Source organism: Sus scrofa, chromosome 7 (genome assembly GCF_054392235.1).
Source record: "Sus scrofa isolate SSC_HxYL_T2T_F1_AM1 chromosome 7, Sscrofa_HxYL_maternal_Yorkshire_Landrace_v2.0, whole genome shotgun sequence".
Taxonomy (NCBI): domain Eukaryota; kingdom Metazoa; phylum Chordata; class Mammalia; order Artiodactyla; family Suidae; genus Sus; species Sus scrofa.
In genome coordinates this window covers 29042017-29167871 of record NC_139389.1, presented here as the reverse complement: position 1 = coordinate 29167871, position 125855 = coordinate 29042017, and the positions used below count along the sequence as shown (strand labels likewise).

At 38.4% G+C, this 125855-nt stretch overlaps 1 protein-coding gene and 2 pseudogenes across 1 annotated transcript; all 3 read right to left on the bottom strand.

Moving 5' to 3' along the window:
• Positions 1 to 4825: 4825 nt before the first annotated feature.
• On the bottom strand, positions 4826 to 15153 carry LOC146401484 (butyrophilin subfamily 1 member A1 pseudogene; annotated as a pseudogene).
• A 6630-nt stretch (positions 15154 to 21783) lies between these two features.
• On the bottom strand, positions 21784 to 32015 carry LOC110258588 (butyrophilin subfamily 1 member A1 pseudogene; annotated as a pseudogene).
• A 6542-nt stretch (positions 32016 to 38557) lies between these two features.
• On the bottom strand, positions 38558 to 123731 carry LOC110258457 (butyrophilin subfamily 1 member A1-like). Its single transcript, XM_084970541.1, has 5 exons — positions 123575 to 123731; positions 122786 to 122852; positions 122616 to 122697; positions 39399 to 39420; positions 38558 to 39225 (listed from the first exon to the last, which is right to left on the bottom strand). Exons 1-5 carry the CDS (start codon positions 123729 to 123731, stop codon positions 38657 to 38659), a joined length of 897 nt encoding a protein of 298 aa, XP_084826667.1. The 3' UTR covers positions 38558 to 38656.
• Between the last annotated feature and the right edge of the window lie 2124 nt (positions 123732 to 125855).

Below are 125855 nucleotides of genomic sequence, written 5' to 3'. Positions count from 1 at the left end.
ACCAAAGGGAAGCTGATTCAAACGGTAGTGTTTAGGGTCAACGCATGAATCATAAGCATGTGAGATCCTTCCTTGGACCATCATCCAGTGCGTTGGGAGGTTTAAACTTAACAAATAACTTCAGAATGTGTCCATTGGTTTGGGAATACCTGTTTGGAATTAACTTCCTAGGGCAGAGTAAATAATACCTTCAGTTTATCTAAGCCTGACAGCTGGGCAGAGAGGTACCAAGAATCTCATAAGGTATTATGGATGCCTTCCTTAGCTAACTTGATTATACTGATTAGAAGGATAGAGGTTGAGCCTATGCTCATCGTTTTATTTGTCAGCCTGGCTAGGCTATCGTACTCAGTTATTTAATCAACCAATGATCGAGATGCTACTGTGAAGATATGTTGCAGGTATGGTTAGCATCTAAAATCAACTGACTTTAAGCATATTAACCTCTGTAATAGAGACGGCCTCATCTAGTCAGTTGAAGGTCTTAAGGTCTTTCATTAAAAATTAATGAAAGAGAGTGTCAAAAATTCATGCAGTTACTCTTCCTCCAAACCCTCCTCAGAGGGACCTGTGGTGACCAGGGTGACTATGTACTGGGTAAAAGGAAATAATCAGACCTTTCACGGATTTCTGGACACTGACTCTGAGCTGACACTAATTCCAGGAGACCTCAAACTTTACTGAAGTCCACAAGTCAAGAGTACAAGCTTATGAAGGGTAGGTGATCCAAGGAGTTTTAGCTTGGGTTCATTTTACACTGGGTAGAATAGGCCCCCAAACCCATCCTGTGGTCATTTACCCAGTTTCAGAATGCATAATTGGAATAGACTCACTCAGAATACGGCAGAATATCCACATTTGTTCCCGACAAGTGGGATGAAAGCTATTAGGGTTAAAAAAAAAAAAAAAAAAAGGCCAAGTGGAAGACTTCTATGAAAATAATACACAAATACCATTTTCCTGGAGTGACTGCAGAGATTAGTGCCATTGTCAGTGACTTGAAGGACACAGAGGTAGTGATTTCCCACATCTTCCTTCAATGCACCGACTTGGCTTATACAGAAAACAGGTGGGAGGATGATCATGGATTATCACAAACTTAACCAGGTGGTGACCTCAATTGTATCTGCTGTATTAGATGTGGTTTTACTGCTTGAGCAAATTAACATACCCTCTGATAAGTAGCTATTGATTTTGCAAGTGCTTTTCCTTGATACTCGTTGTTAGAGACCACCAGAAGCAGTAATGCTTTCAATGAGCAAGGCCACCAATATAACTTCTCTGTCCTACTTCAGGGGCATATCTACTCTCTAGCCCTATGTTGCAATTTAGTCTCCAGGGACCTTGGTCACCTTTCCCTTCCATGGACATTACACTGTTCAGTCACATTGATGACATTGTGCTGACTAGACCTAGTGAACACAATGTAGCAACTACTCTGAATTTATTGGTAAGAAAGATATTGACATTCAGAAGATGGGAAATAAGTCCAACAAAGATTCAGGGAACTTCTACACTAGTGAAATTTCTAGAGGTTTAGTGCTGTACGGCATATAGAGATATTCTTTCTAAGGTTAAAGATAATTTTGTGGCATCTGGCCTCTCTCTCCACCAAAAAAGAGTCATAACGCCTAGTGGGCCTCTTCGGATTTGGGGTGGCATCATATTCTTCATCTAGGTGTGCCACCCCTTCCCATTTATGTGACTGGAAACTCTTTGTTTTGAGTGGGATACAGAACAAAAGAAGGCTCTACATCGAGTATGGGCAGCCATGCAAGCTGTTCTGCCACTTGGGCTACAGGCTGCAACAAATTCAGTGGTGCCTAAAGTGGTAGTTTTAGAGATGCTGTTTGAGACTTTCATAGACCCATATAGGTGAGTCACAAAGCAGTCCCTTAGATTGTTGGGGGGACATTTCTGTCATCCTCTGCGCACAACTTCTCTCTTTTGCAGAAACAGTTTTTGGCTTGCCCCTGGATCTTAGCAGAGACTGAACACATGCCCATGAGTCACAAATTAGCATGCGACCTGAGCTTCCAATTAGAAACTGGGTGTTATCTGATACACTACCATTCCAACACTGATTTTGATACTGGTTTTTTCCTCACACCACAAAACAATTCTCCAACATGAGGTACGTGTCCTACGATTCATCTCCATTCTGACACTATCCACCTGGAGATAGCATCACATCACACAGGGTAAGGTCTCAGTCCTACAGCACTGCCCCCTACTTCAGAGACCAATCACAAGTCCAGGTTGTTACTTGTTCTCCTTTAGACTGGAAGTTTCCAGGACCCAGCCTCTAATCTGACAAATTTGCTAGAGCAGCTCACAGAACTCAGAGCAAAATTTTACTTACTAGGTCACCAGTTCATTATAAAAGGATATAACTCAGGAACAGCCAGATGGAAGCAATGCACAGGGCAAGGTATGCGGGAAGGGGCACACCACTCTCCCCAAATCTCCGTGTGTTCACCAACCCTGACTCTCAGAGCCTAGTCCTTTTCAGGTTTAATTCAAACTCCAGCTCCTCTCCCCCGCCCCACCAGATGGCTCAAAATTTTAACCCTCTAATCACTTGCCAAATAAGAACACTTTCTTAGGTTACCTGGCTTTCTAAAAAACCTCCTTATTATCATAACAAAAGACGCCTTTATTGTTCTCATCTCTTAGGAAATTCCCAGGGTTTTAGGCACTCTAAGCCAAGAATAGAGACAAAGACCAAACATATATTTATTCTAAATCAAAACATCACACCCACCAAGCCATAAAGTTGAGCCTGTGCAGCACCACATCCAGTGGAAGGGGTATATGAGATCAGGCTTGGGCAGGCCCTGAGGATACAAATAATTTCCATAAAAAATTGGTTCTAATGCCCATGGTCCCCAGTCTTGCTATACTCTCTTATCTTTCCCAGTCTGTGCCTATGGACCCATGGTGAGTTCCCTACAACTAGCCCTCAGAGAAGGAGAAAAGTTGAGCCAGGTTTATAGATGGTTCTGTGTGACAGACAGGCACCATCCAAAAATAGATAAAAATAGATAAAATAGAGTGTATTAATTTGCAAGGGCTGATAAACCGAGTAGATTAAACAACAGAAGATTATCATCTCACAATTGCAGATGCTAGAAATCTGAAACCAAGGTATCAGCAGGGTCATACTCCCTTGAAAGCACTAAAAAATGGTCCCTTCCATGCCTCTCTCCTAACATCTGATGCTTTGCCAGCAATCTGTGTCCACATTTCACCTTTTTATGAGGACACCAGTCATGTTAGATTAGGAAACCACCCTAATCTAACATGACCCCATCCTAGCTAATTACACCTTGAATGACCCTAATTCCAAATAAGGTCACATGCTGAATACTAGAGATTAGTAATTCGGTATGTTAAATTTGAGGAGTTGGGAAGGGAGGACACAAAACACATATGATACAATATGCTGAGGATGAAAAGGAAACAGGCAATATGAATAGATTATATGATAACTATTCTGAGGATGTTGATTATGACAAGATATGGGGGTTGATAGAATATTGTATTGCTTTCGTTTTAAATGAGAAAGATTTTCAAAATTTTAAGGTACATAGGAAGAAGCTAGTACAAAGGCTGAGGAGGAATAACTGGGGGATCCCAGTACCAGAGAGGGCAGTACAGGATGGACGGAGAGAAGAAGGATCAGTATCTCAAGTAAAGGAAGAGAGATTCTTCCCTAATATAACAGTGAGGAAGGAATAACAGAGAAATACAGAATTGAATAAGTTTGTTCTATTTGTTGCTAAAAAGTTCAGATAGTTCCCTCATGATGGATTTTTCTTCGGTTTCTTCTTATTATTAAATTCAAAGAAGGAATACAGTCATAAACTGAGAATAAGGAGTCAGTAGTTGCAAGTTTAAAGAAAGAGAAATGTTTAAGAAAACTGCCTACCAAAAGTAAGGGAATGCAAATGGCTGGAGAGGATTACGGGATAGTAGTGGTGTGCACGAGTTGAAAGATTGTTAAACATATATGAAAGAAACATCTACTCATTTGGGTAGACTGTTATAGCATTTTAGGCTGCCAGTATACAAATGTATAATTAGATTAATTTGTATTTGTATTTTGCCAAGTTATTGTGGCAGAAAAACAATGACACCAGGATTTCCATTTCGTAGGAAGAGAATACTTGAAATTATTAGCCATGACACCAAGTAGGGAAAAGGGTAGGAAGTGAAGTCAGGAGTGACGAATGAATTAGGAGACATAAAGGGGCCTGATGAGACTGACACAGTGCAGGAGTAGGAGTAGCTATGTAACCAAGTACAGGACTTATACCTCCAGTTTCACTTGCATATTCAATGTGGATGTCATCTGCTGCCCAACTTAAAGGCAGAGGGCACTGGTAAGGGTAAGAATCAATCACAAGGGACAAATATCCAACACATAAATTGATTAAAGATATAAATGTTTATGTTTCACAGAAAAGAATTCTAGAATTGGGCAATAGAGGGGCTCCATGGAGTTGTCAGACTCCCAAGTTCATTTCAATTTCTCTACCATCTGCGTCATATTACATGGTCATATATGTCTTTTGAGTTCCATTAATCATGACACTTTATAGCCAGAAGAAAAGTAAAGAAGAAAAGAAAGACACAATTTTCCTTTAAGGACACATCCTTGTAATTCACCTTTTAATACAACACCATCCTTTAGTCACATGCACTAAGGGGGTGTAAGAAATCTAATACTTGTAGGAGGTTGTCATAGGAAAAGGTAATAATGAGAAGGAATATATGACAAAAACAGGAAGAACTGATATGAGGGACAATCATCAAGTCTGTGTCACAGAGCTTTATATTGACAATGAACCAGTAGGGACTAGGAAAAAATGTATTTATATCTTGCTAGGGGAGAAATGCGATCTTCTTTGGGGCAAAGTGATCATTTCACCTGGAGGGTAGACTTATGAATTACATCAGTACATTCTCCTTCAGCTGAACAGATGTTTAGGGAGCCCGAGTCAGAGGACCAAAGTCTGAAAAGTGGTCTCAGGACACCATAGAATGTGTTCTGGGGAAAGGTGAAAATGTGGGATCCATCTGTCATGTTGTAGAAAGATACATCTCCAGCCTCATAATCCAGGAATATCCCCACCTTAAGGGGTCTTTCTCTTAGAGGAAGAGAAGTTTCCGGGGAGGTGAGGGCCCAGTAGTCCCCGTCATAGAGCCTAATGGCCCAGAAACCATTCTGTGGGGACATAGTGAATACCCCCTCCCTGGTCACATTATCTCTACAAATTCCCAAGTCCCAAGATTGCATGTCCCCAACCTCCACCTCCCAGTAGGCCCTCCCTGAGTTGATGCGCAGCTGACCCAGCACACAGGGAATGGAGTTGAATCTCTGTGTGGATCTGGGAAGATCTTGACAAGTTTCTTGCCAGGTAACTCGCCTCCCTCTTTCAGACACGAGGAGGGCAGGATGGGCAGTGGCTTCATCCAGGGTCACATTTGCTGCAAAGACAAGTGGACTATCAAGTTTCTGGCAATGGTCGTAGGCATGGGCCAGAAGGCTCCCGTTCTGTCAGGACTCCTCTGGCCCTGGGTAGATCCAGCTCACTTTTACCCAGCAATCCTCCAGCCACTCCACAAAAAGCAAGTTCCCTGCTGGATCTTGATAGACTCACCAGCTTCGATTTCCTCGTTCCTCTAATATATAAAGAAAAAATAATCATGAGATCTCACCATCTGAAAAATAAATCTGCCTGTCTGTCCAGAATACCATGAATATAATAAATTTCCTAAGATTATGTCAAGCATAAGAGCAACCAAGGAATATACTCTTTCATAACTTGAACTTCTTTTCACAATCTATTAAATTGTGTCTGACTTGAGACCTGACCCATCTTCTGTGTCTTCTAAGTCAACGTTCCTATAGGATAAATATCTATAAACTATTTAGGGTGTCTCCAAGAAAATAGGGAACATGGTGTATCTGACCAAAGAAAGTATTTTTCATGTTAGTGTCCTCAGATTTCAGCCCATGAATACCAGTGTACATATGCTCAAAACACAATGTTGCAGTTTAAAATGGCTACAATTTAATGTTTCAAACACATTATTATCTGTTAAAATATTGGGTAATCTAGGGGGTGCTTTGAGTTTCTTTGATTTTCAGTATTTGTTGTACACACATAGATATTTATTTAAAATATCTTTGTGGAGACAGAATTAAGATGGCAGAATAGAAGGACTGGAGCTCAACTTCTCTCCTAAAAACAACAAAATTCACAACTAAAGTCTGAGCACACTTCACCAAAATGGACCGGAAACCTTAAAAAATATACCCTACTCCAGAAGAAAAAGAGGAGGACAAATCAAGAGGTAGGAGGGTCTATTTCATGATATAAACAACTCCATACCTCCTGGATGGGAAGCTCCATAGACTGGAAACTAACTGGTTCACAGAGACTCACCTACAAGAGTGAGAGTTCTGAGCCACACATCAAACTCTCACGTGTGGGGATCTAGCACAGGGAGAAAGAGCCCCAGGGCATCTGGCATTGAAGGCCAGTGGGGCTTGTGTGCAAGAGCTCCACAGGACTGGGGGAAACGGAGACCCCATTCTTAAAAGGGGCACACAGACTTTCACGTGCACTGAGTCCCAGGGCAAAGCAAAGTCTCCAAGGGAATCTGGGTCAAACCTGACTGCAGTTCTTGGAGGACATCCTGAGAAAACAGGGGTGAATGTAGCTTGTTGTGAGGGAAGGACATTGGAAGCAAAGCTCTCTGGAATATTCAGCAGCAGCACCTTTCTCTGGAGGTGGCCATTATGGGAAAATCTGGCCCCACCTGTCAGCCAGCTGCTGAGAAGCCCCAGGGCAAACAACAATCCATGTGGGATCACAGCCCCACCCCTGAGTAAACAGGCTACCTAAAGACCCCTCAGGCACACAGCTGCTTCTAATCCCATCCAGAGACTAAGCCCCACCCACCAGAGGGATAGGAATCAGCTCCTCCTACCAGGGGGCAGGCATCAGCCCCTCCCATCAGGAAGCCTACACCAAGCCCCCATACTGACTTCAGCTACAGGGGGGCAGACATCAGAAGTAAGAGAGGCTACAACTCTATTATCTATAAAAAGGTCACCATACCAAAAACCTATAAGAATGAAAGACAGAGAACTATAACTCAGATGAGGGAGAAAGAAAAAACCCCAGAAAAACAGCTAAGCCATGAGGAGATTCTCAGCCTCCAGGAAAAAGACTTTAGGCTGTTGATGCTGAAGATGATGCAAGATATTGGAAATAAACTGGAGGCAAAAATGGATAACTTACAGGAAACACTGACCAAAGAGATACAAGATAAAAAACTTAAGCAAGAAGAGATGCAAAATACAATAACTGAAATAAAGGATTCATTAGAAGCCACCAACAGCAGAATACAGGAGGCAGAAGAATGAATAAGCGAGGTGGAGGACAGATTAGTGGAAATTACACAGCAGAACAGAAAAGAGAAAAAAGATTGAAAACAAATGAAGAGAGTCTCAGAGAACTCTGGAACAATGTGAAATGCACCAACATCCGTATTATAGGGGTGCCAGAAGGAGAAGAGAGAGAGAAGGAAACAGAAAAAATATTCCAAGAGATAATAGCCAAAAAATTCCCTAACATGGGGAAGGAATCACTCGCTCAAATCCAGGAAGCACAACGAGTACCATACAAAATAAACCCAAGGAGGAACACCCTGAGACATATACTAATCAAACTGACCAAAATTAAAGACAAATAGAAAATCTTGAAAGCAGCTAGGGAAAAGAAACAAATAACATACAAGGGAACCCCGATAAGGCTATCAGCAGATTTTTCAACAGAAGCTCTGCAGGCCAGAAGGGAGAGGCATGATATACTCAATGCGATGAAAGGAAAAAACCTCCAACCAAGATTACTCTACCCAGCAAGGTTCTCCTTCAGATTTGAAGAAGAAGTCAAAACCTTCTCAGATCAGCAAAAGCTGAGAGAATTCAGCAACACTAAACCAGCCTTACAACAAATACTAAAGGAACTTCTGTAGGCAGAAAAGAAGAAGAGAAGAAGGAAAGAAAAAAAGAGCAACAAAAACAAATCCAAAGCAATCAAGAAAATGGCAATAAAAACATACATATCAATAATTACCTTAAATGTGAATGGACTAAATCCCCAACCAAAAGACATAGACTGGCAGAATGGATACAAAAACAAGACCCATATATATGCTGTCTTCAAGAGACCCACTTCACTTGTAGGGACACATACAAATTGAAAGTGAGAGGATGGAAGAAAATATTTCATGCAAATGGGGATCAAAAGAAAGCTGCAGTAGCTAATACTCATATCAAACAAAATAGATTTTAAAATGAAGAATATTTTCAGGACAATGAAGGACATTACATAATGATCAAAGGATCACTCCAAGAAGGTGTTATAACAATTTTAAATATCTATGCACCCAACATACGTTCACCACAATATATAAGGCAACTGCTAACAACCTTAAAAGGAGAAATTGATAATAACACAATCATAGTGGGGGACTTTAACATACAACAATACATTCAAAGGATTGTACATCATGATCCAGTGGGATCTGTCCCAGGGATGCAAGAGTTCTTCAATATCCACAAATCCATCAATGTGATACACCACATTAACAAACTGAAGAATAAAAACCATATGATCCTCTCTATAGATGCAGAAAAAGCCTTTGACAAAATCCAACACCCATTTCTGATAAAAACCACTCAGAAAGTGGGCACAGTGGGAACCTACCTCAACATGATAAAGGCCATATATGACAAACCCACAGCGAACATCATTCTCAATGGTGAAAAGCTGAAAGAATTCCCGCTGAGATCAGGAACAAGACAAGGATGTCCGCTCTCGCCAGTACTCTTCCACATAGTTTTGGAAGTCCTAGCCACAGCAATCAGAGAAGTAAAAGAAATAAAAGGAATCCAAATTGGAAAGGAAGAAGTAAAACTATCACTATTTGCAAATGACATGATACCATACCTAGAGAATCCTAAAGAAGCTACCAGAAAACTGTTAGAGCTCATTCATGACTTTGGCAAAGTTGCAGGATACAAAATCAATACACAGAAATCGATGGCATTTCTATACACTAACAATGAAAGAAAGAGAAATTAGGGAAGCAATCCCATTTACCATCGCATCCAAAAGAATAAAATACCTAGGAGTAAACCTACCTAAAGAGACAAAAGACCTGTACTCCGAAAACTAGAAGACACTGATGAAAGAAACCAAAGATGACGCAAATAGATAGAAAGACATGCCATGCTCTTGGATTCGAAGTGTTAATATTATCAAAATGACTATACTACCCAAAGCAATCTACAGATTCAATGCAACCCCTAACCAATGACCAAGGATATTTTTCACAGAACTCGAACAAAATATTTTAAAGTTTGTTTGGAAGCACGAAAGACCCAGAATAGCCAAAGACATCCCGAAAAAGAAAAATGGAGCTGGAGGAATCAGGCTCCCTGACTTCAGACTATACTACAAAGCAACAATCCTCAAAACAGTAAGGTACCAGCCCAAAGACAGACATATACATCAGTGGAACAGGATAGAAAGCCCAGAATTCAACCCACGCACATACAGCCATCTAAGCTATGACACAGGAGGCAAGACTATACAATGCAGAAAAGACAGCCTGTTCAATAAGTGGTGCTGGGAAAACTGGACAGCCACACAGAAAAGAATGAAATTAGAACAGTCCCTAACACCATACACAAAAATAAACTCAAAATGGATTAAAGACTTAGATAGAAGACCAGACACTATAAAATTCTTAGAGGAAAACATAGGCCAAATATGCTCCAACGTAAATGACAGCAACATCTTTTCAAATCCACTTCTTAGAGTAATGACAGTAAAAACAAAAGTAAGCAAATACAACCTAATCAAACTTAAGAGTTTCTGCACAGCAAAGGAAACCCTAAACAAAACAAAAAGACAACCCACAGAATGGGAGAAAATCTTTGCAAATGAAGCGACTGACAAGGGATTCATCTCCAAAATCTGTAAACGCCTCCTACCGCTCAATACCAAAAAACAAAAAAACTAACCCCCCCATCAAATAATGGGCAGAAGAGCTAAACAGACAATTCTCCAAAGACATACAGATGGCCAAAAAACACATGAAAAGGTATTCAACATCACTCATTATTAGAGAAATGCAAATCAAAACCACAATCAGGTTATCACCTTACACCAGCTAGAATGGCCATCATCAAAAAGTCTACAAACAGGAGTTCCCGTCGTGGCACAGTGGTTAACGAATCCGACTAGGAACCATGAGGTTGCAGGTTCGGTCCCTGCCCTTGCTCAGTGGGTTAACGATCCGGCGTTGCCGTGAGCTGTGGTGTAGGTCGCAGATGCGACTCGGATCCCGTGTTGCTGTGGCTCTGGCGTAGGGCGGTGGCTACAGCTCCGATTCAACCCCTAGCCTGGGAACCTCCATATGCCGCGAGAGCGGCCCAATAAATAGCAAAAAGACAAAAAAAAAAAAAAAAAAAAAAAAAAAGTCTACAAACAATAAATGCTGGAGAGGGTGTGGAGAAAAATGTTGGTGGGATTTTAAATTGGTGCAACCACTGTGGAAGACAGTGTAGAGATTCCTCAGAAAAGAAAAAATAGAACTACACTTTCATCCAGCAATCCTACTCCTGGGCATCTATCCAGAGAAAACCTAGACTCTCCAAGACACATGTACTCCGATGTTCATTGCAGCACTATTTTCAATAGCCAAGACATGGAAACAACCTAAATGCCCATCGACAGAGGAATGGCTAAAGAAGATGTGGTACATATACACGATGGAATATTACTCAGACATTAAATGGAATGAAATAACAGCCTATTTTGTTGGAAATTGATCCCATATGTCCTCTTTTAAAATGTCTGACATGGGAGTTCCCGATGTGGCTCAGTGGTTAACGAATCCGACTAGGAACCATGAGGTTGCAGGTTCAATCATTGGCCTCACTCAGTGGGTTAAGGATCCGGCAGTGCCATGAGCTGTGGTGTAGGTCGCAGACACAGCTCGGATCCCCCGTTGCTGTGGCTGTGGTGTAGCCCGGCAGCTACAGCTCTGATTAGACCCCTAGCATGGGAACCTCCATATGCCACCAATGTGGCCATAAAAAAGGCAAAAAAAAAAAAAAAGACCAAAAAATAAAAATTAAATTCTGACAATGTTTGTATTGTGAATAGTGTCCAATCATTATTCTGTGCACATACTACTAAACAGTCATTTGGGAATATATACCCTATGTGGTTTACTTTGGAAGTTTCTATTTTCCTTTTGAATTAATGAACTAAAAGTGAGGGAAGGAGAGTCTGAATTAGCACAGGGAAATAAGAAACCATAATGCTGTTAAACTTAAAGTTTACATCATTTCTTCCCTCTTCTATATGACAACTAAAGAAAAGTGTATTCTCAAAAACGTAAATTAAGGTATACCTCTTGAATTATTGTTACTTCTATATTTACACCATTTCATTACTCATGCATTCTCTGAGGGGAGCCAACATCCTCTTATGCCTAGCAGAGTCCCCTGTGCAGAAGAGATGGTCAACAAGTGTATAAAAGGATTCTCTTTCTCTTTGGGGGATTTTTTTCCCCTTCAATCAGCATCTCTAAGCATCAAGCATAATGAATGAGCAGAGAGAGAGAAAAGAAATGTTTCATTTACCAGTATCACAGGAAAACCATCTCTGGTTATCGAATGGATAACCGTTTCAAATTTTCTCTTCCTTCTGAATTCCCAGAGAACACTGTGACATTACAAGTTCTCCACAAGGAGGAGCATAAGGATGAGAAAGGACACGAAATCCTCCAGGGCATCCTTCAATCTCCCAGGCAAGCGCTGGTAGGGGATAGAACCACACTCAGTACCTACCTCATCTTAGACATGATCCTGCTAGCTACCACTCCTTCTCCTGTGGTTCCTGTTTCCCTTCACAGTCTCTCTCATGAACAAGCAATTAAAAGAAAGCAATGAAAATGATAGAGTCCAAGTTCTAGAAGAAACTTCCCTCTTCTCTGAAAGTTGTCATTGATGTTCTGATGAGTGTCATTGGACTCATTTGACTGCTCAATACAGAAAAATATAGTAGTCTCATTCTAGTATTCACTGATTACATCAGGACCTACCATGTTCTTAGAGGCATAGTTTGATAAGGAATTGACAAATTTGATCATGAAAAGAATATGACAACTCTAACTGAGAATAATTTGGACACCCCCCAAAGAAGAATAAATGGTTAAAATGATTGAAGATGTTGAGCCTGTGGAGTGGTTGAATGGTGGCTTCCCGAAAGATCGATCCATGTCTTAATCCCCAGAACCTATGAACTCAACCTTATCTGGAAAAAGAGCAATTGTAAATGTAATTAAATTAAGGATATTGAGAGAAAACCTTCCTCAATGTTCCAAGTAGGCTCTAAATTCAAAAATAAATGTCCTTATAAGAGATACATGCAGAGAAGGTGGCCTTGGGAAAATGGAAGCACAGATAGAAGTTATATAACCACAAACCAAGGAATGTCTGTGTCACCACCAGAAGCTGGAAGAAACAGAAAATACTTTCACCTAGAGGTTTCAGAGAGGGTGCACTGCTACTAAGACCTTGATTTCAGACATCTGGCTTTCGGAACTGGGAGAGAATAAATTTCTGATCTTTTAAACCACCAAGTTTTTGGTAATTTGTTAGAGTAGCCTTAAGAAAATAATACAATCTGAAAAGGAAAAACCTTTGGGCGATTAAGGTAATAATATTCAAACACCTAAAGGACTAAGCATGTGGAACAGTGGTCATCCTGAGAAGTCATCAAGCAGAATTAGGACTATTTTGTGGAGATTTCTTAAAGTCAAATTTGCAACCTGTATAAGAGAGAAATGATAACAGCTGCTGAAGATAAAAATGTCACCTGCTTCAGAGAGGTAATCCATCAAGAGCAAACGGTCACACAATGGAGATTGTTATGGGATCACAATAGCTTTGGAGATGGTATTGAGGAGATTCTGGCACTCTGAGAGGTATAAATAAGCTCCTTTTTAAGGGTTCATGTTTGCTAAGAATCGGTATCCCTTCCCTCAGATTTGAACTACTTGTCACCAAAAATCCCAGCCATAGGATTAGTTATTTATCTCAGTGAACTCTTTCTGGAGGTAGAGGGATTTCCTGATTTACAAGTAGATCCACAGATGATATTAACAGAAGATTCGTGCTAAATTTTCCAAATTTACTAGAATGTGCACTTAGGAAATGTCAGTAGCAACAACAGGAAACAACCTTGATCCAGAACCAAAAGTAAAGACAGGATCACCTCAAAAGAAGACAAATCTTTAAAGTCTACCCTATCTCCTTTGTTTGATCAATGAAAGTAAGGAAAGATTTAAAAAAGAAGCTCCACAAACCTAGCAACCAGATACTGCTTTTTGTTTGTTTGCTTTTTTAGCCTCCCAGCAGCTTTTTTAGCCTCCCAGGCCAGGGATCACATCTGAGCCAAAGTCACCACTGAAGCCACAGCAGCGGCAACACTAGATCCTTAGCCCACTGTGCCAGGCTGGGGATGGAACCTGCATCCCAATGCTCGCAAAACACTGCCCAGCCTGTTGAGCCAGAGCAGGAACTCCCAGATGTACTTTTTACTACCATTCTCCAATAAAAAGAACCATGCGGGGCTCCACGGAGAAATGGTTGATTCTAGGACTGGCTCTGAAGCATTTTGTAGTATCAGAAAGTAAAAAGGGCTAAAAAAGTTGATGAGGGCATATCAAAGAGGTGCAGAAGCCAAATGAAAGGGCTCCCAATGGCCAAAGCTGGAACAATTTAAATAACAAGATTAAATAATATTGCCTTAACCTAAAGTATAAAATAAATATGCATAAGTCCATCCATCTTGATAAAAAAACAAATGATTAAATTAATTAATCAGGAGAAAAAGAGACAAACATTTCATGTAAATGAATTCCAAGTAATATACATAGGTTGTATTACTTTGTCCTCAAGGAGGGGAAGCATAACTTTTCACTCCTTAGATGTGGGGGTTCACACATAGTGATGCTTTCCACAGTGTATGGTATGGAAATGGGAGGTGGAAAGGAATAATTGTGCAGTGGAGAAAGCTCATAAACCTTACTTCAGTGAGGTCAATGAGTCCAACATAAATCGTGTTGATAGCATATACACTTGATATGATGTGATGAAAATGGCAGTTTACCTCTGCAATCTTCCTCTTGTCTTTCCATGAGAAAAACACCAGACAACTCTCAGTTTGATGACATATAAAATTCCTGACAAGGACTCCTGAAAATTGTCAAGGTCACTTTCAAACCAAGGAAAATCCGAGAAATTGCCATAGCCAAGAGGAGAAACATCTAAACCAGCTATAATGCAAAAAATAAAAATTGTTATAAATGAAAAAAATAAAAAATGTAATATGGGGTTTGTAGCAGAAAATGATACTAAATAAAAAGTAAGGACATCTAAACAAACATGAAACTTCAGTTAACAATAATGTATCAATATCTTCTGGGGATAACCAATTATCTATTACTCAATAAGACAAAAAGACCGAAAGAGTTCAAGCTCAAGCAAGTTGTCAGAGAGAGGTAAACGGTGTAGGAATGAAGTCCATGACAGCCAGGAATTGATCTGTTTTGTTCAGCAGAGTCGGTAAAAAAAAAAAAAAATTGTGTTATGAATATATAGAGTATATTCTCCTTGGCATGTTTAAGTCACGAATTTTCCAAATTAATAAACACTTGTTGTGTGTCACATCAAGAACGTTCTAAAATGTTTATGTTGCTTTGATGGCACAGTTGAGGCGTGGGATTCTGTGCTCCACAGAGTACTCTCTCCATTCACAAAACTGACTTATGGAGCAAGGGGATTCTGCTCTCTCACATAACATAAAATTCTTTAAGAATACCTATGGGCCCACTCTTAGGAGATTGGTTAAAACCACCATGCCCAGAGGCCAAAGGCGGAGCTACAAAGAGCATCAACATGTAATAATAACTGCGTTTATCCTTTTTGAGAAACTTTCCTTTAGCACAAGAGTGTGTGATGAGGTCCGAGTGGCAGCTGAACATAGACGACATTAATTAGGGCTCACCCCTAGCAGCAGAGAGCCCCACCCAAGGGAGTAAAAACTGAGGTCTAGGACCTGGAGGATTACAGAGCACTGGCTACTGGGAAGTCAAAAGAAAGGGACTGGGAAAGTCTGTGGGAGCAGAAATAGCAAGCTTGGGAAGGCATCCCTTCCAGGGGTAAGGGAGGGGCTTAGCTTCCTGCTCTTGGCATTTCACTCTTCTTCCTTTACAAGTTATCTCTTACATCCTCAGGGCCTTCTCTCTTCCTCCACATCTCTTATCTCTTTTCCCTGAATTCTTGAGTAAAAAGTTTAATGTTCTTTTTCAGCACTTTCTCTCCAAGTGATTTATTTCTTCTACATTCTCTTGCAGTCAGTTTTCAATGAAAGATTCTAGTTTATTTACTCCAAAGCCCTAGGAAGTGGCTGCTGCCATATCAAGTACCAGAGATGAAGACTCTCAGACCACCATTCACTATGGTCCTTTCTCCATGTTAGAGATCAGGGAACTCAACTCTCTCTGTCACCTTGTCTGGGCCTAAGGAAGGGCATATGAGGGACCTCTGGCAGGACTAATTCCCACAACTGTAGTCATCATGTGAATGGACAGGCCCCCTCAAACCAGCTGCTCCAAACTACCAGCTCACCCACACAGAAAAGTTCCTCAGTGGGTACCTCCTTATGGTAATTTTTCCTGAAAATTAAAATCTCCTTTAAAGTAGTTCAGTAAAAAGAATATTGAATTCATGTATTTATGACCTAGGCAGTGGGCTGCCTCAAATTCTGACATCAGAAATTCCCTGTATTCTATTATTTATGATTTTTATTTTTTCCCATTATAGCTGGTTTACAGTGTTCTGTCAATTTTCTACTGCACAGCATGGTGACCCAGTTACACATACATGTATACATTCTTTTTTCTCACATTATCATGCTCCATCATAAGTGACCAGACATAGTTTCCAGTGCTACACAGCAGGATCTCATTGCTAATCCATTCCAAAGGCAATAGTCTGCATCTATTAACCCCAAGCACACCATCTATCTCACACCCTCCCCCTCCCCTTTGGCGACCACAAGTCAATTCTACATCTCCATGATTCTCTTTTCTGTGGAAAGGTTCATTTGTGCCCTATATTAGATTCCAGATATAAGTGATATCATGTGGTTTTTGTCTTTCACATTCTGACTTACTTCACTCAGTATGAGAGTCTCTAGTTTCATCCATGTTGCTGCAAAGGCATTATTTTGTTCTTTGTAATGGCTGAGTAGTATTCCATTATATATATATATATATATATATATATATATAATACCACATCTACCTAATCCAGCAATATTCTATTTTTAAGATGCTCTCGGCATATAATTTTTAGAAACATGATCCCTGATTTTTCTGACATGCTTCAGGCTGATAAACCAAAATAACTTATCCATTCTTATGGGAGGAAAAGAGTTTCCAAATACATGTATTCAAATCAAAACCGGTGACCATTTTTTAACATTAAATTGACAAGCTGTCACTAACATTAAAAAATTAGTAAACCCTTGCAGTGGATTTTTGTAGACATCTTGATCAGCTCCAACAATTCTATAGTCAAATACCTATTGCAAACCCTTCATTCCATATTGTTCATAGTTGTCTTATGTGCATAGCCAAAGCATAATTAATACAAATCATTATTTCAATGTCACAGTGTCAATTGGTATAGAAACCAAAGGGAAGCTGATTCAAACGGTAGTGTTTAGGGTCAACGCATGAATCATAAGCATGTGAGATCCTTCCTTGGACCATCATCCAGTGCGTTGGGAGGTTTAAACTTAACAAATAACTTCAGAATGTGTCCATTGGTTTGGGAATACCTGTTTGGAATTAACTTCCTAGGGCAGAGTAAATAATACCTTCAGTTTATCTAAGCCTGACAGCTGGGCAGAGAGGTACCAAGAATCTCATAAGGTATTATGGATGCCTTCCTTAGCTAACTTGATTATACTGATTAGAAGGATAGAGGTTGAGCCTATGCTCATCGTTTTATTTGTCAGCCTGGCTAGGCTATCGTACTCAGTTATTTAATCAACCGATGATCGAGATGCTACTGTGAAGATATGTTGCAGGTATGGTTAGCATCTAAAATCAACTGACTTTAAGCATATTAACCTCTGTAATAGAGACGGCCTCATCTAGTCAGTTGAAGGTCTTAAGGTCTTTCATTAAAAATTAATGAAAGAGAGTGTCAAAAATTCATGCAGTTACTCTTCCTCCAAACCCTCCTCAGAGGGACCTGTGGTGACCAGGGTGACTATGTACTGGGTAAAAGGAAATAATCAGACCTTTCACGGATTTCTGGACACTGACTCTGAGCTGACACTAATTCCAGGAGACCTCAAACTTTACTGAAGTCCACAAGTCAAGAGTACAAGCTTATGAAGGGTAGGTGATCCAAGGAGTTTTAGCTTGGGTTCATTTTACACTGGGTAGAATAGGCCCCCAAACCCATCCTGTGGTCATTTACCCAGTTTCAGAATGCATAATTGGAATAGACTCACTCAGAATACGGCAGAATATCCACATTTGTTCCCGACAAGTGGGATGAAAGCTATTAGGGTTAAAAAAAAAAAAAAAAAAAAAGGCCAAGTGGAAGACTTCTATGAAAATAATACACAAATACCATTTTCCTGGAGTGACTGCAGAGATTAGTGCCATTGTCAGTGACTTGAAGGACACAGAGGTAGTGATTTCCCACATCTTCCTTCAATGCACCGACTTGGCTTATACAGAAAACAGGTGGGAGGATGATCATGGATTATCACAAACTTAACCAGGTGGTGACCTCAATTGTATCTGCTGTATTAGATGTGGTTTTATTGCTTGAGCAAATTAACATACCCTCTGATAAGTAGCTATTGATTTTGCAAGTGCTTTTCCTTGATACTCGTTGTTAGAGACCACCAGAAGCAGTAATGCTTTCAATGAGCAAGGCCACCAATATAACTTCTCTGTCCTACTTCAGGGGCATATCTACTCTCTAGCCCTATGTTGCAATTTAGTCTCCAGGGACCTTGGTCACCTTTCCCTTCCATGGACATTACACTGTTCAGTCACATTGATGACATTGTGCTGACTAGACCTAGTGAACACAATGTAGCAACTACTCTGAATTTATTGGTAAGAAAGATATTGACATTCAGAAGATGGGAAATAAGTCCAACAAAGATTCAGGGAACTTCTACACTAGTGAAATTTCTAGAGGTTTAGTGCTGTACGGCATATAGAGATATTCTTTCTAAGGTTAAAGATAATTTTGTGGCATCTGGCCTCTCTCTCCACCAAAAAAGAGTCATAACGCCTAGTGGGCCTCTTCGGATTTGGGGTGGCATCATATTCTTCATCTAGGTGTGCCACCCCTTCCCATTTATGTGACTGGAAACTCTTTGTTTTGAGTGGGATACAGAACAAAAGAAGGCTCTACATCGAGTATGGGCAGCCATGCAAGCTGTTCTGCCACTTGGGCTACAGGCTGCAACAAATTCAGTGGTGCCTAAAGTGGTAGTTTTAGAGATGCTGTTTGAGACTTTCATAGACCCATATAGGTGAGTCACAAAGCAGTCCCTTAGATTGTTGGGGGGACATTTCTGTCATCCTCTGCGCACAACTTCTCTCTTTTGCAGAAACAGTTTTTGGCTTGCCCCTGGATCTTAGCAGAGACTGAACACATGCCCATGAGTCACAAATTAGCATGCGACCTGAGCTTCCAATTAGAAACTGGGTGTTATCTGATACACTACCATTCCAACACTGATTTTGATACTGGTTTTTTCCTCACACCACAAAACAATTCTCCAACATGAGGTACGTGTCCTACGATTCATCTCCATTCTGACACTATCCACCTGGAGATAGCATCACATCACACAGGGTAAGGTCTCAGTCCTACAGCACTGCCCCCTACTTCAGAGACCAATCACAAGTCCAGGTTGTTACTTGTTCTCCTTTAGACTGGAAGTTTCCAGGACCCAGCCTCTAATCTGACAAATTTGCTAGAGCAGCTCACAGAACTCAGAGCAAAATTTTACTTACTAGGTCACCAGTTCATTATAAAAGGATATAACTCAGGAACAGCCAGATGGAAGCAATGCACAGGGCAAGGTATGCGGGAAGGGGCACACCACTCTCCCCAAATCTCCGTGTGTTCACCAACCCTGACTCTCAGAGCCTAGTCCTTTTCAGGTTTAATTCAAACTCCAGCTCCTCTCCCCCGCCCCACCAGATGGCTCAAAATTTTAACCCTCTAATCACTTGCCAAATAAGAACACTTTCTTAGGTTACCTGGCTTTCTAAAAAACCTCCTTATTATCATAACAAAAGACGCCTTTATTGTTCTCATCTCTTAGGAAATTCCCAGGGTTTTAGGCACTCTAAGCCAAGAATAGAGACAAAGACCAAACATATATTTATTCTAAATCAAAACATCACACCCACCAAGCCATAAAGTTGAGCCTGTGCAGCACCACATCCAGTGGAAGGGGTATATGAGATCAGGCTTGGGCAGGCCCTGAGGATACAAATAATTTCCATAAAAAATTGGTTCTAATGCCCATGGTCCCCAGTCTTGCTATACTCTCTTATCTTTCCCAGTCTGTGCCTATGGACCCATGGTGAGTTCCCTACAACTAGCCCTCAGAGAAGGAGAAAAGTTGAGCCAGGTTTATAGATGGTTCTGTGTGACAGACAGGCACCATCCAAAAATAGATAAAAATAGATAAAATAGAGTGTATTAATTTGCAAGGGCTGATAAACCGAGTAGATTAAACAACAGAAGATTATCATCTCACAATTGCAGATGCTAGAAATCTGAAACCAAGGTATCAGCAGGGTCATACTCCCTTGAAAGCACTAAAAAATGGTCCCTTCCATGCCTCTCTCCTAACATCTGATGCTTTGCCAGCAATCTGTGTCCACATTTCACCTTTTTATGAGGACACCAGTCATGTTAGATTAGGAAACCACCCTAATCTAACATGACCCCATCCTAGCTAATTACACCTTGAATGACCCTAATTCCAAATAAGGTCACATGCTGAATACTAGAGATTAGTAATTCGGTATGTTAAATTTGAGGAGTTGGGAAGGGAGGACACAAAACACATATGATACAATATGCTGAGGATGAAAAGGAAACAGGCAATATGAATAGATTATATGATAACTATTCTGAGGATGTTGATTATGACAAGATATGGGGGTTGATAGAATATTGTATTGCTTTCGTTTTAAATGAGAAAGATTTTCAAAATTTTAAGGTACATAGGAAGAAGCTAGTACAAAGGCTGAGGAGGAATAACTGGGGGATCCCAGTACCAGAGAGGGCAGTACAGGATGGACGGAGAGAAGAAGGATCAGTATCTCAAGTAAAGGAAGAGAGATTCTTCCCTAATATAACAGTGAGGAAGGAATAACAGAGAAATACAGAATTGAATAAGTTTGTTCTATTTGTTGCTAAAAAGTTCAGATAGTTCCCTCATGATGGATTTTTCTTCGGTTTCTTCTTATTATTAAATTCAAAGAAGGAATACAGTCATAAACTGAGAATAAGGAGTCAGTAGTTGCAAGTTTAAAGAAAGAGAAATGTTTAAGAAAACTGCCTACCAAAAGTAAGGGAATGCAAATGGCTGGAGAGGATTACGGGATAGTAGTGGTGTGCACGAGTTGAAAGATTGTTAAACATATATGAAAGAAACATCTACTCATTTGGGTAGACTGTTATAGCATTTTAGGCTGCCAGTATACAAATGTATAATTAGATTAATTTGTATTTGTATTTTGCCAAGTTATTGTGGCAGAAAAACAATGACACCAGGATTTCCATTTCGTAGGAAGAGAATACTTGAAATTATTAGCCATGACACCAAGTAGGGAAAAGGGTAGGAAGTGAAGTCAGGAGTGACGAATGAATTAGGAGACATAAAGGGGCCTGATGAGACTGACACAGTGCAGGAGTAGGAGTAGCTATGTAACCAAGTACAGGACTTATACCTCCAGTTTCACTTGCATATTCAATGTGGATGTCATCTGCTGCCCAACTTAAAGGCAGAGGGCACTGGTAAGGGTAAGAATCAATCACAAGGGACAAATATCCAACACATAAATTGATTAAAGATATAAATGTTTATGTTTCACAGAAAAGAATTCTAGAATTGGGCAATAGAGGGGCTCCATGGAGTTGTCAGACTCCCAAGTTCATTTCAATTTCTCTACCATCTGCGTCATATTACATGGTCGTATATGTCTTTTGAGTTCCATTAATCATGACACTTTATAGCCAGAAGAAAAGTAAAGAAGAAAAGAAAGACACAATTTTCCTTTAAGGACACATCCTTGTAATTCACCTTTTAATACAACACCATCCTTTAGTCACATGCACTAAGGGGGTGTAAGAAATCTAATACTTGTAGGAGGTTGTCATAGGAAAAGGTAATAATGAGAAGGAATATATGACAAAAACAGGAAGAACTGATATGAGGGACAATCATCAAGTCTGTGTCACAGAGCTTTATATTGACAATGAACCAGTAGGGACTAGGAAAAAATGTATTTATATCTTGCTAGGGGAGAAATGCGATCTTCTTTGGGGCAAAGTGATCATTTCACCTGGAGGGTAGACTTATGAATTACATCAGTACATTCTCCTTCAGCTGAACAGATATTTAGGGAGCCCGAGTCAGAGGACCAAAGTCTGAAAAGTGGTCTCAGGACACCATAGAATGTGTTCTGGGGAAAGGTGAAAATGTGGGATCCATCTGTCATGTTGTAGAAAGATACATCTCCAGCCTCATAATCCAGGAATATCCCCACCTTAAGGGGTCTTTCTCTTAGAGGAAGAGAAGTTTCCGGGGAGGTGAGGGCCCAGTAGTCCCCGTCATAGAGCCTAATGGCCCAGAAACCATTCTGTGGGGACATAGTGAATACCCCCTCCCTGGTCACATTATCTCTACAAATTCCCAAGTCCCAAGATTGCATGTCCCCAACCTCCACCTCCCAGTAGGCCCTCCCTGAGTTGATGCGCAGCTGACCCAGCACACAGGGAATGGAGTTGAATCTCTGTGTGGATCTGGGAAGATCTTGACAAGTTTCTTGCCAGGTAACTCGCCTCCCTCTTTCAGACACGAGGAGGGCAGGATGGGCAGTGGCTTCATCCAGGGTCACATTTGCTGCAAAGACAAGTGGACTATCAAGTTTCTGGCAATGGTCGTAGGCATGGGCCAGAAGGCTCCCGTTCTGTCAGGACTCCTCTGGCCCTGGGTAGATCCAGCTCACTTTTACCCAGCAATCCTCCAGCCACTCCACAAAAAGCAAGTTCCCTGCTGGATCTTGATAGACTCACCAGCTTCGATTTCCTCGTTCCTCTAATATATAAAGAAAAAATAATCATGAGATCTCACCATCTGAAAAATAAATCTGCCTGTCTGTCCAGAATACCATGAATATAATAAATTTCCTAAGATTATGTCAAGCATAAGAGCAACCAAGGAATATACTCTTTCATAACTTGAACTTCTTTTCACAATCTATTAAATTGTGTCTGACTTGAGACCTGACCCATCTTCTGTGTCTTCTAAGTCAACGTTCCTATAGGATAAATATCTATAAACTATTTAGGGTGTCTCCAAGAAAATAGGGAACATGGTGTATCTGACCAAAGAAAGTATTTTTCATGTTAGTGTCCTCAGATTTCAGCCCATGAATACCAGTGTACATATGCTCAAAACACAATGTTGCAGTTTAAAATGGCTACAATTTAATGTTTCAAACACATTATTATCTGTTAAAATATTGGGTAATCTAGGGGGTGCTTTGAGTTTCTTTGATTTTCAGTATTTGTTGTACACACATAGATATTTATTTAAAATATCTTTGTGGAGACAGAATTAAGATGGCAGAATAGAAGGACTGGAGCTCAACTTCTCTCCTAAAAACAACAAAATTCACAACTAAAGTCTGAGCACACTTCACCAAAATGGACCGGAAACCTTAAAAAATATACCCTACTCCAGAAGAAAAAGAGGAGGACAAATCAAGAGGTAGGAGGGTCTATTTCATGATATAAACAACTCCATACCTCCTGGATGGGAAGCTCCATAGACTGGAAACTAACTGGTTCACAGAGACTCACCTACAAGAGTGAGAGTTCTGAGCCACACATCAAACTCTCACGTGTGGGGATCTAGCACAGGGAGAAAGAGCCCCAGGGCATCTGGCATTGAAGGCCAGTGGGGCTTGTGTGCAAGAGCTCCACAGGACTGGGGGAAACGGAGACCCCATTCTTAAAAGGGGCACACAGACTTTCACGTGCACTGAGTCCCAGGGCAAAGCAAAGTCTCCAAGGGAATCTGGGTCAAACCTGACTGCAGTTCTTGGAGGACATCCTGAGAAAACAGGGGTGAATGTAGCTTGTTGTGAGGGAAGGACATTGGAAGCAAAGCTCTCTGGAATATTCAGCAGCAGCACCTTTCTCTGGAGGTGGCCATTATGGGAAAATCTGGCCCCACCTGTCAGCCAGCTGCTGAGAAGCCCCAGGGCAAACAACAATCCATGTGGGATCACAGCCCCACCCCTGAGTAAACAGGCTACCTAAAGACCCCTCAGGCACACAGCTGCTTCTAATCCCATCCAGAGACTAAGCCCCACCCACCAGAGGGATAGGAATCAGCTCCTCCTACCAGGGGGCAGGCATCAGCCCCTCCCATCAGGAAGCCTACACCAAGCCCCCATACTGACTTCAGCTACAGGGGGGCAGACATCAGAAGTAAGAGAGGCTACAACTCTATTATCTATAAAAAGGTCACCATACCAAAAACCTATAAGAATGAAAGACAGAGAACTATAACTCAGATGAGGGAGAAAGAAAAAACCCCAGAAAAACAGCTAAGCCATGAGGAGATTCTCAGCCTCCAGGAAAAAGACTTTAGGCTGTTGATGCTGAAGATGATGCAAGATATTGGAAATAAACTGGAGGCAAAAATGGATAACTTACAGGAAACACTGACCAAAGAGATACAAGATAAAAAACTTAAGCAAGAAGAGATGCAAAATACAATAACTGAAATAAAGGATTCATTAGAAGCCACCAACAGCAGAATACAGGAGGCAGAAGAATGAATAAGCGAGGTGGAGGACAGATTAGTGGAAATTACACAGCAGAACAGAAAAGAGAAAAAAGATTGAAAACAAATGAAGAGAGTCTCAGAGAACTCTGGAACAATGTGAAATGCACCAACATCCGTATTATAGGGGTGCCAGAAGGAGAAGAGAGAGAGAAGGAAACAGAAAAAATATTCCAAGAGATAATAGCCAAAAAATTCCCTAACATGGGGAAGGAATCACTCGCTCAAATCCAGGAAGCACAACGAGTACCATACAAAATAAACCCAAGGAGGAACACCCTGAGACATATACTAATCAAACTGACCAAAATTAAAGACAAATAGAAAATCTTGAAAGCAGCTAGGGAAAAGAAACAAATAACATACAAGGGAACCCCGATAAGGCTATCAGCAGATTTTTCAACAGAAGCTCTGCAGGCCAGAAGGGAGAGGCATGATATACTCAATGCGATGAAAGGAAAAAACCTCCAACCAAGATTACTCTACCCAGCAAGGTTCTCCTTCAGATTTGAAGAAGAAGTCAAAACCTTCTCAGATCAGCAAAAGCTGAGAGAATTCAGCAACACTAAACCAGCCTTACAACAAATACTAAAGGAACTTCTGTAGGCAGAAAAGAAGAAGAGAAGAAGGAAAGAAAAAAAGAGCAACAAAAACAAATCCAAAGCAATCAAGAAAATGGCAATAAAAACATACATATCAATAATTACCTTAAATGTGAATGGACTAAATCCCCAACCAAAAGACATAGACTGGCAGAATGGATACAAAAACAAGACCCATATATATGCTGTCTTCAAGAGACCCACTTCACTTGTAGGGACACATACAAATTGAAAGTGAGAGGATGGAAGAAAATATTTCATGCAAATGGGGATCAAAAGAAAGCTGCAGTAGCTAATACTCATATCAAACAAAATAGATTTTAAAATGAAGAATATTTTCAGGACAATGAAGGACATTACATAATGATCAAAGGATCACTCCAAGAAGGTGTTATAACAATTTTAAATATCTATGCACCCAACATACGTTCACCACAATATATAAGGCAACTGCTAACAACCTTAAAAGGAGAAATTGATAATAACACAATCATAGTGGGGGACTTTAACATACAACAATACATTCAAAGGATTGTACATCATGATCCAGTGGGATCTGTCCCAGGGATGCAAGAGTTCTTCAATATCCACAAATCCATCAATGTGATACACCACATTAACAAACTGAAGAATAAAAACCATATGATCCTCTCTATAGATGCAGAAAAAGCCTTTGACAAAATCCAACACCCATTTCTGATAAAAACCACTCAGAAAGTGGGCACAGTGGGAACCTACCTCAACATGATAAAGGCCATATATGACAAACCCACAGCGAACATCATTCTCAATGGTGAAAAGCTGAAAGAATTCCCGCTGAGATCAGGAACAAGACAAGGATGTCCGCTCTCGCCAGTACTCTTCCACATAGTTTTGGAAGTCCTAGCCACAGCAATCAGAGAAGTAAAAGAAATAAAAGGAATCCAAATTGGAAAGGAAGAAGTAAAACTATCACTATTTGCAAATGACATGATACCATACCTAGAGAATCCTAAAGAAGCTACCAGAAAACTGTTAGAGCTCATTCATGACTTTGGCAAAGTTGCAGGATACAAAATCAATACACAGAAATCGATGGCATTTCTATACACTAACAATGAAAGAAAGAGAAATTAGGGAAGCAATCCCATTTACCATCGCATCCAAAAGAATAAAATACCTAGGAGTAAACCTACCTAAAGAGACAAAAGACCTGTACTCCGAAAACTAGAAGACACTGATGAAAGAAACCAAAGATGACGCAAATAGATAGAAAGACATGCCATGCTCTTGGATTCGAAGTGTTAATATTATCAAAATGACTATACTACCCAAAGCAATCTACAGATTCAATGCAACCCCTAACCAATGACCAAGGATATTTTTCACAGAACTCGAACAAAATATTTTAAAGTTTGTTTGGAAGCACGAAAGACCCAGAATAGCCAAAGACATCCCGAAAAAGAAAAATGGAGCTGGAGGAATCAGGCTCCCTGACTTCAGACTATACTACAAAGCAACAATCCTCAAAACAGTAAGGTACCAGCCCAAAGACAGACATATACATCAGTGGAACAGGATAGAAAGCCCAGAATTCAACCCACGCACATACAGCCATCTAAGCTATGACACAGGAGGCAAGACTATACAATGCAGAAAAGACAGCCTGTTCAATAAGTGGTGCTGGGAAAACTGGACAGCCACACAGAAAAGAATGAAATTAGAACAGTCCCTAACACCATACACAAAAATAAACTCAAAATGGATTAAAGACTTAGATAGAAGACCAGACACTATAAAATTCTTAGAGGAAAACATAGGCCAAATATGCTCCAACGTAAATGACAGCAACATCTTTTCAAATCCACTTCTTAGAGTAATGACAGTAAAAACAAAAGTAAGCAAATACAACCTAATCAAACTTAAGAGTTTCTGCACAGCAAAGGAAACCCTAAACAAAACAAAAAGACAACCCACAGAATGGGAGAAAATCTTTGCAAATGAAGCGACTGACAAGGGATTCATCTCCAAAATCTGTAAACGCCTCCTACCGCTCAATACCAAAAAACAAAAAAACTAACCCCCCCATCAAATAATGGGCAGAAGAGCTAAACAGACAATTCTCCAAAGACATACAGATGGCCAAAAAACACATGAAAAGGTATTCAACATCACTCATTATTAGAGAAATGCAAATCAAAACCACAATCAGGTTATCACCTTACACCAGCTAGAATGGCCATCATCAAAAAGTCTACAAACAGGAGTTCCCGTCGTGGCACAGTGGTTAACGAATCCGACTAGGAACCATGAGGTTGCAGGTTCGGTCCCTGCCCTTGCTCAGTGGGTTAACGATCCGGCGTTGCCGTGAGCTGTGGTGTAGGTCGCAGATGCGACTCGGATCCCGTGTTGCTGTGGCTCTGGCGTAGGGCGGTGGCTACAGCTCCGATTCAACCCCTAGCCTGGGAACCTCCATATGCCGCGAGAGCGGCCCAATAAATAGCAAAAAGACAAAAAAAAAAAAAAAAAAAAAAAAAAAAAAAAGTCTACAAACAATAAATGCTGGAGAGGGTGTGGAGAAAAATGTTGGTGGGATTTTAAATTGGTGCAACCACTGTGGAAGACAGTGTAGAGATTCCTCAGAAAAGAAAAAATAGAACTACACTTTCATCCAGCAATCCTACTCCTGGGCATCTATCCAGAGAAAACCTAGACTCTCCAAGACACATGTACTCCGATGTTCATTGCAGCACTATTTTCAATAGCCAAGACATGGAAACAACCTAAATGCCCATCGACAGAGGAATGGCTAAAGAAGATGTGGTACATATACACGATGGAATATTACTCAGACATTAATGGAATGAAATAACAGCCTATTTTGTTGGAAATTGATCCCATATGTCCTCTTTTAAAATGTCTGACATGGGAGTTCCCGATGTGGCTCAGTGGTTAACGAATCCGACTAGGAACCATGAGGTTGCAGGTTCAATCATTGGCCTCACTCAGTGGGTTAAGGATCCGGCAGTGCCATGAGCTGTGGTGTAGGTCGCAGACACAGCTCGGATCCCCCGTTGCTGTGGCTGTGGTGTAGCCCGGCAGCTACAGCTCTGATTAGACCCCTAGCATGGGAACCTCCATATGCCACCAATGTGGCCATAAAAAAGGCAAAAAAAAAAAAAAAGACCAAAAAATAAAAATTAAATTCTGACAATGTTTGTATTGTGAATAGTGTCCAATCATTATTCTGTGCACATACTACTAAACAGTCATTTGGGAATATATACCCTATGTGGTTTACTTTGGAAGTTTCTATTTTCCTTTTGAATTAATGAACTAAAAGTGAGGGAAGGAGAGTCTGAATTAGCACAGGGAAATAAGAAACCATAATGCTGTTAAACTTAAAGTTTACATCATTTCTTCCCTCTTCTATATGACAACTAAAGAAAAGTGTATTCTCAAAAACGTAAATTAAGGTATACCTCTTGAATTATTGTTACTTCTATATTTACACCATTTCATTACTCATGCATTCTCTGAGGGGAGCCAACATCCTCTTATGCCTAGCAGAGTCCCCTGTGCAGAAGAGATGGTCAACAAGTGTATAAAAGGATTCTCTTTCTCTTTGGGGGATTTTTTTCCCCTTCAATCAGCATCTCTAAGCATCAAGCATAATGAATGAGCAGAGAGAGAGAAAAGAAATGTTTCATTTACCAGTATCACAGGAAAACCATCTCTGGTTATCGAATGGATAACCGTTTCAAATTTTCTCTTCCTTCTGAATTCCCAGAGAACACTGTGACATTACAAGTTCTCCACAAGGAGGAGCATAAGGATGAGAAAGGACACGAAATCCTCCAGGGCATCCTTCAATCTCCCAGGCAAGCGCTGGTAGGGGATAGAACCACACTCAGTACCTACCTCATCTTAGACATGATCCTGCTAGCTACCACTCCTTCTCCTGTGGTTCCTGTTTCCCTTCACAGTCTCTCTCATGAACAAGCAATTAAAAGAAAGCAATGAAAATGATAGAGTCCAAGTTCTAGAAGAAACTTCCCTCTTCTCTGAAAGTTGTCATTGATGTTCTGATGAGTGTCATTGGACTCATTTGACTGCTCAATACAGAAAAATATAGTAGTCTCATTCTAGTATTCACTGATTACATCAGGACCTACCATGTTCTTAGAGGCATAGTTTGATAAGGAATTGACAAATTTGATCATGAAAAGAATATGACAACTCTAACTGAGAATAATTTGGACACCCCCCAAAGAAGAATAAATGGTTAAAATGATTGAAGATGTTGAGCCTGTGGAGTGGTTGAATGGTGGCTTCCCGAAAGATCGATCCATGTCTTAATCCCCAGAACCTATGAACTCAACCTTATCTGGAAAAAGAGCAATTGTAAATGTAATTAAATTAAGGATATTGAGAGAAAACCTTCCTCAATGTTCCAAGTAGGCTCTAAATTCAAAAATAAATGTCCTTATAAGAGATACATGCAGAGAAGGTGGCCTTGGGAAAATGGAAGCACAGATAGAAGTTATATAACCACAAACCAAGGAATGTCTGTGTCACCACCAGAAGCTGGAAGAAACAGAAAATACTTTCACCTAGAGGTTTCAGAGAGGGTGCACTGCTACTAAGACCTTGATTTCAGACATCTGGCTTTCGGAACTGGGAGAGAATAAATTTCTGATCTTTTAAACCACCAAGTTTTTGGTAATTTGTTAGAGTAGCCTTAAGAAAATAATACAATCTGAAAAGGAAAAACCTTTGGGCGATTAAGGTAATAATATTCAAACACCTAAAGGACTAAGCATGTGGAACAGTGGTCATCCTGAGAAGTCATCAAGCAGAATTAGGACTATTTTGTGGAGATTTCTTAAAGTCAAATTTGCAACCTGTATAAGAGAGAAATGATAACAGCTGCTGAAGATAAAAATGTCACCTGCTTCAGAGAGGTAATCCATCAAGAGCAAACGGTCACACAATGGAGATTGTTATGGGATCACAATAGCTTTGGAGATGGTATTGAGGAGATTCTGGCACTCTGAGAGGTATAAATAAGCTCCTTTTTAAGGGTTCATGTTTGCTAAGAATCGGTATCCCTTCCCTCAGATTTGAACTACTTGTCACCAAAAATCCCAGCCATAGGATTAGTTATTTATCTCAGTGAACTCTTTCTGGAGGTAGAGGGATTTCCTGATTTACAAGTAGATCCACAGATGATATTAACAGAAGATTCGTGCTAAATTTTCCAAATTTACTAGAATGTGCACTTAGGAAATGTCAGTAGCAACAACAGGAAACAACCTTGATCCAGAACCAAAAGTAAAGACAGGATCACCTCAAAAGAAGACAAATCTTTAAAGTCTACCCTATCTCCTTTGTTTGATCAATGAAAGTAAGGAAAGATTTAAAAAAGAAGCTCCACAAACCTAGCAACCAGATACTGCTTTTTGTTTGTTTGCTTTTTTAGCCTCCCAGCAGCTTTTTTAGCCTCCCAGGCCAGGGATCACATCTGAGCCAAAGTCACCACTGAAGCCACAGCAGCGGCAACACTAGATCCTTAGCCCACTGTGCCAGGCTGGGGATGGAACCTGCATCCCAATGCTCGCAAAACACTGCCCAGCCTGTTGAGCCAGAGCAGGAACTCCCAGATGTACTTTTTACTACCATTCTCCAATAAAAAGAACCATGCGGGGCTCCACGGAGAAATGGTTGATTCTAGGACTGGCTCTGAAGCATTTTGTAGTATCAGAAAGTAAAAAGGGCTAAAAAAGTTGATGAGGGCATATCAAAGAGGTGCAGAAGCCAAATGAAAGGGCTCCCAATGGCCAAAGCTGGAACAATTTAAATAACAAGATTAAATAATATTGCCTTAACCTAAAGTATAAAATAAATATGCATAAGTCCATCCATCTTGATAAAAAAACAAATGATTAAATTAATTAATCAGGAGAAAAAGAGACAAACATTTCATGTAAATGAATTCCAAGTAATATACATAGGTTGTATTACTTTGTCCTCAAGGAGGGGAAGCATAACTTTTCACTCCTTAGATGTGGGGGTTCACACATAGTGATGCTTTCCACAGTGTATGGTATGGAAATGGGAGGTGGAAAGGAATAATTGTGCAGTGGAGAAAGCTCATAAACTTTACTTCAGTGAGGTCAATGAGTCCAACATAAATCGTGTTGATAGCATATACACTTGATATGATGTGATGAAAATGGCAGTTTACCTCTGCAATCTTCCTCTTGTCTTTCCATGAGAAAAACACCAGACAACTCTCAGTTTGATGACATATAAAATTCCTGACAAGGACTCCTGAAAATTGTCAAGGTCACTTTCAAACCAAGGAAAATCCGAGAAATTGCCATAGCCAAGAGGAGAAACATCTAAACCAGCTATAATGCAAAAAATAAAAATTGTTATAAATGAAAAAAATAAAAAATGTAATATGGGGTTTGTAGCAGAAAATGATAGTAAATAAAAAGTAAGGACATCTAAACAAACATGAAACTTCAGTTAACAATAATGTATCAATATCTTCTGGGGATAACCAATTATCTATTACTCAATAAGACAAAAAGACCGAAAGAGTTCAAGCTCAAGCAAGTTGTCAGAGAGAGGTAAACGGTGTAGGAATGAAGTCCATGACAGCCAGGAATTGATCTGTTTTGTTCAGCAGAGTCGGTAAAAAAAAAAAAAATTGTGTTATGAATATATAGAGTATATTCTCCTTGGCATGTTTAAGTCACGAATTTTCCAAATTAATAAACACTTGTTGTGTGTCACATCAAGAACGTTCTAAAATGTTTATGTTGCTTTGATGGCACAGTTGAGGCGTGGGATTCTGTGCTCCACAGAGTACTCTCTCCATTCACAAAACTGACTTATGGAGCAAGGGGATTCTGCTCTCTCACATAACATAAAATTCTTTAAGAATACCTATGGGCCCACTCTTAGGAGATTGGTTAAAACCACCATGCCCAGAGGCCAAAGGCGGAGCTACAAAGAGCATCAACATGTAATAATAACTGCGTTTATCCTTTTTGAGAAACTTTCCTTTAGCACAAGAGTGTGTGATGAGGTCCGAGTGGCAGCTGAACATAGACGACATTAATTAGGGCTCACCCCTAGCAGCAGAGAGCCCCACCCAAGGGAGTAAAAACTGAGGTCTAGGACCTGGAGGATTACAGAGCACTGGCTACTGGGAAGTCAAAAGAAAGGGACTGGGAAAGTCTGTGGGAGCAGAAATAGCAAGCTTGGGAAGGCATCCCTTCCAGGGGTAAGGGAGGGGCTTAGCTTCCTGCTCTTGGCATTTCACTCTTCTTCCTTTACAAGTTATCTCTTACATCCTCAGGGCCTTCTCTCTTCCTCCACATCTCTTATCTCTTTTCCCTGAATTCTTGAGTAAAAAGTTTAATGTTCTTTTTCAGCACTTTCTCTCCAAGTGATTTATTTCTTCTACATTCTCTTGCAGTCAGTTTTCAATGAAAGATTCTAGTTTATTTACTCCAAAGCCCTAGGAAGTGGCTGCTGCCATATCAAGTACCAGAGATGAAGACTCTCAGACCACCATTCACTATGGTCCTTTCTCCATGTTAGAGATCAGGGAACTCAACTCTCTCTGTCACCTTGTCTGGGCCTAAGGAAGGGCATATGAGGGACCTCTGGCAGGACTAATTCCCACAACTGTAGTCATCATGTGAATGGACAGGCCCCCTCAAACCAGCTGCTCCAAACTACCAGCTCACCCACACAGAAAAGTTCCTCAGTGGGTACCTCCTTATGGTAATTTTTCCTGAAAATTAAAATCTCCTTTAAAGTAGTTCAGTAAAAAGAATATTGAATTCATGTATTTATGACCTAGGCAGTGGGCTGCCTCAAATTCTGACATCAGAAATTCCCTGTATTCTATTATTTATGATTTTTATTTTTTCCCATTATAGCTGGTTTACAGTGTTCTGTCAATTTTCTACTGCACAGCATGGTGACCCAGTTACACATACATGTATACATTCTTTTTTCTCACATTATCATGCTCCATCATAAGTGACCAGACATAGTTTCCAGTGCTACACAGCAGGATCTCATTGCTAATCCATTCCAAAGGCAATAGTCTGCATCTATTAACCCCAAGCACACCATCTATCTCACACCCTCCCCCTCCCCTTTGGCGACCACAAGTCAATTCTACATCTCCATGATTCTCTTTTCTGTGGAAAGGTTCATTTGTGCCCTATATTAGATTCCAGATATAAGTGATATCATGTGGTTTTTGTCTTTCACATTCTGACTTACTTCACTCAGTATGAGAGTCTCTAGTTTCATCCATGTTGCTGCAAAGGCATTATTTTGTTCTTTGTAATGGCTGAGTAGTATTCCATTATATATATATATATATATATATATATATATATATATATATATAATACCACATCTACCTAATCCAGCAATATTCTATTTTTAAGATGCTCTCGGCATATAATTTTTAGAAACATGATCCCTGATTTTTCTGACATGCTTCAGGCTGATAAACCAAAATAACTTATCCATTCTTATGGGAGGAAAAGAGTTTCCAAATACATGTATTCAAATCAAAACCGGTGACCATTTTTTAACATTAAATTGACAAGCTGTCACTAACATTAAAAAATTAGTAAACCCTTGCAGTGGATTTTTGTAGACATCTTGATCAGCTCCAACAATTCTATAGTCAAATACCTATTGCAAACCCTTCATTCCATATTGTTCATAGTTGTCTTATGTGCATAGCCAAAGCATAATTAATACAAATCATTATTTCAATGTCACAGTGTCAATTGGTATAGAAACCAAAGGGAAGCTGATTCAAACGGTAGTGTTTAGGGTCAACGCATGAATCATAAGCATGTGAGATCCTTCCTTGGACCATCATCCAGTGCGTTGGGAGGTTTAAACTTAACAAATAACTTCAGAATGTGTCCATTGGTTTGGGAATACCTGTTTGGAATTAACTTCCTAGGGCAGAGTAAATAATACCTTCAGTTTATCTAAGCCTGACAGCTGGGCAGAGAGGTACCAAGAATCTCATAAGGTATTATGGATGCCTTCCTTAGCTAACTTGATTATACTGATTAGAAGGATAGAGGTTGAGCCTATGCTCATCGTTTTATTTGTCAGCCTGGCTAGGCTATCGTACTCAGTTATTTAATCAACCGATGATCGAGATGCTACTGTGAAGATATGTTGCAGGTATGGTTAGCATCTAAAATCAACTGACTTTAAGCATATTAACCTCTGTAATAGAGACGGCCTCATCTAGTCAGTTGAAGGTCTTAAGGTCTTTCATTAAAAATTAATGAAAGAGAGTGTCAAAAATTCATGCAGTTACTCTTCCTCCAAACCCTCCTCAGAGGGACCTGTGGTGACCAGGGTGACTATGTACTGGGTAAAAGGAAATAATCAGACCTTTCACGGATTTCTGGACACTGACTCTGAGCTGACACTAATTCCAGGAGACCTCAAACTTTACTGAAGTCCACAAGTCAAGAGTACAAGCTTATGAAGGGTAGGTGATCCAAGGAGTTTTAGCTTGGGTTCATTTTACACTGGGTAGAATAGGCCCCCAAACCCATCCTGTGGTCATTTACCCAGTTTCAGAATGCATGATTGGAATAGACTCACTCAGAATACGGCAGAATATCCACATTTGTTCCCGACAAGTGGGATGAAAGCTATTAGGGTTAAAAAAAAAAAAAAAAAAAAGGCCAAGTGGAAGACTTCTATGAAAATAATACACAAATACCATTTTCCTGGAGTGACTGCAGAGATTAGTGCCATTGTCAGTGACTTGAAGGACACAGAGGTAGTGATTTCCCACATCTTCCTTCAATGCACCGACTTGGCTTATACAGAAAACAGGTGGGAGGATGATCATGGATTATCACAAACTTAACCAGGTGGTGACCTCAATTGTATCTGCTGTATTAGATGTGGTTTTATTGCTTGAGCAAATTAACATACCCTCTGATAAGTAGCTATTGATTTTGCAAGTGCTTTTCCTTGATACTCGTTGTTAGAGACCACCAGAAGCAGTAATGCTTTCAATGAGCAAGGCCACCAATATAACTTCTCTGTCCTACTTCAGGGGCATATCTACTCTCTAGCCCTATGTTGCAATTTAGTCTCCAGGGACCTTGGTCACCTTTCCCTTCCATGGACATTACACTGTTCAGTCACATTGATGACATTGTGCTGACTAGACCTAGTGAACACAATGTAGCAACTACTCTGAATTTATTGGTAAGAAAGATATTGACATTCAGAAGATGGGAAATAAGTCCAACAAAGATTCAGGGAACTTCTACACTAGTGAAATTTCTAGAGGTTTAGTGCTGTACGGCATATAGAGATATTCTTTCTAAGGTTAAAGATAATTTTGTGGCATCTGGCCTCTCTCTCCACCAAAAAAGAGTCATAACGCCTAGTGGGCCTCTTCGGATTTGGGGTGGCATCATATTCTTCATCTAGGTGTGCCACCCCTTCCCATTTATGTGACTGGAAACTCTTTGTTTTGAGTGGGATACAGAACAAAAGAAGGCTCTACATCGAGTATGGGCAGCCATGCAAGCTGTTCTGCCACTTGGGCTACAGGCTGCAACAAATTCAGTGGTGCCTAAAGTGGTAGTTTTAGAGATGCTGTTTGAGACTTTCATAGACCCATATAGGTGAGTCACAAAGCAGTCCCTTAGATTGTTGGGGGGACATTTCTGTCATCCTCTGCGCACAACTTCTCTCTTTTGCAGAAACAGTTTTTGGCTTGCCCCTGGATCTTAGCAGAGACTGAACACATGCCCATGAGTCACAAATTAGCATGCGACCTGAGCTTCCAATTAGAAACTGGGTGTTATCTGATACACTACCATTCCAACACTGATTTTGATACTGGTTTTTTCCTCACACCACAAAACAATTCTCCAACATGAGGTACGTGTCCTACGATTCATCTCCATTCTGACACTATCCACCTGGAGATAGCATCACATCACACAGGGTAAGGTCTCAGTCCTACAGCACTGCCCCCTACTTCAGAGACCAATCACAAGTCCAGGTTGTTACTTGTTCTCCTTTAGACTGGAAGTTTCCAGGACCCAGCCTCTAATCTGACAAATTTGCTAGAGCAGCTCACAGAACTCAGAGCAAAATTTTACTTACTAGGTCACCAGTTCATTATAAAAGGATATAACTCAGGAACAGCCAGATGGAAGCAATGCACAGGGCAAGGTATGCGGGAAGGGGCACACCACTCTCCCCAAATCTCCGTGTGTTCACCAACCCTGACTCTCAGAGCCTAGTCCTTTTCAGGTTTAATTCAAACTCCAGCTCCTCTCCCCCGCCCCACCAGATGGCTCAAAATTTTAACCCTCTAATCACTTGCCAAATAAGAACACTTTCTTAGGTTACCTGGCTTTCTAAAAAACCTCCTTATTATCATAACAAAAGACGCCTTTATTGTTCTCATCTCTTAGGAAATTCCCAGGGTTTTAGGCACTCTAAGCCAAGAATAGAGACAAAGACCAAACATATATTTATTCTAAATCAAAACATCACACCCACCAAGCCATAAAGTTGAGCCTGTGCAGCACCACATCCAGTGGAAGGGGTATATGAGATCAGGCTTGGGCAGGCCCTGAGGATACAAATAATTTCCATAAAAAATTGGTTCTAATGCCCATGGTCCCCAGTCTTGCTATACTCTCTTATCTTTCCCAGTCTGTGCCTATGGACCCATGGTGAGTTCCCTACAACTAGCCCTCAGAGAAGGAGAAAAGTTGAGCCAGGTTTATAGATGGTTCTGTGTGACAGACAGGCACCATCCAAAAATAGATAAAAATAGATAAAATAGAGTGTATTAATTTGCAAGGGCTGATAAACCGAGTAGATTAAACAACAGAAGATTATCATCTCACAATTGCAGATGCTAGAAATCTGAAACCAAGGTATCAGCAGGGTCATACTCCCTTGAAAGCACTAAAAAATGGTCCCTTCCATGCCTCTCTCCTAACATCTGATGCTTTGCCAGCAATCTGTGTCCACATTTCACCTTTTTATGAGGACACCAGTCATGTTAGATTAGGAAACCACCCTAATCTAACATGACCCCATCCTAGCTAATTACACCTTGAATGACCCTAATTCCAAATAAGGTCACATGCTGAATACTAGAGATTAGTAATTCGGTATGTTAAATTTGAGGAGTTGGGAAGGGAGGACACAAAACACATATGATACAATATGCTGAGGATGAAAAGGAAACAGGCAATATGAATAGATTATATGATAACTATTCTGAGGATGTTGATTATGACAAGATATGGGGGTTGATAGAATATTGTATTGCTTTCGTTTTAAATGAGAAAGATTTTCAAAATTTTAAGGTACATAGGAAGAAGCTAGTACAAAGGCTGAGGAGGAATAACTGGGGGATCCCAGTACCAGAGAGGGCAGTACAGGATGGACGGAGAGAAGAAGGATCAGTATCTCAAGTAAAGGAAGAGAGATTCTTCCCTAATATAACAGTGAGGAAGGAATAACAGAGAAATACAGAATTGAATAAGTTTGTTCTATTTGTTGCTAAAAAGTTCAGATAGTTCCCTCATGATGGATTTTTCTTCGGTTTCTTCTTCTTATTAAATTCAAAGAAGGAATACAGTCATAAACTGAGAATAAGGAGTCAGTAGTTGCAAGTTTAAAGAAAGAGAAATGTTTAAGAAAACTGCCTACCAAAAGTAAGGGAATGCAAATGGCTGGAGAGGATTACGGGATAGTAGTGGTGTGCACGAGTTGAAAGATTGTTAAACATATATGAAAGAAACATCTACTCATTTGGGTAGACTGTTATAGCATTTTAGGCTGCCAGTATACAAATGTATAATTAGATTAATTTGTATTTGTATTTTGCCAAGTTATTGTGGCAGAAAAACAATGACACCAGGATTTCCATTTCGTAGGAAGAGAATACTTGAAATTATTAGCCATGACACCAAGTAGGGAAAAGGGTAGGAAGTGAAGTCAGGAGTGACGAATGAATTAGGAGACATAAAGGGGCCTGATGAGACTGACACAGTGCAGGAGTAGGAGTAGCTATGTAACCAAGTACAGGACTTATACCTCCAGTTTCACTTGCATATTCAATGTGGATGTCATCTGCTGCCCAACTTAAAGGCAGAGGGCACTGGTAAGGGTAAGAATCAATCACAAGGGACAAATATCCAACACATAAATTGATTAAAGATATAAATGTTTATGTTTCACAGAAAAGAATTCTAGAATTGGGCAATAGAGGGGCTCCATGGAGTTGTCAGACTCCCAAGTTCATTTCAATTTCTCTACCATCTGCGTCATATTACATGGTCATATATGTCTTTTGAGTTCCATTAATCATGACACTTTATAGCCAGAAGAAAAGTAAAGAAGAAAAGAAAGACACAATTTTCCTTTAAGGACACATCCTTGTAATTCACCTTTTAATACAACACCATCCTTTAGTCACATGCACTAAGGGGGTGTAAGAAATCTAATACTTGTAGGAGGTTGTCATAGGAAAAGGTAATAATGAGAAGGAATATATGACAAAAACAGGAAGAACTGATATGAGGGACAATCATCAAGTCTGTGTCACAGAGCTTTATATTGACAATGAACCAGTAGGGACTAGGAAAAAATGTATTTATATCTTGCTAGGGGAGAAATGCGATCTTCTTTGGGGCAAAGTGATCATTTCACCTGGAGGGTAGACTTATGAATTACATCAGTACATTCTCCTTCAGCTGAACAGATGTTTAGGGAGCCCGAGTCAGAGGACCAAAGTCTGAAAAGTGGTCTCAGGACACCATAGAATGTGTTCTGGGGAAAGGTGAAAATGTGGGATCCATCTGTCATGTTGTAGAAAGATACATCTCCAGCCTCATAATCCAGGAATATCCCCACCTTAAGGGGTCTTTCTCTTAGAGGAAGAGAAGTTTCCGGGGAGGTGAGGGCCCAGTAGTCCCCGTCATAGAGCCTAATGGCCCAGAAACCATTCTGTGGGGACATAGTGAATACCCCCTCCCTGGTCACATTATCTCTACAAATTCCCAAGTCCCAAGATTGCATGTCCCCAACCTCCACCTCCCAGTAGGCCCTCCCTGAGTTGATGCGCAGCTGACCCAGCACACAGGGAATGGAGTTGAATCTCTGTGTGGATCTGGGAAGATCTTGACAAGTTTCTTGCCAGGTAACTCGCCTCCCTCTTTCAGACACGAGGAGGGCAGGATGGGCAGTGGCTTCATCCAGGGTCACATTTGCTGCAAAGACAAGTGGACTATCAAGTTTCTGGCAATGGTTGTAGGCATGGGCCAGAAGGCTCCCGTTCTGTCAGGACTCCTCTGGCCCTGGGTAGATCCAGCTCACTTTTACCCAGCAATCCTCCAGCCACTCCACAAAAAGCAAGTTCCCTGCTGGATCTTGATAGACTCACCAGCTTCGATTTCCTCGTTCCTCTAATATATAAAGAAAAAATAATCATGAGATCTCACCATCTGAAAAATAAATCTGCCTGTCTGTCCAGAATACCATGAATATAATAAATTTCCTAAGATTATGTCAAGCATAAGAGCAACCAAGGAATATACTCTTTCATAACTTGAACTTCTTTTCACAATCTATTAAATTGTGTCTGACTTGAGACCTGACCCATCTTCTGTGTCTTCTAAGTCAACGTTCCTATAGGATAAATATCTATAAACTATTTAGGGTGTCTCCAAGAAAATAGGGAACATGGTGTATCTGACCAAAGAAAGTATTTTTCATGTTAGTGTCCTCAGATTTCAGCCCATGAATACCAGTGTACATATGCTCAAAACACAATGTTGCAGTTTAAAATGGCTACAATTTAATGTTTCAAACACATTATTATCTGTTAAAATATTGGGTAATCTAGGGGGTGCTTTGAGTTTCTTTGATTTTCAGTATTTGTTGTACACACATAGATATTTATTTAAAATATCTTTGTGGAGACAGAATTAAGATGGCAGAATAGAAGGACTGGAGCTCAACTTCTCTCCTAAAAACAACAAAATTCACAACTAAAGTCTGAGCACACTTCACCAAAATGGACCGGAAACCTTAAAAAATATACCCTACTCCAGAAGAAAAAGAGGAGGACAAATCAAGAGGTAGGAGGGTCTATTTCATGATATAAACAACTCCATACCTCCTGGATGGGAAGCTCCATAGACTGGAAACTAACTGGTTCACAGAGACTCACCTACAAGAGTGAGAGTTCTGAGCCACACATCAAACTCTCACGTGTGGGGATCTAGCACAGGGAGAAAGAGCCCCAGGGCATCTGGCATTGAAGGCCAGTGGGGCTTGTGTGCAAGAGCTCCACAGGACTGGGGGAAACGGAGACCCCATTCTTAAAAGGGGCACACAGACTTTCACGTGCACTGAGTCCCAGGGCAAAGCAAAGTCTCCAAGGGAATCTGGGTCAAACCTGACTGCAGTTCTTGGAGGACATCCTGAGAAAACAGGGGTGAATGTAGCTTGTTGTGAGGGAAGGACATTGGAAGCAAAGCTCTCTGGAATATTCAGCAGCAGCACCTTTCTCTGGAGGTGGCCATTATGGGAAAATCTGGCCCCACCTGTCAGCCAGCTGCTGAGAAGCCCCAGGGCAAACAACAATCCATGTGGGATCACAGCCCCACCCCTGAGTAAACAGGCTACCTAAAGACCCCTCAGGCACACAGCTGCTTCTAATCCCATCCAGAGACTAAGCCCCACCCACCAGAGGGATAGGAATCAGCTCCTCCTACCAGGGGGCAGGCATCAGCCCCTCCCATCAGGAAGCCTACACCAAGCCCCCATACTGACTTCAGCTACAGGGGGGCAGACATCAGAAGTAAGAGAGGCTACAACTCTATTATCTATAAAAAGGTCACCATACCAAAAACCTATAAGAATGAAAGACAGAGAACTATAACTCAGATGAGGGAGAAAGAAAAAACCCCAGAAAAACAGCTAAGCCATGAGGAGATTCTCAGCCTCCAGGAAAAAGACTTTAGGCTGTTGATGCTGAAGATGATGCAAGATATTGGAAATAAACTGGAGGCAAAAATGGATAACTTACAGGAAACACTGACCAAAGAGATACAAGATAAAAAACTTAAGCAAGAAGAGATGCAAAATACAATAACTGAAATAAAGGATTCATTAGAAGCCACCAACAGCAGAATACAGGAGGCAGAAGAATGAATAAGCGAGGTGGAGGACAGATTAGTGGAAATTACACAGCAGAACAGAAAAGAGAAAAAAGATTGAAAACAAATGAAGAGAGTCTCAGAGAACTCTGGAACAATGTGAAATGCACCAACATCCGTATTATAGGGGTGCCAGAAGGAGAAGAGAGAGAGAAGGAAACAGAAAAAATATTCCAAGAGATAATAGCCAAAAAATTCCCTAACATGGGGAAGGAATCACTCGCTCAAATCCAGGAAGCACAACGAGTACCATACAAAATAAACCCAAGGAGGAACACCCTGAGACATATACTAATCAAACTGACCAAAATTAAAGACAAATAGAAAATCTTGAAAGCAGCTAGGGAAAAGAAACAAATAACATACAAGGGAACCCCGATAAGGCTATCAGCAGATTTTTCAACAGAAGCTCTGCAGGCCAGAAGGGAGAGGCATGATATACTCAATGCGATGAAAGGAAAAAACCTCCAACCAAGATTACTCTACCCAGCAAGGTTCTCCTTCAGATTTGAAGAAGAAGTCAAAACCTTCTCAGATCAGCAAAAGCTGAGAGAATTCAGCAACACTAAACCAGCCTTACAACAAATACTAAAGGAACTTCTGTAGGCAGAAAAGAAGAAGAGAAGAAGGAAAGAAAAAAAGAGCAACAAAAACAAATCCAAAGCAATCAAGAAAATGGCAATAAAAACATACATATCAATAATTACCTTAAATGTGAATGGACTAAATCCCCAACCAAAAGACATAGACTGGCAGAATGGATACAAAAACAAGATCCATATATATGCTGTCTTCAAGAGACCCACTTCACTTGTAGGGACACATACAAATTGAAAGTGAGAGGATGGAAGAAAATATTTCATGCAAATGGGGATCAAAAGAAAGCTGCAGTAGCTAATACTCATATCAAACAAAATAGATTTTAAAATGAAGAATATTTTCAGGACAATGAAGGACATTACATAATGATCAAAGGATCACTCCAAGAAGGTGTTATAACAATTTTAAATATCTATGCACCCAACATACGTTCACCACAATATATAAGGCAACTGCTAACAACCTTAAAAGGAGAAATTGATAATAACACAATCATAGTGGGGGACTTTAACATACAACAATACATTCAAAGGATTGTACATCATGATCCAGTGGGATCTGTCCCAGGGATGCAAGAGTTCTTCAATATCCACAAATCCATCAATGTGATACACCACATTAACAAACTGAAGAATAAAAACCATATGATCCTCTCTATAGATGCAGAAAAAGCCTTTGACAAAATCCAACACCCATTTCTGATAAAAACCACTCAGAAAGTGGGCACAGTGGGAACCTACCTCAACATGATAAAGGCCATATATGACAAACCCACAGCGAACATCATTCTCAATGGTGAAAAGCTGAAAGAATTCCCGCTGAGATCAGGAACAAGACAAGGATGTCCGCTCTCGCCAGTACTCTTCCACATAGTTTTGGAAGTCCTAGCCACAGCAATCAGAGAAGTAAAAGAAATAAAAGGAATCCAAATTGGAAAGGAAGAAGTAAAACTATCACTATTTGCAAATGACATGATACTATACCTAGAGAATCCTAAAGAAGCTACCAGAAAACTGTTAGAGCTCATTCATGACTTTGGCAAAGTTGCAGGATACAAAATCAATACACAGAAATCGATGGCATTTCTATACACTAACAATGAAAGAAAGAGAAATTAGGGAAGCAATCCCATTTACCACCGCATCCAAAAGAATAAAATACCTAGGAGTAAACCTACCTAAAGAGACAGAGACCTGTACTCCGAAAACTAGAAGACACTGATGAAAGAAATCAAAGATGACACAAATAGATAGAAAGATATACCATGCTCTTGGATTGGAAGAGTCAATATTATCAAAATGACTATACTGTCCAAGGCAATCTACAAATTCAATGCAATCCCTATCAAATCACCAGGGACATTTTTCACAGAACTTGAACAAAATATTTTAAAGTTTGTTTGGAAGCACGAAAGACCCAGAATAGCCAAAGACATCCCGAAAAAGAAAAATGGAGCTGGAGGAATCAGGCTCCCTGACTTCAGACTATACTACAAAGCAACAATCCTCAAAACAGTAAGGTACCAGCCCAAAGACAGACATATACATCAGTGGAACAGGATAGAAAGCCCAGAATTCAACCCATGCACTTACAGCCAACTAATCTATGACAAAGGAGGCAAGACTATACAATGCAGAAAAGACAGCCTGTTCAATAAGTGGTGCTGGGAAAACTGGACAGCCACACAGAAAAGAATGAAATTATAACAGTCCATAACACCATATACAAAAATCAACTCCAAATGGATTAAAGACCTAGATAGAAGACCAGATACTCTCAAACTCCTAGAGGATAACATAGGTCAAACACTCTCTGACATAAACAACAGCAACATCTTCTCAGATCCACCTATCAAAGTATTGACAATAAAATGAAAAATAAACAAATGGTACCTAATCAAACTTCACAGTTTCTGCACAGCAAAGGAAACCCTAAACAAAATGAAAAGACAACCCACAGAATGGGAGAAAATCTTTGCAAATGAAGCAACTGACAAGGGATTCATCTCCAAAATTTATAAACAACTTCTGCAGCTCCATACTAAAAAAACAAACACCCCCATCAAAAAATGGGCAGAAGATCTAAACAGACAATTCTCCAAAGACATACAGATGGCCAAGAAACACATGAAATGATATTCAACATCACTCATTATTAGAGAAATGCCAATCAAAACCACGATGAGGTACCACCTTACACCAGCCAGAATGACCATCTTCCAAAAGTCTACAAACAATAAGTGCTGGAGTGGGTGGGGAGAAAAGGGAACCCTATTCCACTGTTGGTGGGATTGTAAATTGGTGCAACTACTGTGGAAAGCAGTATGGAGATTCCTCAGAAAACTAAACATAGAAACTGCCATTTTGATCCAGCAATCCCACTCCTGGGCATCTATCCAGAGAAAACCACGACTCGCAAAGACACATGTACTCCAATGTTCATTGCAGCACTCTTTACAATAGCCAAGACATGGAAACAACCTAAATGTCCATCGACAGAGGAGTGGATCAAGAAGATGTGGTACATATACACAATGGAATATTACTCAGCCAGTAAAAAGAACGAGATAACCGCATTTTTTGCAACATGGCTGGACCTAGAAACTATCATGCTAAGTGAAGTCAGCCATACAATGAGACAGCAACATCAAATGCTTTCATTGACATGTGGAATCTGAAAAAAGGACAGACGGAACTTCTTTGCAGAACAGATGCTGACTCACAGACATTGAAAAACTTATGGTCTCCGGAGGAGACAGTTTGGGGGGTGGGGGGCTGTGCTTGGGCTGTGGGATGGAAATCCTGTGATATCAGATTGTTATGATCATTATACAACTACAGATGTGATAAATTCATCTGAGTAATAAAAAAATAAAAATAAATAAAATAAAATAAAAAAATAAAATATCTTTGCAAATAGATTTTTTTCATCAGTGTCCATGTTGCTCACCAGGATATAACTGTGAATTCCTCCAGGCTGCAAAGGAACAAAATAAGTAATTCCTTACTTGGTTTTCCTTCCCTGTTTTCTCTCATTATTTTGTCCATTTCTCCATCTTTACTGTGCTTCTTCTTTGAATCCCTTGAACTTCCTCTTTCTATTATGTGTTATCTTTATATTATTTTTTTAAAAAAGCATGATAATAAAAGTAGTCAGGTGAAGGAAAGGTAGAAATATAGAAGCAATAAAATATGCTAGAGACAGTGGAGGAGTGGGTGCATAGATTAAATAAAGACAAGAAGGAAGGGAGGGAGGGAGGGAGGGAGGAAGGAAGGAAGGAAGGAGGAAAGACATGCTAAATTATGGGCAATCCATCTCAAAGGACATATTGGAGAACCCAGTTTAAAGAAAATTTCTATTTAATGGAAAAAACACATTCTTCTTAGACTAAGCCCCTTCATCTCAACAACTTTATTTTGAAATTATGGTAATTATCTGGAAGACAGAAGCCTAAGAATATATCAAAAGAAGGAAAGGAAACAAAGAAAATGTGTTTCTAGAAATTACATCACTAAAAGATTATCAGGAAAAAAAGTTACCAATTTCATTCTGAAGTACTCCTGAAAAGTAAAATGGATAAAAAGCTCAAGTAAATGTCCAGGAAAGACAACACAGAAAATGATAACGAGCTGAAAATTTCCAGTTCACAGAAAGTTGGTGGGATGAATCATAACCAGAAAAAAATGAACAAAAATAAACAAGAATGGAAAAATAGCAAGGAATCACATTTCTGTCTTAGAAAAGTGAAAACAGGGAATGAATTTCATAATTGATGGAATAAAAGAAGAATGGTGAAGATATGAACAGAAAATAACTAGGATTTTATCCTGTACATATTTCTTTTATGAATAGTTTTAAGGATATAAGTAATTTAAAATTTATATGAAGACATATACTTAATAAAATAATTTTATAAAAATTTTTATCTTGGTAGTAGTGTACTGAAATTAATTTTTTTAATTTTGAAAATTCTTCCAACTATATCAGATTAAGCAAGATAGCTTTATATGAAAACATTATTTGCATAGTTAGAGTAAACATATGTATAAGTCCCCAAAAGTCTTTTTAGAAGATATCACAACCGTTGAGAAAGTGAATGACTATATGTCTGTTTGCAATGCTAATGGTTTCTAATTCTTTGCATTTAACAAAATTGTAATAAAAATTAATTTAGTTATCAATTGAACAACTTTCAAAATTAGCTTTGAAATCTTGTACTCTCTGATTTTATTATATACTGCAGAAAGTCAAAGAATTTAGTGACATAGCTCTAATTAAATACTTCTCATTCCTATTAACTTACATAATAGTAGAGAATTTCTCAGCAAACAAATCTTTTGTAAACAAACAGAAAATAAATGGAATAAAGGTGATGTTAATGACTGATTCATGTATTGGGGGAAATACAATTTTCAAAAATGAGTTAGGAGGAAAATACATGCTATAATTATATGAGCAAACTGTTAGAAGACTGTACTTTAAACACTAATTTTATAGTCTGTATTGATGTCCCTTTAAAAAACAAATGCAAATTTCAAGAGACTAATGCATTTATAGAACTGGCATTTATAAAAAGACAGTTTATGCGAGGTCCTATAATTTATAGGATTCGAGTTTTTATGTACTATGTGCACTTTACTTGTCTTATATTCTTGGATGAAATCTCTCTGGTGGTATTTTATCAATTGTGTGGTCTTTTTCTCCATCTCTCCTGTGTTCACTAGACTAAAACAGCATTCTTGCATCCTTAGGAAAATCCCCTTGGATTATGATGTATGATTCATGTAATGCACTGTTAAATTCAGCTTGCAAATATTTGCAGAGGATTGTTTGCATCTATGTTCATCAGTTATATTGGCCTGAAATGTTCTTTTTTTGTGTATGGCCTTTGTCTGATTTTGGTATCAGGATGATATTAGCCCCACAGAAGGAATTCAGAAGCATTCCTTCCTCTTCAGTTTTTTGGAATAGTTTAAGCAGATAAATATTGACTCTTCTTTAAATGTTTGGTAGAATTCACCTGTGAGGCCATTCGGTCTTAGACATTTGGGTTTTTTTTGGAGGTTTTTTTGAAATAATTATTACTGATTCAGTATCACTAATGATCATCAGTTTGTTCTTATTTTATATTTCTTTTGATTCAATCTTGGGAGATTATGTTTCCAAGAATTTATTCGTTTGTTCTAGGCTGTCCATTTTATTGTAACATAACTGTTTGTAGCAATGCCTTTGTAATTCCTTTGTAATTCTGTAGTATCAGTGTAACTTCTCTTTCATTTATAATTTTATTTATTGGGCTTCTTTTTTCTTGATGAGCCCAGCTAAAATTACATCAATCTTATCTCTAAAGAAGCAATTCTTAGTTTCTTTGATCTTTTCTAAGTCTCTACTTCATTTATTTCTGCTCTGATCTTTAATATTTCTTTCCTCCTGCTTACTTTGGTTTTGATTATTTTCCTTTATCTAGTTCCTTGAGGTTAGATTGTTTATTTGAAATTTTTCTTGTTTACTGAGATGGGCTTATGTTGCTATAAATTTCCCTCTCAGTACTGCTTTTGCTGTGTCTCACAGATTTTAGATCAATGTGTTTCCATTTTCATTTGATCCAGGTATGTTTTACCTCCTCATTGATTTTTTCGGTGACCCCTTAGTTGTTTAGTAATATATTGTTTTCCTTCCACATGTTCTTAATTTTTTATAGTTGACTTCTGGTCTCATACTCTTGAGTAGAAAAAATGCTTGATATAGTTTTAATCTTTCAAGTTCATTGAGACTTGCATTGTAGCCTAGAATGTGATCTATCCTAAAGACTGTTCCATGCATATTTGGGAAAGAAATCTTACTCTGCTGTTTTGGGATAGAATCTTCAGCTCTTCTATGTCTTTTGATTGAAGCATTTATAATTGAAGCAATTATTGATTGGGATATACTTTTTGACATCTTGTTCATTGTTTCCTGTTTTGGTAGTTCTTTTTTGTTTCTTTCCTCTTTTGCTCTCTTCCCTTGTGATTTGATGACTTTCTTAAGTGCTATGTTTGAATATTTTTGGGTGTATATGTAAGTGATTGGTATTTGGTTACCATGAGGTTCAAATAACACAACCTCTATATAGCTGATGATCTCCTAAGTTTATTTACTGGGGAGGGGTGAATTTGCAGCATAGGGAAGTTCCCAGGCTAGGGGTCAGATCAGAGCTATAGCTGCTGGCCTACACCACAGCTCACAGCAACACCAGATCCTTAACCACTGAGTAAGGCCAGGGATTGAACACCCATTCTCACAGATACTAGTCAGGTTCATTGTTGCTGAGCTACAAGAACTCCAATCTCGTAAGTGTAAATGCACTCTAACTGCAATGTATTTTTACCCCTTCCAACCATATTTAATGTTTTTGACATCATACATCATATATCTTATTGTTTTGTGTATCCCTTAACGACTTATTATAGATATAGATGTTTTTAGTATTTTTGCCTTTTAACCTATCTACTAGCTTTGTAATGTGTTTATCTACTACCTTTACTGTATATTTGCTTTTTAAGATGAGATTTTTCCTTTCATAAATTTCATATTTCTAGTTGTATTTCTTTTCTACTTAGAAATGATCTTATAAGGATGGTTTCATGGTGATGCTTATGCTTGGCTGTAAAACTTTTACTCTTGCCTTCAAATATAAATGATAATCTTTTTTTTTTGTCTTTTGTCTTTTCAAGGCCACACTCATGGCATATGGAGGTTCCCAGGCTAGGGGTCTAATCAGAGCTACAGCTGCCAGCCTATGCCACAGCAACACCAGATCCAAGCTGCATCTGTGACCTACACCACAGCTCATGGCAACACTGGATCTTTAACCTACTGAGCAAAGCCAGGGATCAAACCTGCAACCTCATGGTTCCTAGTCAGATTCATTAACCACTGCACCACGTCAGGAAATCCTGAATGATAATCTTTTCTTTTTTCTAGGGTCACACACGTGGCATATGGAAGTTCCCAGGCTAAGGGTCTAATTGGTGCTGTAGCTGCCAGCCTATGCCAGAGCCACAGCAACATGGGATCCAAGCTGCATCTGTGACCTACACCACATCTCACAGCAATACCATATCCTTAACCCACTGAGCAAGGCCAGGGATTGAACCTACAACCTCATGGTTTCTGGTCAGATTCGTTAACCCCTGAGCCATGACAGGAACTCCTCATATTGTATTTTTCTTTCTCATTATGACTTACTTCACTTAGTATGATAATCTCTAGGTCCATCTGGGTTGTGGAAAATGGTGTTACTTCTTTCCCTTTATGATTGAGTAGTATTCCATTGCATATATAACACAGCTTCTGAGTCACTGGCCATTTTATCTCCTGGGGGAATTTGCTGACTCAAGCAAGGGGCTTGGCTCAAGCAAAGGGACATGGGTGGAGGAGAGAGGAAAATCAGAGTCTCTTGATAGTTAGGTGTATCTGGGGTAATTACTCAGAAATTGAAGGCTCCCACACCGAGGGCTGCATTTTCCCACTGGACATTCTTAGGTGCTTGGACAGTGCAGGAGGTTTTCAGGGGCAGGAGAGAAGAAGGGGACAGTGCAAAATTTCCTGCAATTTTGGAATTCTTTGAAGAAAAACTCTTCTCCCTTGAAGAAAAGGGCCTCAAACGAATGTACATTTGCCAGATTTTGAACCATGTTTTCCAAGGCAGCAGGATTTTAAATCTGAAGGAACATGACCATTTCCACTTTTATGACTGTTTAAATATCAGGTTGGGTTGACATACCAAACAGAGCTACCCATATTTCCAGCAGTAATCTTCTGATAGTAGAGCAAAAATACGAAAAGCCGATTAATACACACAAAAAATAAACAGAAAAAGTACACACTTCAGAAAAATATTTCCTTGGGAGTTCCTATGGTGGCTGAGAGGTAACAAATACAAGTATTCAAGACAATGCAGTTTCAATCCCCAGCCTCGCTCGGTGGTTTAGGGATCTGGCATTGCCATAAGCTGTGGTGTAGGTCACAGACATGGCTCAGATCCTATGTTGCTGTTGCTGTGGCTGTGGTGTAGCCTGGCAGCTGCAGCTCCAATTTGACCCCTAGCCCAGGAATTTCCATATGCCATAGGTGCAGCAAAAAAACCATCAAACAAAATTCTCTAAATAATTATAATCAGAAAATATTGAAAGTGCTAAATATAATGAGTAGATGATTTGGCATTCCCTGAGAATGAGATTACAGCCACAGGAGAATGCGTCCTGAGCAAATGGTGAGTTCATTGTTATGTATGTTAAATTTGAAATATAAGTAAGACAATCAAGAGGAAATGTTTTGGAGGCAATTAAAATATCTGTCAAGGGGGCAGAGCGAGATGGTGGAGAAGAAAGAGGTCTTGCTCACCTTCTCCCACAAACACAAAAAAAACACATCTACATGTAAAACAACTCGCACAGAACAGCAACTGAATGCTGGCAAAAGAACTCAAAACTCCAAAAAGGGCAAGAAACTCTTGACATAACTGGGTAGAAGAAAAGGAAAAAAAAAGAGAGAGAGAGAGAGACAAAAGGAACCAGGATGGGACTAGGATTCCTGAGAGGGAGCAGTGAAGGAAAAGGAACCCACACCCTGGAAAGCCACCTAACTGATGGAAAGATCAGCCAAGACAGAGGGACCTCAAAGTCACTAAGAAAAGCACAGCAGCTGGACTGAGGAGGGCAAAGCAGAGAGAGAGAGCCAGCCAGATCATCTGAACCACCAGCCAGGACACCACAGCCTGAGATGCTTGGGCAGGGGCTTGGTGATGAGACTTAGGCTGCGTATATCAGTCCTAGGAAGAGGACAGGGGCTGGTTGTGTGGGGACAGCCTAAGGGGCTAAGGAGCAGTGCGCCATGGGTGGGGGATCGGTGTGCTACAGGCTGGGGAGTGGAATGCCACAGCAGAGGGAACCCGGGGAAAGGTCCTGGCCACAGGAGAGGCAAGGCACCATTGTTGGGGAAGGGAGAGGAGAAGGGGTGGACCGCCATAGGAAACTCCCTGCACACTTTCCTCCTGCGCATGCGTGTGTGCCTGTGGGCTCTCTCAGAGGGCAGGGCGGCTCTGGAGCACGCTCTGTGTGAGAAGCCTCTTGCTCCTTTACAGGAGTCTGGGACCTTCTTGTGAAAGGCTACCAGTGGCCAGTCCCCTCTTGTGTGGGTTAAGGGCATCAGGGGGCTAAGTGCAGCATGGTGCCTCTGGCAAAAAAATATTGAGAAGCTCTTTCCGTGGAGAAAGAATGAGGTAATGGCTGCAGTTTTGAAAGGACAACATTCACTATTGTGGTCTGGCTGCAACTGCCATCCTTCTTCCTCCCTAGCATCAGGGAAAGGACGACATTCACTATTGTGGTCTGGCTGCAACTGCCATCCTTCATCCTCCCTAGCATCAGGGTCAGACCGGGGCAGTCATCTCCGAGGCCAGAGGGAGGCATGGCTTGCCACCACTGGGGGTCTGTGAGTGGGCTCCACCTGTGGCCTCAGTCACCTCGGGTATTGGCCAAAAAAAAAGGCATGCAACCAAGCATGTATGCTGTTGCTGTCACTCCCCTGGGAACACACCCGCCCTGCACCTGCCACTGACAAACATTCTGGGTAATGCCTAGACACTTGGTCAATGTCCCTTCCCAAGACCCTACAACTAGGAACAGCTGGCACAGCACCTGCTGCATGCACTAAGTGGGGCAGGGTGTTTCTTGTGTGGTCTGAACGTGGTGGGGGCAAACCACTGCAGTTATCTCTAACTCCAAAGGTGGATGTGGCCCACAGCCACTGGGGATAACTGAACAAAAATAACTTGCAGGAGTTCCCGTCGTGGCGCAGCAGTTAATGAATCCGACTAGGAACCATGAGGTTGCGGGTTCGATCCCTGCCCCTGCTCAGTGGGCTAACGATCCGGCGTTGCCGTGAGCTGTGGTGTAGGTTGCAGACGCGGCTCGGATCCCGCGTTGCTGTGGCTCTGGCATAGGCCAGCGGCTACAGCTCCGATTAGACCCCTAGCCTGGGAACCTCCATATGCCACGGAAGTGGCCCAAAAAAATAGCAAAAATACAAAAAAAAAAGAAAAAAAAAACTTGCCACCCCAACCACCTCAGAGGGCACCATAGAGAAGGACATTGTGATGGAACACCACCTGTTGTTGTTCTCACTCCACTGGGAACACACCTGCTCTGCTGCTACCACTGCCGAAAACCCTGGGCAGTGCCCAGACGCTTGATCACTGTCCCATCCCAGGAAACTGCAACTAGGAGCAGCTTGTGCAGCACCTCCTGTGGGGGCTAAGCAGGATGAGGTGCTTCTTGCATGGTCTACAGAAGGTGGGGGCAAACCACCGCAGTTTTCTCTGGCTCCAGATGTGGGAGTGTCCCGCTACCACTAGGGGTCCATGAACAGGCACCACTTGCAGTCCCAGTCACCTCAAGGGCAACAGAGAGGAGGGCATTGTGACCAAACACCACCTGTTGGTGCTCTTGTACCCCTGGACACAAACTGGCCCTGTTGCTGCCACTGCTGAATGCTCATGGCAGTACCCACATACCTGATCCCTGTCACTTCCCAGGATCCTGCAACTAGGAGCAGCCTGTGCAGCACCTCCTATGTGGGCTAAGTGAGATGGGGTGCTTCATGCATGGTCTACAGGTGGTGGGCAAACCACCGCAGTTATCACTAACTCCAGAGGTGGTCATGGCCTGCTACCACTAGGGGTCCCTGGACAGGCACCACCTGCAATTCCAATCACCTCAGAGGAGGGCATTATAATTGAATACTAGCTGTTGTTGCTCTCACTCCCTCCCCTAGGAACTCACACACCCAGCTGCTGCTACTGCCAAATGCTCCAGACACTTTGTAGATCTGCCTAGAGCTCATTACCACTTCCCAGGGCCCTGAAACTAGGAGTAGCTCGTGCCAGCTTCCTGCAGGTCCTTGCTGCTGCTGAGAGCCCAACGACCAGGCACTGACTGCTGGCCTTACCCTTTGCCTCCTTCTCCCTGAAAACACACTGAGCATCCTGGGGATAACAGCCTGCTCACATCAAAGAAAGAGACAGCAAATATTCAGACTCCCACACAAAAAATAAATACTAACCCCCCAAAAAAAATACAAAGGGGCGCTCTTGCATAGAAGTGGCCTCCACAAGACTACAGTTTGGCTTCCCTAAACTCAGGGGAAAAGACAAACATAAGCAAGACGAAGAAGCTCAGAAACCATTCCCAGTTAAAGGAACAGAAGAAGTCACCTAAAGCAGTCAACAATGAAACAGAATTTTGCCACCTGGCAGACATTTAGCTCAAAAGATAGATAATGAAAATACTGAAGGAATTAGTAGAGGATATGAACAGTAATGCGGATTACTTGGGAGGGGAGCTAGAAAACATAAGGAGCCAAGAAAAATTCGAAAACTCATTTGCAGAGATGCAAACTGAGTTAAAGTCACTAAAGAGCATGATGAATAATGCAGAGGCATGAATTAGTGACTTGGAAGATAGAAAAATGGAAATCGCCCAATCAGGACACCAGACCCAAAACCAAAAGAAAAAACTACCATGAGATACCACCTCACACCAGTCAGATTGGTCATCATTAATAAGTCCACAGATAACAAATTTTGGAGGGGTTGTGGAGAAAAGGGAACCATCCTGTATCCTTGGTGGGAAGGTAAGCTGATACAGCCACTATAGAGAACAGTATGGAGGTATCATAGAAATCTATACATAGAACTACCATATGATCCAGCAATCCCACTCCTGGACATATACCCAGACAATCTTTCCTTGAAAAAGAGACACGCACCTGCATGTCATTGCAGCACTATTCACAGTAGCCAAGACATGGAAACAACCCAAATGTCCATCAACAGATGATTGGATTAGGAAGAGGTGGTGTATATATCCACAATGGAATACTACTCAGCCATGAAAAGAATGAAATGATGCCATTTGCAGCAACATGGATGGAACTAGAGACTCTCATAGTGAGTGAAGTAAGTCAGAAAGGGAAAGATAAATACCATATGATATCACTTATATCTGGAATCTAATATAAGGCACAAAGGTAACTTTCCACAGAAAAGAGAATCATGGACTTAGAGAATAGACTTGTGGTTACCCAGGGGGAGGGGGAGGGATTGGGAGCTTGGGGTTAACGGATGCAAACTATTGCTCTTGGAATGGATTTACAATGAGATCCTGCTGTGTAGCACTGAGAACTATGTCTAGATACTTACAATGGAGCATGGCAATGGGAGAATAATTTGTGTATACATGTATGTGTAACTGGGTCCCCATGGTGTACAGTGAAAAAAGTAAATAAATAAAGCAGGCCAATATGAATAATAGGAATTCCAGAAGGAGAAGAAAACGAAAAGGGGATTTAAAATATATTTGAAGAAATTTATTGGAAAACTAAATCTAAAGGAAGCTGATACCAAGATACAGGAAGCACAGAGAGCCCCAAACAAGCTGAACCCAAATAGGACCACACCAAGACATATTATAATAAAAATGGCAGTTAAAGATAAAGAGAGGATTCTGAAGGCAGCAAGACAATAGCAAAGCATTAATTATAAGGGAACCCCCATAAGGCTATCAGCTGATTTCTCTACAGAAACACTACAGGCCAGAAGGGAGTGGAAAGATATATATAAAGTGATGAAAGGAAAGAAGTTGCAACCTAGAATACTGTATCCAGCAAGAATATTATTTAAAATAGAAGGAGAAATAAAGAATTTTCCAACAAACAAAAGCTGAAAAAGTACAGCAATACTAAACCCATTCTAAAAGAAATATTTAAAGGGCTTCTTTAAATTAAGAAAAAAAAAAGAAGTAAGAAGAACTAAGATGGAGGAAACCACAATTGGAAAGCAATCACTTAAATAAACTAGCACACAATCTAAACATGAATTAGTTAAAAAAAAAAGACATCAAAATCATACAATGTGGGGAAGGTAAGTAAGAAAATATAAATTCTTGTTTTTTATTTTAATGATGTGTTTGAACCTATATGACTGTCAGGCTAAAGCAAGCAGATGTAGGAAGGGGTTTACATACTTAAAAAACAATGCAACCACAAATCAAAACCAAACATTACATTCACAGAAACTGAAAAGAAAAATACTTAAGCATAAAATAAATGGAAATCATCCAACCAAAAAAAGAAATGAAGAAAAGAGAAACATGGAATCAACTGGAAAGCAAGTTTTAAAATAGCAATAAATACATATCTATCAAGAATCACCTTAAATGTCTATGGACTGAATGATGCAGCCAAAAGATACAGAGTGGCAGATTGGATAAGATTAAATCCGATGTGTACAACAAACTCACCTTAGGGCAAAGGACACATATAGATTGAAAGTGGGGGAATGGGAAAAGGTATTTTATGCCAATGGACAAGACAGGAAAGCAGGAGTTGCAATACTCATATCAGACAAAATAGACTTTAAAATGAAGGCCTTAAAGAAAGACAAAGAAGGACACTATTTAATGGTTAAAGAATCCATTCAAGAGGAGAATATTACAATCATCCATATATATGCCCCTAATATAGGAGCACCCAGATTCCTACAACAAATACTAACAGACATAAAAGGAGAAATTGATGGGACTACATTCATAGTAGGAGACTTTAACACCCCACTGAAATGAATGGACAGATCCACTAGATGAAAAATCAATAAGGCAACAGAGATCCTAAAGGTCACAATAGAAAAGTTAGACTTAATATTTTCAGAACACTGCATCCAAAAAAATCAGATTAAGCCTTCTTCTCAAGGACACAAGGAACATTCTCAAAGATGGATCACATCCTGGGGCACAAAGCTAACCTCAACAAATTTAAGAGCATAGAAATTATTTCAAGTATCTTCTCTGACCACAATGGCATGGAACTAGAAATCAACCACAGGAAAAGAAATGAGAAAAAACTGAGGACATGGTGACTAAACAACATGCTACTAAAAAACCCATGGGTCAATGAGGAAATCAAGAAGGAAATTAAAAAATACCTTGAGACAAATGATAATGAAAACACAACCACTCAGTATCTATGGGATATGGCAAAGGCATTCCTCAGAGGGAAGTTCATAGCAATAAAGACCTTCTGCAAAAAAAACAAGAAAAATCTCAAATCAACAAATTAACCCACCACCAAACTGAATTAGAAAAAGAAGAACAGGAGTTCCCATCAAGGCCCAGTGGTTAATGAATCTGACTAGAAACCATGAGGTAGCAGGTTCAATCCCTGGGCTTGCTCAGTGGGATAAGGGTCCGGCACTGCTATGAGCTGTGGTGTAGGTCACAGATGTGGCTCAGTTCCTGTGTTTCTGTGGCTCTGGTGGAGGCCAGCTGCTACAGCTCCAATTAGACCCCTAGCCCAGGAACCTCCATATGTGGGCCTAGAAAAGACAAAAAAAAAAAAGAAAGAAAAAGGAAAGAAAAAGAAAAACAAACAAAACCTAAAGTCAGCAGAAAGAAGGAAATCACAAAGATCAGAGAAGAAATCCATAAAATAGAGATTCAAAAAACAATAGAAAAAATCAATCAAACTAAGAGCTGGTTCTTTGAAAAGATCAACAAAATTGACAAACCTCTGGCTAGACTCACCAAGAAGAGGAGAGAAAAAACCCAAATAAACAAAATCAGAAATGAAAAAGGAGAAGTCACAATGGATATGGCAGAAATACAAAAAACCATGAGAGAAAACTTTCTAGAGACTTACAGCCTGCCAAAACTGAATCAAGAAGAAATAGATCAACTGAACAGGCTGATCACTAGAAATGAAATTGAATATGTCATAAAAACATTTCCTACAAATAAAAGCCCAGGACCAGATGTCTTCACAGGTGAATTCTACCAAGCATACAAAGAGGAACTTATACCCATCTTCCTTAAACTTTTCAAAAGGTTGAAGAAGAAGGCACACTCCCAAAGACATTCTGTGAAGCCACTATCACCCTAATACCAAAACCAGACAAAGATATCACCAAAAAAGAAAACTATAGGCCAATATCTTTGATAAATATAGATGCAAAAATTCTCAACAAAATTTTAGCCAACCGAATCCAACAACATATAAAAAAGATCATACACCATGACCACGTGGGATTTCATCCCAGGTGCACAATGATGGTTCAATGTATGCAAATTAATCAGTGTCATTCCACCACATTAGCAAAAGAAAAGTCAAAATCCACATGATCACCTCAATAGATGCAAAAAAAAGCATTTGACAAAGTCCAACATCCATTCATGATCAAAACTCTTACCAAAGTGGGTAGAGAGGGAACATAATAAAAGCCATTTATGACAAGCCCACAGCCAATATAATACCCAATGGAGAAAAGCTGAAAGCCTTCCCACTAAAATCTGGAACAAGACAAGGATACCCACTCTCACCACTGTTATTCAACACAGAATTGGAAGTCCTAGCCCCAGCAATCAGACAAACAAAAGAAATAAAAGGCATATAAATAGGAAAAAAAGAGGAAAACTGTCACTGTATGCAGATGACATGACACTATATATGGAAAACACCATGGACTCAACCCCAAATCGACTTGAACTGATCAACAAATTCAGCAAAGTAGCAGGATATAAGATTAACATTCAGAAATCAGTCGCATTTCTATATACTACAATGAAATATTAGAAAAGGAATACAAAAATACAATACCTTTTAAAATTGCTTATCAGTCACAACCTAGAATAGATTTACAAGGAGATCCCGCTGAATAGCATTGAGAACTATGTCTAGATACTCATGTTGCAACAGAAGAAATGGTGGGGGAAAAACTGTAATTGTAATGTATACATGTAAGGATAACCTGACCCCCTTGCTGTACAGTGGGAAAATAAAATTTAAAAAAAAATAAAATAAAATTTCACCTCAAAAACTCAAATACCTAGGAATACGCCTGACCAAGGAGGTAAAGGACTTGTATGCCGAGAACTATAAAATATTAATGAAGGAAGTTAAAGAAGATGTAAAGAAATGGAAAGATATTCCATGCTCCTGGGTTGGAAAAATTAATATTGTAAAAATGGCCATAATACCCAAAGCAATCTATAGATTCAGTGCAATCCCTATCAAATTACCCATGACATTTTCCACAGAACTGGAACAAACAATCCAAAAATTTATATGGAACCACAAAAGACCCAGAATTGCCAAAGCAATTCTGAGGAACAAAAGCCAAGCAGGAGGTATAACTCTCCCAGACTTCAGGCAATATTACAAAGCCACAGTCATCAAGACAGTGTGGTACTGATACCAAAAGAGACAGAAGACCAATGGAACAGAACAGAGAACACAGAAATAAACCCAGATACCTCTGGTCAACTAATCTTCAATAAAGGAGGCAAGAACATAAAATGGGGAAAAGACAGTCTTTTCAGCAAATATTGCAAGTCAATGAAACTAGAACACACTGTCACACCACACACAAAAATAAACTCAAAATGGCTGAAAGACTCAAATACAAGATAAGACACCATCAAACTTCTGGAAGAGAACATAGGCAAAACATTCTCTGACGTCAACCTTACAAATGCTTTCTCAGGTCAGTCTCCGAAAACAGCAGAAATAAAAGCAAAAATAAACCAGTGGGACCTACTCAAACGGACAAGATTTTGCACAGCAAAGGAAACCAAAAAGAAAACAAAAAGACAAGTTACAGAATGGGAGAAAATACTTTCAAATGATGCAACTGACAAGGGCTTCATCTCTAAAATATACAAACAACTTACACAACTCAACAGTCAAATAGCCAACAATCCAATGGAAAAATGGGCAAAAGACATGAATAGACATTTCTCCAAGGAAGAGATACCGATGGCCAACAAGCACATGAAAAAATGCTCAACCTCACTGATAATTAGAGAAATGCACATCAAAACTACCATGAGATACCACCTCACACAAGTCAGAACAGCCATCATTACTAAGTCCACAAATAACAAGTGCTGGAGGGGGTGTGGAGAAAATGGAACTCTCCTGCACCATTAGAGGGAATGTAAGTTCATACAACCACTATGGAGAACAGTATGGAAGTACCTTAGAAATCTATACATAGAACTACCATATGATCCAGCAACCCCACTCTCAGGCATATATCTAGACAAAATTCTACTTTAAAAAGACACATGCACCTGCATGTCATTGCAGCATTATTCACAGTAGCCGAAACATGGAAACAATCAAAATGTCCATCAACAGATAATTGGATTAGGAAGATGTGGTATATATACACAATGGAATACTACTCAGCCATGAAAAGAACAAAATAATGCCATTTGCAGCAGCATGGATGGAACTAGAAACTCTCATACTGAGTGAAGTAAATCAGAAAGAGAAAGACAAAAACCATATGATATCACTTATATCTGGAATCTAATATATGGCACAAATGAACCTTTCCACAGAAAACAAAATCATGGATTTGCAGAATAGACTTGTGGTTGCCAAGGAGGAGGGTAAGGGAGTGGGATGGATTGGGAACTTGGTGATAATAGACGCAGACCATTGCCTTTGAACAGGATAACCAATGAGATCCACTGGGAACTCTGTCTGGTCACTTATGATAGAGCATGACAATGTGAGAAAAAGGAATCTATACATGTATGTGTAGCTGGGTCACCATGCTGTGCAGTAGAAAATGACATAGCACTGAAAACTAGCTATAATGGAAAAAAAATTTTTTAATTACATTAAAAATAAAGTAAATTAAAAAATAAAATATCTGTCAAATGATGGAGAATGATAATGTGTTAAAACAGAATGTATACATGCATGTGTAACTGGGTCACCATGCTGTACAGTAGAAAACTGACAGAACACTTTAAACCAGCTATAATAGAAAAAAATAAAAATCACTATACATAAAAAATAAAATTTTAAAAATATCTGTCAAAAGCTCAGACGGAATATCTAAAATACACTTATACAGTTGATTACTAAATTCATTTGACTAGATAAAATTAAGAGTAGAAATCATACAGATTGAGAAAAGTAAAGCAAAAGCTTAAAAACCTCAGTATGAAAAATTGGGGTGTGAGAAGAGGTTAAGACCCCATAATTGGGCCACGGAGACTCATAGAAACCAAAAAGAGTGCTATTTCATGGAAATCAAACAAGACAAGAATGTCACAGACTTAGTGACACTATATGACCAAATGCTATAGAAGGTCAAGTTAGCTCAAAGCTGAAAAAAGCTCAAGCAGAGCTCATGTGATCTGCCTAAGGCACCTTCAGCAGACTGATTTGAATGGATGTTAGGTAAGAGAAAAGGCTGAGTATGGACCACTCTTTTGAAGAATCATTGACTATAAGAGGAAGAGAGATGTGGCAAATCTACAACAGAAAGCAGGTTAGAAGGAAGGAATTTTTGTTTGTGCTAATTTTGACTAGCTTTCTTTACTTTTATTTTGTTTTTAAATGGGATATACAAAAACATGTTTATGTAGAAAGGAAACCAGAAAGTGAAAGATGAAAGTGACTGGGAAGCAAGTATTACCTGAAATGATTATGCCTCGGAAAGATTAGGTGACATTTCACCCACTACTAAAGATTGCAAAAGAGGATACATGGTGGCAAAGATCCTCAAGGCAGAAGACCACCGAATCAGGGTTAAAGCAGTCAACTGAGCCACAATTATGAGTTGACTAAATTAATCTACACAAGCTTAAATCCCATGGGAAGTAGATGCTCCTAGATGCCAAGACCATAAAAATGGGGAAACATCATAAGAGCAGAGGGAAAAGAAGGCTTTGGAGAAGAGGGGAGTGTCTAGGATGATGACAGAGTTCGGGAAACTGTGGAGTTTTTTGGTGCAGGTAAATCAAAAATGGTTCCAGCTGCATTTTGCCTCTTATTTAGTTATGTTTTTGGTTTGTCACCATTTAGCCTTTTAAGAGGAGAGTCATAAACTGCCATGTCCCATAAAGTTTGTACCTAATTCTCACAACTCCAGACTGAGCCCAGAGTCTCACCACTATATATGCAGTGACTAATAACCTCCATAGCCAACATTCCGTCTCTATGAAGAAATAATCTTCCAACATCTGTCAGTTTCCTCTAGGTAGCTGCTCTTCAGTCTTTCTCAAAGCTCCTCTGACCTGTATTATATTCCTTTGTTCTTTTCTAATTTCCTTTTCTCTAATTGCTCTTGTGCACCATTTTTGTCATGATTTTCTCTGAAATGTCCCAATATGCTATGAACCTAGAAGATTCTCTCGGTTTTTAACAATGAAATATTAAAACATTTTCATCCAGAACTCCCATCATGGCTCAGTGGTTAACGAATCTGACTAGGAACCATGAGGTTTTGGGTTTGATCCCTGGTCTTGCTCAGTGGGTTAAGGATCCGGCGTTGCTGTGAACTGTGGTGTAGGTGGCAGACATGGCTCAGATCTAGCGTTGCTGTGGCTCTGGCATAGGCCAGCAGCAACAGCTCTGATTAGACCCCTAGCCTGGGAACCTCCATATGCAGCAGGTATAGTCCTAAAAGGCAAAAGACAAAAAAAAATTCATCCAATTACTTTCATAGCAATAAAAACCATATCTCCCCCTCCCCAATTCTGTGGACTAAATAACAAAGGTCAACCAGTTTATAGCCCAGATATCTTTGCTAAGTCAGCAGTTGTGGCTGATTTATTGCTGTATTTATTCTTACATAGGCAATAAAACTTCACGACTTTTTCTCGTTATCTAATGTAAGATGTTTAAAGATCAACAATATTCCAAAAAGAGAGGAAAAAAGAGAGACAGAGAGACAAGCACCTTATTACACTCAGCAGAGAATTCATGGAAAGCAAATGGATATGGGAAAATCAGCAAACTATGAGGGGGGAGATGTATAGATCATTCTATATGAATTACTTTGAAAATACAGATGACAAGAGTGGTAAAGACAATAAATAGAAGGAAACATGAAAATCATTCAATTGCTCATTTGTCCCGAATGCATTTACTAGGTTTTTACCCTCTTTCACATTGTGCGTGTGAGTGTAAATCAACAAAATTAAAACAAGCTTGCAATTAAGGAAATTGTTTTCTAGCATTAAGAGAGACACGTTTTTAATCCCTTGATTTGAGAGTGATTGAATTCTATTATTGGAAATAAATTTTCGGGAACTACTATGCACCATAAGAACAGCATGCCACGGTGCTTCCCAGTCTAACCCAGTGAGAAATGTTGATGGATCAACCAGAGGTCTGGTGCCAAAACGCTGAACAACGTAGTCGACGCTTAAGGCAACAAAGGAACAAAATCTAAAGTGTGAAATATATATATAATTCAGCAGAGGTGCCCCAAACTCAAATACAAGGAAAATCACACAGAAAATTAATATATCAGAGTGAGACATAGTCTTAAATTAGGGAAGCAGAAGCAGTGGTCTCTACCAAGGGAAGTCAGGATCTAAAGCGAAGGAGCTGCAACAATGTCTTTATCATTTTTACTTTTGAGGGGCCTCCTTGAAGGTTAATGGTAGAGAAACCAACTCCAACTCCTCCATCAGCAGTGGCCAAAGGCTCTCACCTGACCAGCTTAGAATAACAGTTCGTTTACTTGGTAGAAATTCCTGATACTTCTAAAGAAACTTTTATGGTAGGGCTTGGGTGTTACATTTTGGCTTAAAGTTTCCCTATTTGTTACTTTTTTTTTCTTTTTGCTTTAACTATAAAGATAATTTGTCCAGTAGTAAAAGGGTTATTAGCAATTACCCAGCTCATAGACACAGAGAGATGTGGAAAAGAGCATCTGGCATCCTGGCACTTGCAAGGTTGCAGGCCATAATGTCCTTCAAGTCCCACAAAGCAGGAGAGAAGTTTTGGAGGAGTTTGCCTTTCTGATGTCCCTTGTGTGTGCAAGACCATCAAAATCTGTTCTTAATTTTGTCCATTAATCCAAAAGAACACCTTCCAAGTAGCACATGTCTACATTTCTCATCTGCAAAGCTTTCTGTATACATATTTTTCTCTTGTTGGATAGGAGGAGGGGGTAGATTTGGGAACTTGTCACACTAAGCCATCCAAATTACCATCTGAGAGGCAGGGCCACGTAGAGCATTCTGAGACAAGGAACAAAAGGCCCTAAGGCCAAAGAAGTGCATGATGTTGACATCATCTGGGGGCCTGAGAGCCATGAGGGTCAGTGACAGTTGTCTACCAGGGATCAAATGCAAGAAATCAGGAGATATCTAGTAAATTCAGTTTATGATCCCTAAGATTTAGGGTTTTTGTCCTAAAAGATTAAACAGAGTGCAAATGTTCTAAGAACACAAGAAAAGTGGATGGTTCCTGTATTCTTGCCTAGAACAACCATCAGAGTTCTAATTTAATTTGCCTGGCTGACAGTATTTAAATCATGGGCCTATCCTGGAGAAAACAAACTCTTGATGATATAAATACGTGCAGTAGCTTTTTGCATGGACAGGCTACAAACATTTATGCAGCAGGAGATGTAAATATAGAAATCAGCTCCTCTCGACCTCCTGGGTAGATTTTCCATTAACTGTAGGATTAAGAAAGCTAGATTGCTGAAACTTGTAGAGGTAGTTTATATACACATTCCTTCCTCTAATCAAGGTAAATACATAAATCTGGGCAGTTAGTGTGAGAATGCGTTGTTTAAATTTTTGCTATATGCTATGATTTTTAAAATAGTAAAAGCAGGAAGAAAGACTGTAATTTTTCAGAGGATTGTGTGTGTGTTTTCATGTATATATCTGGATTAAACTTTTGACTTTATGGCTAGGTGAGGTCTTTTTGCTATCATTAGAGAAGAGCAAAGTCCCTTCCTTGCTATCTTGCATCCTTGTGCTACTCTTATTTCCCTTTTGGATGTAGTTCACAGAGAGAAAACACCTGAGTGGTTTGACTGATGCCTCTAGATGATGGGCTTCATTATTTTAGAGGAGGCATAAGAGAAGAGAGATGTCCTGTGTATGCTAAGAAACTTAGAATTGTCTGTTGGAGATTAATCCAGGTAAGTGGAAAAAGAAATTTTTACCTTGGGGAAGAAGGGCAATGTTGTGTGTGGAGGTGTGTGTGTAAACAGTCTGAGAAAGGTCAACAGACCCAGCAGAGAATCTAGGGGGAAAGACCTTAGTATCTTTAATCCCCATGGTTTTTCCGTCTTTGTTCTTATTTATTCCTTTCCCTGATTAAAAAACCTTAAAGACTCATCCAGAAAGCTGTAAACCTCTCCAACCTTAGAGACTACGTTTTATCTTATACCCTCTCATCCTTAGAATTTATCTAGCTCTATCCCTATTGATTTTGAATCCATACTATGATCCTTATATTATCTCTATCCCCCTTAGTTTTCCTTCTATCACTGTCTATCCAGCCAGGGCATTTATTTTATGCCAGAAGAGAATATTAGGAGTCTCCTTTTGTCTCACCTTCTCCCCTGAACTCAATCATTCATCCAAAACTCATGCAAGAATTCATTCAGGCAAATCTACTTCTAAAGGTCTGGAATCTTGCCAAATCTCTTCTAGCTTCTCATACCTTCTTTAGGAAGGAAGAGGAGAATGATAGAAGAACTGTGATCAGATAGGGCTTTTTTCACTCCCCTGTGCTGGTGCTGTCAGATGAGGTTACTTCACTCAAAGCACAGGACCCAGGAGAGAAGCTCCTCCCTACTCCATCCCTGTCCCTGATTTTCCAGCATGGCCCAACCCTGTATCCCTTGGAAGTGATGGAGGTCAGCTTTTCCTGAGGAAAATTGACCTGGATTGTGATTTTTCTGTTTGTTTATAGGGGAAAAGGCAAGAAAAACAATTTTAATCTATATAGGAGGCAACAGAGAAGTTTCTGGGATTCCATTTTTCACATCTTACATCATAACGAATAAATTATCCAAGATCATGTCAGCTGCCCTTCTAATCACCATGCTAAATTTGTTTTATCAAGTTGCTTCTGAGAAGCCCAGAGAAAATGGTAAGTTTAAGAATGAGTGAAGTAATAGATCTGAATATTTTTTGTACTGTACTTACGGTGTCAAGAAAAGTTTTGCAGTTTTTTTGAGTACCTGAAGAAAGTAATTCCCACAGATATTATCTGGTATACTCATTCTATCATTTTATCACTCAGTGGTCACATTAAACTTGTACTGACCCTGGGAATCAACACTGCTAAAGACATAAGATTGCAGACTCCAGAATCTGGAGGGTTCACAAATTCTAGTGGAGGAATAATGAGAATGAGGGGATTATTCAGGAAGAATTAGGACTAATCTGTACGAATTTTTTTTAAGTTCACAGTAAGGTCTTACTTTTTCAATTTTTTTCTTCCAGTTTAAGATATAACTGACACACTGCACTGTATAAGTTTAAAGTGGAGAGCAGAATCATTTGCCTTACATTTATCATGAAATAATTAGTTTTATAATTTTAGTCAACATCCGTCATCTCATATAAATACATATTTAAAATAGAACAAAAATTTTCCTGTGATGATATCTCTTAAGATTTACTCTCTTAACAACTTTCGTACATAACATAGAGCAATATGAATTACCCCTTTCATTTTGTACATTTTGTCCCTAGCTTTTCTTTATCTTATAACTGAAAACTCTGTACCCTTGACTACCCTTTTCAAATTCCCCTTCCTCCACTCCCCTCTTCTAGTAACCACAAATTGGATCTTTTTTTTCCTATGAGTTTGTTTATTTGTATGTTGTTGAAGTATAATTGACCTAAAATACTATTAAACTTCTGGTACACAACAGAGTGACTAAATACTTCTATGTTTCAAAATCATTACCAGGATAAATCTAGTTACTCTTTGTCACCATAAAAAGATATTACATAATTATTTACTATACTTCCCACCCTGTACATTTCCTATTTGTGACTCAATTATTTTGTAACTGTAAGGTTGTACCTCTTAGTCTCCGTCATCTACATCCCTACTCATCCCAACCCCTCCTCTCTGACAAATACCTGTTTGCTCTCTAGATGTATGATTCTAATTCTGTTTTGTTGTTTTAGTTTGTTTGTTTGATGTCTCTTTGATTCCACATATAAGTGAAATCATTCAGTATTTTCTTTCTCTGACTCATTTATTTCACTTAGCATAATACCCTCTAGGTCATCCATGTTGTCACACATAGCAAGATTTCATCCTTTTATAGCTAGTAGTATTCCATTATATTAGTTTTCATTCATTAATTGATAGGCACTTAGGTTGTTTTCATATCTCAGCTACTGTAAATCTGTAAATAATACTTCAGTGAACATTGGGTGCATGTATCTTTTCAAATGAGTGTTTTTGTTTTCTTCAAATAAATGAATCCAGGAGTAGAATTGCTGGATCATGTGGTAGTTCTATTATTATTCTTTTGAAGAATCTCCATACTGTGTTCCATAGTGGCTATATCAATCTACATTCCCATCAGCTGTGGCCAAGGGATGCCTTTTTTCTACATCCTCACCAACACTTGTTATTTATTGTTTTTTTGTTGTTGTTGTTGCTGTTGTTTGTTTTTGGTGATAGCCATTCTAACAGATGCGAGGTGAGATCTCGTGGTTGTGAGTAGTGATGATGAGCATCCATCCATGAAGCCAGATTTATCTTGATCTCTGACTTGAGGCTATAGTAAAAAGCTACAGTGATCAAAACATCATGATTCTGGTCCCAAACAGACACTTAGATCAATGGAATAGAATGGAAAGCCAAAACACCTCTGGTCAGTTCATCAACAATGAAGGAGGCAAGAATATACATTGGGCAAAAGAAAGTCTCTTCAGTAAGTGGTGCTGGGAAATCTGGACAGCTCTATATAAAGGAATGAAATTATAATATTTTCTCACTCCATTCACAAAAAATTAACTTGAAATGTATTAAGACTTAAATGTAAGACCAGAAACCATAAAACTCCTAGAAGAAAACATAGGCAATACACACATTGATTTAAGTCTTAGCAGTATTTTTTAGAACTTTCTCCTCAAGCAAGGGAAACAAAATCAGAAATCAACAAATGGACCTAATTAAATGCAAAAGTTTTTATAAAAACAAAAGACACCATACTGAATGGAAGAAAACATTTGCAAATGATATGACCAATAAGGGGTTGATATTCAAAATATATAAGCAGTTCATACAACCCAATATGAAAACAAACCACCTGATTTATAAATGGGCAAAAGGACTGAATAGACATTTACCCCAAAGACATACAGAATACCAACAGGTCTTCTGATGTTTTTAAACGTTTTGTCTCAGGCATCTGTCATAATGTCTCCTCATTTATTTTTTATTTTATTTGGTTTTATTTATTTATTTATGCTTTTTAGGGCTGCATGTGTGGCACATGGAAGTTCCCAGGCCAGGGATCAAATTGGAGCTGCAGCTGCCAACTTACTCCACAGCCACAGCAATGCAGGATCCAAGCCACATCTGTGAACTACACCATGGCTCACGGAATGCCCCATCTTTAACCCACTGCATTCTCATGGATACTTGTCAGGTTTGTTACAACTGAGCCAAAATGGGAACTCCTACTTTTTATTTTATTTATTGTAGTCTTTTCTCTTTTTTCACAAATAATCTAATCCAGCTAAGTGCAAATTTTATCTTTTTAAAAAACCTATTCATTGTTTTGTTAATTTCTTCTATTTTTTTGTATTATCCATTTGAATTATCTTGGCTCTGATCCTTATTATTTCCTTCCTCCTGCTAACTTTGAGTCGAGTTTGTTCTTTTTATAGTTCATTAAATTGTTTATTTGAGATCCTTCTTCTTTTTAGCATATGATTTTATATCTATAAATTTCCCTCTTAGTAATGCTTGGACATAGATGCAACAATCCTCAATAAAATATGAGCAAACTGAATTCAGTAGCACATCAAAAAATTATACGTCATGACCAAGTGGGATTTATTTCTGAGATATACGGTTGGTTCAACATACACAGATCAATCAATGTGATATAAGGTATTAACAGAATGTAATATTAAAAACAAGATGATCATCTCAATTGATGCAGAAAAAGCACTTAACAAAATTCGACATCCATTCAGGATTTAAAAAAAAAAACTCCAGGAATTCCCTGTGGCCTAGCACTTAAAGGACCTGGCATTGTCAGTGCTGTAGCTTAGGTCATTACTTTGGCTTAGGTTTCATCCCTGGCCTGGGAACTTACACATGCCATAGGCATGGCAAAAAAAAAATTTTTCAAATGAAAGAGATATAGAAGAAACTTATCTCAACACAATAAAGGCCATATATGAATAGTCCACAACTAATGTCCTAATTAATACAGAAAGCCTTTCTTTTAAGATCCTGTACAAAGAAAGCATGCCCACTCTCTCCTTTTTATTCAACATAGTAATGGAAGTACTAACAAAAGCACTTAGACATGAAAAAGTTAAAGATAAGCCAAATCACAAAGGAAAGGTAAAATTGTGTCTCTTCCCAGATGACAAGCTTCTACATATAAAACCATTAAACCCCCCAAAAAATCTTCAAGAACTAATAAACAAATTACATAAAGTTTCAAGATTTAAAAAAAAAAAAACACAAAAATCAGCAACATTTCTTTACACTAACAACAAAATATCCAAAAAGGAAATCAAGAGTGTTTCCTGGTGACCTACTACTTAAGGATTTGGCATCATCACTGCTGCAGCACAGGTTCAATCCCTGACCCAGGAACTTCCACTTGGCATGAATGTGGCCAAAGAAAATTCTGCATTGGTGCACAGAAGACTCAAAAGAAGGAAAGAAAGAAAGAAAGAAAGAAAGAGAGAAAGGAAGGAAGGAAGGAAGGAAGGAAGGAAGGAAGGAAGGAAGGAAGGAAGGAAGGAAGGAAGGAAGAAAGAGAAAGAAAGAAAGAAAGAAAGAAAGAAAGAAAGAAAGAAAGAAAGAAAGAAAGAAAGAAAGAAAGAAAGAAAGAAAGAATGAAAGAATGAAAGAAAGAAAGAAGGAAAGAAAGAAGGGAAGAAAGAAGGAAAGAAAGAAGGAAAGAAAGAAGGAAAGGAAGAAAGAACACACACATACACAAAATAAAATAAAATAAAATAAAATCAGCAAAACAAAAAGGACATCAAGAACATAATCTCAATTACAAAATCATCAAAAGGAATAAAATACTTAGGAATAAATTCAACCAAGGAGGTAAAAGATTTATAAACTGAAAACTATAAAATATTGATGAAAGAAATTTAAGACCCAAATAAATGGACAGATATCTTATGTTCATGGATTGGAAGAATTAAGAGTGTTAAAATGGCCATACTACCTACTGTAATCCACAGCATCAATGAAATTCCTATCAGAATCTCAATGGCTTTTGCACAGAAACAGAAAAATCAACACTAAAATTTGTATGGAACTACAAAGACACAAAAGAACCAAAGCAATCTTGAGCAAGAATAAACTAGAGGCATTATGCTTTCTTAATTTCAAACCATACTAATCCAAACAGTAAGGAACTGGCATACAAACAAACACATAGACCAATGCAACAGAATAGAGAGCCCAGAGATGAACACATGTATATAGGGTCAACTAATTTTCAGCAAGGGTGACAAGCAAACACAATGTGGAAAGAACAGTCTTTTCAGTAGTGTCAGAAAACCATACATTCACATGGAAAAGATTGAAATTGAACCCTTATTTTATACCATATGCAAAAATCAAATCAAATTAAATTAAATGCAAAGCAGAGTTAAAGGGAAAATCTGAACTATAAAACTTTTAGAAGAAAACTTAGGGAAAAAATCTCCAAGAAAATGGTCTTAGAACAATTTTTTGGATTTGATACCAAAAGGGCAAACAACAAAAGCAAAGCAAACATAAATTAGTGGGACTGTGTCAAACTAAAAGCTTCAGAGAGCAAAGGAAAAAATCAAAAGAATAGAGACAATCTATAAAATGGGAGAAATAGTTCCAAAGTATATATTGTTAAGGAGTTAATATCTAAAACATATACAGAACTCAAACTCAATAACAAGAAAACAAAGCAACATTAAAAACCAGGGAGAGGATTTGAATTGATATTTTTCCAAAGACATACAGATAGCCTTATACAGAACATGAGGAGTTCTGTAGTGGCTCAGTGGGTTAAGAAACCAACTAGAGTCCATGAGGATGTGGGTTCTATCCCTGCCCTTGCTCAGTGGGTTAAGAATCTGGTGTTGCTGCAAGCTGTGTCTAGGTCATAGATATGGCTCAGATCCCACGTTGCTGTGGCTGTGGCATAAGCTGGCAGCTTCATCTCCAATTCAACCCCTAGCCTAGGAAATTCCTTATGCCACAGGTGCTGCCCTAAAACAGAAAAAAAAAATAGGTACATGAAAAGGTGCTCAATATCACTAACCAGCATGGAAATGCAAATCAAAATTTCAATGAGATATTGCTTTACATCTGTGTGAAAAGGAATTATCAAAAAGAAAAAAGATAAATGTTGGAAAGGATGTGGAGAAAAAAGAACTATTATGCACTGTTGGTCGAATGTAATTAGTTAAGCCATTATGGAAAACTGAATGGAAGTTCCCCCAAACATTAAAAATAGAACTACCATATGATCTAGCAATCCTACATCTGGATATATATGCAAAAGGAAATAATCAGTATGTCAAAGAGATGCTTGCACTTTCATATACATCATAGCATTATTCGCATTAGCTAGACTATGAAATCAGCCCAAATGTCTATTGATGGATGAATGGATAAAGAAAATGTGAGATATATATATATATATATATATATATATATATATATATATATATATATATATAATTTATATATATATAACTATTTAAAATACATATGTGTACGAATAGTATTAGGTATTTAAAGAAGGAAATCTTCCCATTTGCAACAACATGTTTGAATCTGGAGGGCGTTATGCTAAATGAAACAAGCCAGACAAAGGAAGATTAGAATTCTATTGTATCACTTACATGCAGAATCAAAAAGTTTTTTAAAAGGCAAATGTATAGAAACAAAATAAAATGGTGGTTTCCAGAGGCCAGTGGTTGGGGAAAATGTGGAGAGATTAGTCAAAGGGTACAAATTTTCTTTCTTTCTTTCTTTGTTCATTTGTTTATATCAGTGTAGACTCCAATTTCTGTTTTATTCAATGGGTTGTCATCTATTAATATCATTATTTGTTAGGAAACTCAAAATCTTCCCTATTTGGAGCCCCTTCAACCTGACATCTGCATCCTTTTGACATTTCACTGAAACCCTTGAGCACTTTAAAAATTTCTGGCCCAGCTAGAAGGTTCACCTTTTTTCTCCCCCTCCCTCAGTCCTGTGTCTAGCTATTTCTCTGATGAATTCTGGCTCCTTTTAGTGGGAAATGCCAGGGAACTCCCAAGTTTTCATTTATAAGTTCTGAGAATCCAATGTACAGCGTGAGAGTGTAGTTAATAATACTCTATTTTATACTTGAAATTTGTTATGAGAACAGATGTTAAGCACCCTCACCAAAAATATAACAATAATAATACTGTTAACCAGGTAAGTGATGGAAACATTCATTACTTCGATTGTGGTAATCATTTCACAACATTCCACATATGTCAATCATTACACTGTATACTTTAAATATATACAATTTTACTTGTCAGTTATACCTCAGTAAACTTGAAAACAAAAAACAAAAGCAAAGGCAAAAATGAGATATCACTGCACCCCTATTAAAATGTCTAAAATAAAAATTTTAAACCTGGGTATATTAAGTACTGGTAAGGATACAGAACAATAGGAATTCCCATTCACTGTTTATGGGAAAGCAAAATAGTACAGTATATTTGGAAATCAGAATTGCCAACAAGTGACATAAAATCAAATAGTAAGAAAGGAGCTGACAAGTTTATTTATTGGCATAAATATCTGCAACACATTTATTATAATTTTAATATGTATAGAATTTATATGATGTCAAATATCAAATGAGGAATACCAAATTTTCATATATGTAATCTGTGCTTTCTTTTTTTGATCAAAAAAAGAAATCTATTGATATTATTGACATAGTATTGATCTACTCAAATAACCAGCTTTGATCATTTTATTTTCTCTATTTCTTGCTGTTTTCTATTTCATTGATTTCTAGTTTAATCATTATTTACTTTCTTTTACTCTTGGAGAGTTTAACTCTTACTTTCACTTTTTTAAATATGAAAGCTGAGGTCATTAACTTCAGACTTTTCTTCTTTTTTGATATATGTATTTTAATGCTATAATTTTACTTCAAAATGCTACCTCAGCTGTATCCCACAAATTATATTTTAATTTTCATTCATTAAAATTACATTTAATATCATTTATAATTTCCTCATTAGATTGTGGGTTTTGTAAGACACATTTTATTTGGTTTTCACATATATGGGGATTATCAAAAAATATTATCAATCCCAAATTTAACTATGTTATGGTCAGACAGCACAGTAAGTCAATCCTCTAAAACCTATTTGGACTTCATTATATACCAATTTATGGTCTACTTTAATTAATGTTTTCAGTGAAGTTTTCCTTGTTGTGGCTAGATAGTACCTTACAGATGTCCACTGGTTGGTAATGTTAAGATCTTTTATATCCTTACTGCTTTTCATTGTACTTCTCCTAGCAATTGCAGACAGAAAAAGCAGTGAAATTTCAGTTAGAGATTTGTCTGATTCTTGTATTGGTTTGGTCAGTTTCTTCTTCAGTTAGTATTTTGAAACTGTTATTAAGCATAAACATTTGGAATTGTGTATCTGCTCTAGGAAATTAGTCTTTTACCATTATGAAATGTCCTTCTTTGCCCTCTTGTCCCAAATGTGACAAATAATATTCTCTACTGGAAGAAGAATATCGCATATCCAAGGCCCACCCCAAACTGACAGCGCTGTTTACTGTCAATTGCCCCTGGAAAATCACATAATAGGCAGCCATGTGTAAGTTTATTTCAGGGAAGAAGTGAAATATAATACAATCTCTATGGAAATGCCAATGGCAAGAGAGTCACCAACATTTGTCCTCATGGGTCATGTAGTCATTCAAGATGACAGTAGTATATATGCTGGGGATAAGAGGCAGAAATAAACTGTGAAATAGTCTGTGAGACACAAACTGAAAGATAGCCTAGTCACACCTCTAGGACAAAAACACAAATTTTCTTAATTATTCTGATATTTAGAAAAATACATGTTTCTTTTTTAGTGATCAGTACAAAAAAGATAAGTAATTTTTTTTTCTTTGGCATCATTCTAGTGTTCGTCCTATCTGTGGGAAGTTTTTCAGTATATTTTCATTTATTCTTTGTCCCCCATTTGCATTTGTATATGTATTTGTCATTGTTGCTGTTGTTGTTGTCTTCTTTGGGCTGCAACTGTGGCATATGGAAGTTCCCAGGCTAGGGCTCCAATCCAAGGTGCAGCTGCCAGCCTACGCCACAGCTACAGCAATGTGGGATCTGAGCTGTGTCTGCAAACTCCTCCACAGCTCATGGCAATGCCAGGTCCTTAACCCAGTGAGTGAGGCCAAGGATCAAACCTGCATTCCTCATGGATACCAGTTAGGTTCATTACCACTAAGCCACAATGGGAACTGCTGTATATGAAGTTATAAATTTCATCTTTTTTGTCTGTGCCTATAAGAAAATGGTAATTTTATATAGCCTGTTGCTAACCAGACATTATTCTATCTTATTTTCTTCTAGCTGTTATCTTTCTATTTCTATCTATCCCATTGCCTTTTTCATCTTACTTTCATTTCGCTCACGATCCACAGTCTTTCTCTACACTTGTCTTTTTTGAGCCTCAGTGATTACCAGATCCTTTGAGATGTTGATATGAGACATTTTGAGGTATTAAAATGTTTAGATGAGAGGATCTAGATGGTGGAGGAGTAAGGTGTGGTGCTCACCTTCTCCCACAAACACACAGAACAAAACCCATCTACATGTAGAATGATTCACACAGATCATCTACTGAACACTGGCAGAAGACTCTAAATCTCCAAAAAGGGCAAGAACCCATCCACATAACTGGGCAGAGCAAAAGGGGGAAAACGAAGGGAGAAAGAGGGAGAGTGAGAAAAGGAATCAGGATGGGGCTAGCACTCCTGAGAGGAAGCTGTGAAAGAGGAAAGGAACCCACACTCTGGCAAGCCACATAACCGACAGGTAGATCAGCTGAGACAAAGGGACCTCAAAGCCTCAGAGAAAAGTGCAGTGACTGGACTGAGGAGGACAAAGCAGAGTGAGAGCCCCACAGACCATCAGTACCACCATCCCCGGACATCACTGTAGAGATACTTGGGCAGGGACTGGGTGCTGAGACTCAGGATCCAAAGGTCAGTTCTGGGGAGAGGACTAGGGTTGGCTGTGTGGAGATAGCCTGTGTGGTTAGGGAGCGGTTGCCACAGGCAGGGAAGCAGAGTGCCACAGCCAAGGAAACCCAGGAGGAGGTCTGGGCACTCAGGAGAAGCAAGGTGCCACTGTTGGGGAAGGCACCATGGGGATATTGGTCCCTGTGGACTGCAGACTCTCAGAGGGTGGACTGCATCTGACACAGGCTACAGGTGGTGAGGTGACACCTGCAGGGGCTATGGGGAATAGGATGCCTCCTGTGTGGCCTTTGGGTGGCTGGGCACATCTTGTGCAGGATAAGGGCAGTAGGGGAGCAGAAAGGTACACAAAGAGTAATGCAGGGCCTCTTGCATGGTTTCCAGGTGGCAGAGGCAAACTACAGCAGAGATCTCAAACACCAGATGTGGGCATGGCCACCACCACTAGGGGGTCAGGGAACAGGTACCACCTGTGCCCCCAGTCACCCCAGAGGTTGGCACAGAGAAGGAGACTGCAACTGAGCACCACCTGTTGTTGCTCTCACTCCCCTGAGAATGCGCACACCCTGCTGCTACCACTGTCAAGCACTCTGGGCACTTCCCACACATGCCTGAAGATAACTGTCACTTCCCAGGGCCCTGCAACTAGAAGAGGCCTGTGCCACCTTCACACAGGTCCTTGCAACTGCCAAGGGCCCAGCAACCAGGCATTGGCTACTAGCCCTGCCCATTGCCTGTATCTCTTTGGAAGCTCATGCAGCACACAATAAATAAATAGTAAGACCTTCCAAAATACCCAGGGGTACTGGCACATATAAATAGCCCTCCAAGACTATAGTAGTTGTTTTAACTAAACACACAGAATAAGAAAAATATAAGCAAAATGAAGAAGCTCAGGAACCATTCCCAGTTAAAAGAACAGGAGAATTAATCTGAAGGAGCCAAAAATGAAACAGACCTCTACAATCTAACAGCTACTGAGTTCAAGAAGGAGACAGTGAAAGTACTGAAGGAATTAAGGGTGAATATAAAGGAATTAAGAGTGGATATGAACAGTGATGCAGACTACTTTAGAAAGGAACTGGAAAACATAAGGAGGAGCCAATAACAATTAGAAAATGCATTCACAGAAATGTAAGCTGAGTTAAAGGCACTGAAAAGCAGAATGAATAATGCTGAGGAATGAATTGGTGACTTGGAAGAGAGAATAATGGAAATCACCCCTTCAGGATAGCAGACAGAAAACCAAATGAAAAAAACATGAAAGCAATATAAGGAATCTATGGGATAATATAAAGCAGGCCAACCTGCACATAATAGGGATTTCAGAAGGAGAAAAAGAAAAGGGGATTGAAAATATATTTGAAGAAATTATGGCTGAAAACTTTCCACAAATAAAGGAAACATATACCAAGATACTGGGAAAACAAAGGGCCCCAAACATGTTGAACCCAAACAGGCCCACACCAAGACTTATTATAATAAAAATGACAAAAGTTAAGCACAAAGAGAGGATTCTAAAGGCAGAAAGAGAAAAACAAAGAATTAATTATAAGGGAATCCCCATAAGGTTATCAGCTGATTTTTCTACAGAAACACTACAGGCCAGAAAAGAGTGGCAAGATATATTCAAAATTCTAAAAGGAAAAAAATTGCAGCCTAGAACACACTTCCCAGCAAGAATTTCATTTAAACAAGAAGGAGAAATAAAGAATTTTCCAACAAACAAAAACTAAAAGATTGCACCAATTCTAAACCCATTCTAAAAGAAACACTTAAAGGGCTCCTCTAAATACAAATGAAGTAAGAAGAAATAGGATGGAGGAAATCACAATTGGAAAGCAATCACCTAAATAAGCCAGTACACAGATCTAAAAGAAAAAAAAAAACTATTGTAAAAGTGATGATAAATGCAAGGAACAGCAAAATGATAAACATGAAGATGTTTAAAAAAGGACTTCAACATCATAAAATGTGGGGAAAGAAAGTAAGAAAATCTAGATTCTTTTTTTTAAGAATGTGGTTGAGTCTATATGGCTATCAGGCTAAAGCAAACATATATAGGAAGGGGTTAACATACTTCAAAAACAGGGCAACCACAAATCAAACCAAACATTACATTCACAAAAACTAAAAAGAAGCGAACACAAGCATAAATGAAAAGGAAACCATCAAACCAAAAAAAGGAAAGGAACAAAGGAGAAACACAGAACCAAGTGGAAAACAAAGTTTGAAATGGCAATAAATACATATTTATCAACAATTACCTTAAATGTCAATGGACTGAATGATGCAGCCAAAAGATTCAGAGTGGTAGATTGGATAAAAAAGGAATAAGAAAAAACAAGAGCCACAATACAAGAAACTCACCTTACAGTAAAGGATACATACAAATTGAAAGTGAGGAGATAGAAAAAGATATTTCATGCAAATGAAAAAGATAGGAAAGCAGGAGTTGAAATACTCACATCAGACAAAATAGACTTTAAAATGAAAGTCATAAGGAAAGACAAAGAAAAACACTAATGATAAATGGGTCCAGTCAAGAAGATATTACAATTGTCAATATATATGCCCCTAATATAGGAGAACCCAGATACATACCACAAATACTAACAGGCATAAAAGACAAAATTTATGAGACTACAATAATAGGAGAGGACTTTAACACCCCACTCACATCAATGGACATGTCCTCTAGACAGAAAATCAATAAGGCAACAGAAACCCTAAATGACTCTAAATGATGCCATTTCAATTAGACTTAATTGAAATTTTTAGGACATTACATCCAAAAAATCAGAATATACTTTCTTTTCAAGTGCACATGGAACATCCTCAAGGACTGACCATATACTGAGGCACAGAATGAACCTAAACAAATTTAAGAGTATAGAAATTATTTCAAGTGTCTTCTCTGACCACAATGGCATGGAACTAGAAATCAACCACAGGAAAAGAAATGAGAAAAAACTGAGGACATGCAGATTAGAAAACATGCTACTAAAAAACCAATGGGTCAGTGAGGAAATCAAAAGGGAAATTAAAAATACCTCCAGACAAATGATACTTAAACACAGCCATTCGAAATCTATGGAATGCTGCAAAAGCAGCTCTTAGAGGCAATGTCATAGCTATAGAGGCCATCCTCAGAAAAGAAGAAAATATCTCAAATCAACAACTTAACCCATCACCTAAAGTAATTAGAATAAGAAAACAAACAAAACCTAAAGAAAGCAGAAGGAAGGAAATTGTAAAGATCAGAGGGTAAATCAATAAAAAAGAGGTTCAAAAAACAAATAGAAAAAAATAAATAAAACCAAGAGCTGATTCTATGAAAGGGTAAAAAATATTGACAAACCTCTGGCTAGACTCCCCAAGAAGAGGAGAGAAAGAACTCAAATAAACAAATATGGCATGAAAAAGGAGAATTCGCAACAGATACTGCAGAAATATAAAAAAACATAAAAAAATACTATGAACAATTACATGCCAATACATTTGACAACCTAAAAGAAATAGACAACTTTTTAGAGACGTGCAGTCCACCAAACCTGATGCATGTAAATCAATGATAGTAGAACTCACCCTCACACCATGTACAAAATTAAACTCAAAATGGCTTAAAGACTTAAATGTAAGACAAGACACCATCAAACTCCTAGAAGACAACATAAGCAAAACATTCTCTTTCATAAATCATACAAATGTTTTCTTAGGTCAGACTCCCAAGGCAACAGAAAAATAAATAAATAAATAAATAAATAAATAGGACCTAATCAAACTTACAAGCTTTTGCAGCACAGGAAATCACTAAAAAAAAAAAAAAAAAAAAAAAAAAAAAAAAAAAAAAAAAAAAAAAGACAACCTATGAAATGCAAGAAAATATTTTCAAACAATGCAACTGACAAAGGCTTAATCTCTAAAATATACAAGCAAATTATACAATGCAATGGAAAAAAACAAAAAACAAAAAAAACACAACCTATTTGAAAAATGAGCAGAGGACCTGAATAGACATTTCTTCAGAGAAGATATATGGATGGCCAATAGGCACATGAAAAAATGTTCAACATCACTATTAAAGAAATGCAAATCAAAACTACAATGAAATGCCATCTCACACTGGTCAGAATGACCATCTTTTTTATTTTATTTAATTAATTTATTTATTTACTTACTTATTTGCTTTTTAGGGCCGCACCTGCCTCATATGCAAGTTCCAAGGCTAGAGTTGAACTGGCCCTGCACCACAAGCCTATGCCACAACCATAGCAATGCAGGATCTTAGCCGCATCTGCAATCTATGCCACAGCTCACAGCAATGCCAGATCCTTAACCTACTGAACAAGGCCAGGGATTAAACCCGCATCCTCATGGATACTAGTCAGGTTTGCTACTGTTGAGCCATGAAAGGAACTCCAGAATGGTCATCACCAAAAAGTCTACAAATAATAAATGCTGGAGAGAGTGTGTAGAAAAGGATATCCTCTTACATGTTTGTGGGAATGTACACTGGTGCCACCACTATGGAAAACAGTATGGAGGTACCTCAGAAAACTCAATATAGAACTAACGTATGACCCAGCAATCCCACTCCTGGGCATATATCTGGACAAAACTTCCATTTAAGAAGATACATGCACCCCTATGTTCATTGCGGCAGTATTCACAATAGCCAAGACGTGGAATCAACCTAAATGTCCATTGACAGATGAATGCATTAAGATGCAGTACATGTACACAATGGACTACTACTCAGCCATAAAAAGGAACAAAATAATGCCATTTGCAGCAACATGCTTGGAAATAGAGACTCATGCTAAGTAAGTCAGACAGAGAAAGACACATACCATATGATATCACTTATATGTGGAATCTAATATATGACAAAAATGAACCTATCTACATAAAAGAAACAAAATTATGGACATGGAGAACAGACTTGTGGTTGTGGAGGGGGAGGGGAAAGGCATGGGATATACTGCAGAGTTTGCAGTTAGTAGATGCAAACTATTGCACTGGAAGTGGATAACCAATGAGATCCTGCTGTATAGCACAGAGAACTATACCTACTGACTTGTGATGGAACATGACGGAGGATAATGTGAGATAAAGAATGTATATATGTGTGTATATGTGTATTCATAAATGTATATATGTATGACTGGGACAATTCACTGTATAGCAGAAATTGACAGAACATTGTAAATCAACTATAATTTTAAAAAATATGTTTAGATGAGAAATGCTGGTGAATAAAGCCTAAAGTTATTATTTGTAGAATTTTTTTACAAAGTATTTCAACTTTGATTATCTATTATAATTTCTGATTTTACATTTCCTTGATGTGCTCATTTTAATTTACCCAAATCTTCTAGGAGCCAAACTGTAATTAAAGTGACTAATAGATTAATTTTTTTTTTTGTCTTTTTGCCATTTCTTGGGCCACTCCCACGGCATATGGAGGTTCCCAGGCTAGCGATCCGATCGGAGCTGTAGCCACCGGCCTATGCCAGAGCCACAGCAACGTGAGATCCGATCTGCGTCTGCAACCTACACCACAGCTCACGGCAACGCCGGATCGTTAACCCACTAAGCAAGGACAGGGGCTGAACCCGCAACTTCATGGTTCCTAGTCGGATTCCTTAACCACTGCGCCATGATGGGAACGCCTAATAGATTCATTTTTGATGATTTTAGAGAAATCCTTTTTTGTCTTTTTAGGACCACACCCACATTATATGGAAGTTCCCGGGTTAGGGGGTCCAATCAGAACTGAAGCTGCCAGCCTATGCCACAGCCACAGCCACAGAATGCAGGATCCAAGCTGTGTCTGTGACCTACACCACAGGTCACTGGCAGTGCCAGATCCTTAACCAGAAATGGAACCCACATCCTCATGTATACTAGTCAGGTTTGTTACTGCTGAGCCACAATGGGAACTCCTAAAGAAATTCTTTTTAACAAACATACTCAATAAGTCTTTACTGTGAACAAAAATGGGGCCTAATTAACATTTTTGCATGGCAAAGGAAACCATAAGCAAAACAAAGAGACAACCACAGAATGGGAAAAAATATTTGCAAGTGAAGCAACAGATAATGGGTTACTCTCCAAAATGTACAAACACCTCCTGCAACTCAATATCAAAAAATAAACAACTCAATCAAAAAATGGGCAGAAGATCTAAATTGACATTTCTCCAAAGAAGACATAATGGATGAGCAAAAAACACATGAAAAGTTGCTCAATATCACTAATTATTAGAGATATGCGAATTAAAACTACAATGAGGTACCACCTTAAAACCCCATAATGGCCTTCATCAAAAATAAAAGCCATAAAATAATAAATTTTATAAAATAGTAAATGCTGGAGAGGGTGTGGAGAAAAGGGAACCATCTGTAAATAAATAATAAATGCTGGAGAGGGTGTGGAGAAAAGGGAACCATCTGTAAATAAATAATAAATGCTGGAGAGGGTGTGGAGAAAAGGGAACTCTCTTACACTTCTGGCGGGAATGTACATTGGTGCCACAGCAATGGAAAACAGTACGGAGGTTCCTCAAAAAACTAAAAATGGAACTACCATATGATCCAGAACTCCTGCTCCTGGGCATCTATTCAGAGAAAACCATAATTAAAAAAGATACATGCACTACAATTTTCATTGCAGCACTTTTACAATAGCCAAGACATGGAAGCAACCTAAATGTTCATCAACAGAGGAATGAATAAAGAAGATGTGGTACATATGTACAGTTGAACATTACTCAGCCGTAAAAAAGAATGAAATAATGCCATTTGCAGCAACATGGACCTAGAAACTATCACACTAATTGAAGTTAGATAGCGAAAGGCAAACATAATATACTATCACCTATATGTGGAATCTAAAAAAAAAAAAAATGGATACAAAATTTGAGGAACAAAAACAGACTGGCAGACCGTGAAAAACTTATGGTTACCAAAGGGGACGAGTGGGAGGTTGGGAGGGATGGACTGGGGGCTTGAGATTGGCATATGAACACTGAGATAAACGGAATGGTTGGCCAATGGGGACCTGCTGTATAGCACAGAGAACTCTTCCCATTATTCTGCGATAATGTATGCGGGAGAAGAAAATGAGAAAGAGTGGATATGGTTGTATGTATGACTGGGTTACTTTGTTGTACAGCAGAAATTATCACAACCTTGTAAATTAACTATACTTCGATAAAACTTAAAAAAAAAATCCTTACTGTTAACATCTCTGAAGGTCAAGGGTATAATTTCTCCTTTGTCATTCCATGATTGCTGAACGCAATGACACCTAACTGAATAGCTATCTGTTTCCCAGTTTTATAGGTTGAATTTAGTTTTTCTTACATAGGTTTGTCAGAAAAATCCTCAGAAGAAACAGGCTGTGAGTTTCATTGCCCTTTTTACCTCTACTTACTCACTGCTGTTATTTTCCCTTTGGGTTTTCATATTCCAAAATGCATTAAACATGGCATCTTTTTAATGGTCCTCAGTACACAAATGCTTCTGAAAACCTGTTTCTCAAATAGAATTTTATACAATTTTTAAATGCACCTTTTCTTCCACACATTGCCTTCTTTTGTCATCACATCTCCTCTGACTCTGACATTCCCACTTCCTTCTTTCACTTGTAAGGACCCCTACAATTACATTTGACTCACCTAGATAATCAAAGATAATTTCCCATCTCAGTTATCTTTAACTGTCTCATTTCAGTGTCTTTAACTTAATCACATTTATAGAGGGGTTTTTTCGTTTTTTTTTTTTTTTTTTCTTTTTCTTTTTTTTCTGCTCTGTAAGGTAACATACTCAACCGAATCCAAGAAATAGTATATAGGCATGTTGTAGCATGAGAAAATTGTTTACTCATCTGTTACCAAATAGTATTCTATTGTATGGATATACCATAATTGATTCATCTATCAACTTGTTCACGAACATTTGGTTTGTTTTCATTTTCTAAATATTAAATGAAACTGCTGTGTACTTTCTAGAAAAGTATTTGTGTTAGGCATGTGACTTAACTTCTCTTGAAAGTAAAATGGCAGAATCATATATTTTCTAGTTAACTTAGTTACATTCTAAGCACAATTATTTTACTCCGACTTTTCGTGGATTTAATTTGCTTTTATTTTTATCAGCTGTTAAGTGGAGGCTTTGATTTTTTTTAAGTTTTTATAATTTTAAAACTTACTTTCCATTTACGATTATTACAAAACATTTGCTATATTGCTTATTTTTGTTATATTCACTAGTTGTTGTATTTTTTAAATTCCACATGGAAGTAATGTCATACAGTATTTGTCTTTCTCTGACTTATTTCACTTAGCATAATGCCCTCCAAGTCCATCAGTGTTGCTGCAAGTGGCAACATTTTGTTCTTTCTTATAACTGAGTAGTAGTCCACTGTGTGAGTGTGTACTACTTCTTTATGCATTCATCTCTTGTTGAACATTTAGGTTATTTCTATTTCTTGGCAAGTGTAAATAATAAACATTCAAATGCATGTATCTTTTCAAATTAGTGTTTTGGTTTGTTGAGATAAATACCTAAAAGTGGAATTGCTGGATCATATGGTAGTTTTATTTTTAGTTTTTTGAGAAATCTCCATACCATTTTCTACAATGGCTGTACCAATTTATATTCCCACCAACAGTTTATGAGGTTTCCCTTTCTCCACATCCTTGCCAACATTTGTTATTTGTGTCTTTTTGATGATACCCATTCTGATAGGTGTGACGTGATATCTCACCATGGCTTTGATTTGCATTTCCCAATGATCAGTGATGTTGAGTATCTTTTTCATGTGCTTGTTGGCCATCTGCATTTCATCTTTGGAAAATGTCTATTCAGTTCTTCTGCCCATTTTTAATTGGGTTGTATGTTTTTTGATGTTGAGTTGTGTGAGTTGTGTATATGTGTTGGATATTAATCCCTTATTGGCAAAAATATTTGCACATATTTTCTCCCATTCAGTAGGTTGTCTTTTCATTTCATCAATGATTTTCCATAGCTGTGCAAAAGCTTTTAAATTTAATTAGGTCCATTTTGTTTATTTTTGGCTTTCTCTCCTTTATGTTAGGAGACTATCCAAAAAAAAAAAAATATTGCTGTGATTTATATCAAAGTGTTCTACCTCTGTTTCCCTCTAGGAGTTTTATAGTAGCCAGTCTTAAATTTGTCTTTATTCCATTTTGAGGGTTTTTTTCCAAATGGTATGAGGGCGTGTTCTAAATTCATTGATTTACATGTGGCCATCCAGCTTTCCCAACACCACTTATTGAAGGCACTATCTTTTATCCATTGTATATTCTTCCTGCTTTATCATAAAACAACCAACCATGAGTGAGTGAGTTTATTTCTAGGTTCTCTATCCTGTTCCATTGAGCTATGTGTCTATTTTTGTGACAGTACTATATTGTTTTGATTACCATAGCTTTGTAACATAGTCTGAAGTCAAGAAATCTGATTCCTTCAGCTCTTTCCTTCTTTCTCAAGATTGTTTTAGCTATTTGGATTATTTGTGTTCCTTACAAATTTTAATATTATTTGTTTTGGTTCTGTGAAAAAAATGCCATTGGTATTTTGATAGGGACTGTCTTGGGTAGTATGGGTGTTTTAGCATATTAATTCCTTCAATCCTGAATGTATCTTTCCATCTGTTTCAGTTATTTCCATTTCTTTCTTCAGTGTCTTATAGTTTTCTGAGAACAAGACTTTCATCCCCTTAGTTAGATGTATTCACAGGTATTTTATTCTTTTTGATGCAATGATAAATGGGATTGTTACCTTACTTTCTCTTTCTGATGGTTCACTGTTAGTGTATAGAAATGCAACAGATTTTTGTAAATAATTTGGCGTCCTGCAACTTTACCAAATTCATTAATGAACTCTAGTAATTTTTTGATAGTGTGTTTGGGATTGTCTATGTACAGTATCAGGTGACAATTCACTTCTGCCTTTTCAATTTGGATGTCTTTTATTTATTTGACTTGTATGATTGCAGTGGCTAGGAATTCCAATACTATCTTTATAAAAGTGGAGATAGTGGGCATCTTTGTCTTCTTCCTGATTTAGAAGAAATATTTTCAGCTTTTCACAATTGAGTATGATGTTAGCTGTGGACTTGTCATATATAGCCTTTTATCACACTGAGGTAATTTCCCCCTATACCCACATCGTTCAGAGTTTGTTTTTTTGTTTTTTTGTTTTTTTTTTGTCTTTTTGCTATTTCTTTGGGCCGCTCCCGCGGCATATGGAGGTTCCCAGGCTAGGGGTCGAATCGGAGCTGTAGCCCTGGCCTACACCAGAGCCACAGCAACACTGGATCCGAGCCGTGTCTGCAACCTACACCACAGCTCACGGCAATGCCGGATCCATAACCCACTGAGCAAGGGCAGGGACCGAACCCACAACCTCATGGTTCCTAGTCAGATTTGTTAACCACTGCGCCACGACAGGAACTCCCCGTTCAGAGTTTTTATCAAAAATGGATGTTGAGTTGTGTCAAATGCTTTTTCTGCATCTAGTAAGATGATCGTATGACTATTCTTTATTTTATTAATGTGTTGTATCACATTTATTTACAAATGTTAAACTATCCTTGCACCCCTGGAATGAATCCCAACTGATCATGATATATGATCCTTTTAATGTATTCTTGCCTTCAGTTTGCTGGAGTTTGTTGAGGATTTTTGCACCTATTTTTTATAAAAGTACAGTTGATTTACAAGGTTGTGCCAAATTTAGATTTTTGCAACTAAGTGTATCAGGGATGTTGATGTAATTTTCTGGCTTTATATTTGTTGTGTCTGATTTGGGGATCAAGCTAATGTCTTGTAAAATGAGTTTGAAAGTGCCCTTTCTTCTTCAATTTTTTGAAATAATTATGAAAATCATAAGTGTTTGCCTCTGTAAATGTTTGGTAGAATTTACCTGTGAATTTTCTTTTTCTAATTCCTTTATTTGTGCATTTAGATTGTTTGAGTTTTTTTGGTTTGTTTGTTTCATGAAATAGGCCTCTATCACAATGAACTTTCCTCTTAGAACGTTTCCCCTGCATCTTATAGATTTTGGACAAATGTCCATTTTCACTTGACTCCAAGTACTTATTTATTTCCTTTTTGAGAGCATCAATGACCCATTCATTCCTTAGTTAATCACCATGTGTTTATTTGTTTTTCATTTTTCTTCTTGTAGTTAATTTCTAGTTTTATAAAACTGTGGTTGGAAAATATGTTTGATATGATCTTAATTTGCTTAAATTTATCAACATTGGTTTTGTGGCCTAACATATGATCTTTTCTGGAGAATGTGTTCTTTGGGGTGAAAGGGGACTAAGAATGAATACTGATCCTAATTGCATACATCTTATTTTTTTGTTTTTCAGAAAATTGTTCTGACAAAAATATAATAATAATAGTGCTTGGAATCATTGCTGCAATAATGACACTTTTATTTTTATTTTTTTGCATACATTTTTTCAAAACAAGAGGTAAGATATAAAAATATAATGCAATCAATTATAATAAAGCCAATATAATGAGTGGTGAAAATTAGGAAAAGACATCAATTTTGTCTTGATACATTACCTATATTGAAAAAAACAAGACTGGGAGTTCCTGTTGTGGCTCAGCAGGTTAAGAACCCAACTTTTGTCCATGAAGGTGTAAGTTCAAACCTTGACCTCACTAACTAGGTTAAGGATCCAGTGTTTTGCAGCAAGTTGTTGCATAGGTCACAGATGCAGCCTGGATCCAGTGTTGCCATGGCTGTGGTGTAGGACTGCATTTGCAGTTTCAGTCAGACCCCTATCCTAGGAACTTCCACATGCCACAGATGTGGCCATAAAAAAAGAAAAAATAAGATTATCGGGGAAGGAAAAAAAAATCCTCCTACCTATCTTTGTTTCTTTGGCTGGTCTAATACTTAAATTGACACAAGGCAGAGTAACAAAAGAAAAAAATAACTTTGTCCATACAGAGGTCTCATAGATGTGAGACCCAAGAAGTAATTAAAGTAGGGTACTTATGTATTTTTTAGATAAATAAATAAATAAATAAATTTATGTGTGAAGAACTGACCTGGCAAAGAAACTTAGACTTTGGTACTAAGTACTAATTTGTGAATAAACTAAGCAGAGTTTGTTTACACAGCATTCTCAGATTTTTATCTCTGGTCATAAAGATGTATCTCTACCTCCTGGTGCAGTAAGGGTATCTTTCACATAGGAGATTGATTTTCTGTTTTCAGGGCAGTCAGAAAGGAGGGTCAGAATGTCTTTGCATTGGCTGTTTTACAAGTACCTTTAATTCAAAATACTCAATATGCCACTTTGGCATATTTTAGGGTGGCCTACAATACACCTCCTTAAGATCAAAATAACAATGGAAAGTTTTCCTTTCATAGCATGTTTAAACTGAACATTTGTTTATAATCAGTCTATTTATGGACTTATTCTGAAGTAAAAACAATAGGTATATTTTTGTGGCTAAAGTTGTTACTGCTGAGAAGACAGAAACCAGGAAGCTGTGATGATGTGATGCAAAGATTATCCTAAACTCAAAAAATGTCACCTGGTCATCAATGATCTCTGCCTCTAGGTATTTATGGCCTGTGTAATCTTCTCCTTTTGAGTAATTGTTTCCTTATCTGAAGTTTGAAGGGCTATCACATCAATTATTATGGTACAAAAGATTCTGATTCTGTCTGGCTACCAGACTCTCTTCCTTTTATTCTCAACAAAGTAAGTTGTCAGGTTAGGGAAAACCACATGGCAAGGATCTGATGGCAGCTTTAAGCAAATAGCCAGCTAAGAACTAAGATCCTCAAACCAATAGCCATTCTGTTGGAAGTCCGCCTGCAGCCATACAAATGAGCTTGAAACACATCCTTCTCTAGCCAAGATCCCAGTGGTGACCAACACCTTCATTTCACCCTCATGAAAAATCCTGAGGTAGAGAACCCAGCAAAACTATATCTTATGCTTGGTCTACACAAAATATGAGATAATAAATTTGTATTTTTAAGCCACTAAATTTGTGGTCATTTACTATTTAACAACAGATAACGAATACAAGCTATATTAATAATTATCCTTAGAAAACAGGCATTAGCTCAGAATAGGTCAAGCAAAATGAGACATGAACTAATTATAATTCATGTGCAGGGAATCTAGTGATTTTTTTTAATTCTTATAATTCTGATAAAAACTTTCTTGTTCAAGATGTATAATCTCTTAATTATTGCTATATAAAGTTAACTAAATTTTTGTTGAGAACTTTGCATTCATATTCATAAATTTCATTTGCTCTTTCTCATCAGGCCTCATTTCTTGAGGGCTTGAGTGGAATGATCCCATGATAATTCTTTCCTTAGGTTTAGAGTATCTTCCAATTAAATGTCATGTAAAATCAGCCAAGACCCTTAAAATATTTAAGCCTTCCATAACATAACTGCTAATTAATATATTTTTGAATTAGTGTGGAATAGAAAACAGTATGATTTAAAAGCTTGACCACATGCTAATGCCTAAAAATATAGTTTTTTCTGAAAATTAATAAAAATAATTATACAATCATATAAAAATGTCATGTTTATAATATAAAATATTAATTTAATATTATGCTTCTACTCTGTTTCCTATAAGCCTAAGAGGCCTAATAAAAGATTCTTTTCCCTTTCAGGTTCTCTCCATGGACATTCAGGTAGGATTGAAATATTAACACTCCCCCCTAATAGAAATTATCAATTAAATCACGTAAGCATAAAAATAAGATAATGTTATTAATTATATTGGAGTTCATTTATAAGTATTTGTTTATTAGTTTGCCAGGGCTTCCATAACAAAATACCACAAACTAGATTGTGTAAGTAACAAAATTTGTTGTCTTATAGTTCTGGAGAATATAAGTTTGAGATCAAGACATCAGCAGGGTTGGTTCCTTTGAAGTGATGAGAGAGAGTCTATCCCATCACTACTTGTGGTTTGTTGGAAATCTGTTGCATTTCTGGGCTTGTAGATTTCTGACTTTATCTTCACATGACATTCTTTCTGTGTCTCTTCACACTGTCCTTCTTAATGCATGTCTGTCTCTATGCCCAAATTTTCCATTTTCATAAGGATAGCAGTCATATTGGATTAGGGCATACCCTAATGACCTCATTTTAACTAATTACATCTGCAATGATGTTATTTCAAATAAGGTCACATTCTGAGGTACCATGTGATAAGACCAGCATATGAATTTCTACAGAACACAATTCAGCCTATAACAATTCATTACTTTGATTTGTGGCCCAGAATGTGATCTAATCTAAAGAATGTTCCCTGCGTGCTTGAGAAGAATGTGTATTCTGCTGCTCTTGGATGGAATAGTCTATAAATATCTATAAAGTTCATCTGGTCTAGTGCAGCATTTAAGGCCTGTGTCTCCTCACTGATTTTCTGTCTGGATAATCCATCCAACTCTGTAAGTGGGGTGTTAAAGTCCCCCACTATTATTGTCAATTTATCTCTTTTTTTTTTTTTTTTTTTTTTTTTTTTTTTTTTTTTTTTTGTCTTTTTGCTATTTCTTGGGCCGCTCCCGCGGCATATGGAGGTTCCCAGGCTAGGGGTCCAATTTCTCTTTTTAAGGCTGTTAGCAGTTGCTTTATATATTGAGGTGCTCCTATGTTGTGTGCATATGTATTTACAATTGTTATATTACTTGGGTTTATCCTTTGATCATTATGTAATTACCTTCTTTGTCTCTTAAAACATTCTTTATTTTAAGGTCTATTTTTTTCTGATATGAGTATTGCTATTCCAGCTTTCTTTTGATTTCCATTTGCCTGGAATATCCTCTTCCATTCTCTTACTTTCAGTTTGTATGTGTCCCTAAAACTGAAGTGAGCCTCTTGTAGACAGCATATATATGGGTCTTATTTTTGTATCCATTCAGCAAGTCTATGGCTATTGGTTGGAGCATTTAGTCCACTTACATTTAAGACAATTATTGACATGTATGTTCTTATTGCCATTTTGTTAATTGTTTTGGATTTATTTTTGTTAGTCTTTTTTCTTCCATTCTCTTAGTCTCCTGTGGTTTAATGATTATCTTTAGTGTTAGGTTTGGATTATTGTTTCTTATTTGTGTATCTACTGTAGATTTTTGGTTTGCAGTTACCATGACAACCTATGATTATTTTTATTGAATAATCAACTGAATAAATTAATAATATTTCTATCTCTCTTTGTTTTTCATATATTGTTGTAATAGACAATACTGAGTTCCATTAGTCATTTTTACATTGTAAACATAGCCTTTTGGAACTTTTGTCAAGTATTGCCTTGTTCCTTGTTCTTTTATTGTCCTTGAAACAAACACGTTCCACACATGTTGTATGTCTTAAATTTATATTATTTTATTTTATTTGCCACCGTGCAGAAAGAATATGGAGTTCCCATGTCAGGGATCGGATCTGAGCCTCATTTGCTACTTACACCACAGCTGCAGCAATGCTGGATCCTTAACCCACTGTGCTGGGCTGGGGCTCAAACCTGTGTTTCAGAGCTCCCAAGATGCCTCCAATCTCATTGCACCACAGTAGGAACTCCTATTTTTTAAAAATTTTGTCACAGTATAGTTCACTTACAATGGTGTGTTTCAGGTGTATAACAAAGTGATACAGTTATACATATAAATATATCCATTCCTTTTCAGATTCTTTAAATTTACATTAGTATGTCTTATTTTTTTCTCATTCCAACTGAAGTCACCAAAATTATTTCCATTTGCACTTAAGCTCTATTGGTTTTCCATGATGCAAGGTGTTCTCTATAAAAAAATCTATGTATATGAAATGTTTTTGACAATGGATTCTGCTAATTATATTTACTTCTGAATTTATGAATATTTAGGTGGAGGAAATGTACACTTTCTCTAAAACATACTCAGATCATTTTCTTTTTAAACCACTATACAAATTGGGTAAAGTTTATTTTTATTCTTATTGAGATGTTTAGAATTAATTACCCTCTATTACAATAGATATTAGATAATAAACAATCTTTAGTTCTCAGTAAGTAACATTAGTAAAAAGTAAATAAACTGAGGAAACAAACAAAAAAAACATAATAATTGGCATATTGCAGAACCGAACTCTCGTTTTTCAATTCTTTTAAAGACACAGGTTAATAGTAGCAATGTTATTGAGCTGATTTTTTTAAGGTGTGATTTTTTTTTTAATTTTCTAAAGATTTTTATTTTTTCCATTGGAGTTGGTTTACAGTGTTCTGTCAATTTCTACTGTACAGCATAGTGACTCAGTCACAAATATATATACATTCTTTTTCTCATATTATCCTCCATCATGTTGCATCACAAGTGACTAGATGTAGTTCTCTGTGCTATACAGCAGGATCTCATTGCTTATCCACTCCAAATGCAATAGTTTAAGTGAAGGTTTCCCATACAAAGAAAATTCTTATTGTAAGTTTGAATATATTTCAAATTCATGGCATAATTTTTTAAATTTCATTTTATTGTGGTAAGAACACAATGTGAGCTCTACCCTCTTAACAAATGTTTAAGTGTACAATACAATTTTGTTAACTATAGGTACAATGTTGCGCAGCAAATCTCTAGGATGTATGTCCCTTCGTTAGTAATTTCCCATTTGACCCTCAACATGGCCCCTGACAACCATTATTTCACTCTTTAATTCTATTGATTTGACTCTTTTAGATGCTATATGTCAATCATGCAGTAATTGCCTTTTTGTAGCTGACAAGTCACTTGACATAATATCTTCAAGGTTTATCCACATTGTCACATATTGCAGAATTTCCTTCTTCTTAATGCTGAACAATATTATATGGTATGTATAAACCTCTTTATTCTTTCATCTTTAGTGGGCATTTAGGTTGTTTCCACATCTCAGGTAATGTGAATAATGTTGCAGTGAACATGGGAGTAGTAATACCTATTTATAATCCTGCTTTCAATTCTTTTGGATAAATATCACAAGTGAGACTGTTGGATCATATGGTAGTCTCTTTTTATTTCTTGAGAAACCTCCATTGGATAAAGGAGGCACCATTTGGTATTCTCACCAATGATGTAAAAGAATTAAATTTCTGTATACCTTTAGTAACACCTGTTATCTTTATTCAATATACTTATCCTGACAATTGTGAAATAATATTACATGGTGCTTTTCATTCACATTTCGCTGATGGTCAGTGATGTTGAGCACATTTTCATATACTTTTTGCCATTTGCATATTTTCTTTGGAGAAATGTCTATTCAAGTCCATAGACCATTTTTAACTGGGTTAGGAGGGTTTCTCTTCTTTTGTTGTCAATGAATTAGACAAGTTCCTTATATATCTTTGAGGTTAATATATTATTAGATATATGATTTGAAAATATTCGCTCAAATTCCATAGGTGACTTTTTCATTTTTGATTGTTTCCCTTGCTATGCGGAAGATTTTTAGTTTTATGTAACCCTTAAATTTGTTTTTTTTCTTTGCTCTTTATTTTTGCCAGTGCTTTTGCTGTTAAGAAATTATTACCCAAGAAAGTATTCTCAAAATTAATATCATGGGGAGTTCCCGTCGTGGCACAGTGGTTAACGAATCCGACTAGGAACCATGAGGTTACGGGTTCGGTCCCTGCCCTTGCTCAGTGGGTTAATGATCCGGCGTTGCCGTGAGCTGTGGTGTAGGTTGCAGACGCGGCTCTGATCCCACATTGCTGTGGCTCTGGCGCAGGCTGGTGGCTACAGCTCCGATTGGACCCCTAGCCTGGGAACCTCCATATGCCGCGGGAGCGGCCCAAGAAATAGCAACAACAACAACAACAACAAAAAAGACAAAAGACAAAAAAAAAAAAAATTAATATCATGAAGCTTTGGCCTTAAGTGTTTTTCTAGGACTTTTATACTTTGGGGTCTTATTTTTGAATCTTTCTTCCATTTTGGGTATATTTGACTGTATGGTATAAGATAAGGGTCAATTTCATTCTTTTGAATGTGAATATTCAGTTTTCCAGACAAAATTTGTTGAAAAGAGTATTCCTTCTTCATTGTGCATTCTTGACACCCTTAACAAAGATCAGTTGATCACATATTTGTATATTTTGAAAGGGGGAATCTCTATTCTGTCCCATAAGTTTACATGTCTATCTTTATGCCAGTACAGTACTATTTGATTAGTGTGCATTTATATTATATTTTGGAATCAGAAAAGGTGATGTTTCCAGCTGCATTCTTTCTCAAAATTGATTAGCCATTTATGGTCTTCTGAAATTCCACATAAATGTTAGTTTTTTTTCTATTTCTGTGAAGAAATGCTGTTGGGAGTTTGGTAGGGAATGTATTGAATAGGCAGATTGCTGTGCTTAACACAGACATTTTAACAATACTGAGTTTTTAAATCAATGAACATGGAATAACATTCCATTTGCTGGTCTTCCTTAATTTCTGTCATCAATGTTTTGTAGTTGTCGGTATGCAAGTCTTTCACTCTTAGGTTTATTCCTAAATATTATTGAGATGATGTTAGTTGTGGGCTTTTCATATATGGCTTTTATAATGTTGAGGTAAATTCCCTTCAATAACCAGTTTGTTAAGAGGGTGAAAAGGTATTCAGTTTTGTCCAATGCTTTATCTGCATCTATTGAGATAACCATATGATGGTCATACTTTATTTTGTTAATGTGGTCTGTTATATTAATTGATTTTGGTATGTTGAACCATCCTTGTATGCTGGGGATAAATGCCCCTTGTTTTTTTTTTTTTTCCCATGGCCTGTGATCATTTTAATGTTTTCAATGTGTTGTTGGATTTAACTTTCAAGTATTTTGTTGAGTTTTGCATATATATTTATCAAGGATATTGACCTAGTGATTTATTCTTTTGTGCTTTTTTCTGTTTTGGAATCAAGGTAATTCTGGCCTCATAAGGTGATTTTGAAAGGGTCTTCTCCTCTTATTTTTTGAAAAAGTTTGCCATTAACTTTTCTTAAATGATTCATAGTCAAATACAAAAAAATAGAAAGAAGTAAGAGAAGAGAGATTCATCACATACAAGAGCACCCTCATAAGGGTATCAGTGGATTTACCAGAAGAAATCTTACAGCTAAGGAGAGACTAGGATGATATACTCATAGCGCTGAAAGAAAAATAACAGCCAACCAAGAATACTGTATTTGGCAAAACTATACTTAAAAATGAAGGAAAAAGAAATAATTTGAAAACCAAAGGAAAAAAAAAAAAAAGCTGAAATACTCGTCACCACTAAACCTGCTTCACAAGGAAAATTAAATGAAGTTTTTCAAGTTGAAATGAAAGGATGTTGTTAGTAACATAACAACATTTGAAAATATTAAATTCACTGGTAAATACATATAGATAGTCAACTTCAAAATACCTTAACACTGTAATGGTAGTTCATAAACTACTTTTAACTTTAGGGGAAAAAAATTAAAAAAACAAACTATTAAAAATAACCAAAGGTATAATAATTTGTTAATGGATACACAACCAAAAAAGGTAAATTGTAAAGCAATATAAAATAGAAGTAAAAGTGCAGAGTTTTTAATGCAATTGAAGTTAAGTTGTTATAGCTTAAAATTGACTGTTTTAACTATAAGGTGTTTTAGGTAAGCTTCTTTGTAACCACAAAACAAAAAAAAATGTTGTAGTGGATACAAACCACATAATAAGAATATAATCAAAACATACCACTACAGGAAACTATCAAATCACAAAGGAAGACATCGAGAGAGGAAGAAAAGAACTACAAACATTACCAAAATAATTTTTACATCACAATAGAAGGTTCTTATCTGTAATAGTTACTTTAAATATTAATGGATTAAATTCCCCAATCAAAAGACAGACTGGCTGAATGGATAAAAGGAAAAAAAAAAACAGCAATATGCTGCCTACATGATACTCATTTTAGTTTAAGGACACACGTAGTTGAAAGTGAATGGATGGAAGTTCCCATCATGGAGCAGCAGAAACAAATCTGTCTAGGAACCATGAGGTTGTGGATTCGATCCCTGGCATTGCTCAGTGGGTTAAGAATCTGGCATTGTTGTGAGCTGTGGTGTAGGTCACAGACGAGGCTAGGATCCCACATTGCTGTGGCTGTGGTGTAAGCTGGCAGCTGTAGCTCTAATTTGACCCCTAGCCTGAGAACCTCCATATGCCATGGGTGCAGCCTTAAAAAGCAAACAAACAAAAAAACAAACAAACAAAGTGAAGGGATGAAAAAAGATATTTTATGCAAATGGTAATCCCCAAGAGAGAACCAGTGCCTATACTTATACAAAATAAACTTTAAATCAAAAAATGTCAAAGAGACAAAGTAGGTCATTATAAAATGACAAAGGAGTCAACTCATCAAGAGGCTATAACAATTGTAAATATATACATCCAACACTGAAGCACCTAAATATTAACAGAATTGAAAAGGAAAAAAAAAAGAGAGAGCAGAGAGTTCCCTTGTGGCACAGTGGGCTAAGGATCCAGCCTTGTCACTGCAGTGGCTTGGGTCATTGGCACATTGATCCCTGGCCTGGGAACTTCTACATGCCGCAGGCACAGCCAAAAAGACAACCACAACAACAAGAAAGACAAAAGTAAGGGACTTTAATACTTACCCTCAGCAATGGAAAGTACATCTAGACTTTGGATTTCCTGTTTCTAGACAGAAAATAAAAAATAATAAACAAGAAAAAGTTATATTCAATTATACTATAGACCAAATGGACAAAACAGATACAAATGCTGTGTTTCACCTAACAGCAGCAGAATACACATTCTTCTCAAGTGCACATGAAACATTCTCCAGAACAGACGGGGCCACAAAAAACTAAGAAGCTTGAAATTTTCATCAAGTTCCTTTCTGACCAAAATGCTATGAAACTAGAAATCAATAACAGAAGGATAATTGGAAAATTCACAAATATGCGGAAATTAAACAACACACTCCTGGACAACCAGTGGGTAAAGAAAAAAAATAGAAATCAGTAAATACCTTAGATGAATAAAAACAAAAACAAAACTTTCTAAAAACAGTTCTAAGAGAGAAATTTATTTTAATAAATGTCAGCATTAAGAAAAATATCTCAAATAAGCAAGTTAAATTTATATTTCAAGTAACTACGAAAATAAAAATAAACAAGCCTAGTGTTTGTAGAAAGAAGAGAATATTAAAAATGAGAGCAAGAATAAATGAAATACAAACTAGAAAAACAATAGAAAATATAAACAAAACTAGGTGGGCTATTGGAAAATATAAATGAAATTAACCAACCTTTAGTTAGAATAACCAAAAATAAAAGACAGAAGACTTGAATAAATAAAATCATAAACAAAAAGAGGAAGCATTACAACTGAAATCACAGAAGTACTACACTATTGTATAGTATACGATACTATGCAGAGATTACTATAAACAATTGTACGTCAACAAATTGGATCACCTAGAAGAAATGGATACATTTTTACAAATATGCACCTTACTCACACTGAATTATGAAGAAAAAAAATCTGAACAAACCAACAATGAGTAAGATTGATTTAGCAATCAAAAATCCCCCTACAAAGGAAGGCCCAAGATCAGATTGTTTCACAAGTAATACTACCAAATATTTTTAAAAGGTCTAATGCCAATTCTTCTCAAACATCCAAAACAACAGGAAGGGAGCTGCCAAACTCATTTTATAAGACCATCATTAACCTGATACCAAAGATGGACACTAGGCTTGTTTATTTTTATTTTCTTAGTTACTTGAAATATAAATTTATCTTGCTTATTTGAGATATTTTTCTTAATGCTGACATTTATTAAAATAAATTTCTCTCTTAGAACTGTTTTTAGAAAATAACAATATATGGAATTCATATTGCCTCTTTTATTCAATGTAGTGCTAGCCAATATAGGAATCCTATCCAGAGCTATTAGACAAAAAAAGAAAACAAAAGCCATCCAAAATAGAAAAGTAGAAGTAAAATTGTCAGTGCTGGCTGACGACATGATCTCATAGGTAAAAACCCTTTAGAATTCCCACACCAAAAAAAAATTAGGAGAAAAAACAATAAATTTAGTAAAGTTGCAAGATATTAAATCAACATACAAAAGTCAGCTTTATTTCTATACACTAATAGCCCATACAAAAGAGGTATTTAAAAAGTAACCCCTCTTTCAATAGCATTCAGAGGAATACAATATTTAGGAATAAATTTAACTAAGGAGGTGAAAGATCCACTGAATAGCATAAAACTTTGATGAGAGAAATAAAAGAACGGGAGTTCCCATCATGGTGCAGGGGAAACAAATCTGCCTAGTATTCATGAGGATGTGGGTTTGATCCCTGGCCTTGCTCAGTGGGTTGGGGATCTGGCATTGCCATAAGCTGTGTGGTAGGTCACAGGCACAGCTCAGATCTGGTATTGCTGTGGCTATGGCATAGGTCAGCAGCTGTAGCTCCGATTCAACCCCAAACCTGGGAACCTCCATATGCCATGGGTGCAGCCCTAAAAAACAAACAGACAAAAGAAATAGAAGAATACAAATAATGGAAAGACATATCATGTTCACAGATTGAAGAATGCATATTGTTAAAATGTCTATACTACCCAAAGTGATCTACAGTTTCAATGTAATTCCTATCAAAATCCCAAATGCTTGTTTTTCTTTACAGAAATTTTTAAAATCCTGAAATTTATACAGGTCAAAAAAAAATCTCTGGATAACCAAAGGAATTTGAGCAAGAAGAAAAAAAGCTGGGAGCATCACACTCCCTGGTTTTAAAATATATTATAAAGCTGCATTAATCAAAACCTACTGTCCTTGTATAAAAATAGGCATACATACTTATATACCGAAGGATCATAATAGCAATTCCAGAAGTAAATTCATACATTTATTGTCAACAGATCTTCTTTGAGAGTGCAAAGAACAAACAAGGAATCTGGTCTCTTCAATAAACGGCCTTGCAAAAACTGAAAATCTACATGCAGAAGAATTAAATTGGAAATTTATTTCAAACGTATAAAAAATCAACTGAAAATGGAATAAAGACTTAAACATAAGATCTAAAACTATAAACCTATTAGAAGAAAACATAGAGAAAAATATTTTTGACATTAGTCTGGGCAATAATATTTTTGGATGTGACTCCAATAGCACAGGGAATAAAAAAAAATTTTTAAATACACAAGTGGGATTTCATCAAAGAAACCTCATGGCAAAAGAATTGATCAACAGAGTAAAGAGAAAACCTATAGAATAGAGGAAAATATTTACAAACCATATATCTGAAGGGGTTAATATCCCAAATATATAAGGAACTCAATTTAATAGCAAAACCAAATTACTCAATTAAAAAGTGGACAAAGGATTTGAATAGACATTTCTCCAAAAAGAAATACAAATAGCTAACAGGTATATGAAAAGGTGTACAAAATCACTAATAAAAAGAGAAAGACAAATGCAAACCATAATAACCTATCACTTCATAGCTGTTGAATAGCTTCATCAAAAAGACAAAAGATCTAAAAGGGACAAGTTTGACAAGGATACAGAGAAGAGGGGACCCTTGTACACTGTTGGTAGGAATGTAAATTGGTACAGCCACTATGGAAAATAGTATATAGGTTCTTCCAAAAATTAAAACTAAAATTAACATGATATATACCTCTGGATATAAATCCAAAGGAAATAAATCAATATCTCAAAAAGATATTTGCACCCCCATGCAGCATTAACCACAAAAGCCAAGATATGGAAACGACCTATATGTTCATCAATAGGTGAACACATAAAGAAAATACGGCATGTACACATCCAGTAGATATTATTATTTGTCCCTATAAAAGAAAGATAATCATCATTTACAACAATATATATTAAACCTAGAGGGCATTATGCTAAGTGAAATGTCAGACATGCAAAGATAATGCTACATGACCTCACTTGTATTTTTTAATTTAAATCAGAATGGCATATCCTGCTTTGTTGTACCAAATCTTATGAATTTACAACCCAAATATGACACAAGCAGTTTTAAAAACTATTTTCCCCGGTCTCCCCAACCCCAAAGGAGATTAAAAAGTAATAATATAAAATGTTAAGATAAAGTTGCCTTAATATTACAACTAATGACTAATCATTTGTTTTTCACTGGTGGCTCCTGCTCCGCCTTAAAAACAGCTGAGCTTAACTCACTGTCAAACCTGTCGTTAAGTTTTTTCATGTTTTTTTTGGGGGGGGGGGGGAGAATCTAAAAAATAATATTCATGTGAGCAGAGAGTAGAATGGTATTTTCCAGGAGGCTGAAGGGTAAGACAAATCAGGAGATTTTGGTCAACAAAAATAAATAGTTTTATTTATGCAGGATGAATGATGTTGAGCAGAGTACCATACATTGGGTACCAATCCCAGAGAAGGACTCCAAATGCTCTATTTCACCTTGGTAACAAATTTGCAAAGGAAAACAAAACACAGTCAAGCACTGTGTTCAACAATGATTTACTCACATTGCAAAAAGATAGACCATTATCAGCTCCAACTGTGTGTATTAATTAGTCTTTCATGACTATTCAGCCAATGCAGGGCAATTGTGCTATAACATGAGGACCTCCCAACTCCTCTGTGGAGTTTGAAATACTGAAAGTTAGGCGGGTGCCTGAAGACCATTGATATTCACACTTAAGCACATCAAAAGAACATTCATGTAGCTTGAAACTTGGAAAGATACTCCAGTTAGGGTAATAAGCCCTGCACAGGTAGTATAGGTTATTTCTTGATGAGGAAGTGGTCCCAGCCCATGGTCCATTCTTATGCAAATGAGTAGGGGGCCTAAAGACTTAAGACTCTCCCAACAAATAAATTCTAGAGATCTAATATACAATATGGTGAGTATAGGTAGTAATACTATATTGCATACTTGAAATGTGCTAAGAGAACTTAAGTATTTTCACTACAAAAAGAAAGATAACTATGAAAGGTGATGGATGTGTTAATTAGATTGATAGTGGTAACCATTTTGAAGTGTATACACATGCTAAAACAATGCCGTGCACTTTAAATATAGACAGGAAAAATAGAATCATTGAAAAACAAACAACAGAGGGAATAAGGGCATAAACTCCGACTGGATATATTTTAAAGATGAATTAACAAATTGGAAAATGGAGTAGAAGAACCTCAAACTCACCCCAAACATTGCACAGAAAGGAAAAGAAATTAAAATCAGAAAGAAAATTTAAAAATCAAAGGCTGAGAGGTTTCAACATTTGCCTAATAAGACTTCTATAAGAAGGGGATGGAAGGATTGGTGAAGCAGCAGTATTTGAAGGGATTGCAGTTGAGATATCCCTGTACTGAAGAAAGGCATAAGCTCTGGGGTTCAAGGTGCACTCAGAATATTGTGCAGGATATATAAAAATAAACTGATCTTAGACATACTGTAGTAAAGCTGAAGAATTTCAGGCAAAAATAGCCACTATAAACAGCTTTCAGGGGACCTGCAAAGGAATGACCTAGCTAACAGTCCATGCCACAATGTCAACAATAAGATCTAGGAGAAAATGAAAGGGAATAACTATCAAGTTGAATTTTATTCATGGTCAAACTGTCATTCATAGATGAGGGCAAAACAAAGGAGAAGAGGAAGGGAACACTTCCAAATTCATTTTATGAGGTTAGCAATACAGAAATACCAAAAGACAAAAAGACAAGGACAGCACTAGAAAAAAAAATTAGAGGGAAATATTCCTAATGAATGTAGACACAAAAATCCACAACAATATATTACCAAACCAAATTAAATAATACATCAAAATATTACATATTATGATCAGGAGTTCCCGTCGTTAACGAATCCGACTAGGAACCATGAGGTTTCGGGTTCGGTCCCTGCCCTTGCTCAGTGGGTTAACGATCTGGCATTGCTGTGAGCTGTGGTGTAGGTTGCAGATGCGGTTCGGATCCCGTGTTGCTGTGGCTCTGGCGTAGGCTGGTGGCTACAGCTCCGACTAGACACCTAGCCTGGGAACCTCCATATGCCGTGGGAGCGGCCCAAAGAAATAGCAAAAAGAGAAAAAAATATATATATATAGTATATTATGATCAAATGGGATTATCCCAGTGATGTAAGGATGGTTCAACATCTACAAAACAATCAATGTGATACATCATATTAACAAAATAAAGGAAAAATTTATGACAATCTCAATAGATGTAGAAAAAGCTTTTGACAAAATGCCACATCCCTTATGATAACTCAAGAAAGTGAGTATAAGAGACAATTTATTTATGTTTTTACAAGGATTAGAATTCATGACTACATCACCTTAATTTACATAGTGCACATAATATGAATAATGAAAATATATAATTATTGTTGGATAACTGCCATTACCACATGCTTATTAATAACTTTTGAATGACCTGTCATTCATATATATACATATATATATAGACATAAATATGTAGATATGCACTTTATTTTCATAATGGTAGAAAGTCCAAGCAAGATAAATAATTGGCATTGCATATTCCAGATAAAAATCTTAATCCATTTGTCTTGGAATAAGACAATGTACTTTTCACAGCAAGCAGGAGATACAAATCAGAATTACTTATAGTTGGTGAAGAGGCTTTTGGAATTTTCTTTCCAGGGCTCAGAAATGTAGGTAATTTTGCTCTAGAGAGAAAATTGTAGACATATTTCAATTTTTTCCTCCTCTCTTCCTAATATTGGTCTTCCTTCCTTTTTTACCTTCTTTCTTTTTCTTTCTTTCCTTGTTAGGGCTGTACCTGCAGCATATGGAAGTTCCCAGGCCAGGAGTCAAAACAGAGCTGCAGCTGCCACCCTATGCCATAGCCACAGCAATGCAGGATCCTTTAACCCTATCTCCACCCTACGTGGCAGTGCACAGCAATGCTGGATCGGATCCTTTAACCCACTGAGCAAGGCCAAGGATCAAACCCACATCTTCATGGATACTAGTCAGGTTCTTAACCTGCTGAGCCACAACTGGAACGCCTAGTCTTTCATTTTGAATGAATTGGTTCTTCCTTTCTTTTTCACATAGGTGCATTAAGAAGCAAGTATTTAGACAAAGTTCTTAATGCTACTCAGCAGGATTTCCTTGTAAATCTATTCTAAGTTGTGTCTGATAACCCCAAGCTCCCAGTCCCTCCCACTCCCTCCCCCTCCCATCAGGCAGCCACAAGTCTTTTCTCCAAGTCCATGATTTTCTTTTCTGAGGAGATGTTCATTTGTGTTGGATATTAGATTCCAGTTATAAGTGATATCATATGGTATTTGCCCTTGTCTCTCTGGCTCATTTCACTCAGTATGAGATTCTCTAGTTCCATCCATGTTGCTGCAAATGGCATTATGTCATTCTTTTTTATGGCTGAGTAGTATTCCATTGTGTATATATTCCACATCTTCTGAAGCCAATCATCTGTTGAGAACTTTGTCTAGATACTCATGTTGCAACAGAACAAAGGGTGGGGAAAAGATGTAAATGTAATGTATACGTGTAAGGATAACTTGATCCCCTTGCTGTACAATGGGAAAATAAAAAAAAAAAAGAAGCAAGTATTGTTAACTCATTGCAATTTGTGCACATAGTCCTTGTTTCATCTGATCATTCTACTTTATATTCAACTATTTATGAACATCTTCCTCAATAAACTTCAGAAAACTCCCCTTGCAACTTTCTGCCTTAAAAAATTCTGTGGGAGTTCCCATTGTGGTGCAGTGGAAATGAATATGACTAGCATCCATGAGGATGTGGGTTTGATCCCTGGCCTTACTCAGTGTGCTGTGGTGTAGGTCACAGATGCAGTTTGGCCATGGCTGTGGCATAGGCCAGCATCTGTAGCTCTGATTTGACCCCTAGCCTGGGAACTTCGACATGCCTCAGGAATGGCCCTGAAAAGAAAAAAAAAAAAAATCTGTGAATTCAAGAATATGTACTAACCTTCTGAAAATTAAGTGGAAATGTTAAAGGGATTTAAATGAAGCCTAAAGTCACATTTATGAAACAGACAAAATAAAAAAGCAAAATTAAGGCAAGGCAACATCTGTCAAATATTTTGCTTTCGTTACCTTTAAAACGATTTTGGAAAAAAATTGTGTAAACTGTTTTACACCCAACTTAAACTAAACCTCAACAAGTTTGCCTTTTAAGGATTTCACTAAATTTTCTTATAGATATTTTAAGATAAAAACTGTCACTGTCCAGCAGTGTACAGGTCACCAGTTAGCAATCTCAAAGGAGCAGGGCATAGAGCACTGGAGATCAGTCCCAGAGGAGAATTCTAAATACTTCTGCCCACTGCATTTTGGTATCCGAGTCACCAGGAAGAGCACAAAGCACTGCATGGAGTAATGGAACTTACACAGAGAATAGACAAAGATTATCTTCAGTAGTGTTTGCTGGTCCCTCATGGCCAACAGGTCTCTCCTGGTGGCTGACACAAGAGTAATTTGCTTACATGCACCACTCTTGTGCTGTAATGGAAAGACCCACCCCTCCCCTCAGATGAAAGATACAAACGTAGGGTTGGCCAAGTACTATATAATGCACATGCTTTAAGTAGAGGTAAAAAATAAAGAGTTCGTTGAGCCTGAAACAGGGAAGGATATTCCCACACAAGATGGTAAGTCCAATGCAGACTGTGTGAGCTCTTTAACTCTTGGTAAGGAGGTTTCCCAATGCAAAGGCTAATTCTTCTATGACTAACCAGGGCTGATAAACTGTACTCAAGGATTCCCTTTCCCAATATTCACTGCTTTATTTTATACACAGCGTGATCAATTAAAAAGTACATGAATACACATTTCCTTCCTACTCAAACATTTTACAGAATTTCTTTACCACAATTAACTCATATTTTATTTTTCCCAAATCGAATTCAGCCTCAATTTTATTTTCTTTTTTTGTTTATAAAAGACATATGTGCCATGAAACTGTGTCCTTCTATACATTATTAGAAGTGGAAAATTGGGGGTTAAAATGAAGTCACTCAATTCTTTGAATTTCTTTTGAGGTAAAAGTTAAAATTCAAAGAGTGTTTACCAAAGGTAATTTTAGAAGTTCTACCTACTGCCAGTTCAGTTCATTGCAGTTTTGGTAAAGTCAAAGAATTAAAAACCATCAAACCTGCACAAAGATGTATGCTGACACATTATAGTCATTCTCTTTCTCAATGATTTTAGCATTGACTAGAAAGACTTTGACAAGCTTTATAGATTGACTACTACTAGTGCAAATTGTATTTTCACTTAGAGACACCCTGCTTAGTCGAACATACCTGTAAAAAATTGGGAAAATTAGGGTATCAATTTTATGCACTACTACTGAGATACTATTTGTAACAAAATTATTTTTTTTAAATATACATTTGGTCCAAACTCTGAATTTTCTAAATATATAAAGTCATCCATAAAGAAACATGTATGAGATAAATTTGTAGTTGGCCTCTCTGACACTTTTAAATTTTGGGGAAGTATAGTTGATTTACAATATTGTACTAGCTTTAGGCTTAGAGCAAAGTGAATCGGTTGTACATATACATATACCTATTCTTTTTTCCCCATATACATTATTACGGAATATTGAGTAGACCTACCTGTGCTATGCAATGGGTCCCTGTTAGTTACCTCTCCTATATATAGTAGTGTTCATGTGCCAATCCCCTCCTCCAAATTTATCCCTGCCCCCTCAGTTTCCCCTCTGGCAACCCTAAGTTTGATCTGGACATAATTGAGTCTTTATCTGTCCTTTTTTATCAATATCATTTTTATTAGAATCTACACATAAGTGATATATGATATTTGTCTTTATCTGACTTATTTCACTCAGTACGATAATCTCTAGTTGCATCCATGTTGCTGCCAATGGCAGTATTTCATTTTTATGACTGAGTAATATTTCACTGAATGTATGTACCACTTCTTCTTTATTCAGTCCTCTGTCAATGGACATTCAGGTTGTTTCCCTGTCTTGGCTATTGTAAATAGTGCTACAATGAACACTGCAGTGCATACATCTTTTCTTTGTTTTTATTTTTATTTTTTGTATATAATTTTTTTCATTTATACCTGGTTTACAGTGTCCTGTCAGTTTTCTACTGTACAGCATGATGACCCAGTTACACATACATGTATACATTTTCTTTTTCTCACATCAACATGCTCCATCATAAGTGACTAGACATAGTTCCCAGTGCTACACGGCAGGATCTCACTGCTAATCCATCCCAAAGGCAATAGTCTACATCTATTAACCCCAAGGTCCCAATCCATCCCACTCCCTCCCCTTCCCTCTTGGCAACCACAAGTCTATTCTGCAAGTCCATGATTTTCTTTTCTGAGGAAAGATTCCTTTGTGCCATATATTAGATTCCAGATCTAAGTGATATCATATGGTATTTGTCTTTCTCTTTCTGAGTTACTTCACTCAGTATGAGAGTCTCTAGTTCCATCCATGTTGCTGCAAATGGCATTATGTCATTCTTTTTTATGGCTGAGTAGTATTCCATTGTGTATATATACCACATCTTCCTAATCCAATTGTCTGTCAATGGACATTTGGGTTGTTTCCCTGTCTTGGCTATTGTGAATAGTGCTGCAATGAACATACCGGTGCAAGTGTTCTTTTCAAGGAAAGTTTTGTCAGGATATATGCCCAAGAGTGGGGATGAATTTTTCAATAAATTTGAATTCTCCATCTAGCTCACCCCCCATGATATTTACATTTACCTGACTTTTTTTTCAGAAGCACTTCAGAAAAAAACCTTGTAAAGTTACTGCTATCCCATTACTCTTGATCCCCTCTAAAATGACTGGTTCAACATTTAATATTGCCTGACTTTTCATCTATTTACCTTGTGTCAGCATGCATTTCTCCTGCATGTCTACTAGCTCCACCTCAATATTTTGTGTTGGACTTGTCCCACATTAATTCTGTCCATTTCTGTTTGCCTACCTCCTCTACTGTGCCATTACTTCTCTTTGCAATGCATACCATGCCCTCCTGACAAGGACTGGCTTCTTCGGTCTTTCAGACACTTGCCACAGTTTCATGAAGAAGTTGGTGAGATGCAAAGCATTACACTGATAGGGAGACAGTTTCTATTCTATATATGTATGTTTCTAGAAAACATCCAAACACAGTGGCTCTGTCAGTTATTCCAAGTTAGAGGAGCCATTACTACATAACTGATACGTCTTCAAAGACTTAAGTGATGAGAGAAGGCACCATAACTGCTGAGTTACCTTGTGCATTGTCCTTTCAAAGCCTAAGTAATACATGATATCATTCATTAGTCAAGAGTGAACTTTTTATGGTACTTAAAAAAAAAGTTTGTTATAGTTGATTTACAATGTTTTGTCAATCTCTGCTGTACAGAAAAGTGACCAGCCATGCGTATATATACATTCTTTTGTCATATTATCCTCCATCATGTTCCATCACAAGAGATTGGATATATTTACCTGTGCTTTACAGCAGGAACTCATTGCTTATTCACTACAAATGCAATGGTTTGCATCTACTGACTCCAAAACCCCAGGCCACCACACTCCCTCCCCCTCCTCCTAGGAAACCATAGGTCTGTACTACAGTCCATGAGTTTGTTTCTTTTTTTTTTTTTTTCCCACTGTACAGCAAGGGGGTCAGGTTATCCTTACATGTATACATTGCAATTACAGTTTTTCCCCCACCCTTTCTTCTGTTGCAACATGAGTATCTAGACATAGTTCTCAATGCTATTCAGCAGGATCTCCTTGTAAATCTATTCTAGGTTGTGTCTGATAACCCCAAGCTCCCGATCCCTCCCACTCCCTCCCCCTCCCATCAGGCAGCCACAATCTCTTCTCCAAGTCCATGATTTTCTTTTCGGAGGAGATGTTCATTTGTGCTGGATATTAGATTCCAGTTATAAGTGATATCATATGGTATTTGCCTTTGTCTCTCTGGCTGATTTCACTCAGTATGAGATTCTCTAGTTCCATCCATGTTGCTGCAAATGGCATTATGTCATTCTTTTTTATGGCTGAGTAGTATTCCATTGTGTATATATACCACATCTTCCGAATCCAATCATCTGTTGATGGACATTTGGATTGTTTCCATGTCCTGGCTATTGTGAATAGTGCTGCAATGAACATGCGGGTACAAGTGTCTCTTTTAAGTAGAGCTTTGTCGGGATAGATGCCCAAGAGTGGGCTTGCAGGGTCATATGGAAGGTCTATGTATAGATTTCTAAGGTATCTCCAAACTGTTCTCCATAGTGGCTGTACCAGTTTACATTCCCACCAGCAGTGCAGGAGGGTTCCCTTTTCTCCAGCACTTGTTATTTGTGGATTTATGAATGATGGCCATTCTGACTGGTGTGAGGTGGTATCTCATGGTAGTTTTGATTTGCATTTCTCTTATAATCAGCAATGTTGAGCATTTTTTCATGTGTTTGTTGGCCATCTGTATATCTTCTTTGGAGAAATGTCTATTCAGGTCTTTTGCCCATTTTTCCATTGATTGGTTTTTTTGCTGTTGAGTTGTATAAGTTGCTTATATATTCTAGAGATTAAGCCATTGTCAGTTGCATCATTTGAAACTGTTTTCTCCGATTCTGTAAGTTGTCTTTTTGTTTTCTTTTGGGTTTCCTTTGCTGTGCAAAAGCTTTTCAGTTTGATGAGGTCCCATGGGTTTATTTTTGCTCTAATTTCTATTGCTTTGGGAGACTGACCTGAGAAAATATTCATGATGTTGATGTCAGAGAGTGTTTTGCCTATGTTCTCTTCTAGGAGTTTGATGGTGTCCTGTCGTATATTGAAGTCTTTCAGCCATTTGGAGTTTATTTTTGTGCATGGTGTGAGGGTGTGTTCTAGTTTCATTGCTTTGCATGCAGCTGTCCAGGTTTCCCAGCAATGCTTGCTGAAGAGACTTTCCTTTTCCCATTTGATGTTCTTGCCTCCCTTGTCAAAGACTAATTGACCATAGGTGTCAGGGTTTATTTCTGGATTCTCTATTCTGTTCCATTGGTCTGTCTGTCTGTTTTGGTACCAGTACCACACTGTTTTGATGACTGTGGCTTTGTAGTATTTCTTGAAGTCTGGGAGAGTTATGCCTCCTGCTTGGTTTTTGTTTCTCAGGATTGCTTTGGCGATTCTGGGTCTTTTATTGTTTCATATAAATGTTTGGATTGTTTGTTCTAGTTCTGTGAAAAATGTCATGGGTAATTTGATAGGGATTGCATTGAATCTGTAGATTGCTTTGCGTAGGATGGCCATTTTTACAATATTGATTTTCCCAATCCATGAACATGGAATATCTTTCCATTTCTTTACATCTTCTTTGATTTCTTTGATTAAAGTTTTATAGTTCTCGGCATCTAGGTCCTTTACCTCTTTGGTCAGGTGTATTCCGAGGTATTTGATTTTGTGAGGTACAATTTTAAAAGGTATCATATTTTTGTATTCCTTTTCTAATGTTTCATTTCTGGTATACAGAAATGCAACTGACTTCTGAATGTTAATCTTATATCCTGCTACTTTGCTGAATTTATTAATCAGTTCAAGGAGTTTTGGGGTTGAGTCCTTAGGGTTTTCTAGGTATAGTATCATGTCATCTGCATACAGTGACAGTTTGATCTCTTCTCTTCCTATATGGATGCCTTTTATTTCTTTTGTTTGTCTAATTGCTGTGGCTAAGACTTCCAAAACGATGTTGAAGAGCAGTGGTGAGAGTGGGCATCCCTGTCTTGTTCCAGATTTGAGTGAGAAGGCTTTCAGTTTTTCCCCATTGAGTATTATATTTGCTGTGGGTTTCTCATAAATGGCTTTGATTATATTCAGGAATGTTCCCTCTATACCCACTTTGGTAAGAGTTTTGATCATGAATAGATGTTGGACTTTGTCAAATGCTTTTTCTGTGTCTACTGAGATGATCATATGATTTTTGACTTTTTTTTTGTTAATGTGGTGTATGATGCTGATTGATTTGCATATGTTGAACCATCCTTGTGAACCTGGGATGAACCCAACCTGGTCATGGTGTATAATTTTTTTGGTATGTTGTTGGATTCAGTTGGCTAAGATTTTGTTGAGAATTTTTGCATCTATATTCATCAATGATATTGGCCGATAGTTTTCTTTTTTGGTGGTATCTCTGTCTGGTCTTGGCATGAGGGTGATGGTGGCCTCATAGAATGTCTTTGGGAGTATTCCTTCTTCTTCAACCTTTTGAAAGAGTTTAAGGAGGATGGGCACCAATTCCTCTTTATATGTTTGATAGAATTCACCTGTGAAGCCATCTGGTCCTGGACTTTTATTTGTAGGGAGTGATTTTATGACCTCTTCAATTTCATTTCTAGTGATCGGTCTGTTCAGTTGGTCTGTTTCTGCTTGATTCAGTTTTAGCAGGCTGTAAGATTCTAGAAAATTGTCCATTTCTTCCAGATTGTCAAACTTGTTGCGGTATAGTTGTTCATAGTATTCTCTTATGGTTTTTTGTATTTCTGCTGTATCCGTTGTGATTTCTCCTTTTTCATTTATAATTTTGGTGATTTGGGTTCTTTCTCTCCTCTTTTTAGTGAGTCTGGCCAGGGGTTTGTCAATTTTGTTCACCTTTTCAAAGAACCAGCTCTTGGTTTTATTAATTTTCTCTATTGTTTTTTGAATCTCTATTTTATTGATTTCTTCTTTGATCTTTATAATTTCCTTCCTTCTGCTGACTTTAGGACTTTTTTGTTCTTCTTTTTCTAATTCGTTTAGGTGGAGGGTTAAGTTGTCAATTTGGGATCTTTCCTCTTTTTTGAGAAAGGCCTGGATTGCTATAAATTTCCCTCTGAGCACTGCTTTCACAGCATCCCATAGATTTTGAGAGGTTGTGTCTTCATTATCATTTGTTTCAAGGTAGTTTTTAATTTCCTTCTTGATTTCCTCATTGACCCATTGGTTTTTTAGTAGCATGTTGTTGAGTCTCCATGGAGTAGGTTTTTTCTCTTTGCTTTTCCCATGGTTGATTTCTAATTTCATGGCATTGTGGTCAGAGAAGATACTTGAGATAATTTCTATGCTCCTAAATTTATTGAGATTCGCTTTATGTCCCAATATGTGGTCGATTCTTGAGAATGTTCCATGAGCATTTGAGAAGAATGTGTATTCTGATTTTTTTGGATGTAGTGTCCTGAAGATATCAATGAAGTCTAACTTTTCTATTGTTTCCTTTAGGATCTCTGTTGCTTTATTGGTTTTCTGTCTAGAGGATCTGTCCATTGGTGTGAGGGGGGTATTAAAGTCTCCTACTATGATTGTATTCCCATCAATTTCTCCCTTTATGTCTGTTAATATTTGTTGTATGTATCTGGGTGCTCCTGTATTGGGGGCATATATGTTGATGATAGTAACATCCTCTCCTTGGATGGATCCCTTAATCATTAAATAGTGTCCTTCTTTGTCTTTCTTTATGTCTTTTGTTTTAAAGTCTATTTTGTCTGATATGAGTGTTGCGACTCCTGCTTTTCTGTCATGTCTATTGGCGTGAAATATTTTTCCCCACCCTTTCACTTTCAATCTATATGTATCTTTTGTCCTAAGGTGAGTTTCTTGTAGGCAGCATATTGAAGGTTTTTGCCTTTTTATCCACTCAGCCACTCTGTGTCTTTTGATTGGGGCATTCAGTCCATTGACATTTAAGGTGATAATTGATAGATGACTATTTATTGCCATTTGAACCTCGTGTTCCAGTTGATTCTATGGTTCTCCATTTTTCCTTTTTTCTTTTTTTTTTTTTTTTTTTGGTTGGATGGTCTCCTGTTATTGTCTGCTTGAGTGTATTTTCTTTTTCATTTTTTGCAAATGCAATATTTGGTTTTGGCTTGTGGTTGCCCTGTTTTTTAAATATGCTAACCCCTTCCCATAATTGTGTGTTTTAGCCTGATGGTCCTGTAAGTTCAAACACTTCATTACTATATTAAAATTAAGAAGAGAGACATACATACAAACAAAAAGGGTTATTTACCTCCTAACATCCCTTGCCCACATTTTATGGTTTTGATGACTCTTTTTTATTTTTTTATTTTTAATTTTATTTTGTTTGAAGCATGTTCATGATTAAATCTGTATGCTGGCTTATTTGAGTGACTGCTCTCTGATTGCGGTTTCCTCAGTCCTAGTTCTTCCTCTTCTTCTTCTTCTTTTTTTTTTTCTTTTCTTTTCTTTTTTCTTCCCTTTCCTTCCTTTCTTTTTGGTTTAGAAGCCCTTTCAATATTTCCTTTAACCTGGGTTTTGGGTTGCTGTATTCTTTAAGTTTTTGTTTGTTGGGAAAAATTTTTATTTCTCCTTCAATTTTAAATGATATTCTTGCTGGATAGAGTATTCTAGGTTGCATATTTTTTCCTTTTAGCACTTTAAATATCTCTTGCCATTCCCTCCTGGCCTGGAGTGTTTCTGTAGAGAAATCAGCTGATATTCTTATGGGGGGTTCCCTTGTAGGTAATATTCTGATTTTCTCTTGCTGCCTTTAGGAGCCTCTCTTTATCACTAACTTTTGCCATTTTTATTATGATGTGTCTTGGTGTGGGTCTGTTTGGGTTCAGTTTGTTTGGGGCCCTCTGTGCTTCTTGTATCTTGAATCCAGTATCCTTTAGACTTGGGAAGTTTCCAGCAATAATTTCTTCAAATATATTTTCCATTCCCTTATCTTTCTCTACTCCTTCTGGAATTCCTATTATGCGTAGATTGGCCCGTTTTATATTATCCCATAGGTCTCTTATATTGCTTTCCAGTTTTTTGATTCGGTTTTCTGTCTGTTGACCAGATTGAGTGATTTCCATTATTCTATCTTCCATATCACTGATTCATTCTTCTGCATTATTCATTCTGGTTTTTACTGCCCCTAGTTCAGTTTGTATCTCTGCAAATGAATGTTCTAGTTTTTCTTGGCTCCTCCTTATATTTTCTAGCTCCTTTCTGAGGGTATCTGCATTACTGTTCATAGCTTCTCTTAATTCCTTCAGTATTTTCAGTATTTCTCTTTTGAACTCCAGGTCTGTCTGACTGCAGAGATCTGTTTCATTGTTGACTGTTTGAGGTGAGTTCTCCTGTTGGTTTGACTGGGGGTGGTTTCTCAGCTTCTTCATCTTGCTTGTTGTTTTCTTTCTCCCGAGGGAGTTGTACTCTCCGTTATCGGGCAGTGTTTGCCTTGTCACTGCCGTGGAATATTTCCTGAGGGCTGGCGTTGTTGGTCAATCTTTTTTGAGGCAGTGTGGCTTTTCTGGAGTGTTGATGGGGCTAACAGTGTTTCTTTGAAGCAAAGGAGGACTTCCTGAGGGCAGACAGGACTGGGAGGTCCACCCCACGATGGTAGCAGATTTCACTTGGTCATGCAGAGCTTGCTGTGGTGTTTTTAGGCTGTGGGGTTCTTGCAGGGGGTTGGCGGTGTTGGGCAGCTACTCTTCAGGGGTGCATCACCCCCTGGGGGCTGGAGCAGCTATCTGGGTCACTGAGAACCTAAGAGGCTCTTCCCTAGGGCAGCCCAACTCAGAAGGACAGCCTGAGAATGTAGGCGGATCTTTTCACAGTCTGGCCGAGCTTGTTGCAGCTTTTCTGGGCTGCAGGGGCTCTTCCAGGGGGCTGGTGGTGCTGAGCAGTTATTTCATGGGAGTGGGGCACCCCCTGGGGGCTTGGGCGGGTATCAGGGCCATTGGAAACCTAAGCGGCTCCTCCCTGGGACAACCCAACTCAGAAAAACCGTCCGAGAATTAGGCAGATCTATTCACAGCCTGGCTAAGCTTGTTCTAGCTTTTCTGGGCTGCAGGCCTTTTCTCGGGGGCTGGTGGTGTTTGGTGCTGCTCTGCGGAAGTGTAGCCCCTGCAAAGGGCAAGCAGGCCTGTGCAGGGACAGCCCCTGTGGTGGTAGGCTTCAGGCAATTGTTGAGGCCAGCCCTCCTGGATGGCAGGCAGCCCCAGGTCCGGTGAGAGCGTAGGGCGTGGCAGGGGTGGGGGGAGGGGATACACTGGGAAGCACAGCTTTCAGCTAGCTAGTGGGCCTGTGAGCTTGCTGTGGCGTGGGGGGTATTCTATGGGGACCCACCCCTTCTTCTCTCCCCTCCCCAGCAGGGGCACAGACCAGGCTCTTCTCCCAGGTTCCCTCTGATGCGGCTTTCCACTTCCCCGCTCCTAGAGTATTGCTCCCTTCCTCTGCGACAGCTTTGTTTTCTAGTCTCCCAGGCAGTCTCTGCCCCGTCAACTGGTTTCTAGACCTCCCAAGCAGTTTCCGCTCTGCCCCGCCCCCCTAGCCCGGGGACTAATCTCTGGAGCCGAGGTCTCGGTGCCCAGCCCCCACCCAGGCGTCGCCCGGCCCTTTCTGGGGGATTAACCTTCGGAGGAGAGGTCTCGGTGCCCAGCACCCCCCCAGGCGTCCCCTGGCCCTTTCTCAGGGATTAACCTTCAGAGGCGAGGTCTAGGTTCCCAGCCCCCACCCAGGCATCTCAATTTTTGGTGACTGTGCCTGTAGTTCAGATGGTCCGTTGGGTTCTTGATCGGTTTTTCCGTACTCCAACTTACTGCTACACTCTTCTCTGCATCTGGAGATTCCTCCGGTTCGTTTGATCTTTCGCCCGGTAGGTGACTTTCCAGGGTGCGGGATCCCTTTCTCCTCCACAGTTCCCTTTCAGGAGCGCCCATCCCGCTCGGATTCACCTTCTCTCACTCTCCTCTTTTCTCCCATTCTGCCCAATAATGTCACGAACTTCTTGCCGTTATTGGAGTTTAGGTTCCTCTGCCAGCGATTGGTTGCTGTTCTGTGCAAGTCATTTATTCTGTAGATGTGCTTTTTTTGTTGTGTTTGTGGGAGAGGGAGAGCGTGTCCCCCTACTCCTCCGCCATCTTGTCCTCTCTCCTGTTTCTTTTTTTAAGATAGGTTCATTTATGCCATATATTAGGTTCCATATATAAGGGATATCATATGGTATTTGTCTTTCTTCTTCCGACCTACTTCACTCAGTGTGAGAGTCCTAGTTTCATCCATGTTCCTGCAAATGGCATTTTTTGGTTCCTTTTTATGGCTGAGTAGTATTCCATTGTGTATATACACCTCATTGTCTTAATCCAATCACCTGATGATGGACATTTAGTTTGTTTCCCTGTCTTGGCTATTGTGAATAGAGCTGCAAGGAACATGCAGGTGCATGTGTCTTTTTCAAGGAAAGTTTTGCCTGAATATATGCCCAAGAGTGAGATTGCTAGGTCATATGGTAGTTCTATGTATAGATTTCTAAGGTACCTCCATACTGTTTTCCATAGCAGTTGTGCCAATTTACATGTCCAACAACAGTGAAGGAGGGTACACTTCTCCACACCTGCTCCAGCATTTGTTATTTGTTGACTTGTTAATGATGGCCACTCTGATAGGTGTGAAGTAGTACTTCTATGTAGTTTGATTTGCATTTATTTAAAAATTTGTAACATTAATAATTTTTTCACATACCTATTGGCCTTATGTATATCTTCTTTGGAGAAATGTCTATTCAGAGCTTCTGCCCATTTTTTGATTGGGTAGTTGGTTTTCTACTATTGAGTTGTACAAGTTGCTTGTATAACTTAAAGATTAAGCCCTTGTCAGTTGCATCATTTTAAACTATTTTCTCCTGTTCTGTAGGTTGTCTCTGGTTTTGTTTGTTTGTTTATTTTTTTAAGGTTTCCTTTGCTGTGCAAAAGTTTGTCAGTTTCATTAGGTCTCATTTGTTTATTTTTGTTTTATTTCTGTTGGCTTGGGAGACTGACCTAAGAAAACATTTGTAAGGTTGATGTCAGAGAATGTTTTGCCTAGGTTCTCTTCTAGGAGCTTGATGGTGTCTTGTCTTACATTAAGGTCTTTCAGCCATTTTGAGTTTACTTTTGTGTATGGCATGAGGGTGTGTTCAGTTTCATCGATTTACATGTGGCTGTCCAGTTTTCCCAGCACCACTCACTGAAAGGACTGTCTTTTTCCCATTTAATATTATTGCCTCCTTTGTCAAAGATTAATTGACCATAGGTGTATGGGTTTATTTCTGGGTTCTCTGTTTGGTTCCATTGGTCTGTATGTCTGTTTTTGTACCAGTTCCACACTGTCTTGATGACTATAGCTTTGCAATCTTGTCTGAAGTCTGGGAGGATTATGTCTCATGCTTGGTTTTTGTTCCTCAGGATGGTTTTAGCAATTCTGGGGTCTTTTATGGTGGCATATAAATTTTTGCTTTTTGTAGTTCTATGAAAATTGTCCTGGGTAATTTGATAGGGATTGCGTTGAATCTATAGATTTCTTTGACTAGTATGGCATTTTAATGATATTAATTCTTCCAATCCAGGAGCACGGGATATCTTTCTATTACTTTAGATCCTCTTTAATTTCCTCGATTAATGTTTTATACTTCTCAGCATATAAGTCTCTCACCTCCTTCATCAGGTTTATTCCTAGGTATTTAATTTTTTTTGGTTGTGGTTTTAAAAGGTATTTTATTTTTATATTCCTTTTCTAATATTTCATTGTTAGTATATAGAAATGCAACTGATTTCTGAATGTTAATGTTGTATCCTGCTGTTGTTGCTGAATGCATTGATCAGTGCAAGTAATTTTTGTGTTGGATCCTTAGTGTTTTCTATATATAGTGTCATGTCATCTGCATAGAGTGACACTTTTATCTCTTCTCTTACATATTGGATACCTTTTTTAAAAATTTCTTTACATATATATTTTTTTTCTACTGCACAGTATGGTGGCTCAGTTACACATGCATGTACATATTCTTTTTTCTTACATCATCATGCTCCATCATAAGTGACTAGACATAGTTCCCAGTGCTGCACGGCAGGATCTCACTGCTAATCCATCCCGAAGGCAGCATTCTTTATCCATGTACCCCAAGCTCCCAGTCCCTCCCACTCTCTCCCTTTCCCTCTTAGCAACCACAAGTCTATTCTGCAAGTCCATGATTTTCTATTCTGAGGAAAGGTTCCTTTGTGCCATATATTAGATTCCAGATCTAATGTGATATCATATGGTATTTGTCTTTCTCTTTCTGACTTACTTCACTCAGTATGAGAGTCTCTAGTTCCATCCATGTTGCTGCAAATGGCATTATGTTGTTCTTTTTTATGGCTGAGTAGTATTCCATTGTGTATATATACTATATCTTCCTAATCTAATTGTCTGTCAATGGACATTTGGGTTGTTTCCCTGTCTTGGCTATTGTGAATAGTGCTGCAATGACATGCGGGTGCATGTGTCTTTTTTAAGGAAAGTTTTGTCCAGATATATGCCCAAGAGTAGGATTGCTGGGTCATATGGTAGTTCTACGAAAAATTTTCTAAGGTACCTGCATACCATTCTCCATAGTGTTTGAACCAGCCTACATTCCCATCAACAGTGCAAGAGGGTTCCCTTTTCCCCACACCCCCTCCAGCATTTGTTGTTTGTGGACTTATTAATCATAGTCATTCTGACTGGTGTGAGGTGGTATCTCATGGTAGTTTTCTGGACACCTGCATGCAAATCAATGAAAGTAGAACTCACCCTTACACTATGCACCAAAGTAAACTCAAAAATGGCTGTAAGACTTAAATATAAGGCAAGACACAATCAAACTCCTGGAAGAGAACATAAGCAAAACATTCTCTGATATCAACCTTACAAATGTTTTCTCAGGTCAGTCTCCCAAAGCAACAGAAATAAGAGCAGAAATAAACCAATGGGACCCAATGAAACGGACAAGCTTTTGCACAGCAAAGGAAACAAAAAGACAACTTACAGAATGGGAGAAAATAGTTTCATATTGGATACCTTTTATTTCTTTTGTTTGTCTGATTGCCTTGGCTAGGACTTCCAATACTATGTGGAATAAAAGTGGTAAGAGTGGGCATCCTTGACTTCCAGATTTTAGCAGGATGGCTTTCAGCTTTTCTCTATTGAGTATTATGTTGGCTGGAGGTTTGTCATAAACAGCTTTTACTATGTTAAGGTATATTCCTTCTATACCCACTTTGGTAAGACTTTTTATGATGAATGGATGTTGGACTTTGTCAAATGCTTTTTCTACATCTATTGAGATGATCATGTTGTCTTGGACTTTCCTTTTTAATGTGGTGTATGACATTGATTGATTTGCCTATGTTGAACCATCCTTGTGAATTGGGATGAATCTCACTTGGTCATGGTGTATGATCTTTTTTATATGTTGCTGGATTCAGTTGGCTAAAATTTGGTTGAGAATTTTAGTGTCCATATTCATCAAAGATATTGGCCTATAAATTTTCTTTTTTGGTAGTATCTTTGGTTTTGGTATTAGGGTGATGGTGGCTTCACAAGAATATATTGGGAGTGTTCCTTTTTCTTCATCCTTTTGGAACAGTTTAAGAAGGATGGGTATGAGTTTTTATTTGTATGTTTGGTAGAATTCACCTGAGAAGTCTTTTGCTCCTGGACTTTGGTTTGTAGAGAGTGTTTTTTTATTACATATTCAATTTCGTTTGTAGTGATTGGTCTGTTCAACTGATCTATTTCTTCTTGATTCAGTTTTGGTAGGCTGGAAGTCTAGAAAGTTGTCCATTTCCTCTAGGTTGTCAAATTTGTTGGTATGCAATTGTTCATACTATTCTCTTATAGTTTTTTGTATTACTGCAGTATTCTTTGAAATTTCTCCTTTTTCATTTCTTATTTTGTTATTTGAGTTCTTTCCCCTTCTTGGGGAGTCTAGCCAGAGGTTTCTCAATTTTGTTTAAATTTTCAAAGAACCAGCTCTTGGTTTTATTGACTTTTTCTATTCTTTTTTGAATCTCTATTTGACCAATCTCCTTGCTTCTTTTTTTTTTAAGTGATGATTTTTTTTATTTAATTTTTTTGTTATTTCTCCCAACATACCTTTTTTCCCCACTGTACAACATGGGAAGTTGATGGATTTCCTTGCTTCTTTATGATTTCCTTCCTTCTGCTGACTTTAGGTATTGTTTGTTCTTCTTTTCTAATTCTTTTAGATGGCAGGTTAAGTTGTTGATTTGAGATTTTTCTTCCTTTTTGAAGGAGGCCTGTATTGCTATGAACTTCCCTCCAAGAACTACTTTTGTGGCATCCCATAGATTTTGAATGGTTGTGTTTTCAGTATCATTTGTCTCGAGGCATTTTTAAATTTCCCTTCTGATTTCCTCATTGATCCACTGGTTGTTTTATCTCAGCATATGGATGTTCCCAGGCTAGGGAGCTAATTGGAGCTACAGCTACTGACCTACACCACAGCCACAGCAGCACCAGATCCGAGCTGCATCTGTGACCTACACCACAGCTCATGGCAATGCTGGATCCTTAACCCACTGAGCAAGGCCAGGAATCAAACCTGCAACCTCATGGTTCCTGGTCAGATTTGTTTTATCTGCACCACAACAGGAACTCCTGATCCACTGATTTTTTTAGTAGCATGTTGTTTAGTCTCCATCTAGTCAGTTTTTTCTCATTTCCTCTCCTATGGTTGATTACTACTTTCTTTACTAGTCATGACTAGTAAAGAAACTAGTAATCTTCTCTTGGGGTCAGAGAAGATGCTTGAAATAATTTCAATAATTTTTGAGTTCCTGTTGTGACTCAGCAGAAAAATATCCGACTAATATCCGTGAGGTGGCAGGTTTGATATCTGGTCCTGCTCAGTAGATTAAAGGATCTTGTGTTGCCGTGAGTTGTGTAGGTTGCAGATGCGGCTCAGATCTGGCATTGCTGTGGCTGTGGTGCAGGCCAGCAGCTGTAGCTCTGATTCAACCCCTAGCCTGGGAACTTCCATTAGGCACAAATGCAGCCACAAAAGGAGAAAAAAATTCTACTCTCTTAAATGTTTTGAAGTTAGCTTTATGCCCCATTATGTGGTCAATCCTTGAGAATGTTCCATGTGCACTTGAAAAGAAGGCTTGTTCTGATTTTTTTGTCAGTAATGTCCTAAAAATATCAATTAAGTCTAATTTCTCTACTGTGTCATTTAGGATTTCTGTAGCCTTATTGACTTTCTTCTCGAGGTTCTGTCCATTGATGTGAGTGGTGTGCTAACATCTCCCCACTATTAGTGTAGTCCCATCCATTTCTCCTTTTATGTCTGTTAGTATTTGTTGTATGTTTCTGGGTGCTCCTATATTAGGGGCATATATGTTGACGATTGTAACATCCTCTTCTTGAATGTGTCCATTTTTCATTAAATAGTGTCCTTCTTTATCTGTCTTTATGGCCTTCATTTTAAAGTCTATTTTGCCTGATATGAGTATTGCAACTCTTGCTTTCCTGTCTTGTCCATTGGCATGAAATATCTTTTTCCATCCCATCATATTCCAGTTATATGTGTACTTTGCCCTAAAGTGAGCCTCTTGTAGGCGGCATATGGTAGGATTTTGTTTTTTTATCCAATCTGCCACTCTCTGATTTTGACTGGAGCATTCAGTCCCTTGACATTTAAGGTAATTATTGATAGATATGTATTTATTGCCATTTTAAAGCTTGTTTTCCAGTTGATTCAGTTTCTTCTTTGTTGTTTTCTTTCTTTCTTTCTTCCTTTCTTTCTTTCTTTCTTTCTTTCTTTCTTTGCTGTGATGATTTCCTTTTATTTTATGTTTGTGTCCTCTTCCTTTATTTTTGGTGAATGTATTGCTTGGTTTTGATGTGGTTGTCCTGTTTTTCATGTATTTTAACCACATCCTATATCTGCTTGCTTTAGCCTGACAGTCATATAAGCTCAAACATATTCTATTAAAAAAGAGTCTAGATTTAATTATTTTCCTTCCCCACATTTTATGGTTTTGATGCCCTTTTTTAAGCTCTTCATGTTTATCCTTTATTTATTTATTTATTTATTTATTTTAATTTTTGCTGTTTAGGGCCATAGTCATGGTATATGGACTTTCCCAGGGTAGAGGTTGAATCAGAGTTATACCTGCCAGCCTATGCCACAGCCACAGCAATGCCAGATCCTAGCCTTGTCTGCTACCTAAGTACAGTCCATGGCAACACCAGACCCTCGATCCACTGAGTGAGGCCAGGGATTGAACCTGCATCCTCGTGGATACTAGTCATGTTTGTCTTTACTGATCTAAAACAAGTAATCCCCTGTTTACCCTTTTGCCGTTCCTTGTGTTTATTCTGGCTTTACAATAGTTTTTCCCCCTTCCCATTTTAGATCTGTGCACTGGCTTTTTTAAGTGATTGCTTTGCAATTGTGATTTCCTCCATCCTGTGTCTTCTTACTTCTTTCCTATTGCAGAGGCCTTTCAGGTATTTCTTTTAGAATAGTTTTAGCATTCTGTATTCTTTTAGTTTTTGTTTGTTAGAGAAATTCTTGATTTCTCCTTCTACTTTAAATGATGTTCTTGCTGGATATTCTAGGCTGCAAATTTTTCCATTTTAGAACTTTAAATATATCTTATCTCTCCCTTTGGATCTCTAGTGTTTCTGTGGAGAAATCAGCTTATAGACTTATGGGGGGTTCCCTTATAATTAACTCTCCGTTTTTCACTTGCTGACTTTAGAATCCTCTCCTTCTCTAATTTTTGCCATTTTTATTATAGTATGTCTTGGAGTGGGCCTGTTTGGCTTCAACTTGCTGAAGTGCCCTTTGATCCTCTATCTCAATGTCTGTTCCCTTTATATTTGGAAAGTTTTCAGCCATAATTTCTTCAAATGTATTTTCAATCCCTTCTTCTTTGTCTTCTCCTTCTGAATCCTTATTATTTGCAGGTTGGCCTGCTTTATAATATCTCATAGATCTCTTATATTGTTTTTACGTGTTTTCACTTTGATTCCGCCTGCTGTCCTGATTGGGTGATTTACAATACTCCATCTCACAAGTCACTAATTCATTCCTCTGCATTGTTCACTATGTTCTTCATGGGCTTTAACTCAGCTTGTGCCTCTGCAAATGAATTTTCTATTTTTTCTTGGCTCCTCCTCAGGCTTTCTCATTCCTTTCGAAAGTACTGTGCATTACTGTTCCTAGCTGCTCTTAATTCCTTCATATTCACTCGGTCAAGAGTACACTTGGATGCCACTCTTCCACTGTCTTTGAACAAGTGAACCAAGTATTCCCAGTTATCTAAATATGTCACTGATGTTTACATCTTTTTCTAAACAAAATCTAACCCTATGATTGATTGTTCTTTATTCATTTGCATTTTTATTTGCACAATTAACCAAAACAGCAAACAGCAAATCACATTAAATATATTTAGAAGAATTATACATGTTAATAAAGTTGAAATACATCTCTCAATACTGAAAACTTTAAGTGAAGAACGCTTCCTCATCACTGTCTAAGGACCTGTCATGTGCAGGTGTGTACATTTGTATTTTAGTATGAGAAAGAATGCCCCAATGAAAGAGGAATGAGTGGCATTGGGCCTACCTCCAAATTCCTGCACTATCTTCTCTTAGAGTTTCACTTCCTAACTTAGTTCCCTTGCACATAGGGATGTGGGGATGAAAACCACACTTAGATTGGTAAGATGTTCCTTGGAACCTTATGGTTCCAGTTTTCACAAACATGGGTCAAGATGCACCACAGAGAAAACCATGAAAAGGGTCCCAATATTTGTTCTCCTTCCTTTCCAATGTTATGCCTTTATTTGGAATGAGTATCTTATTTCTTTTTTTTTTTTCCTGTGTAGGGGAGAGAGCACTGCTAAATGGCAAGTAACTATAATGTACTAAACTGTTATTCTCTCATCTGTTTCTCGTACCATTGAAATTCTCATGTTGAAACTCTTAATGATCATCTGCCTTAACTCACACAGAGACATGTTTTTACATGATTATATGTCTATATCTTACCCTTCCAACTTAGGTTACCTGTCTTCATGTACTATTCAGTTTAAGTGGTTATTGCCTCTTTCATATTGTAGTCATTGCTAATAATCAAGGAGACAGAGACTTTCTGTAACTAGTATTTTTCACCTAGCTATGTGTCACAGTGGCGTATCTTAAGGTTCTGTTATGTCAGTTTTCTCCAACACAGACTCTTTTACATTTAGATCAATCTTCACTTCCATGTAACACCTCTTCCTATTCCTTTTCTGTTACTCAATTTGGAATGATGAGTTTTCCCTCATAAGAATTTATGGGAGATTTGGAGTTCCCGTCGTGGAGCAGTAGTTAACGAATCCGACTAGGAACCATGAGGTTGTGGGTTCGGTCCCTGCCCTTGCTCAGTGGGTTAAGGATACGGTGTTGTCGTGAGCTGTGGTGTAGGCTGCAGACGCGGCTCGGATCCTGCGTTGCTGTGGCTCTGGCGTAGGCCGGTGGCTACAGCTCCGATTCGACCCCTAGCCTGGGAACTTCCATATACCACGGGAGAGGCCCAAGAAATAGCAACAACAACAACAACAACAACAAAATTTAAAAAAAAAATAATTTATGGGAGATTACATTACTCTGACTTTTTTTTTAAGTGAGGAAAAAGGGTTCCCATTGTGGTTCAGTGGTAAGAACTCTTACTAGTATCACTGAGGATGTGGGTTTGATACTTGGCCAGCTCAGTGGGTTAAGGATCTGGCATTGAGGTGAGCTGTGGTGTCAGTGGCAGACACTGCTCGGATCCCACATTGCTGTGCTGTGGTGTAGGCCAGAAGCTGCATCTCTGATTCGACCCCTAGCCTGGGAATTTTGATGTGCCATGGGTACAGCCCTAAGAAGCTAAAATAAATAAACAAAGGGAAGAAATATGTACTAAGGACACCTAAATTTAGGAAAGTTATAACTTGGGAGATGGAGATAAGCATTAATAGATGCTTTAGTCTAGTGAACATAGGGAGAGATGCAAGAAAGACCACAGAGTGGATATAACATTACCAGTGAGGTGTCCTCCAAGAATGCTGTAGGAAAAGGAAAAGTGTGCACAGTACATAAAAGCATGAATCCTTAAATAATAAGGACACCCATGTACTATCTTTTAAAAATATATCAGTTCTATAGATGAGCTAATCTCTTAAATTTGAACAAAAGCTCTATAAGGGAAATCAAGAAAGCCTCTTTTTTCTGCTATTTAGGGCCACAGCCATGGCATATGGATGTTTCCAGGCTAGAGGTCGAATCGGAGCTGTGGCTGCCAGCCTCCACCACAGCCACTGCAATGGAGGATCCAAACTGCATCTGCGATCCACAGCACACCTCATGGTAACACAAGAACTGTAACGCATTGAGAGACGCCTAGGATCTAACCCACATCCTCATGGGTACTAGTTGCACTGGCTTCCACTGAGCCATGACAGGTACTCTCAAGAAACCCTTTGGGCACATAAAAGAAAAGAGAGAAAACAAGAGCATGGAATTCTAACATTTGCTCATACAATCATGCATTCATTTCATAACACCAGCTCCTTCTTGAATATATATTTCCTTGAAAAACATAAGTAAGTGTTAACATCAGATTTATTCCATTTCTCTAAACTTTGATTATAAAAGATTTGTTGCTGAGAAAATCCTTACGACCATGTCAGTTGACAAGAATGGAAAGCATAGGATTAGAGCCTTGTCGCCCAGGTCTTTGCCTTTCTGCAGGAGACGACACCTTCAGAGGCAATTTGGAAAGCCCTCTTGACAACTACATTAAGTTTAGCATCGCTTTGTGACATGCAAAGCATTAGACACCATCACACTTGCAAAAGCCAGTACCCAGACGTACGTCATCCACTTGCTCAGGCACTGTGGCATCTTCTGAAAAGGCTTTTTCGGGAGCGATGCATGTGTTTCACACAAACTTCGAAAGTAATGCTTTCCCTGGAAGACCACTTGTTTAATCTGGCATCGTCAGAAGCGTTTGCCAAACCGAGAGATGTAACTGTGACCCATTACCAAGATAGCAATTGTTTTTTTCGTTTGTGGTCGTGCCCACGGCATGTGGAAGTTCCAGGGCCGGTGACTGTATCTGAGCCACAGCTGCAACCGACACTACTGCTGGGGCAATGCCACATCCTTCAAGGCACTGTGTCCAGCCAGAGCATGAACCCACACTTCCACTGCAACACGAGTCACTGAAGTGAGATTCCTAACCACTGTACCACAGTGGGAACTCCTGAAATAACATGACTTCATTTTATTAGACATGTCTCTTGAGTCAGAAATTCCATGCCTGGCAACTGTCATCTTCTTGTTACTATCTGTCGTGGTTTCCTTCACATTTATTTACGTGACTCTTTGTAAATTTACTTTCCAGGAGAACTTCAGGATGAAACAGGTAACTTATTTCTGACGTTTTCTCTTTTTTTGGAGGGGTGGATGCATTTCCTCAAAACAGCTTTTCCTTCTTTCCTTTCCTTCCTTTGATATTGCTTTAAGTCACTGTCTTCCAGGCACTTAACACCCTCTCATTATGAGGTTTGTTAAATGAAGAGAACCAGGCTGAGAAGAATGCTCTTTCTTCCATTCCACAGAAAGCTTCCTTTTACCTGGGTCCTCCACCACCACAACTAGATGCAGTGCCCGCTGTGTTGTATTTGACATTGTCCCAGTTGTTACTGGAATGGTTCCGATTCCAACCCTGGTTACAGGGATGAGTTTTTCCTTGGATAGTTTTGCCCTCTGTCGACGGCCGATGCCCTGCATAAGTTATCTTAAGATAGGCCAGTTCACGTCTGCCGATCACACTCTCAAGGGACCCAGTGTATATGAATAGCGTTGCCTGACTTGTCCTGGTTATTTTCAGTTTACAACCACAGTTCTTACTCTTCGCTCATTTTTATTTTTACCTATTTCTTTATCATCTCACCAAGATGACCGTCCTTTGGTATGTTTATGTGCACTGTTACCCTTCAAGAAATCACACTGATCATACATAACGAAAGTCCAAAGTTGTGTTCTGAGATGATTCCACACCTCTCCTTAATACCCTAACACAAGAATTATTTTCAATCTTCATAAGCCTGTATGTGACAAAGCATTCTGAAAAGGGTGGTGGTGCTTTCCATGGAATGGAGTTTAGAGATCTGCCTCTTGAACTCAGGAGTGGACGTGACTTGAAAACGCTCCGGAAGCACTCATTCGGAGGTGCAGAGCTCTGGCTACGTCTTCTCCATGATGTTCGGAAAACCTGTCTCACACATGCATGTTTAGGTGTTTCCTCTGAGATAGGAGGATGCACAGTAAACACGGGGTGAGAAACAGCCTCTCTCAGGGAAACTTTCTCTCTCCTGGATTCAGCACCCATGTGCTTTGGTTCAGAAAAGCTGCGCTTATGCATGAAGTAAAACGCACACTCAAATACAACAAGGTTGCCATTTAATCAGTAGCAACAAGGCTGCCCGTTTAATCAGTAGCAGTCACATTGTGAAAAGAGGCACACGGAGATACCAAAAGGGTCTGAGTATCACCCTACACAGGGTTTGCGGCAACTTTACATGAGGTAGCGCCCCCCAACCACAAGGATGAGGAGTAACTTCCACATGCACAACCAGCCCATGGCCATGCTAAAGCGCACCAACAGAACAGGAGGAACCTAAATATTGTCAAAGGGATCCAGACTACTTTTACAAACTAAGCCCCAGAACTGATAGTTCTTGTTTTCTTCAATTAATTGGGATTAACTCCATTTCCCCTCTACTCATTTACTGTAGACCATCTCTGAACACTACAGCCCGCGGAGTCGATGTGTGTGTGTGTGGCGGGGGGGCAGGGGGGTTTGGTTGTCACTTGAAACTGGAGAGGGTTCATTTTAAATATGAAATTTTCAATAAATCTGAATTCTCCCTCTAGTTCTCCCCCATGATATTTACATTTACCTTTGCCTTTTCTTTTTTTTTTCAGACACTCTTCGGAAAAAAAACGGTAAATTTTCTGATATCCCATTGCTCTTGAGCCCCTCCGAAGAGACTGGTTCAGCCTTTCATCTTGTGTGCCGTTTCATCTATTTCGCTTCTGTCGGCATGCCTTTCTCTTGCACGTCCTGTCTACGGGCTCCACCTCAATGTTTTGCGTTGGACGTGTCCCACGTTCCTTCTGTCCATTTCTGTTTGCCTACCTCCTCTGCTCTGCCATTCCTTCTCTTTGCAATGCATGCCATGCCCTCCCGGTAAGGACTGGCTTTGCTTCGGTCTTTCAGGCACTTGCCACAGTTTCATGAAGAAGTTGGTGAGATGCAAAGCATTACGCTGAGAGGGAGATGGTTTCTCTTCCACGTGTGTTTCTAGAAAACATCCAAACACAGGGGCTCTGTCGGGACTTCCAAATCAGAGGGGCCATTCCTACACAAGTGATAGCTCTTCAAAGACTTAAGGGATGGGAGATGGCCCCCAAACGGCTCCGATAACGCCCTCTGCCCATTGCCCTTTCAAAGCCTAAGTAGCATATGCTATCATCCATCGGTCCAGAGTGTGCCAGGGCGCCCCTCTTCCACTGGCCTTCCCCCTGGGAACCAAGTATTCCCAGGTATGAACATGTTACTTCAGTTTGCCTGCTGTTCTAAACAAAAGCCAGGCCTACCGGTTGTGTCATTTTGTGTGTCTCAGAGTTCTGAAATGTCAGTTCTCCCTGACGGAGGCTGTTGAAAATTTAGAGCAATCTTCAGTTCCACGTAACACATCTTTTCAGTTCCATGTAACACATCTTTTCAGTTCCTTTTGTGTTACTCGCTTTTAGAATGCTTACTTTTCCTCCCCAGAAGTTAGGTGAGATGGCATTACTAGCCTGTTTTGTTTTGTAAGGGCCACACCCACCGGCACAGGGACGTTCCCA

Bases quoted from the DNA above. Each gene is read 5' to 3' on its own strand.
- LOC110258457 (XM_084970541.1), bottom strand. From the start codon at position 123,731: ATGCAGGGCATCGGCCGTCGACAGAGGGCAAAACTATCCAAGGAAAAA. The intron at 122,698-122,785 runs GTGTGATGGTGT...TTGCCTCTGAAG, and splicing joins CTGGGTACTGGCTTTTGCAA to GTGTCGTCTCCTGCAGAAAG. The intron at 39,421-122,615 runs GTAAGGATTTTC...TTTATATATTAG, and splicing joins TCTTGTCAACTGACATGGTC to AGGAACGAGGAAATCGAAGC.